The sequence below is a fragment of the Molothrus aeneus genome, chromosome Z (genome assembly GCF_037042795.1).
Source record: "Molothrus aeneus isolate 106 chromosome Z, BPBGC_Maene_1.0, whole genome shotgun sequence".
Lineage (NCBI taxonomy): Eukaryota > Metazoa > Chordata > Aves > Passeriformes > Icteridae > Molothrus > Molothrus aeneus.
In genome coordinates, this window is record NC_089680.1 from 33,080,288 (window position 1) to 33,224,466 (window position 144,179).

The 144,179-nt window shown below is 41.2% G+C and overlaps 5 protein-coding genes across 6 annotated transcripts; all 5 read right to left on the reverse strand.

Annotated features, from left to right (window-relative positions):
- Positions 1–1,023: 1,023 nt before the first annotated feature.
- CDK7 (cyclin dependent kinase 7) lies at positions 1,024–20,431 on the reverse strand. The gene is made up of 12 exons (XM_066569616.1): positions 20,277–20,431; positions 20,011–20,070; positions 16,921–16,954; positions 15,065–15,132; positions 13,190–13,258; positions 11,760–11,870; positions 10,480–10,598; positions 9,364–9,463; positions 7,527–7,613; positions 5,647–5,796; positions 3,941–4,088; positions 1,024–1,232 (listed from the first exon to the last, which is right to left on the reverse strand). The coding sequence occupies exons 1-12, from the start codon at positions 20,334–20,336 to the stop codon at positions 1,207–1,209; spliced, it is 1,032 nt and encodes a 343-aa protein (XP_066425713.1). The 5' UTR covers positions 20,337–20,431; the 3' UTR covers positions 1,024–1,206.
- Positions 20,432–22,393: 1,962 nt separating this feature from the next.
- On the reverse strand, positions 22,394–29,666 carry KGD4 (alpha-ketoglutarate dehydrogenase subunit 4). Its single transcript, XM_066569078.1, has 4 exons — positions 29,576–29,666; positions 28,473–28,536; positions 23,916–24,118; positions 22,394–22,689 (listed from the first exon to the last, which is right to left on the reverse strand). The coding sequence occupies exons 1-4, from the start codon at positions 29,612–29,614 to the stop codon at positions 22,672–22,674; spliced, it is 324 nt and encodes a 107-aa protein (XP_066425175.1). The 5' UTR covers positions 29,615–29,666; the 3' UTR covers positions 22,394–22,671.
- A 120-nt stretch (positions 29,667–29,786) lies between these two features.
- Positions 29,787–36,657, reverse strand: CENPH (centromere protein H). The gene is made up of 9 exons (XM_066569429.1): positions 36,557–36,657; positions 36,409–36,464; positions 35,146–35,194; positions 34,698–34,772; positions 33,958–34,014; positions 33,003–33,066; positions 32,668–32,719; positions 31,349–31,509; positions 29,787–30,623 (listed from the first exon to the last, which is right to left on the reverse strand). The coding sequence occupies exons 2-9, from the start codon at positions 36,449–36,451 to the stop codon at positions 30,531–30,533; spliced, it is 594 nt and encodes a 197-aa protein (XP_066425526.1). The 5' UTR covers positions 36,452–36,464; positions 36,557–36,657; the 3' UTR covers positions 29,787–30,530.
- On the reverse strand, positions 36,460–36,990 carry LOC136569363 (uncharacterized). The gene has a single exon (XM_066569758.1). The coding sequence runs from the start codon at positions 36,988–36,990 to the stop codon at positions 36,460–36,462; it is 531 nt and encodes a 176-aa protein (XP_066425855.1).
- Positions 36,991–48,893: 11,903 nt separating this feature from the next.
- On the reverse strand, positions 48,894–69,401 carry SLC30A5 (solute carrier family 30 member 5). Of its 2 annotated transcripts, XM_066569479.1 has the most exons (17): positions 69,183–69,401; positions 68,862–68,984; positions 66,379–66,445; positions 65,010–65,095; positions 63,539–63,626; positions 62,735–62,822; positions 61,056–61,132; positions 59,731–59,901; positions 58,810–59,098; positions 58,239–58,447; positions 57,075–57,232; positions 56,322–56,451; positions 55,706–55,931; positions 54,069–54,295; positions 52,076–52,204; positions 51,334–51,487; positions 48,894–49,335 (listed from the first exon to the last, which is right to left on the reverse strand). In XM_066569479.1, the coding sequence occupies exons 1-17, from the start codon at positions 69,254–69,256 to the stop codon at positions 49,070–49,072; spliced, it is 2,562 nt and encodes an 853-aa protein (XP_066425576.1). In that variant the 5' UTR covers positions 69,257–69,401; the 3' UTR covers positions 48,894–49,069. The 2 variants fall into 2 exon arrangements, with proteins under 2 accessions (XP_066425576.1, XP_066425577.1); XM_066569480.1 differs by lacking the exon at positions 48,894–49,335 and having other exon boundaries at positions 50,055–51,487.
- Between the last annotated feature and the right edge of the window lie 74,778 nt (positions 69,402–144,179).

The following is a 144,179-nucleotide window of genomic DNA, read 5'->3' on the forward strand; positions in this document are numbered from 1 at the left end:
TCTCTACACTCTCAATTACCCATCCTAGGAAATCTGTTTACTTTTCAACTGCCAACAACCAATAGAGAACACAGTAGGCTACAGGGAAAATACCAACTCTTCTTCCTTACAAGGCCTAATACTTTACATTAGCAGCTCAAGTAGCAGCAAAATGAAGGAACACATAAGCAAGATGATGGTTGCTGTTCCTCTACAAGCCTCAAAGTCTTGCACTAGTATACTCACCACAAAATTAGAAAAGAGAATGCTGAATGTGGTTCCAAGGCAGAAAGATGACAATGGCTCAGCAGGTATCCCTGAGATCCACTGTACAACAGCAGGCGGGCACACAGTTAAGATGCAGCACCAGCGTGTGTAAGCTTGGTTCTCTCCACTGCAGAAGTCTAGTTACCTAATAGAAACTTTGCTACCTCTTGAATTCAGGCAAAGCTGAGTCCAGTGTCTGCACTGCAGATTGTCCTACAGACACAGGCTGACACGAGAACTAGTGTAGTGCAATTTCCCCAGCTGGATCTCCCTCCTCTGTCTCTCACTGCAATCTTCAATGCTTTGAAGGAAACAGTATTTGTATATTTTCCTCACATAACTTCTCCTGCAACAATGGAATAGGAAAAAAAAAACCCTCCAAACAATTCACATTAAATCTGCACTTCACACTGTTTTCAAGTCAGTGGATGTGTCTTTGCAGAAGTCTGAATGCGTGACTGCTGAGAGAGCGTATGCAAACTCATTTGTTAATACTTGAGCCTACTAACTGAAACAAAAACATATCCTACCCTTTCCTCACAGGGATACACTTTTATTATAGGTCTAGAAGACAGTCATATGTTCATCTAAGCTGCATGTGAGAAGAAAATGTTATTTGTAGTTTTCCCCCTTAGGATACATATGTGTGCAGAACAGCACGTGATTCAGCACAGAGGTTCTGCAAAATTACTCTGTGTACACCTGTAGCCTGCAAGCAGTTTTGACAGTTATTGTCTCAGAGCATGACTCTAGAAGGACAAGACAGCAAACCAGATAATCTTTTTTTCTCAATAATGATTTTATTGTAAAATGAAGGGTTAATAAAAGTTCTCTGTCCATAAGGAAATAATAAGTTCATATTTTATATATTAAAATACTGAAAAATAACCATCCAGCGACGATTACAGTGTTTTATCAATGGCTGGGACTCAGGGCATTTTCACTCATCATCCACAGCAATCAAAAAATCAGTTTTTTTGGTAATCCTGAAAAGTGTAAATCACATTGTTAACAAAGTATAGAGGTCCAGCCTCCTCCTCAAGTCCCCCTCCTACTCTTAACTGTTGAATGCTGCTTATGACAGTGATGACATGATGACATTTTCTAACAAATCCATGAGAGAGTGCCAGAATCAAAGTTCACTTGAAGCAGTATGTATATTCCAAAAGTCATAAATTCTGTAAATAAGTTTTAATTGCATTTAGGATACATGTAAATATTTCTCTTTGTTCATATAAAAATCTAACTGTTGATATGCAAAGCTAACCACTTAATTCTACTTTGAAACCCAAGAAAAGCAAGCTGTTCTAAGGCTTAAACTTGTCCCACCACACACATACTCTAAAGGATTTTTCTTATGTGCTGTCAAATCTAGGACAAATTCTTAATCTTATATATGGAGTGTTTTTGTTTTTTTTCAAAACCAATAGCTTTGATATCAGATTCCTTATGCTTAATCTACATAGAAAAACTTCAGTGCATCATCCTTTATAATCCCTGTTTTGTGTAGCTACAGCTCTGTAGTATTGCATATTAATAGGACTAGAAATAGGTGTTCTGGGGAAGCAGTGCTGCTTCTGGTTAAGTGACAGAGAGGAGATGGGCAGTTATGTCATCATAGAATCAGTGTCTCCCAAAACCTCACTGATCAGAAGTAAGTGATAGCAGCAGATACAAAGCACGTATGTTTCACACTTTTCTCAGGCAGTCATCCATCTAGTGGTAGTTTTCCTCTGAGAATAGAGGCTGTTTTCTGAGAAGTATTTAGATTTGGTGAACACACCCCACAGGCTACAGGGGTTTGTTCTTGTGGAAAAGCAGCACATATGGCAATGGCATGAATCTTTATCCCAAGAGTCAGCTCCTAGTGCCAGTAATTTCAAAGAGGATACCGATCAGCAAGCACTCCGTTTATTCTGCCATGTTCTGGAGTACTAACTCAACAGGGCTAGGGGAAAGAAATGTGCTCTGTAGGATGCAAGGGCATTCTAAGAATTTCATGGAATGCAACTTATTTTTCTTGGAAATTACATTTGCACATTTCCACCCCTGACAGCAATGTTGTCCTTCAAATTTTTATTTAAATCAAGACTGGAGGATTATTCTTCCAAATTACTATTCAGATTTTAAATTTAGATGGTAATGCTATGTAGGAAGAGCAAATGGAATCCAGGGCAGCAGATTTGCTAGCTCTATCATTGGCTGTCTCCTTTAAGATTTGTTGGCACTAGAGGAACTACTTTTGAAACCTTCTGGATCTGTCAGCCCATCTAAGGCAGTAACATGAATGAAAATCCACATTAGAAAATACATCATGTCTCCATTTCCAGTTGGTAGAAATTATAATTGCTTTTTATACCAATACTCAAAGGTCTCAATAAGTAATGCTAACTTCTTTACCGTCTCATTTCTAGCCAATCTCAAAACTCCTAGCATTTACACAGAAGCATGGAAACATGTTAAAGCAACAATTGTTCTAGCTTGATAGAGCTCTGGAAACTCTGCTCATTGTCAAATGCACAAATTCAAATCATTAAGTCACAGAAATCAAGCAAGCATTTCTCTCTTTTTCCTGTCCTTTAGTTAACAGGTGTATTTTAGGGTGTATACCCCCAAACACTTATCACAAACCCTCACATGATCTTTGGAAAATGACCTAAAATGCTTGAATTAATTGTCTATGCTATTGTAACTTGACAAGTCCCCACATGCCAGAACACCCATGGTTTTGCAAACAATGTGCAAGTAGTCAGCTGATAACTTTTTTTTTTGAGATTGAAAACTCAAAGTAGTGAACCTAATGTATTTTACTTCTAATTTGATGAAGACATAGAAACAACAATTCAAAGTGCCTAAAAAGCAAGCTGAACCCTAATAAGGGAGATTTCTCTCTGAACTCAAGAGGAAATACACTTTTATCAAAGTAGCTCCATTCAAAAAAAAAATCACTCATATTAAAACTGAGTCTCATACTGGCAATAACAAAAAGCTGATGATAACCTGACAGCTGCTATCTAGCATATTCCAGATGCTAAGAAGACCAACTCAAGTTTAAAAATAGTATTTGCCTCCCTAATAGAAGGCCTGAGTAATTTAGTGTCAGATACAGTCTTGAGTCCTGAGAACTTGTGTTGCCACAAAGGTATTAAATACATCCTACTGTCCGGAGAAGACTGAAGGTGAGCTTAATGTTCCTGACCCAGAGTGGTCTTAAAAGTTAACCTCCTTACCTTAAAACAGAGTGAGCAAAAATCTCTCCTCTGAATCTGATCTACCCTCTCCAGCCTGTCATTTCACAGAATATCATGCTATGTTTCAGACTCTCTCTCTTTTCTTAAGTGGTGTGAAGTTAAATTACTTCCACCTGAGTAAGAGGTCTCAGGGAAAAAAAAAAGGTTCATCATAATAGCCTATAATTTACTGGGGAGTACCACTCTCCATTTCAGAATTAATGGAATAGGGTTATTTCTTCTAATAGATTCCTAAGCATCATTGAAGAGCCTTTTTTGTGCTAATTCTGTTAGAACACAGGGCTAAGTAATTCTGACCTCAAACCATATATCATTAAAGGGCTTCAGCCAGTGCTCAGGGAATTAGTTCATTTAGAGAGTTTTTTTTCTAAAACACTGGAAGCATCCCATTCTCTCTGAACATGTAGCTCCTATTTAAAATTGGTGACATATTACAAAGTTACCTTGATCTATTCCATCTGTTCTTTTCCTTTTTAAATTTAAAAGTGCATTTTGTGGCTCCTTTGCCGCTTCAGCAGGACAGTTGGGTCTTGGAAGCTGATTTCCTGGAGTGGGTCCTGGTCGGTTACTGAAATACTTCTGTTTCAATGCCTTAATGATAATCGAAGAAAAATAAACAAGTAATTAGTATGAAGTGTAATTTATAAAGAGGTTATAGTGAAACCAAGCACTTTTAATTGGGCCTTAAAAACTACTTGAACACTTTTATACTACAGAGTGGCCTCAGGGCAAATAAAGGTTTTGTTTGCAATTACTATCCACCCCACATGGATCTGTAAAGCAAGAGATAATTGTACACTCCTATTTTTAACCAGTATTCAGACATCCTGACAAAACTAGATTATTTTGTAAGAAGTCTTGTATAAGTGGCTTCTAGCTCTGAAGAGCTTACATTCTGAATAGACAGATCAGATAAGATGACAATATAAAACTAAGTAGGAATAATGAAAAATTAAGGGAACATTTTTGAAGTCTTCATCAGATTCACAATCTAGACACTAGCTGTTTTGTTAGTTTTTAAGATGGGTCTTTCCCCCATACTTCTCTAACTGTGCTGTTTCTACCCTGTAAATTGTGAGAAAGAAATCACTTGTATTAGAGCAGAAGACAAACACTAGTTAGCAAGATTGGGTTCATGTAGCAGAATTACATACCTTACTTTAAATTTTTGGAACCATGAAGTGTGATTAAAAAAAAGTAGCTGTCTCTTAGGTAATCATTTCTTGTGCCAGTTACCTGATATTCAATGTCAGCTATAAAGTTTAGACTAGAAAAGTAACATATTCAAGTCACTATCTTATAATATGACCTGAAAAATGACTACATACTTTTGAACTATCACAGAAATGTCTCAAGCATAGCAGAACTAATTATCTGGAAACTTACAGTGAATGTTCTTAAAATGGTGGCCAAAACAGCCTGAATGTGCTCTGGAAAAGTCTTCTAGTAAAAAGATACATAACACATGCGCTGATCTCATGGATTCAAATCTAAGCAGCAGTGAGGGAGTCCTGGCTCAAAGGGGAAAGTGGTTTCTTGCATGCTTCCCTATCAGTGTAAAGTGATAGAGATACACTTTTAACTGCCAACTGGTGTATGCGCCTCATCACAGAAATTAGTATTGCAAACTAGAACATTCTGCAAGATTTTTCTTCCAAGTCCTCCATTTCTCCCTATCACGAAGTAGTAAAATTTAAAGTTACACACAAAAGGATAATTAGATAAGAATGATGGTTTGATCACCACAGAATTTTATGTTTAAGAAGTACCATAAAAGTTTAAAATACATTGCAGAAGAGACAGGATGAAGTGAGGAGAAAAATCTTCCAAACCCAGGGAATAAGATATGCTATGTTAAGACTTAAAGGTTAAGTTTTAGGTGACTGAATTCAGCATGTCAAATATGACTGTTGGAAGGTCATGGCTCATACACATTTTAGTTCTCTACCTTGACTCCACACTGGGAATGGAGATGACCACTTAGTACTATCCATGCCTTTCACAGTTCTTTCTATAAAACACTGGGATTATGTTTCTTGTAATTCATGTCATGCTTCATTTCAAACATGGCTAACTGGCTTAAAAAAACATTTACCTGATATTAACAGTGGTTTAATGAACATTAGGAGATAACCCAAGTGTACTATACCTGAGTAGCTGTTACTCTAGTGGAAGGATTAAATGTGAATAAGCCTTGAAGAAGACTGAGCAGATCATCACCAGCTGCACTGAAGATATGCTGAAGTGGCATTCCAGGGAATGGCTTAAATGTGACATAATCTGGAAGACTTGTCATCCCCTACAAAGACCAAAAATGGAATATATGTTTTTCCCCTAGAAAGAGTTCAGCTTTTCACAGAAAGTGAACTGCATATGGCTTTTTCACCAGAAGCAACTTATCTTTCAAAACACATTGCTAATACTTGGTCACTGAAATAAAATAACTAGAGGTATAGAAGGTCATAAAAGCTCTTTTTTAAGTAACTGTTACAGTGTGAAACAGCTATCCCACATGATCTGTCCTTCCCTTGCCTTAGTTGTGACCAGTCCAAAAGGAAAAACTGCTAAAGGAAGTAGGAAAGAATTTTGGACTGGGTCAGACAAATGAAATAAAACCTCCTTTAGTGAGCTGACATGGCAAGAGGGAAAATATTTACAAAAGAGTCAGTCTTCACCTTATCTACATTAATAAACATTATCTGAACATCGTGTGCATTTTGATTTTAAAAGCACAATTGAAACTTTATATGGACAATGGGAGGAGGGAAGGAAAATATGCACCAAGCAGTTAGACAAAAAATTAACTGCATACTTTTTTGTCCTCTAGGTATGAAATCAACCCCATTGTGTTCACATTCTAGCATAAAAATTACACAGACAATTGTAACAGACAATTACACAAACATAATGATTTTATAGTGTCTTAAGTATTTAAAGCCTTAGCTGTCACACTTCAAGTTTGTCCAAGTAAAGTAAAATATTAAAACAAAGTCAAATATGTGTTCAATCAGTTATAATCTTGATAGTAAAGGCTGCAATTATTAAAATGTACACATTTGGAAATGAACTTGGGAATTATGTCATCTTTGTTGCGTTAACCAATCTCCTATTCCCTCTTTTCCCCACTAGTATCTTAAATTTTCCTCTCCACAGGAAGCAGAAATGTCATTGCAAAAACCTTCATGCATTCCATTTAGAACCCTCGAGAAATATCAGAATTGTGGGGGCCTAGCAGTGCCTCACAGGGCAGTTCTCCATTTGGCTACGGCTCAATTTCATGATCACATACCAAAGCATTCCAGCACCACTTACAATAAAGAAAAGCTGCATGGAGAGAAGGCAGAGGTGAACAAGTCCAGTGACCACTTCCACAACTCAGTAACAAAAGACAACATCCTGATCAGGGAATTTTGGACTCCCTGTGTCCAGAACTGGTACAAGTAGCTCATCGGACATTATGTCCTGCTTCCTGTCACTCTGTTTAATAATCATGGTTAGGTAGGTCATTGTGTGATGTGACAGTAAGTTTGGCCTGGTGTTACTTAACTTGCTGTCATCTCAGAGAAAATTGTACTGGTTGTATTTGTTTCAGGATCATTATTGAGGCAAATTGTTTATCCTTAAAGCTGTTGGTCTGTGTTTTGTACTATCCCCAAACTATAATTTGCCAAGGCCAACTTAGGTCCCTGCAAATGGTTCCTACTTCTGAAAGTGATTAAAGCCTTCCAGGTTAAAGCATGCTAATTAAACAAGCACCTCAAAAACGTTAAGCAGCAACAATAATCTCACACTAGTAGCCATCTGAAACTGCGCATATAGAAAGGGAATCAAGAAGCGTTGATACTGTTACTGTTAACCAGAGGTTTGGTCTGAGAGAAACAACAAATCTCAGCTGCTTCATGAGATGAAGCAGCTAGCTACCTTCTGAAAAATCTACTCAAGTATTCTGGTATAATCATTTAATTTCAAGAGCTAAAATAGAGAGTATCAAGTAAAACCAGTATCGGTCTGTTAAACAAAATGACTCACAGGCCATTGTTCTTCTGTTGGAGTGCCCAGTGTTTCAAATATCCTTGTCAGCTGGTCAAGATCAGAGTCTCCAGGCAAAAAAGGAACCTGGAAAAAGTACATGGCATTTGATTGAATTAGCTTCTGAACTTCAATTTTAGAAAGAAGCTTTGAGTGATACTGCATAATTGCAAGGCAAAAGCCCCCTGTATACCACCTCCCCACAAAGAGGTACACTCGATATTTGAGGCATTCTATTTATGCTCAAATAGATTCTGAAAGTTTCCTGAACCTAGCCTTGGTATCCTTGACTTGACAGCAGACAGCTTAAACATAAGACTATGTTTAATCACAACCATATGAATGTAAAATTTACTAAACACAGAAAAGATTTTATATCTCAGTTGTCAGCCTAAAGTCAGTTGGTCATGGTGATCTTTTCACCACTTGTTCTCAGAAGGTAGCTTTTATATATATTTAAAGTGAATCACAAGTTTGCCTTATGAAATTAAATGAAAACATGAGGGAGAGTAGAGACCCACTAGGATGGAAAACTGTCTCTGATCAGTGTCCCATGTCATTTAAATAAAGCAAAAAACTGAAAAGGGGCTATCTGCCCAGTCCAACTTCTAGCTCATATATCAGGCACACAATGTAAGGAAAAAGAAATTTGGTGACCAAAGCAAATGTATGAAGAATTAGGGGCCGTGTTTAATTAATTAGGACAGAAAAACCATAATGGATATCCCTAGTAGACAGCATAATATATTGTGGCATCATTAAAGCCCCTTGGAATATAAACTGCTTTCATAAAAACCTCTCAGAAGTTGCATTGTTCTGAAAAAGGACACATACATTTCAAAATATCACAGTGATAAAAACTGAACCATAATACACTTTGTGTTTTGTGACAAAACAAAGAATCAACTGAATTCAAAAATTATTGGCTTACTAACTTTGCTTAAATGCATTCAGATTTAGCAGGTCTAATGCATATTTATGTATCCATCACCAGTGCTGCTTGAAGAGCCACTGTACATTTCCATATTTGACCTGCCAGTCAAATTCAACCAGCACACCTATTTGGTGTGACCAATCAAAGCAAAAGGTTTCTTTCAAAGTGTTTTCACACACAAGTCTCTTTATGATATGGCCACAAAAGCATTCAAAGGTGCAGAAACCAAACAGAAGTCACTTAGTCATGGAAGATAAATTGTACTGCAGGCTACTTCATGCCTTCAGCTGTGTAGCCCAGCCCTCCACTGCTCCCCTCACACTTTAATGTCTTCTCCAAAGAGCTGTAAAATAAACATTCCACTTCAGTGGAAAATATTCAAGGACCATTACATTTGTGTACCACACTGAGGACTGCCATAGGATTATCCCGATGTTAACCTTCTCAGCTTCATTCCAGTATTGTAAACTAACTGCATTTTAGAAGAACATTATTCCTCCACTCATTTTCAATAAAACCACAATTAAGGTACTGGTGATTATAACTGAGGAACAGTGTATAAGGGACAGCCCAAGCACGTATATGCATGTGATGTTACATTCCTAGAACAGTAGTGAACTGAAATAGATGTTTGTGGACTGCAAGTTACCTACTTGACCTCTCCCAAAGCAAAACTGGGACAGTTTGTTGCAACTTTTTAACCCAGATGTTTAAAGACTTCCAGTGCTTGTGATGTTTATGAAGCCTCAGTCAATCCCAAAAGCCACTTTCATTACAGTTAATAAGATTTTGGAAAATCTCTTCTGGCCTGTGTTCACCTGATTTTAGCAGGGAAGAAAAAACCCATAGAGAGCCATAGCGAACAGAAGGACAAATACAAAATGCTTACATTTGAATACTTACTCTGAGGAGCAATTCAGCTAAAATACAACCAACAGCCCACATATCAACACCAACACCATACATTCTAGCCCCAAACAATAGTTCTGGGGCTCGGTACCACCTGAAAAGAAAACACATTTTGGAAGAATAACCTGGCTTTGCTCATGTCAAATGCTACATACTGTAGCAATGCAAAAGCTAAAAAAACGATTTAACTTCTACCTATATACTTTTCAGACATTGAAGAGCTGTATTCTACAAACTGTTTTGTTTAAAAAAAAAAGAATAAATTTGTGCACATGGCACCCTAGGGTCTTGTACAACCACAGATTAATTGCAGTTTCAACTGACGTGATTACAAGTATTGAACAGCAGACACACAAGGAAGAAAATTCTTAACATGCAGGTAAATTGAAATTTTTTTAAAATTTTATGTTGAATGAATCACAGCAAGACAGAATTCCTCCCATCCCCAAAGAATTTCTGTATCAACAGACCTAAGTACAGAGACTACTTTTATGTAAAATGAGCCTTGTTGTTTTGAAAAAACTATTCACACTGCCTAAGAACAATCAAGTTCAATGAAATGACACTGCATTTGACATTGTAGAATTTCTGTCTTTTGAATAAAGGTGTTAAACCAGCTTTGCCTGAATAGTTTTAGCACGCCAGCAGTCAGAAAGCAAAATGTTGCGTATTTTGCAGCCCCACTTTTTATAGCATACCTTAAATAAGCATGCCAGAAAAACCACTTATAAATATTTAAATTGGTTCAAGTGTTTGTCTCAAAATAGGTAATGTGAATAGCTCCAAAAATGGTTTTAGGTTCTTGTGATTAGCAGAAAGTAGCAGCTGTCTTGCTCCAAAATCCAGGCTTCTAAGCAGATATGTACTATTTCCAGACATTTCAAAAGAGTATAATTTTGACAGATAACAAGAACCACCCCCACAGATGCATACTCAAGCAGCTCTTATGGAGACTTTGTTAAACAATGCTTCCTTGTGGTATTTTTATGCAGCTCTTGCCACATCACGTGAGCAGATGCCACTCTGAATATGTTGATTTGACATATTTCAAGAAACACCTATAAAGTAACTAAACAATCTCTGTGTAAGAAACAAAATAGAGTGTCTTACCTTGTGACTACCTGGTGTGTATAAACTCTGTTTGGGCTTCCAAAAGATTTTGCCAAGCCAAAGTCAGCCAATTTTAAAACACCATTTTCATCTAGCAACAAGTTATTTGGTTTAAGATCCTGTCAGTATAGAAAACAAATAATGAGATTTGCCAATATTGATAAAAACAGACATATAATGAATCTCCTGGCAGACATGTCATAACAGTGTTGTAAAATGAAAGATATGATTCTATCCTAAAACCTACCTTGTGAGCAAAAAAATTTAAACCCCCCCAGGATATAAGTATTTCATCATATATGAAAACCATAGTGAGACAGGCCAATTTAATATTAACACATTTAACTTGCAGAGTTTAAAAAAGCCTCCTGATAGGTTTTACATTTTCTGCAAGTACAGCAGTTTTGTTATCTGCACAGCTGCCAAATGAATAATAAAAAGACTTGGCCAATGCTTCAAATAACGGCAGAAATCGCAGAAATCACATCGTTCAATACAGTATACTGTGGGCCGACCTCAGGCCAAGAGAGGTAAATCCAACAGTACCCAACCCAAAAGTATCCACACAGCCATTTGCTCTTTTTATTCTCATCCCACCCACCACCCTCAGCAGCACAGAGGAGAGAAGATCAAAAGCAGGAAAACTCTAGGAGCAGTATAAAGGCTGTTTAATAGGAAAGAACTAAAAATCAAAGCAAACAAGCAAGGTCATGGAAATCCTTCACCACCCGCCAAAAGGAGAGTGATACATAGTCTCCAAACAGCAGCCAGCTTGGAAACCAAAATTCCTCCTTTTTCCTCTACCCCAGTTTTTACCACTGACCAAGACATTATATGCCATGCAGCATCCCTACGGACAACTTGCGTCAGCTGCCCCAGCTGCGTCTCCTCCTTACTTCTTGCCCCAAGCCTACTTATCAGGGCAAGGGCAGAGTGAGAAAAAGAGAAAGCCTTGACACTGCCTGATAGAAAGGAGAAAGCCTCAAGAGTTCAGCTGCTGTGAAAAAAGTCCAATCCATCCCAGGCAGACACAGTTCACACTGATAATTAAAGTCACATCTAACTGGTGAACCTTTTGTAAAGGTATCAAAGTCATAACCCACATCAGTAAATCTTAACATTTCTGGTACTGCTATTATCTCTCCAAAACAGCAAATATGAATGCTTATGGAATGAGACTGTCTAAATTCCAAAACTACCTTCATTAGGCTTTAGACTCTAAATTCACCCAATGTGATTTCTGTTGCAGGATGAAGGCTGTCAATTTAGTACATGCTTACCCTGTGTAGAATCCAATGCTGATGCAAATATTCTAATCCTTGAAGTGTCATCAGCATATATGCCTTGATGTGAGACTGCGTCAACACAATACTTGTATCCTTTATAATAACCTGCAAAGTGTTGAAGTCATGGTAAAGCTCAGCACACAAGACAACCTTATCTCCATTCTTGAGCTCAAAAGTTATTTCCACCTTTAAGACAGGCTTCAGATTGGCAGTCATATATTCTCTACCATTTCAGCCCTTTTCCAGAAAAATAGGTCAGTTCAGGAGATCAGAATTGAAATGGGGAGTCCAGATAGCTTATGTGAACTTTGCATAACCCAACAATGAAAAAATGTGTGGGAAACAGAAGTTCAGCATTTAATCTCAGTTCCATGTTGATACCCAAACTTCAGGACAAAGATGTACAAATACAAATTATAAAAGTGACAGTATACTAGAAATTATGTTTCCACTTATTCCTTCTTTCTCTTTGAAATCTAAGTAACTAATCTTTGTAAATACAGTGGTTTCCTCTTCGTCTTCTATTTCCAAAAAGACCAGAGGGTGTGGCCACTTGATTGTATTTAAAAAAAAAAATCTACTTCAGTTTTCTACATTCTTTGATTTTTAACATTAAAATTCTATGCAAAGACCCCAAAGCTTGTTTGTTAATACTACCGTCCTGCTCAGTAATAGCCTTCCATAAGCTGAGTTACAGAAGAGCTAAGACTGCACAAATTTCATATATGCAGCATATGCTTAATCACAACATGCAGCAGTCTCAGTGGCAGCCTGAGTGATACCACAGTACAATTTAAAGACTGCACACATGTACATCACGCAGTTCAAGAGTACTTAATTTTTCTTTGTACACCAATCTCCATCTCTAAACTTTGCAGAACTACTATGTAAACAGAATGAATCCTCTAAAAGCCTACTCATTACTAACCTCTATTAGCAAAAATCTGATCTAACCTTTTCAAGACTTGCATTCACCTAAATTTCAGCAAGCCTATCTCTAGAAGGCACCAATTTGCAATTACCTAGCATTGTTTCATTTGAAAACATGTTTATAAAGTGCATGTGATTTTACTACCAACTTGTCTCTTACTATATTTTGGTGTCACACTTATGTGAACATGTTTGGTGTTATGCTTATCAACTGCATTCCAGAAGCCATGATCCAGAGGTCTGACTGGAGTTCCAGAAAACTAACATAGTAAACACAATTTCTTCCTTTAAGATCATGCAGACAAGTATTTAGAAGGAATTAATCAAATGAGAACTCATAAAAACTGAAATTACTGAAGCTACTTTTAAGACGTGATCTTAATCAACTGACATAATAAAAGTCACCTTTCAAATATGGGCAAATATAAACCTGTTAAAGCAGCACTTTCATAAACCATCTTAAGATACTGAAATAAAGTCTTTAAAAATCTTACCTCTAAATCTGTTTCCATAAAATCAAACACCAGACTAATATTCGACTTGTGTCCAAAAGCATCAATAAGCTGCAAAACAAAATACATTATGATTAAGCAGGCTCTGATTCTTCCAGTTTTCTGAAATTCATCACCACTGTAGTCTGCACGTGGATTTTCAGCTTATTGAGAATTTGCTTAAGTTCTTTGACTTGTAACACAAAAATTCTTACTCAGTTTAGCTTCTTAACTCAGTTTCCAAACTAGAAAAAAAATCCCATTAAATATGGCAATAACGTTTCACATGATTGCCCTTCCTTCCTGGAGATAGGAAAAAAGAGCAAGAATTAACTTTTTCATGTTAACTACAACAGATAATGTAATGCAAACCTTGTCTTCCAAACTTTCCTGTTCTAACTACCCTTTATTGAGACAAGACTAAGTTTGCCCATGGATTCAGCTTTGTGTATCTCCTTCCTGTAAGCATACAGTATTTAGAAATTTTAAGTGTTAGGCTTAGAAACTTCAGACATTTTTATATGTGTATTCATTTTTGTAGCTAGCTTTCCGAGGTAACTAAAACTCTTTTCAGGACATCCAAACAGCCCTTTCTTAGGATGAAGCTGTGTAATGATACGATCAATTTCTAATTTGAGATAACACAAGCATGATACTGAGCAAAAGCAAGAGATCATTTAGCCTGGTGTTCTTCCTTCAAGATGAGGAAGGTATGTGTGCAACTGGTGCAGCTCATTCCTCAGTCTCAGTGTGGTAACCACACAAATTGGCAAATTGCACGGTATTTGTTTGAATAGTTCAGAATAGCAGTGACTGTGCCCCTTACACTCCTAAAACCCACAAAAGTTTTGTAGGGACTACTAAGAGGGGCACAACACCATCTCTTGTTTTTAGAACCTGCTTCTGGAACTCCTGAACATAAATTTGTCTAACTCTTTTTTGAACTGTTGATGCAGTTTGCTTCTACACGGCCCATGGCAACACATCCTATGAGTTCATTACACACTGAGTGAAGTGGTACCATCTCCACTCCTGCTCCAATAGGTTTTAAATACATCTCTTATTTCTAGGACAATGGTGTTTGGAAATATAATTCCTGCATGGACAGCACCTATCACCTTGGTTTTGCAGATCTCCCCATTACCAGCTTTTCCCTCTCCAAAGTGATGAATTCCTCATTTTTTCATAAAGAATATGCTCCATCCCTCTGCCATTTTAGTTGTCACCCCCGGCATATTCTCTAACCTTGATAGCTAAAGCCACCACTTTGAAAGTAGGGTCACAATCCAGAGGAGAACCATATTTCCACTTTTGAAATATGGTTTGAAAAGTATATGGAAAATTCATATTTCATGTACTTGATCATATTGACACTTTCTAATTATCACTATGATCTAACTTTATAGTGTCTTTACCTCCAGTTGGGTATCTGTAGGTGTAAGTATACCAAAATGTAACTGAAACTAAAAAGATACCAGTCTCACTCCTTCCAAAAGAGATTTTAAACATCATATCTATGTGCTGAAATAAGCCTGCTATTTTATACACGCTAATAAGCCACATGACTTCCCCATTACCATTGCTTTAAAAAGCCTGCTTTTTGACTGTCACCAGTTCCATATGAAGCAATCAATCAAGTAAATTCAGCGCTGTGTTCATTAGTAATTCTATCAGAGCTGCAAAACCAAGCAATCTACATTTTCACAATTGTTCCACCATTAGCATCTATGTAGGCCCAGGCAAAAAACTGAAAGGATTTAAAAAAAAACCACCTTTGCCTTTGTTACTGAAATAGGCACAAAATAATTGACATAATAATTGTTGAATTACTGAAAGTATTTGTAGACTGATTCTAGAACTAGCATTTATTTTACTTACACCAATAATATTTGGATGGCTTAGCTCCTGTAACAGTTTTATCTCCCTGAGGGCAGTCCTGTTGATTCCTACATTGATGGAAAGAAGAAAAGAAGATGAAAGAACAAAATAAAAACTCTGGATTAAGCTCCAAATAAACCTGTTGTTCTGCTACTCACAGACTATTTACTACTACAAATTACATTCTTAACACTAGTCAATTTGCTAAGTAACACAGACATTGCCATAACTAACTAAATTGCTGCAAAATAAAAATGGGCATACACTTTCTTCCATTTCACACCATAGTAATCAGGCTTAGATTATGAAGCAACACATCTACATTTTGGCAAAAAGGGAAAGTTGTAGGAAAAAAAAATCACCTTTTTCAGGGTATTGGAAGACTTCCTTTAATTCTAAAGAAAAGTTTCATTTTGCAATCAGTCCCTCAACACGTCTCGCTTCCAGAGGGAGGCATACTGTCAACACTCATTAATAAACCTCTTTTCTTTTTGACATATCATTATCTAATTATGCAAGGCACACATTTTTCTACATTCATGCTGTAGCATATATAAGGCATAAAAGAGAGAGTGACCAAAACCTGCTTACTCTTGCTTGAATCTTCTCATAAGCAGATTTGATCGAGTTAAAATCAGGGTCCAACAGGGAGCAAATGGTGCCCTTCAGCAGTCACACTGATGGCACTGTATCAAATCATGGTTCCTGCAGGGTACCAATTCCTCCTTCAAAAATGCGAGAATGTGTGGCTTGTATGAAAACTCGCAAGCAAATACTCCTGTGGTGTATCATGCAGGAAGTTGCAGCTGCACATGAGCTGAAAACCAGTGCTCTTCTAAAACCTGTCATATGATTCAATGGTAAGACTAGCAAAGTTTTGGGTCAAGCTACATGGATTACTTTACATTCCTGCTTTGCCTGTTTTAATTACATGTTTTGGAATCAAATTAACAAAGGCTGCCTTTGGGTAGGCACAGTCTTAGATGAAAACAAAAAAGCATGCCATGTTATCAGATAACACAGGGAAAGCAGATATGATCATTATTTTGAATAACATCTTTCATCTACAGCTAGACACTGTAGAGGCCAAAAGTAATGACTGTCCCTAAGGGCCATGAGGCCACTGAGGGCCAAGTGGATCACAACTCTCAGGTAGCTGGCCAAATTGTGAGACTCTGGGATGAGTGATCAGTTTCTCTTTAAAAGAAAAGAACTGGAGATTTGATAGCAAAGACTCTTCACTGGAAAGCTGGTAACCGGATGAAAGAGTCCTGAAGGACAGCAGCCTGCACACAAATAAAATTCTGCACCTGGCAGGCAATAAGACCAAGATTACTTAGTTTCAATTTGCCATATCCACACCTACAGGCACAGGGCTGGTCAGAGCACATGCTCCATAGGGCTGAACATGAAAAAAACAGGACACAGAGACAAGAGTTTTGATCTTGTTTTTATCCACTTTTGCCTCTGAACATATCACAAAAATAGAACAAAGGAAACATCTGAAAACACACAAAAACTCTCACTCATCTTAAATACTTAAGGAACAGAGATGTATTGATACAAAAAGGTATTTTAAACTCAGTGCTGTTGTTATTATTACTAATATTCTATGCTATATTCATGTTTGAATTCCATTAAAATTGAGAAGTTATATACTCATATGTAAACATATACCATGCATGCAGGTATCTAGGCTGGTTTTGGTTGTCCCTGCAGCTTGTGAAGCAAACCTCTACTAAGCCTTACTGAGCTCAATGTTCTCAGCCAATGGTATGGGAAATGAATGTATCAATTCAGAAAAACAAAGCAAACAAAGCACAGCTTCTACAGTATGAATTGGTTTTAAAACTCACCATCTTTAGCTTCTGATCTATGCCCCAGTTTAATCTGAAAATAAATATTTCATGTTAAGCAAGATTAAGATGGTGGGGAATACATTTTTTTAATGTTGCTCCTCTAAGACAGAATTAGTTTTAGAGTAACGAAGCACTTTACAGCTGGGTTAGTTTTAACTGGAGGTTATTTCCCCTTTAAAAAATAACTATCTCTACAGCATTTGTTTTTACAAAAAATAGCAATGAGGGCACTAAAAAGAGACATAATGCAAGTATAAACTACTTTGTAGCCACAAAGATTTATTGCATCACTAAATGAGCTTCTCCTTAGGGAGAAATGAGAGCTAAGTAATTGACAGTTATCTTAGAGTGAGTCTAGTAAAATTAGCATAGGCTGTAAACTCAGGCAGACTCTAGGTCCTTTTGTCTCAATCATCTAATGACTTGAAATTTTAAGTCCAGAGTCCTACCATTGATATTTCCAGATGATAAAAGTTAAGAAAATATTCTGATAAAACAAAGAGTGCTCTCCACCACAGCCTCTACCAGCAGCAACCATATAAGACAAATATTGAAATGCTAAAGGAATTAGTGCATTAAACAAGATTGCTTACTATTGACACAATTCAAGCTGTTGAGTCTTCAAATAAAGAAACCACTGTAACATGCATTTTTCATCCCTTACAAAGAGCAGCTGAAGACCCATTTTTAATATAAAAACTTCCTGCAATTCCTTCAGATAGTAACAAGTGAAACACTTTATGACAATGTAAGCATTTTCATCATTGGTATGAAAACAAGCATGTTGGAGAGCCAAGATCATTTTTGTCATATTTAATCAAAAAACAATCATACTGGATAAGGGACATAACTGGAAAACTCTGAAGTCTAGTAAGGCCCTCTGACTACTACTCATTATTGTTTGTTGAAGTTGGCAGCAACACAGTAAAAAATAAAGGACTGAGGGTACTCAAAAGAGACTTGAGGGCCCCAGGACAATTAATAAAAGGATATGGAGCACAAATAGTGATCCTTCTGGTATCAAGAAATAATACTGATAGGAATAGGAAGATCCATCAGGTTGCCATGTGGCTCTGAGGTTGGTGTCACAAGAAAAACTTTGGGTTCTTTGACAGTTAACTTTTGAACTCCTGTTCTACTGACACTTGATGGGTTGCACCTTTCTCAGAGTGGAAAAAGAGCTCTGGCACAGAAGCTAGCAGGGCTCATTGGCAGAGCTTTACACTGGCTTGGAAGGGAGAAAAGGAAAACACCCGGCTCACCAGTGATAATCAGTGGGACAGTGTGTCAAAACTTGAGGAAATGAACACTAATGGGCTACCTCGATCTGCTTCATGAGGTGTTGGCTACAAAGTACACACCTGAAATGTTTATCAATACATGAGGAGCAAACAAGAGGAGCTCAAAGCTTTGATTCAGTCCCACAGATTTGATATCATTGACTTAAATGAAACCTGGTGGGATCAGTCCTGAGACTGGAGTGCCCTGTTGGGCAGCTGCAGGCTCCTCAGGAGATGCATACAGGACAAAAGAGGCAGAGGGGTGGCATCATATGTAATGGAAGGGCTGGAATGTACCAAGCTTACAGCTGGCAATGGTGCAGTTGAGAGCCTCTGCGTAGGAAACAAGGGACAAATAATGTGGATGTCATTGTGGGAGTTTGCTACACACCTCCCAGCCAGGATGATGAAGTTGATGGATTATGCTTTGAGGAACTAAGGGATGCTTCCAAATCAACTGCCCTTGCTCTTATGGGGGACTTCAACTTGCCAGAAAGCAACTGGAAGCATCACACAACAGATACAGCCTGGGACAGAAGATTCCTGAAAACCTGGACAACTTTGTGGAAAAGGTCCTACGGGAGCCAACTCAAAAAGATGCCTTCTTGGATCTGCTGCTTGTCAACAGAGAGAATCTCATGAGCAAAGTGGAAACTGAGGCCATCCTGGCCACAGCAATCATGAAGCCATTGAGTTTAAAATCTCTGTTAACAGTAGGAAAGTGCCAGCAAAACTTCAACCCTGGACATGAGGAGAGCAGACTTCAGGCTACTCAGGGAATTGGTAAGTAAAGTCCCCTGGAAAAACATTTTTGCAGGTGCTGGGTCCATCAGTGCTGGCTACTTTTTAAGCATCACCTCCTAAGGGCACTGGAGCATGTAATTCCCAAATGTCACAAGTCAAGCAGATGAGGCAGAAGGACAACTTGGCTGAACAGGGATGTCCTCTTGAATATAAGGTAAAGAAGGAAGGCATATGCTCAATGGAAGCAGGGTCAGGTGACATGGAAAGAATATAGAGAGGCTGCTTCACACTTATTATTAGAAAGGGAATCAACATGTGATGATGGCCAACCTCAACGGACAAAGCTGCAAGAAACAAGGCTCTGCTAATTCAATTATTCAGGAAACATTTGTCTAAAAATGACAAGACTTGAGGTAACAGCGCAAAGCTGATTCAGGGGAGTTTAGGATGGATACTAGGATAAGATTCCTCATCCAGAGGGGCTCGGCACTGGAACAAGCCTCCCAGGGAAGCAGCCATGGCACCAAGTGGTGTTTCGACAACTGCCTCAGGCACATGGTGTGATTCTTGCATTGTCCCGCACAGCGATGAGAGCTGGACTTGATGATGTTGACGGGTCCCTTCCAACTCAGCAAGTTCTATGATTCTATAAATTTTAAGGAACTTTATAAAGGATAACATTCTGGAATGAAGGAAATTGTACACTGCCACAGAAACGATTTAAAATAAAACAAAAAACTATCAAGGTACAGTAAAGTCTGCAGTTTAGTAATGTGTGTGTTGGTTTGTTTGTTTGTTGAATGAACCTAACAAATAACTAGAAATTCAATTCACAGACCATGCAACCCTTCAGAAACTCAGAAACACAGCAAAGACACTCCCTCTTCTGGGGTGGGTGGGCATTACAGACAGGTTAACCAGATCATTTAAACAAACTTCTCTATAAATAAAAATGCGTATCATGCCATTTCCCATCAAGTTGGTTAAAAAACCAAAAGTCGTTAGGTAGGTCAAGAGTAACCAGACACTTTGTGACACGCTGAGAAGACATTCTGACACTTACCTTCTTAATAGCAACGATTCGGTTGTTCGTCTTGTCCTTGGCTTTAAAAACGGTGGCGAACTGGGGACAGAGAGAGATGCTGCCGTGAGCAGGGCCTGACAGACTGCGCGAGGGAGAGGCCGCCGAGCCCTCCTCGTGCGCGGGGTGGGCACCGCCCCGTGCCCCCCGCGTCTCCCTCCCGCCGCGGGCGGGCAGCGACACAGGCCGGGCCCAACTGGGCTGCCGCAGCCTCAGGGCCGAGGGCGGCCCCCGCCGCGGTCGCTCACCTGCCCTTCCCCAAGGAAGTCGAGCTTCTCGTAGCGCTTGGCGCGGGCCCGCGCATCCATGGCCGGCGCGCTGTGCGGCGGGATGTGCGGCGGGAGCGGCGGCGGGGATGCCCGGAGCGGCGGCGGCGCTGCTCGGCGCTTTAACCCCGCGGCCCCGCCGCTTCCGCCCCGGCCCGGCCCGGCCCCTGCGCGCGCAGCGGCCCTCGGCGAGGCGCAGGCGCCGTTCCCTGACGGATCGGCCCCGGCTCGGGTGCGCGGCGGAGTCCGCGCTGAGGCTGTGTTCTGCAGCGGGCAGCAGTTCGTCCCAGAGGCTGCTTCTGTTTTCATCCTGATCTCACGTCTGACATTCAGGGACATTTCTGTAATTTCTGTGCTTAGAGAGATAGTTTTTTAATTAAAAAAATTATTATTCTATAGAAAGGGTGCTCTCAGGCACTTTGTTAGGTTCTAGTGGAAATTCTTAATTGTACTTCTATAGTTTCTTCATTATGAATAATTACCTACAATATAGTACTTAAAACTACCGTCAATACCATCAATACTACTACTGTAAGAGTAGTACAGTATTTCTCATACAGGAGAAATTCTCACTTGAAAATTAATTTCCCTACATGCCCAAGCTTTGCTATTGTTTACTAGATTAGTCTGTAAGACCAACAGAGTTGTGTAACTATGAAGAATAGCCAACATGTCAGAGAGCACTTCAGCGTCTTTTTTCCTGCCTGTAAAATCATTCTCAGTGACACATCCAGGTGAAACAGTCTTAACCTCAATCCCTGGAAAAGTGGTGGTGTGCCTCATCCTGGAGGCCATCTCTCCCTATGTGGATGACAAGAAGGTGATCAGGAATACCAACACGGCTTCACTAGAAGTAAATCTTGACCAACCTGATTGCCTTCTACAAGGAAATAACTACCTGCATGGGTAAGGGGAGGGCTGTGGATATTGACTACTTCATGTCAGTAGGGATTTCAATGCTGTCTATTAACATCCTCATAGACAAACTCAGGAATGTGGGCTGGATGAGTGGGCAGTGAGGTGGATCAAGGACTGGCTGAACAACAGATTCAGAGGGTTACAATCAGTGTCACAGGGTCTAGTTGGAGGCCTGTCCCTAGTGGTGTCCCTCTAGTGTCACCCCTAGTGATGTTCAATGCTGTACTGTTCAATTTATTCATCCATGACTTGGATGAAGGGGCAGATGCCTCCTCAGCAAATTCACGAAGGACACAAAGCTGGGCAGAGTGGCTGATACCCCGGAGTGCTGTGCAGCCCTTCTGAAGGACATCAGCAGGTTGGAAAGGTGGACAAAGAACCATCTGAAATTCAGCAAGGGCAAGTGCAGGGTCCTGCACCTGGGGAGGAACAACCCCAGGCACCAGCACAGGCTGGGGCTGCTCTGCTGGGGAGCAGCTCTGTGGAGAAGGACCTGGGGGTCGTGGTGGACAAAAAGCTTGCATGAGCCAGAGTGTGTCCTGGTGGCCAAGAATGGCAATGGTATCCTGGGGGCATTGGGAAGAGCATTGCCAGCAGGTGGAGGGAGGTGATCCTGCCCCTGGTACTCAGCCCTGGTGAGGCCTCACCTGAGTGCTGTGTCCAGTTCTGGGCTCCTCAGGACAACAGAGACATGGAGCTCCTGGAGTGGGTCCAGCAAAGGGCAAAAAATTTTATTAGGGGGCTGGAGCATCTCTCTTGTGAGGAAAGACAGGGAGAGCTGAGGCTGTTCAGCCTCAAGGAAATAGAACTGAGAGGAGACCTCATCAATGTTTATCAGTACTTGAAGGGAAATTGCCAAGATGGACCAGGCTCTTCCTAGTGGTGCCAAGCAGTAGAGCAAGAGGCAATGGGCAGAAACTGGAAGTTCTGCCTGGACATGAGGAAGAACTTCTTTACTGTGCAGATGACCATGCACTGGAACAGATTGCTCAGAGAGGGTGTGGAGTCTCTCCCTCACTGGAAATATTCAAGCACCTTCTGGACACAATCCTGTGCCATGTGCTCTGGGATGACCCTGCTTAAGCAGGAAGGTCAATAAAAATGACCCACTGCGGTTCCTTCCAACCTGATCCATTCTGTGACTTTGTGATCTCAACCAGTGGAAAAATAAAATGACTCTGTTAGATTGTTGACTTTTCAAATGGCTAATTAGAAAAATATTTTAATGGTGCAGACATCATATATATTCAATTGCTATTAGCCATCAACATAAAATCCTTCTCAGTCACAAACAAATCAGTATCTTGTGTGTTGTGTCAATCTTCTCACCCATCATATGGGATTTTATTAAAGCTATTAGTATACAATAATTTTTATTATTAAGGCATTTTAATTTAACGCCTTTATTGTGAATATAATACCTCATTCTTCAACAGTAGCCAAGAAACTATCTTTACATTTATTCTGGACCTCCACGCTGTAAAAGAAAAGCATACAGTTAAATATATTCCACTAATAGAACTTAAAACTGAGATCAAATTATCTTTTACACTGTGATAGACTAAGAGACACAGTTCTAGTTTTAATTTCTGATTTAAATATTGACCTGTATAAGAACAGATAGCGTGGATATCAGCATCCACCAGTCATGGCTACATTTTTTTCAAGGGAAAGTACAAAAAAATCAACACATGCTACCTACAGTTACAGCTGCTTCCATGGCTCTTTCTCTGAAGAAACCTGACTCTTAAGCTGCAAAAGGTCTGACAAACACAATGCTAACAGACACAAGTTTTAAAATAACTTTCACTGCCTACATTCCGAAGTGCAAAGTAAAAACAAAGCCAAGCAGAGTCATTACAATCTTAATGAGAAATCAGAAAGGCATTCAGTTAATTATTTTCCCAACAAAATTATTTTACAACTTACCTCACTGCTAAACAAACATGCAAAAAGTCAAAAAGTGTATTACTGTGGGAAATAACTGATTTTACTTCTACTGTATAGATGCAGCCTACTTGCATACATGAAGATTTCTAGATTTCCTCTACTAACATGGCTATGCTATTTATGTCCTTACCGTTTAACAAAACTTTGCAAGCATCTTTTAATTTCAAACTCACCATCACCTCACAAATTCTTCAAATTTTGTGCATTCTCCCTTTTCAACCATCAGTTTTTACAACTGAGAATTGTTGCAGAATAGAAGCAGGTTTTTCTTGCCTTTTATGTACAATGCCATATTTACAAGTATTGCAGAAAATACTTGTATCAAGTTTAATAAAATGTTTCCACTACTAGAAATACAAGAGTTAATTTACTAATAAATAACTTATAAAACTAATTTGAGAAATATTTTGTACTTTGATCACCTGGTAATAGCCTTTTAGGGTCTAAGAACTTCTGTGATCCTGCTCAGCAAAGTCAAATTACACATTAAACAGCTGTTATAAAATAGGTAGTGGTGCCAATTAATGCAGGCTATGACTATCACCAGCTTACCTGCATATCTGTTCTAAGTCCAAATCTCTCTACTCAGTGGTACCACAAGCTACTATGCAGTGAGATTTGGTACCTTCTGTATTAAGAATTGGTACATTGGGTACTGCATATGAAAACCATGGAAGCCCAGGGCACACTCTTATAAAGAATTACTATATAATATCATACCAGAAGATGTAGAAATTAAAGAAGAAAACTTACTTGAATATACTCAATCTCTTCATCTGACATTTGTTTCCTTCTGTATTTCTGAGGTAAACTTCTTGTTAATTCAGAAGTGTCTGGTGTGCCTTGTACTCTACTAACAGGTGAAATATTTTGAAAGGCCGATGATGTGCCTCCTACAGATTCCTGTGCTTTTGAAGCAAGGAGAGATGGCATACTTGCTTGTAGAGACTCCTGTACTGAAACCCAGATTTCAAAACAATTTACAGAAATATTACTAGACTGTAAAATTAATAAGCAGCCAATAAAATGTACCATTGCCTGAAAATCTTATTCACTACAACAAACACCTAAAAGAATTTATCACTCTACTTCTCACAACCTGTTTTTATTGTTGTTAAATGTATCAAGTGCAGACTCTAAAAATGCTGACAGTAGTATGAATGGCAGAAACGCTGATGTGGAAATGAAAGATTTATCAACATACACCCTAACAATGGCTTTTCACTGGGAAGCTGTACTTGGAAAAAAAGCATAAAGTTATGTAAATGTTTGTGTGTGGGCAATTATGTAGAAGATAATTGAGATGATGCTTTTCGTTTACTGCAACTGAAAAGACAGATAAGTGAAAAAGATCTAGAGGCTTACAGAAAGATAAAGCTCACAGCCACAACAGGCCGCAACATGCAATGCAGTGCTGCACCCATTTTTAATATTACAAAATGGCATCCTATCACATTTTGTTAATGATGTGCAGAATGACCACCAAGTATCAGGCATCAGCAATCAATGTTAATGAAATGTAAAGACTGAGGAGTGCGTGAAATTCTTCACAGGTGAGGATCAGGAGCTAAGCTTCAGGAATTCATATCAGAAAAGTTGCCTTGATTGTGCAGATAGAAGAGATGACAAAAGGGCAACGTCACAGTCAGTGTTCCAAACCTTAGGTCTGTCCCACCATAGCTGATTTTACAATGGAAATATGCAATTGTCCCACTAGGCAGGACAGAGATCATAGCAATATGTTCATTTCAGGACTCAGTCCTATATATGGGATAGGATCCATCCCAGGTGATGAGGGAACTGGCAGATGAGCTTGCAAAGCTGCTCTCAATCATTTACCAGTAGTCCTGGCTCACTGGTGAGGTTCCAGAGGACTGGAAGCTGGCCGGTGTGATGCCCATTCATAAAAAGGGTGAATGAGGAAGGAGGATCCTGGCAATTATAGGCCAGTTAGCCAGATTGTACCAGGTAAGGTTATGGAACAGTTTATACTGAGTGTCAGCACACAGCACTCACAGGATGGCCAGAGTGTCAGACCCAGCCAGCATGGGTTTAGGAAGGGTAGGTTGTGTTTGACCAACCTGAACTCCTTTTATGACCAGGTGACTGCCTGGTGGATGCAGGAAAGGCTGTGGATGTTGCGTACCTGGACTTCAGCAAGGCCTTGGCACTGTCTCCCACAGCACACTCCTGGAAAAGCTGCAGCCCACGGCTTGGACAGGAGCACTCTGTGCTGGGTTAGGAACTGGCTGGATGGCCGGGCCCAGAGGGTGGTGGTGAATGGTGCTGCATCCAGCTGGGGGCTGCTCACTGGGGTGTCCCTCAGGGGTCTGGGCTGGGGCCAGTCCTCTTCAATATCTTTATTGATGACATGGATGAGGGGATTGAGGCTTTCATTAGTGAATTTGCAGATGACACTGAGGTGGGATCATGTGTTGATCTATTGGAAGGTTGGAGGGCTCTGCAGAGAGACCTGGAATGATTGAATGGATGGGCAGAATCCAACAGGATGAAGTTTTAACAAGTCCAAATGCCCAGTCCTGCATTTTGGCCACAATAACCCCCAGTAACGTTACAGGCTGGGGATGGTGTGGCTGGACAGTGCCCAGGCAGAAAGGGACCTGGGGGTACTGCTCAACAGCCGGCTGAACATGAGCCAGCAGTGTGCCCTGGTGGCCATACAGGCCAGTGGCATCCTGGGCTGTGTCAGGAACAGTGTGGCCAGCAGGAGCAGGGAGGTCACCCTTCCCTGTACTCGGCACTGGTGAGGCAGCACCCTGAGTGCTGTGTCCAGTTCTGGCCCCTCAGTTTGGGAAGGACCTTGAGACACCTGAGCAGGTCCAGAGGAGGCAACAAGGCTGGTGAGGGGCTTGGAACACAAATCCTGTGAGGAACGACTGAGGGAGCTGAGGGTGTTTAGCCTGGAGAAAAGGAGACTCAGGGGTGACCTTATCACTCTCTGCAACTCCCTGAAAGGTGGTTGCAGTCAGGTGGAGGTTAGTCTCTTTGTCCAGGCAAAATCTGACAGAATCAGAGGACACAGTCTTAAGCTGCATCAAGAGAAATACAGGTTGGATATCAGGAAAAAGTTTTTCACTTAAGGAGTGATAAAGTACTGGAGTGGTCTGCCTGGGGAGGTGGTGCAGTCACCATCCCTGGATGTGTTGAAGAAAAGACTGGAGTTGGCACTCGCTGCCATCATTTAGCTGAGGTGTCAGGGCATGGGTTGGACTCGATGATCTTGGAGTTCTCTTCCAACCTTCTAGTCATTCTGTGATACGAGACCTGACAAAGCTGAATGCTTCCACAGAAGTCCTTCCCAATGCTCCAGAAAATTGAGCAAGACAAGTGCAACATCTAACAGCTGGACAGAAGCTCTATATAACTATAAAATAAGCAGCATGAAAACGGCATGTACAAAAGCATATGAGCAGCTACAACAGCACAGTTTTCACTGCCTTTGCCCTTCCTGGCTCCAGCAAGACCAATGACCACAAAGGAGAGAGAGCCAGTTTTAGCCTTAATGAGTCTGCTGCAGTTGCAGGATTGGGACAAACAATCAAACACCTGCAGCACTGATGCAGTTGCAGGATTGGGACAAACAATCAAACACCTGCAGCACTGTGATGAAACTACCATTGAGAGGCATTAAGAAGCTCTCAGTCATAAGACTGGGTCTGAAAGTCCCAAGGTGTCAGAAATAATGGAGGATCCCAAATAGAGCGAGGCAGAAGTGAGCCCATCAGGAACAGCGTATTTATTGTGAACAGGGGGCAAAGTATTTTTGTTTCAAAAAATAATACACCTTACATACAAAAAAAAAAAAAGAGAGAAAGAAAAGGGGGGGAAAAGGCAAGAAAAAAAGGAAAAAAAAAAGCAGTTTCTCCAAGTTTGTTTCACTGACCACAAAAGTCTAGAGATTTGTCAAGGATTTTCCTGTACTGAATGTTTCAGTCTGAAGTGTAGTTGGAGTAGACTCATTAGTGAATTAAAAACATGAGAACTGCAGTAATCAGAAATTTTACTGTAATAGAACTGCTTTATTTCTATTACAGTGTCTACTACATCTCTCCCTTCCCTGTTTGAGACCATAATGTTGCAGCATTAATAGGCCCACTGGAATTTGGCTGGCCTTTCACATCCCTAGTTGCTCTGAGGAGCCATTAAGTGATGTAGGAGCAACAATCTGGTACAATTAAATGCAGATTTTGCTACAGCATTCAAGCAAGACAAAGTAGGTTGCAGTTTACTAACAAGATGACAGATCCTGATGAAGGTAGAAAAGTCTAACATACTTAAAAGATACAGTCACAAGAATCTTCTGACACAGAGATAAACAAGAGGTCAGAAACACATTTTCAAGCTTTTGAGAAAGTAGTTCACTGGCATGAGAGGTGGTGCATTTGGCTGAACTGTGCAAAATGTGCAGAATTTTTACAGAAAGTTATTGTAGAAAATAGTTCCTGAAGAGTTCACAGACAAGTCAGAAGAGGCATTTATATGCACTGTGGAGGCTTTCAAATGTTAAACTAAACTTAAAGCTAAACTGTGGGCTTGATAATCCTGTGAGAAATAACTAGGCATAGTATAATATCAAAAGAAGTGAGAATAATGTAACAGAGCTTTTAAAGACAACTTCTACTTTTCTTTCAGATGCTTTTTGACCCAAAAGGACTTCTAAATCAACATATTGCTTATCTAAATTTGTTGTTTAAATATAATAGTATTAGGAATACCATAAATATCAACACAGGTATAAAAGTTAATGTCAAAGATTGCAATGAAATATTTTTTTCCCTTAGCATTAGTTAGTAACACAAGAAAATACTTCTTAAAATGTACAGAGGGCTGAATCTCTCAGCTATAATCATGTTTTGAAAAAACAGCAGAAATACATCACACACTTCAACTAAGAAAAAATGAGGAAAATGCACCATCATTTATGCACATATCACTGAATAACTAAAGCTGCTTCAAACTGACTTGGGCACAGTAACTTCAGTAAATATTAATATTTGGGAAAATGTGACTTTATATAAAGTAGAACACAAACACTGGGAATCCTTGTGAATCTTTCTTGACAAAAAAAATATAGATCGGCATTATGTGTCTACACACAGCTGCACAGAAAAGAAGTTGTGGAGAAAGTTCAAGAGTTGCCTTCAAACTAAACCAAGCATGTTTCAAAAACCTCACTCCAACTCAGTTCAGCTGTATAGCTGAAAGAGAGAAATTGGGTCCCGGTTCTTAAATAGAACAGTCCATGTAAAGAAACGCGGCGCAAGCTGTATCCATACCCAAAATACTTACTTTTAGGTCTGGGACCACTTTTTCTGTCTGGGAACTTTATTAATGGAGTGTGTGGCTTGACTACCTAGAAAGAGACCAGGTAGTGGGAGAAACAGACACAGGTTACCGTGAATAATAAAATGTATCAACCAACCACTCTAAACAGCGGCTCTCTGCACCACTACTCTGATACACTTACTGCTTCTTGAAGTCCTAAGTTTACCCCAGGAAGAAGTCTACTTTAAAAAGTAGTCCTGCACCCTGAGGTCCAGAGCAGGTACAGGCTTTGTCTTCCTTTTCTTATCAGTCTGTGTGTGCAGAAACAGCTACTGCTATTGCATAAATGCAATCACAATGCAATCTCCTCTGGTGAGAACCCATCCAGAGTGCTGTGTCCAGCTCTGGGGTCCCCAAAGCAAAAAAAAATAAAACAAAAAACCATGGTCTGGAGTGAGTCCAGAGCAGGGCCGTTAAGATCTTCAGAGGGCTGAAGCACCTCTCCTGTGAGGACAGGCTGAGAGCTGGGGTTGTTCAGCCTGAAGAATGCACTGGGGAGACCTTACAACCCAAAGGGCAGGTTTGGATTAAAAAGATTAGGAAGATTAGGAAGAAATTCTTTATTTTGAGGGTGCTGAAGCACTGGCACAAGATACCCACAGCATCTGTGGCTGTCCCATCCCTGGAAGTGCCTAAGACCAGGTTGGACGGATCGCTGAGCAACCTGGTCTAATAAAGGTGTCCCTGCCCACGGCGGGGGGGTGCTGTAACTAGGTGACCTTTAAGGTCCCTTCCGATCCAAACCATGCCGTGGTTCCACAGTGCTTTAGCACACGGATTTGCGAGCTGTGCTCTGCCTGTACAAAGCACTTTCACCTTGCGGAGGCCCATCTTAGGAAGGAGCTGCCAGCCAGCTCCGCACCCGCTGCTATCACAGCGTCCGGCACCTGCGACACCGTGTGCGCGCGGCTGCACAGCTCTCCCCAAGGACATCGGCCGCCCCGGCGGCGTCTCCTCAAGCTGCGGCCGCCTGGACCTGCTGCTCGGCGGCGGCAGCAGAACCGAGCCCCGCCGCCCGAGCCGGGGCTCCGGCTGTCTCAGACACGCCGTCCCGGGGCCGCCCTTACCTGCACCGCCCTGGTAGCGGCCGCCATCTTGCTGCCCATGGTGAGGAGCCTGAGGGGCAGCTCGGGGCCCCGCCCACAGCCACCAACGCCAGCATGGGCGGGGCCTGTCTATGGGCGGGGCCTGCCTGTGGGCGGGGCCGCGGCAGAGGCCAGGCATGCCAAAGCAGCCGCTTTACCGTGAGTTAAAAAAAACTCCAAACCAAGCAAAACATTTTCAGGAAAATCAGCGTTTTATTTTTATTATTAGATCAAGGCATCCAACTACAAAAAATAGCTGGTGATCACTCACCAAGTTAAAAGTGAAGCTACGCACCAAGATAACAAGGGACACTACATGTTCCCAAACTGCGCTAAACCCCAGGAGTCAATTTCCTTCAAATATCAAACATAGACCAAGTAAAAAAAGCGCAAATGCTAGTGAAGACATACAATTAAAACATTGCTTAGCTGCACAGTCGACATGTATGAAGTCACCTCTGCAGACAAGAGTCAGTGCTAACAGGAGCAAAAATTTCTGGTGTTTAAAATTATACATATTGCCTTAAAACCAAAAATAATCCCTACTCCAGACTTGCTAATAAATTTTCCTGACTGAGCTTTTGACTGGGATTGAGCAGGACTGTGCACCCTGCTTGAGCTCTATGGCTGCTGGTCCCCAGGGACGGGGTACAGCAAATCCTCAGTTTAAGTCCACTTCTACATGAAACCTTGAAACTTTTCTTGTGTTCTTGCTGCCTCTCAGAGGAAAATAAGTGCTTGAGACAGGACAGCTTGAGAAATGAGTCTTCAGCTAGTTTCATTTCATCCGCTCTACTACCCGCTTTGACACATTCTATTTCTCTGGAGAGAACAACATCTTCCAGAAAGGTCAAATTTTAAAATTTAAGATACATAAAATTTATCAAGTTTAGTTAAAATGCACACAATGTATAAAATAAGCACCACATCTCCTGACTCACTGAAAATGCACATTTTTTTCAAGCCGTAGAACAACTTCCTTTAAAGATGGATCTTCTGCCCAGTTAACTCTGCTTCCAATTATGACGTTCTGTAAATGAGGAAGATTTACAGGTTAAAACAAACCCTTGAAAAGGACAATTCCTAGTAAAATATCTTAAAGAAAGTCGGCTTTATAATTTTAATTTGAAAGCCCTTGAATTTCACAAGTGTTTGAAGTAGGCAGGATGGAGGGGAAAAGGAGAAAGGGAAGTATTACTTTAGATCCTGTTGTTGATACACAGGCAAAAAAACCCCAAATCCATGCTTTTTTATTTTCTAGAGGTCCTTGCTTACTACCTCTATGTTAAACACAGAAACCTAGAGAACATTTTTAACAATATGAAATAAAGTTTGCCTCAACAAAAATAACAGTTAACATTCTCACCCTGCCACTCTGGATTGAAAAGGAGAATTTAAATTTAACCAAAGAGGATTTGCTCTACTTAGGGCTGAGAAAATTTCAGGAATACAAAGCCAAGAGATAGTTTTAGACTCTAATCTAAATGCCAGTACAATGTTAAATTTCTCGTTCTGAATTTGAGATGTAAGACTGTCTCTAAACTCTGCAAAAAAATAATGCAAAGATGCTTGTGACAATTTCATTCTCTTAGCCTTTAAAGCAGAAGTCTTCCTTCTATACACAGTTCTTCCACTGTTAAACTTAAAGGTTTTAACAACACAAAATTGTTTTCTAAGTTATATTTGCCATACAGTATATTATCTTGAGTGTAATCAAAAATTGTAAACTTGGTTCTAAAAGCCACACAACATTACCTGGAACACATTTTGAATTATTGCAGTCATCTGTCTTTCTTTTTCTAATTTATGAAGCATCTTCTCTGTTTCAGATACATTCACATGGGCTTGTTTCTCCTTTTGCCTTTTCATCATGGTATGAATTTGCTGTAGTTTCTCTCCTCCATATTTTTTCAGTGCTGTTACATTATTAGGAAAATTAAGCATTAAGTAGTTACGTGTACAGTAGAATTGAAGATACTCTTTTCCTCAGAGCCACCTAAAGCACTTCCAGTGCATAATCCTTATTTCACACTCCACTCCTTTCCTCATATATTCCTCCATATATTTCTTTTATGAAAGAAGCAACACATGCTGTGGCTACTTGGTTATCAAACTACATCAATTGGTTCCCTGGCCAACTGCAAAACAGAAAGTACATTGTATGCTGCCTGCATTTCCCTCACACAGGGAGTAATTTGCATCTCTGTCCTATACCCTGTTTTTGAGTGCCACAACTTTTATAGGTCTTTTTTATACTTTTTGAAGACCCTTCCTCCTTTTTCAGATTTCACTGAAACCAAATTCCAAAGTCATACAAGGAGAATATGTACATGACCAGCGAATATTACTATTTTTATAGGAAACCAGGTTAAAAACTAGACTGATTAAAAGTGCTTAGGGGCAGTTCATGTGTTGAAAGAATGCTGGCAGGGCATTCCTTCCTTTATCTGCAGAACTATCAGTATGTTCATTTTCCCCATGTGAACAGTTTTTGTTCATTACTGTCTACATATACACAACTCCCTGCATGTGAATCAAACAATAGCTGTTAGAATTGGTGGCAAACCTGGTCACGAAAGAAAGAACATTCAAAGAACACATTTACCATATGAAGTTCTGAATATTGATGTCACGTCTAAATTTGACCCACTCTAACAAGACTACTGAAAACCAATATATATATACTTCTTTCTAAGCAAATTCCCTCGCTATTCTGCAAATACCTCATAAATGTGCCGTAGGACAAAAAAGTATCTTTTAGGTGCTGTAGGGCTGATTTAAATGACTAAACAATGTGTAACCTTCTGAGGAGCTTACCTGAAATAATAAAATGCTGCCACGTTGTTTTTGAGTATTGTCTTGCATCTCTCACACTAATGTGTCAGTCTCACAAGTAGGGAACACACCAGCTCATTTCTACAGTACTTTCTATTCTTTTAACAAGTTTTAGAACTGTGTTGAGTTTTGCCGCTTCCCATGTAAATTAATATTGCTACAAGAATAACTTTAAAATATGAACTATATGAACTCTACATTAAAATACAAACCAAAGCCAATACAGGTAACACACTTACAGAGTCTTTCCCTTTTAATGTCAATCAGCTGCTGTTCCTTCTGATGTACTTGCTGAAAGAAAAAAAAAAAGTATTTTCCAGACTCTTGTCTTCAAAAATACTGAAAGATGCTAATTCAATCCCCAAAAACAGCTAAGGATAACTCTAAACCAGACTTACTTACATGATCACTTGAAGTAATCCTTAATTTTGACAGCAGTAGGAACTGCACCCATGTTGCCACATATTTAGCTTTGAATGACTTGCGCAGTCATGCTGCTTTCAAAGTGCACTCCTGCCCATGCTGAGGTTGATTTACCTGCACAACAGTAACAGAAGCTACAACTGCCACTCACCTGCTGATAGTCAATTATTGTCCGGCTGAGCAATACTATGTGTTTCATTGTTTCCAGGATCAGACTAAGGAAGGAAACAATTGCATAGCTTAAGACCACTAATATAAGTCAGTATCATAAATGTTTAAATCAACTTTATTTAGTTTAAGTAAAGAATTTCTGATTTCTCCTAATAGCAAATTAGTAATAAGTGTCACTTCTTTTTGCACTTACACTTACAATATCCCTTCTTTTTACAGTTAATATATTCAGTGTCACTGTACAGGCCAAAGAGTTCCGTTACTTCCCTCTCAATTTCTCTTAAGATTTCATTTAAGTCTGCCCAACATTTTACATCACAGAGTTTGGATGGCATCAAGAAAGCCTAGCCATCTGGAAATGGCTATGAATTAAAGCTCCTAAATCAAGGAGATGCAATCTTGCAATCTCTTACTGGTATTTCTGACAGAAATTAAATTTCTCATATTACACTTCATATGCATCCACCTGATAATAATGGGCAGGCAACAAAAAGCTACTTTGAAAAATGTTTAAGCTTTCAGTTCTATTTCAAAGACATTTTGCTCCTACATAGTTAATTAATAAAGGCAGCAAAGCAGAAGCAAGGCCCTGTTACAAGCCTGTAATGTGCTCGGCTATCATAAATGCAGGTAATTTAGGAACTAAAGACAAAAAGCTCTCTTGGCTATGAGCAGTTCTTACTAGTGAATCAAGAGTTATGATCTCTGTAATCAAAGGTGGGTAAATTCAAAGCCCAACTGCAAATCTACCATGGGTGTATGAAGTTTGATCATGCTGATTCTAGCCAGAAGGTAGACACTATAACATTCTGTCAAATCTAGAAAAAGGAAGCTTGCTTTCACAAGAGGTAAAATGAAATAATCTAGAAATGTGACACAATAAACTGTGCAAAGTCCATTGCTTTCTAGCTGCCTGACTCCCAAGAAGACCTTACCGTGAGTCCTCATCATCTCGTTTCAATTTGTTTTTCAGGGCATCCATAATTTGGGTCCTGCATATTGCAAGAAATAGCATATGACTGATGAGAACTCATAAGAAACTGAGAAAAGCAGGAAACAGAGAGAAGCAGATTTAAATAACTAATATAAGAACATAATTTCCAGGATTCCACTTTCATCCACTTTCACATTGGAATTATATAAACAAAATACTCAGTACCTTTTAAATACCACACTTCTTAAATAATGGGGCTTAACTCTCAGGACAGGAAAGATACATCAATGATTATTTGTGAGAATGACAACTCCTTTTTCTCTTGACCAACATATTTGGACACCATTAATCCCAGAGTCTGCAGAAAGGAAGCTGGGCAAAAGTGTGAATTCAAATAAACAGCCATGAAACACATGCCTAACATTATTAACTTCCATCTTCTCATAGGCATTTGGAAAATACTGCCAAGAAATATGCTTACTGATCTGTACAGTCACTCTTTCCCAACTGTAAAGGAGCTTATGGGCGTACACATTTCAACCTTTAAGTTTTATGTTTTGGTGGGCTTTTTTTTGCTTTGTTTTCTACAGCATATCCATCTGCATTCCTATTGTTCAATGGTACTTAAAATCTCCCCAGTCTCCCACATCACTTTAATATCCTGTACCTATGTGCATCTATGCATCTATGTACGCACACACACAGAGAAAAGCTCCAAATAAAGGGTGAAGGAAATTCTACCTGTGCAAGGCCAGGGTCTTGTTCTGAAAAGAGACTTTTACATCCTCTACATCTCTTTCCAAATCTTGTGTGGCACTGAAAGACAAAAAGCAATTAGACAATCTGAGTGTGAAGATAACAGAATTTAAAAATAGAGTCACATTTTAACTTGCTTTCTACATATCTAATGTAAGAATTTTTCATGTGAGCTACAAATCATTAGGGCCAGGAGTAATTTAGCATGTGGAACTATATTAGTGAATTCTAGCCATCATGTAAAGGACTGCAAATTTAAAACCCACATCAGATACAGAAGTACATTGGGAGGATGAATACAGCATTTCTTCCCCACAATTCCTCTTAGTTTCCATTATTTTCACCATTCTTTTCTGATGTACTGATTGTAAATCCAGCAATTCACTAAGAAGGAATAACTAGAAGAGAATTTTGAAGTTATCCAGTGACATACCTCTGGCTAAAGTTTTCTTCAATTTCATGATTAAGGAAATTTTCCTGACCTGCAAAAGACAATGCTGCTAAAACAAGTACAACAGAGACTTTTAAATACAATCTATAGAGCATAAAGGATTAGCATTTTTTTGTGTGAACAAGTTATTTCTTACTTCTACCTCAAAGCTTTATTATATTTTACTGTTAATGAGGCTATGCTATCAACGAGCTGTATCAGAGAAATAATTAATTTAGCATTTTTTAGATAAGCTAGAGCTGGTTCTTGCCATTGCTCTATGTATGCCACTGGATCGTTCAGTGGAAGAGCATGTACCCAACTGCACCCTGGGCTGTATCAGAAATGTGTCCAGCTGGTCAAGAGAGGTGACTCTGCCCCTCTACTCAACTCTTGGCAGACTGGTGTGCTGCATCCAGCCCTGGGATTCCCAGCATAAGAAGGACATGGATCTCTTAGAGAAGATCCAGAGGAGGGCAATGATCAGAGGGCTGGAGCACCTCTCCTGTGAGGAAAAGGGTGAGAGAGTGGTTGTTCAGCTTGGAGAAGGAGCACAGGGACTTTGCTGAGTCCTTACAGTCCCTGAATGGAGCTTACAAGAGAGATGGAGAAGAACTTTTTACTAAGGTATGTAGTTTGTATTTGAAAGATGGTAGGTTTAAATTAGATGTACTGTGGGGTGATGAGGCACTGGTAGAGAGATTGCCCAGAGAAGCTGTGGATGCCTCATCTCTGGGAGTGTTCAAGATCAGGTTGTCAGGTTGAATAGGGCTCTGAGTAAGATGTGGAAGTGGCTGTGCATGGTGGGGGGTTAGGAACCAGATGTGTTTAATGTCCCTTCCAACCCAAATCATCTCATGACTCTACAGGTTATGGAAACACCTTAAATCAGTATTGCTGCCAAACACTTTGGCAAACTTTTGGCAAGACTTCAGCCCCAGTGACCAAATTTCTGAAAACCATCACTACATATCAGAGGAGCCTAAAGTTCAAACCCAGAAAAGGAAGGAGAGGGCAGTGGGCAGCAGCTATATGGCATCTTTGCAAACATTTAAATATGTCTCAAAAGCTGCCTAGAAAATGTGTTAAAATGTACAGCCAGGAAAAAAACCCCCATCATTATCGTAAGGAACACTTTTAATAAATAATTAAAGAAAATATTAACAAACTATGTAAATATATCTTTATATATTAAAATATAAATATAAATGCCACATCCCATTCTTTGTTAGTGCAACATCCCACTGTGAGGAGGGATATACTTACCGGCAAGGATAGCCGTGTTGCACTCCATGAGCTGCCCCTTCATTCGGTCCCTCAGGCTGCGGCGGGAGTAAAGCGACAACGGTCAGAGCCTGCGCATCCCTTCATCCCACCCCGGGGCTGCTCCCCGTCCCGTCCCGCCGGCACTAACCGGACCAGAGTGGTTAGTGGTCCGACATCCACGTCGCCGTAGCCTCTGCCGCTGCCCTGGGACAACGCCGGCTCTATCTCTCGGGTTGGAGCCGGGGCCGGGGTTGGAGCCGGGGCCGGGGTTGGAGCCGGGGCCGGGGTTGGGGCCGGGGCCGGAGTCGGCTCCAGCTCTCGGGTTGGAGCCGGGGCCGGGGTTGGAGCCGGGGCCGGGGTTGGGGCCGGGGCCGGCATCGGGGCTGGAACCGGCATCGGGGCCGGGGTTGGAGCCGGGGCCGGGGTTGGGGCCGGAGGCGGCATCGGGGCCGGGGTTGGAGCCGGGGCCGGGGTTGGGGCCGGGGTTGGGGCCGGGGCCAGGGTTGGGGCCGGGGCCGGCATCGGGGCCGGGGCCGGCATCGGGGCCAAGTCCGAGTCCGAGTCCCGACTCGGCGCCGCCATGACAGCACCTTCAAAACGCGCGGCTCCCGGCGGCCCGCGCGCCCCGCGCGCCCTGCGCCTGCGCAGAGTAGCGGCGGGGCGGTGCTGCCCTCAGTGGCCTGGTCCCCTACGCGCAAGGGAAACAAGAAAATAACATTGGCAGCGCACTAGGTAAAGCGCAATAGTTCTTCCCTCTGACCTAGTTCTCACATGGAGATAGAAGCAATAGGTGCAAGCTACTAAAAGAAGTAAAAAATTGACTGCAAAAAATAAGCACTAAGAGAGCTGCTGCATAGAACCAGACTTAATTGGGTTTAAGAGCAAGTGCAGCTGTCAACCCCGCACAATGATCCTGTTCACCGTTAAACCATGACCTGAAATGTGAAATGTATCATATTCACACATTATTGAACATGCCCAGTGTGAAAAACGTCAGTCACTTGTTTTTAAAATTTTAAAAGTTTAATAGTAATAAAATGGTTATAAAAATAGTAATACAATTAAGAGTAATAATAATTTGGACAATTTGAATTAGGACAATATGAGACAATAGAACCAAAGAGTTACGGACGTCCGGGTACCTTTTTCAGTGCAGTACAAGCCCGAAAAAGGACACATGTTAACAAAGGATTAACCCTTAAAAACAATAGCCTGTTGCATATTCATACACCTCATACATGATGCATAAATTCCATTTAAACACAGGATTATGTCTGATCATCGTCAGTTTCTTCCTCTGAATCCTTTCCTTCGAGGCGGGAAAAAGTTTCTTCTGATAAGAGGGCCATAAATTCATTTTCTCTGAAAGATTCAGGTGTCCTGTGGCTGCTATCTCGCTGCAAGTAATTTCTTTTAAAAAAAGGTATCCTACATAGCATAGTTTCTATTTTAACATTTTTTATAACCTAAAACTATATTTAACACACTTTGTTAAGAGAATTAATACAGCATTACTGTCTAACACAACACATAAAATATTCATTTTAATATTTGTGAAAAGCCAATCATAAAATACGCATTTTTCACACCTAGGGATGCTGACTCCTGTACAGCTCTGGGCACCTTGTTCCAATGTCTGACTACCTTGGACAGCCTCTGTAATTGTTTAAGGAAGGGTACATTACGGCTCCACCAGCCAGTCTCCAAGAGTCCTCAACAATTTCTCCTTCCTCTTTGAGCTCTGCCACCAGGCTGAGCAGATCACCACCTCATGCAGCTATTTTCTCTGCTGCCCCCAAGTCTAATGTGGCAAACACTCCCCCACCAAATAGCAGAGCTCATGGCAGTGCTGCTGTCTATGCACCACCCTGTGTGATCAGCCACGGCACCTGAGCTGGCCCGAGCTCAGCCAAGCTCTCAGCACTGCTCACAGGCTCCAGGGAGATGCCTCAGCTGCAGGAGGAAGGTAACTGTGCTGCCCTCCCCACCGGCAAAACCCAACCAAACAAAAATTATAACAGCTTTAATAAGTTTAATACAAATAAGGTACTTTGTATATACAGTGAGCAGCATTCTGCTTAAATTCATATAGAAGTTTAAAATTTTTAGCCAGATCCCATATAATGGGGGACTACAACTGTTCAATGGTGCTTATCTTGGTGTTGGCAGTGCTGGTGATACCTTAAAGGCCTAGAAATGAAACAACACACTTTTGAGCCAATATTAGTGTGGGAGATAATATAAAGGCTGGTCTTTATTGGAGGCCTCTAGGGGAAGATATGGAAAAATGCCCCTCCTCCCACATCGGGTGAATACAGTTTTATAAGTTTAGCAAATTAACATAGCTGCCAAGAATTGTCAATTAGATGCACAAGTGATGAAGTAATTCATCATTCACCTGTTCAACCATCTCTGAATCCTCTCTCACCCTCTGCTATCTAAGAATAGGAGCTAAACTTTGCTTTTGAAAATGTGTCTCAAAGAGCTGCTTTCAATCTTGGCTCCCAGGAAGAACCAAGATAGGACAGGGGCCTTGAACCCCTGGGGTTTGGAGCCTCTGGAATGTGTTTTATCTTTCTGCCTATCAGGGTAGGGAAAAGCTGAGGGGAAGTATGGGGGCTAGCTAGGAACTATGTACAACAATAATCTACAGAGCTATGAATATATATGTGTCATGGTTTGACACTGGCACAATGCCAGTGCCCCCATGAAGATACCTTCTCCCTGGTTTCTGCTGTGAGATGTGACCAGGAATAAGCAAAGCAGGCTCCTACTTAGGGAAAAAGAACCAGAACTTTATTAACTACTCTACAACTACAGATAAAAAGGAACACACACACAGGGAAAATGAAAACTTCACAAGTGCATTTCCTCCTCCCCCCACCAAATTTCCAACACAATACATTTGGTTCCTCAAATCACCAACTCTCGGTCCAGCACCACCTTTTAGACAATCAATCCTCAGTTCATCAAGAGGAGAGGAGTCCTTCTTGTGCCATGGGCTTCCCCTGGAAACACAGGTGAAGCCTCGTGTGTTTCTGTGTCACTCGTGGCACTGCCCGGAGTACATCTGCCATTGTGACTTCTTCCTTTTCATGTCCAGTGCTCTCACCACTGAACATGGACCAGAACTGCTTCTAGGGTTGTCTTTTAAGGATGCTCTGTCCCGATCCAAAAAAGGCACAGTCTCTCCTTTGGGACACCTGTCCCCACAATCTCTCCTTTGGGACACCTGTCCCCCCCATATTTTTTCACCCCCTGGGGCCGAGGGGCATCAACACTGAGCAGTCTCTGTATCACAAGGAACATGGGTCTGTCCATCTCTCTTTTGGGACACCTGTCCCCACAATCTCTCCTTTGGGACACCTGTCCCCCCCATATTTTTTCACCCCCTGGGGCCGAGGGGCATCAACACTGAACCCTCTTGGTTCTGAGGCCATTGCCTCCCCCTAGAATGCAGTCTCTGTATCACAAGGAACATGGTTCTGTCCATGGCTATACAAAAAGAGTCCAGCAAAAGCTACTCCATCATCTCTTCCCACTAGGATTCTTCTCTATTCTTCTACTATCTCTCACTCGCCCAGACCTCTCTCACACTTGCACATTTCCTTCCTCATTTTCCACTCTATCTTCTAGGAAAGGTCAATGTTCTGTAAAGTTCTCATTCTCCAAAAAGGGGTTAAAAGCTCCTACAAGCAGCCGGCTGAACCCCCCCCTCTTCTCCGTCCCAGCCGTGCTGCCAGCACAGGCCCATGTTTATCAAGTTTCAAGGTTACAGTCCCAGGCAGCGGCTCTCTCTCTCTCTCTCTCTGTGTCTCTCAGGGGGGGCTGCCCGATGGCTCCCGGTCTTTCTCTCTTCCACCCTTCCACCCCCGGGCTCAGGCCTACCTCTCTCGGCCACATGGCTTTCCCCTCCCCCTGCCCAGCCAGCAGCTGGGCCGGGGGAGAGACCCGAACTCTTTCCCGCCAGAAACCCAAGAGGACCCGCCCAGGGGAGAGCTCTGCTTTTAACCCCGTGTTCTCAGAGGCGTGTCCATGTCCCAATGGCCAGGTTAAATGCCAATATTAAAGTCTGAATATCCATTGGCCAAAAACACAGCATCCCAAAAAACACATTTCCTGTCAAACCAACACAATATGAAAGGAGTATAACAGCAAAGGAACTATGTACAACAATAATCTACAGAGCTATGAATATATGTGAAGGAAGTGTAACAGCAAAAATCATTCTGGCATCAGTGGCATATTTCTTTGTAACTGTCTACAGAGAAATAAGGTTGATTATGTTTACCCTGTTCAGTATTTCAGCTCACTTAATGCTCAGTGATCAAGCCAGGCCCATCCTAGTACACAAACCCCGTTCATGGATGGTCCATGCCACCTAAGCAAGATAAAGATCTTCAGCTCAGAAGCGAGCAGATCTTATTTAAGTCTGTCTGCAGTGACTCAACTGAACCAGCCTCTGTGTGCCATGTATCAACACATAACCACACATATTCCCCCCACACCCCTGCACCCTAAGATTCTTACCTTTTGCTTGGCAGCACACTTATTCACATTGATTACATTCTTTGACATATGCCGTATAACTGAGAGAATGTCACTCGCAGTGTAAGATGTGTAGCATTGCAGAAGTGGTAACTGAAAGGAAGGGAATCCATTAGATAAGCCTATTAGAATAATCCAAGTACACTGGGTTCTTTGTCTTCAGTTTTGCTTGGACAGTTATGGTCTCTTGTCTCACAGTGGGAGGTTTTAAAAGCTACTGCCCTACTGCTGTCTCCTTTTAGTGGTCCACAGAGAGACAAGAACATGGTGAAATACCATGAGGAATGGAGGAAGTGTGCGCCTTGTAAGAGTGGCTTTTAAGCTGCTGCACAGGCATACTGAGTCACAAAGTAGGAGGTGGCCTGACAAGCACAACTTACAAACATGCATCTATCAAAGAGTTTCAGAGACAAACAGAAGGCAGCTGCTGGAATCATGGATGGAGGGATGTGAACCATGTCATAATTCACAATGCACAGCTCCATCAGGTACTTGGCCAGAATGTTCAGTTTATCTGCAGTAAGTCAGAGTTGAATATTGGCTATCTCCAGAGCATGAGCATCCTGTCATCTTGGTTCAGTTAAATAGGAAGAAATACTTCCTTAGAGAGTACAGGGTTGAAATTCAAGTGCCTTAATCACAGAACACTTCTGTGTTATTTTTGGCTGCTCATAGTCTAGGACCGCCCCTTTCAATGGCAGTCTAGCAGTCACCTGCAATATCAGTGTCATGTTTCACTGTGGGAAACTGCAAGGAGTTATTTTAAAATTAAATGGTCAGGAACAAAGTTAAGTCAAACGAGACAAACATTGCATCTAAGAACTGCTTATTCCTAATGAAAAACAAAATGAAAGGGAGTTACTCTACTAAAGAGGGTCAGACAAGACAGAGCAAGAGAAAGAAAAATGGGAAAGAAATGGGAGGTGGGGAAGAGTCAGTGAGTGAGTGAGTGAGTGAGTGAGTGAGTGAGTGAGTGAGTGAGTGAGTGAGTGAGTTGCCACTGGAGGTTGGGGAGTGCATCCACGAGGTGGGGGGTGTGCACGCTGCTTCATGGGCGACTGGGCACGAGGTGAGGGGGCATGGGCTCAGAAGCCTGGACAGGGTCGCAGTGAGGATCACAGCAGTGGGCTGGCTCAGAGGCCAGCAGGGTTGGATGCAGCTGGCTTAGGCAGGTGTTAGCGTTCAAAAACACATAATCACATAAGTGATTATGTGCGGTGCTTTTTATTTAAGAGCTCTGGGAATCCGGGTAGTTTCCACCCAAATCTGATTCTGACCATACATTCGAGGTGAACGTGTTTTATACTCTATCATTACATAACTTTCATGTCAATTATTAAACTTATATTGTTCTACTGTAGACACAGATTTCAGCTAAACATAGCCCCCTTTAAATTTCCAACATAGTTTCTCACTATTCTTCTTATGGTTATATAATAATTATATTTAATTACTAAACAATCATCACATCTAACAATTATATCTTTTATCATACTGCTTTCGCAGGTGCAGTGATCTGAGAAAACACAAAGCCCAATATTTTCAAAGACTATTTTTAACATTTTCCAGGGCTCCACTATCACAGGGACACAGGGAGGCAGAAAAGACACAAAGGTGACAAGAGCCAGTGAGGAAATGAGAGCCAAAAGGCAGGCTGGGGCCAGGGCAAAGAATCAGGGGATGGCCAACAAGGCTGACATCAAAGATGACAACCAGGCTGGTGGGAGTCTGTTATAGAGCACCCAACCAGGATGAAGAGGTAGATAACTTATTCTACAAGCAGCTGGAGGATGTTTCAGGATCAGCAGGCCTTGTTCTTGTAGGTGACTTTAACCTGCCAGACTTCTGCTGGGAACTCAACATAGTGGAGAAGAGGAAGTCTAGGAGGTTCTTAGAGTGCATGGAGGACAACTTCTTGTCACAGCTGGTGAGTGAGCCCACCAGGGGAGGGACAATGCTAGATCTGCAGTTTGCAAACAGAGAAGGGCAGGTGGGAGATGTGGTGGTAGGAGTCCATCTGGGGCACAGTGATCATGAAATTGTAGAGTTTTCAATATTTGCTGAAACAAGGAGGGGCATCAATAAAACTTCCATGTTGGGCTTCTGGAGGGCAGACTTTGGCCTATTCAAGAGACTTATTCAAATAGTACCTTGGAAGCAGCCCTTAAAAACAAAGGAGTCCAGGAAGGATGGGTGTGCTTCAAAACAGAAATCTTGAAGGCATAGGAGCAGGATGTCCCTATGTGCCAAAAGATGAGCCGATGAGGAAAATGACTGGCCTGGATGGGCAAGGAGCTTTTGAGGGAGCTTTTCTTTTTTTGAAAAAAAAAGAAAAAAATGAGGGTGTATCACTCTTGGAAGGAGGGTCAGGTATCTCAAGAAATGGTTAAGGGAGTTGCAAAGTCATGTCGGAAAAAAAAATTATAGAGGCAAAAGCCCAGTTAGAACTCAATCTGGCCACTTCTGTAAAGGACAATAAAATTATTTTTATAAATACATTAATGGCAAAAGGAGAGCGAGGACAACCTCCATTCTCTATTAGATGAGGGAGTGAATTTAGTAACTAGAGATGAAGAAAAGGCAGAGGTGCTTAGCAGCTTCTTTGCCTCAGTTTTCAACTGAAAGACAGGTTGTCCTCAGGACAACTGTCCTCCTGGGCTGGGAGATGCTGTCAGGGAACAGAACAGCCCCTGTGTAATCCAGAAGGAAGCAGACCTGCTGAGCCACCTAGGTGCTCACAAATCCATGGGACTAGATGGGATCCATCCCAGGGTGATGAGGGGGCTGGCAGATGAGCTTGAGAAGGCACTCTCCATAATTTACCAGAAGCTGGCTGGTGTGGTGCCCCTTCCCATAAAAAAGGGTGGGAAGGAGGATCTAGGTAACTCCAGGCCAGTCAGCCTGACCTCAGTGTCTGGCAAGATTATGGAACAGATCATCTTGAGTGCTGTTCACAATACAGGGGCAGGTTGTGCTTAACCAACCTGGTCTCCTTTTATGACCAGGTGATCTGCCTGGTGGATGCAGGAAAGGCTGTGGATGTTGCGTACCTGGACTTCAGCAAGGCCTTGGCACTGTCTCCCACAGCACACTCCTGGAAAAGCTGCAGCCCACGGCTTGGACAGGAGCACTCTGTGCTGGGTTAGGAACTGGCTGGATGGCCGGGCCCAGAGGGTGGTGGTGAATGGTGCTCATCCAGCTGGGTGTCCCTCAGGGGTCTGGGCTGGGGCCAGTCCTGTTCAATATCTTTATTGATGATCTGGATGAGGGGATTGAGTCCACCAGCAGTAAATCTACAGGTGACAGAAGCTGAGAGCATGTGTCAATCTGTTGGAAGGTAGGAGAGCTCTGCAAAGGGACCTGGACAGGCTGGATCAATGAGCCAAGTCCAAAACCATGAAGTTTATCAAGACCAAGTGCTGAGTTTTACATTTTGGCCACAGCAATCCCCTACAGTCCTACAGGCTGGGGACAGAGTGGCTGGACAGGGGCCAGGCAGAAAGATACCTGGGGGTACTGGTTAACAGCCAACTGAACATCTGCACCTTGGGTACCCCCAGGTCCCTTTCTGGGCCCCTCAATTTAGGAAGGATTTTGGGACACTTGAACACGTCCAGAGAAGGGCAAGAAGGCTATGACGGGCTTGGAACACAAGCCCTATGAAGAACAGCTGAGGCAGCTGGGGTTGTTTAGCCTGGGAAAAGGAAGCTTAGGGGAAACCTTATCACTCTCTACAACTACCTAGTTGCAGCCAGGTGGGAGTCAGTCTCTTCTCCAGGCAAGCATTGACAGAACTAGAGGACATAGCCTTAAACTGTGCCAGGGAAAGTTTAGATTAGATGTCAGAAAAAAATTCTTTACTGGAAGAGTGATTGAGCACTGAAATTGGCTGCCCAGGGAGGTGGTAGAGTCACTGTCCCTGGACATGTTTAAAAAAAGACTGGATGTAGCACTCAGTGCCATGGTTTAGTTGATGAGGAGGTGCTAGGTTGGGTCATAGGTTAGACTAATTGATCTCTAAGGTCGTTTCCAACCTAGTTCACTCAGTAAAAAAAAAAAAAAAAAAAAAAGAAGGGCAAAAACAGGCTAGGGCCAGGGAAGAAACAGACCTCCGCAGGCTGGAGCCAAAGGACAAATACAAGATTCAAAAAGCCCCTCTAATTACCAAGCCTCAAATACAAAACCAGAGTCTCAAAAAAGCCCCAAGCCCAAAACCCATACTTAAAGAGCAAGTTTCAAAAACCCTGGAGCAATTGTGGCACAGTTACTTTTTATGCCCCTGGCTTCTCCCAAAGCCTGTCTGCTTGGCAGGAGACCATTGGCCCAGTCCAACCTTTCACCATCTGGTTGGAGAAGTCCCTCTGGGGAGTTCAGTGTCTCCTACTACCTATCCCATGGGAGATGTTGCCAGGTGAAGTCCTTCAGAGACAAGGCTTCTTCTAGTTGCCTCCTACACGTTGCCTATGTGCACCCCTCCTCCACATGCCTTTGACAGCCATTGTTGAGGGAAATCAAAACTAAATTGGCTCCTCACAATCAGGTATGCATTTTAGCACGGAATTTTGGTAAGTTAGGCTCATGTCACAGGAACAGATAAATAAAACTCATTTCTATATGGAAGACAGGTCTCAGCCAGGCTCAGTTGCAGTACTCAAAAATGTTGAGCCATTTTAACAAGTTGCCACAGTTAAGTATTGCCTTTTCCAGATTCAATTTACAGTAACACCTCTTCTCAACACTTCTGCAATCTTTGACGCTCTTCTTGGGCAGTGCTGAGAGGGCAACCCAGAGAGAAGTCCAGGGCTTTCAGGATCTTCATCTCCATGTGGTGGACATGGACCTTTGAGCAAGTGTGTGGTCAGCTGCATAGCTAAAGTCTCCAATATATGGGTGAAGAATCTCTTCATATTTGGTGGCAATGTACATAGCTATGACACCAACCAGCAGCAACTTCATCTTGGAAACAGCATTGTTCTGTAGAAAGAAGCAGTAAAGATTTATATAAATTACTTTGTTCAGAACACAGGTTTTCAAGTTAGTCAGTGTAAGGTTTGTTATATGGCAGGATATTCATACCCATGTTATATTTGCCCAGTTATCCCATCATCAAAAAAACCAAACAATATTAAAGGTAGCAGTAATTTTAATTGAATAGCTAAGAATATATAAAATCGGATACACTTAAAATATTGACGATATAATTTGGTTAAAATAAGGGATAATTTGGTTCCAATAATAGCGCATAAGCAAAAAATAACCGCGCGGGGTACGGAGTGCAGGGTCCTTGGACCCCTGCCACCTCATGTACAAGCTTGTCAAGTGAAAATTCCCCCTTTTATGCCATATGTCAATGCCATCTCCTCCCATTTTTGATTCATCACACTTCTACCTCTGCCGTCATCACCATCTTTACTGCACATGCTCCACCACTCTTTTATGTGGTTGCACCACTCTTTGGGGGTCGTCACTGATGAAGGTCTCTCCTCTTCCTCAATGTCCTTTAATTCACCTTTGGGTTATGCATGCGCAGCAAGCTAGTATAATGTAAGCCAAACCTAACATAATATTATATTTAGGCATCAAAGCCATAAATCTCATATAATTAGCATTTTCCTGGGACCCAACCAGATTTTCCTTTCTTTCTGTTAATTTTTAGTGACTGTTATCTCTTGCTTTTTTCTGCCTTGAACATCTACAGGAAAAGGGGGATGGAACCCCTCCTCTCCCTTTCTTTCTTGGCATTACACCTTTTAACGGTTTTATTATTTCCAAATATTAATTACTGTATCTATATTGATTACTGTTTCAATTTTGTCAGCACAAATCATACCTATTTACCACACCCACTTGCACAGAATAACTACACATCTTCTGTTACCTCTATTGGCACGTGCAGGGGTGTTAAAAGGCTTTGAGTTCAAATCAGGGAGAGGAATAAGCAGTTTTGATACATCAACTCACTGTTCATAGCCAAGAGCTTTTTGTGGTACATACAATTGAGAATTGAATGTCCTTTGTTGGTCATCTGTATTGTTAAGGGTATTGACACCCAACCATGTAGGCGTCACTGACCAGCATTCATGCTTTTGCCTAGGGTGAAAGCCCTTTGTCAACTGACACATCAGTCACTTCTTGAACACTTCTGGAGAGTGACTTTCCCACTTCCCTGAGCAGCCCATTCCAGTATCTGACCACCCTTTCAGTAAAGAAATTCTTCATGTCCAACCTGAACCTCCCCTGGCACAACTTGTGGCCATTTCCTCTTCTCCTGTCCTTATTCAGAAGTTTGGTACAGACATAACCCATGGGTGTAGACCACAGGCTGCAAGGTTTCCTTGCTCACAAGATATGGACTAGAAAGAGCACAGTACTAGTAGTAGTTGATTGGTCTAACAACCAGCATCTCTTCATATTGTCAGCTGAGTTCAATCCTGTATTTCAAAGTTGAAGGAGGCTTACTAATGCCTCCGGAGAAATCATCAGTGAAAGTGAATCCCAACTCTAAGGCAAGCCACACCTACAAGGACAGTTTACTGCAAATGTCCTTAGCTGCCTACCAATCTCCAGGTGTCTCAGATAGTTGTAGATGTCCTTCACATAGTTGCTACACAGGTTTGGGTCATTACTATCATCCATGTCTGGGTCTTCAGACTCAAGCAAGACATTAGAAAAAGCCTGACATGGTATGTGTCTTCTGCTGGATGACATTCATGTATTTCCATGGGGTTTGGAGACTGATGCTCTGACTATAAGGACATTCAGAAAATCACTGCTGACAGCACTTCCCTCTACAGCCCAGTGCAATCCTGCAGCATGGAGCACTGCAGGGGTTCATGACTCCTCTTTCAGGGCACCAGAGGGAAGGCACAGCTCTGCGGCAGCGGTAGCCAAGCACTGGGCTGGGGATGGGGCACACATTACAGAGAGGCCGGGACTGGTATTGGCAGTGGGACTGGGACTTAGGCTGGGACTCCGGGGTTGGCATGGCACGTTTTCCGTGGCGAAAGCCTCCTGGTAACCATCCGCCCCGGGGTGGCGACCTACTTGACACTCGGCTGCCCGTGGTTCCCTTCAACTTGGCGGCTGGGCGCACTTTCGGCTTAGCCATGCAGTGCTGATTGCCACCCCATCGTAGGGGCGGTCGCCGTTCCATTCTTGGGCACCGGCGGCGCGCTCTTCTCTTTCGAGGGATCGGCAGCGGAGCGGGACTGCAGAGAGAAGGGCGGTCAGCGGAACGGCGCGGGGAGGGGTGTGCGCTGCACCGCCGCAACCCCGGGCCGCGGGAACGGGGCAGTCGGGGCAGCGCTGCGGGCAGCGCCGGCGGGCTGGAGGAACGGAGCCGGGGCAAGAGCTCTGCACGGCTTCGGAGCCGAAGGGACGTAGATGCAAAGCTGCGGGGCTTCGCGGCTGCTTCCCTTCGCACTAGAGGGCTGAAGGAGAGCAGAGTGAGGGAACGAACGGGCTGTCCCAGAGAAAGAAAAACACCCACCGCCCTCCTGGCCAAGCACAGATCAGGCCGCCCCCGGGCTGTACCCCCGCACTGCCTGCCAGGCTGAAGGGAGGGGAAGGGAAGGAACGAGCAGGACACGAAGGGCGGCGCAGGTGCCTCCCCAAGAGCCACGGCAACAGTCCACTCTCGCTCCGCTCCCCCGCCCGCGCCGAGCCGAGCCGGCCCCTCCACGCACGTACCGAGGTGAGCCCGCCGGGCAGGAGAGCGCAGCGGCACGGGCCGCGCTGCCGGCACCGCTCATTTCAAGCGCCCAGGCGCCCGCCCATCGCCCGCCGCGCCTCCCCAACTCGCGCCCTGCTGACGGCCGCGTGGCTTCTGCACCAGGGAATAAAGCCTTACTGGAAAACACGAACGTTTTCCTCTTTATACACACACGTACTGCTCGCTCGGAGTTCCTTTTAAACCTGTTTAATCTTTCAAAGTGTTTTGTTGCAACTCTCTGCATACAGATCAGCTGACTCGATTGAACCTCCCCATGCCTTCCTAGTACTAAGATATTAACCAACTGGCCTCCACCTGTGGTTTCAAAACCTGCCCACACAGCGCAATTCCAATAGATCTTATGGGGAATCCTGAACCCTTTCTTTGTGGATTATTGCCAGACTAAACAAATTTAAGATGGACAGTGTAAGATAGACAATGCTTGTGGCCATCATCTTCCTGCCAGGAGAGCCAGGAAGAACACTGTGCCTGCATGCTGGGTAACTTACTAAACCCTGCCAAATGCAAGCCAACATGCAGGTCTGCACTTGCCTGTGAAGTATACAGGTACGGGCTCATCTTCACTGCCACGATCACAGGGGCAGCCACCTTGATTTGTTGTGTTCTGCCGCTACTGAAGTAGGAAATGGCCATTTGCTCAGAAGAAGCTGTGACAAGCACAAAAGCTTTACAATTATGCTAAGATAATTATTTAAAAGACATATTCACACTCCTTTTCATCATCTTCATTTCATGTCACAATAGGGTTTACTAAAATATTATCAAATCTCGTACAACCATCTCAAAACAGGAGTGGCATATGTAAACATTAAGTGAAACTTTGAGATTGGTTTCTAAAGCAAAACATCACCCTAGTTCTAGACTGAGCATAACTGTAGCTCATCAAGTGATAAGCCTTCTGGAGGAGACAAAGTAAGAAAAACACTGTTAAATGGGCAGAAAACAGGATCCAGCTTTGAGGAGGTGGCTAACTCTCCAGTGCTGTCCCAAGATATGAGGGACTGCAATTTATGCACTTTATCTTCGTCACTCTACACAAATGCGATGCAACTTCTAGAAGTTTTCTGACCACAGTTTTCCAAGTCAGTCTTGTACTGCAGACTGTTTTAGGTCAGGAGGAACTCCTTCAAGAGTAACAAACCAAACCACAGAAGTTGTATAACAATCTGATAACAAGACAAGCAGAACGGCTCAAGGATATCCCCAACTGCAGTCCTGGTAAATCTCTCCCAGTTATATCATTCCTTTATCACTCTGTTCTGTCCTTCAACTCACTAACATCAAGTCTATTCTTATTATTATAGTATTCAAGAACCACTGAATACTAGAAACAAGAAAACAGTACAACAAAACAATACTGCCATGATACATGGGATGGTGAAAGATGTATTTGTTCTTGTTAACCACGGAATTATTTTCTTAAATTTCAAGGAAAATATTAATGTGCTACAGACAAGAAGAGGGGGGCACAAGAAGCCTGTGAACAGATGTAAGCACAACTACCTCTGAAGATGTATTTTATTATCCCATTGACACGTTTTCATTAAACACATGGATTTGTTTTCTTTGCAGTGTTTAAGTCCTCAACATCCATAATTCTTTCTTAAAGGCACTCTCTTTCACTTTCCAGTCAAGAAGTCTCAATTTACTGTTCATTTCAGCAACTTGTCAAGTCCAAGACTACTTTCATAGTTTAGCATTCTAAACCTGAACTTCTTCCCTAGGTAATACATGGAGGTATAGTTGGCTACAGTACACCTGCAGCTGTAATGGTATTATTAAAAAAAATTGAGTAAAGTACAGGATAACATATCTTGAAAAGATGAAGTTTAGCAGAGTGCTAGGATGCTCACTGATTTATTACTTCTAGACTTCAAATATTGCATTTGCAGTTATTCATATAAAAAGTACAAAAAGTTTTATTTTAAGTGGTTTGAGTTGTGATTTTGAGTCTTCTCAGGAGAAGACGTTTTCATTTTTCTTCCCTATTTCTCGTTGTTAAATCTGTGGATTTCTTCTAAAAAAAATAGTTCCATACAAATGTAAAATGGTAACATATATTTGCTCTGGTGCATTAAGTATAGAAGTCATATTTGTATGCTGAGACATAATATAAAAACTGTATATTTCTATTATCTAACAAAATATGCAAAACACAGAACTTGATGTTTTTAATCCCCATAATAAAGCGTTTTTTCATTCCAAGAGTCTTCAAGCTATCTTTGAAAGAAAGAAAAGTAGTGCCCTGTTGATTGTTTGCATTCCAATATAAACTACTTCTATTTCCCACTGCTAACAAGAAATTAAAATACCGATGTTCCACACTTAGGAGAAAGTATGGAATATATCTGTGCTCATCTGCAAGTTTCAAGACTTCTGTTTAATAAACACCAAGTATAGTATATAAGATTTCAACTATTTTCACATTTACAGCAAGTACTCAAGTCCTTCTTATTTCCTTTATAAAAGCATCTCAATCCAATTAACAAAGATAGTACACTTACAAAAATTCAAATATATAGTACATTTGTTTCTGTACATGTATGTGCAAGATCTCCCTGCAAAAATACAAATATGGACTCAATTAGCTTGACCATTTACATCTCCTTTGGCAAATACAAATTTCTATCACATGATGTAAGTACCATCTTTGTAGTATTTCATGGATTCTAGCTGCTGAGTCATTGCAAGGACATCCTGAAATCCTGTACTGAGTCCAGACATGTGTTGAAAATAAGCTTCTTTCTCCACTTGGACAGTTAAGTTGTTTACGCCAGCATCTTTCAGAATTGCTGTGACCTGAACAGAATGGTACAGTTAACATTAGTATCACACTTCACGTGTATCTCACAGTAACTCGCAGTATACTAGCTCTGCAATGCAGAAAATAAACCCCCATATATCATTGTGAAGAATTCAATTCTCTGGAAAGCAAAGACTAGCTTTAGAAGGTATGGCTTTGCAAGTTCTGCACACTGGGAGACTCTCAGTGTTGTGCATAGGAAATATATATCTTTTTAAGGAAAAGAAAAACCCAGGCAGATATGTAGTGGTATCCAGTTTTAGACATGTGATTAGCATCCAGGTATCTCTACTGTTTATTCCCTGTTTGGCAGGCCTGTTTTAACACTTCCCCTTCTTTTCTCAGAGCAGATGCAGTGCCACTGTCAGTCAGTGTTTTGGCAGATGTTCTAGCAAATAACTCTTTACACGACTAATTTCAAGCTAGCAGGAAAGGGGCAGTACAGCATTAGAGACCAGCTCTGAGACAATAACGGAGAGCTACAAGAAAATCTACGTGTCAGATTGAAACTTCAGTCTGTGACCAAAAGGGAGATGCCGAGTAGGAAGTTAAGGAATTAAGAGTCTAAAAACCTTGCACTGTACCTGCTGTACAATTCTCTGTTCCATCACATCTGATACCACTTGCACATGTATTGTGCCTGCCACAACAGTTGCAGAGTGACACCAAAAATGAGGATCTCTGTAGGATATAACTCCCTCTATTTTTTGAATCTGCGAAGAAATTTCATTAGCAAAAATTAAGTAATTTTAAACTTGTACATGGCTATTGGTGGATAATATTTCACAAGGAAACAAAACTGTAGCACAGCAGCTTTCCAACTAAGCTATATTCAGAAATATCTTGTATTGAAAGGTTACTTTGCTACTACTGTAAAATTCTAGAAGGTAAAAGTCAAATCAAAACTCCAGAAGAGCAATGCTAAATAGGATGAGGAAAAAAATCCCTTGATTTAGGAAGAGATCACAGGAACACAAATGGATAGACTAATCAGAATACTGGTCAGCATCTACTAGGGCACTGGTTACCTCACTGTTTAGCAGCTATATTTAGTTATCACAGCTGAACTTTATTCAGAGACATAACTTCTTTTCCATAATACATTAATTTTTTCAAATTGATCTTTGTTCTGGGTTGGCTGTGATGGTTTTTCAGAGCAGCTGATAGGGTGCTGTATTTTGGATTCCTGCTTAAAACCATTTTGGTAACACACCAGTGATTTGGCTATTGCTGAACTGTTCAGGCTATTTCTTTTCCATCAGGCAGTTTCAAGGCTTTCTATTTTTCCCACTTTGCCCTTGCCCTGGCGGATAGGCTGGGGATGGGCAAGAAGCAGGGAGGTGACACAGCCAGGGCAGCTGACCCAAGCTGTCCACGGTGGATTACTGCACACCATGTAACACCTTGCTCAGCAGTAAAAACTGGGTTAGAGGATGAAGGAAGGATTATGGCTTCCAAGGTGGCTGTTGTTTGGGGACTGCTTTTTTTTTCTTTTTTCCACTGCTCTTCCTTCACCTGTTATATTGCTCCCAGGGTTTTTTGCTTATGCTCCCATCCCACTGGTGGTGGTGTTGGTAAAGGACGGGAGTGAGCAAGTGGCTGTATGGATGCCTGGCTGCTGGACAGGGTCAACCTACAGCAAACACACTGTTTTACTGTGATGTAATTTTTAAAATGCTTTTCCTATTATCTTTTAAGAAACTGGCCTTTGATTGATCAAGAAGTACTTTATTTTTTCCCAGTCTCTCAGAATTACTGTCCTCCCTCATCAAAAAGTGAAACCACACTTTTCATGTCACTGTCCTTTCACTACATGAATCTCTCCCAGACAATTCCCATTTGTTCTTTTCTTTTTTCTTTTTCTCATGCAGACAAGAACACATTTTCCTATCTAGTAACTGATGGGACACCATAAGGATAGTCCTCCTTGAAGCCTCTAGTTGATGGTATCTTCGAAGAACTTTTAACTCATTCTTTTAAAGAGAGGAATTCTCCACACTGAGGTTCACATTACTATTCTGGGCAGGAACTTAAAATGAGGCAACAGCAAAGACTAGGTACAGCCTCAAAGGAGATGCCATACTACACCAGACAGGAAGAGAACAGTCTAGAATGAGAAAATAATTAGAAAAAACAGCTTAAGTTTTGCAATCCCACCTACTGTGAACCAGTATATCCTTCATGATATGGATAAATCAGAAAACTTGAAATTACAAGCTTGTGATATAATCCTGTACCCTGAATGTTTGCAACAAGTTTTAAAAGGATGCAGGTTTAGGAACTGTATATTATTTTCTCAGTAGTACAGTGTGGTACATTTACCAAACTGTTACCATGCTTGTCTGAAATTATCGGCTATCCATAAAACCAAAAAACAGTGGAAGTCTTTTTAGCTGCAAACCAAGTTTTATAGTTAGAACTAGTCATCCTGTCACTTCTCTGAAAAATAGATTTTAAACAACTTGAGACATGAAGTTGTCTAAGGCAAGAGAAGCTGACTGATCTGCTTGATTTTAATAATCATTAAAAACAGTTACAGCTTTCTATGTTTGTATACAAAACCATTCATAATTGTACCTTTTCTAAAGCAGCATGCAGATCTTTCTCCTGTTCTGGAGGTATCCTCAACAAAAGCACTTGACAGGCATCTTTCAATAGTGGGATAACACTAAGAAAAATCAATGTAGCAATAAAGAGAGAGCAGAGCGGATCAGCTATGAGCCATCCAAATTGCTGAATAAATATTGTGGATACGATAACACCAACACTGCCAAGAGTGTCTGCTAACACATGCAGAAACACACCTAAAACCAAAACAAACAGAGTGATTAACAGATCTGTCTAAAATGTATGCTTATATTCAATAGCAGAAACTTAGTAAGGCTTACTGAGTATCCTCAAGTTAAACAGAGATGACTCTTTGCCTAACCTGGGACAAAATACACAAAATATTTAGCTCTTCTAATGTTTAATTGCAAATTATTGTAAAAAATTATTTTTAATCTATGGGCCAATGATGTAGGCAGGGATCCACAGACTAAAGTATATGTGAATATGTGGGATTTGTACAATATAGCATAATCATTTACCTCTGTATATAAGGACTCGTTGATCCCTAACAGAGAGTTAGAAGATCAGTGTACATTGCTTGCTAATGTATTATATGCTATACATGAATATACTGGCTGTTTTTTGTATGCCAATTCTACTCCAATTTTACAAGAGAATTGTTTTTGTGCTACTGCTATGAATCTTATACTTTCTACTGCTTTAACTGTGAGCTCATTCTCAATGTACACTCAATGGGCATAGAAAAATACTCTTCAACCATTGGTAAGATTAGTACTAGTTAGTTGTCAGGATTTTAAAGAATATTGAAACATGACTATATGCAGACTTAACAAAATTACAGACATAATGAATATGAATAACCAGGATAATTGAGTTAAGACATAAAATAAAATATGAAACACGAGACTGCTCACCATATTCTGACAAGCTTACACAGAAAACAGCATTTTTAAAGGTTTTTTTTAATAAGCTAGACAGCTCGTAAGGTTTTTTTTAATAAGCTATTTAGCTGGTAAATAACTATTTTCTAACTACTAGGGAAAAAATTCTATGCTGAACTTTCATATACAGTGCCCATCTCAGTTAGCTTCATGATTTCATATTTCAAAGTTTTTCTTTACCATTTTATCTTCTGAATCACAAATAAAAACATATGCTATGCTGGTCTGTATTTGTCCTCCTGCTTCTTATCCCCTTCCCAGTATTTTTACAAACAGCTGTCACATGATTCCTAGAAGCATGGTAGTATCTTTATAGATAGAGACATTGTACCTTCATTTCCAGTTTGAACTTAGAAACAAGGACTTAAAACTCTTTGAGTATGGTTTACATACTCAAAGAGTATGTAAATGTTAGCGAGTACTATGGATTACTGCTTTTTTGATGTTAGTGAGTACTATGGATTACTGCTTTTTTTTTGTTCCTTATGTATTACATACATATGCACAGAAATATCTCACATTTCTTCAAGTTAAATTCATAAATGGTTTGAGCAAATCCTATATATGCATTTAATGACTGCCAGATCACTCCTCAAAAGCGTTTTTAGATTGAGGGATAATACTGCATAGGTCTGATCCTGAAAATCTTCAGTCTCCTAGAAATCACGTACATGCCCTTAGGATTCAACAATCTGTACTTGCCTCTCATGTTGGTGTTCATGCCTCCTCCAGAAGACCCATGGGCATGTCCATGGCTGTGGCCATGGTCACTGTGGGAATGGCCGTGCCCGTGGCTGTGGCTGTGGCCATGGTGAGAATGGCTGTGATCATGTGTGGGACAGCCTCCCCGAGAAGCACCGTGGGAGTGCGCGTGGCTGAAGGCGCAGATACCAACAAGGTTTACAATCAGCCCTCCAACAGACACCGGCTGTGAGAGGGAGAAAAGTCTTTAGCTCCACTGCATCCTCACAGGTATTCAAACTAATTTTCTAGAACATGGTAGCCAAAACCACCATGCACTTAATTAAGGAAAACTGTGGAAGCCACAACTTCTCTGGGCAACCTGTTCCGGTGCGTTACCACCTTCACAGTAAAGAATTCCCTCCTAATGTTGAATTAATTCCTAATATCTAATCTATACCTGCCCTGCTTCAGTTTGAGGCCATTTCCCCTTGTCCTCTAAATGCCCTGGCAAAAAATTCCTCTCCAGCTCTCCTGAAGGCTCCCTTCAGGTACTGGAAGGACTATCACCCTGGAGATAAAAAATAAATGAACCATTAACTGCAAAACTACACTGAAACAGAAGGACAAAACTTACAGTTAGCATATTTGTATCTATATCTGGAGGATCTACCAGTCTTGCTACTGATTCCATGAAGACAAAGAAAGCAATCACCATCAGAAAGAGGCCATTAATAAATCCAGAGAGAATTTCTACACGTCCATACCTGAAAGTAAACACATATACATTTGAGAGTGAAGAATGAGTACTCTGAACAAATGTCAAAGTTGTAATAGATAAAGTTATAATTCTTTCTATACAGCATTAAGATTGCTGTGGTTTTTTTCCTCGATGTCACATAAGCATGTCTCAATTCCTGAGTTATTTTTTTCTGGCCAAGAGGTGGCCAGTTTCCAACTGTCCAAACTCCATTATAATAAAACAATGTAGAAGTATTCTCTTATATATACTGCCCATTCAGGACTTCAAACTGCTAAACTGCTATGCAAACATATAAAGTTACATTATTTCAGCTGAATCTAAATCTTCATATGAACACTGGTTTTTGACATAGATTTCTGTTTGACATAAATGCCTAGCATGAGGCAATTTCTAAAGAATATTCAGTGATAAAAGTTTTACTTGTAGAGATAAATGAAAGTTACATTTCAGACACATTTTTTAACAGGTAAGAAGAGAATAGCATGAGTACAAATGGAAGAGAAGAGACACAGCAAAAAACACACAGAAGCATGCATTACTAAAATATCCCATACATACCAAGACATTTTGAAAATGAGCAAGGAGAGATAAGTTTCAAATAGTCCTTAAAGAACCCAAGATACACACCCATATGAAAATATGCGAGTTGCTTTCCACCTTGTCATCAGAGCTGCAAAAAGCCCCATCACTAACGCAGAACAATCAAAAAGCATGTGAAATCCATCAGAAATAAGACCAAGGCTATTGGTCCATACTCCATAAAAAAGCTCCACAAAAGTGAAAGCCTAAAACAAAACAGAATTTAAGTTTTTCCTTAAATATTAATTTGTGTATTAATGTTTTGGTAGATAGCAGGATATTCTTTTCATAGAACACTCAATATTTTTCAAAGGTACTGTTCTAAGTATTTCTAGACCATTATTCCTCTCCTCCAATGAAATACATGATGCACTCCAAGTCTATAAAGACACATTTTTTAACTCACTCTCCTTACAGACTCACACATAAAAACCAACTCTTTACGGGAGTAAATTTTTTGTTTCAAATTTTGAACTGACATTCTGCAGAAAAATTCTAAGCATTTTATCATTAAAAATGCAAGGGCTCTGATCTGATACATTATTAGTGTAAAAGTAATGTTGTCTATAAATCTGTTAATGCCAACATTTTCTTCACTATTGACTGTTTAAATCTTAGGAATTGGCTCTGAGAAAGGTACACAAGGAAACATTTTTAATACATACATTTACCCTGTACATTTTACTATTATTAAACCATCTGCTCAAAAACTTTTTTCCAATCTTTCATATTCCATAATGGAATTCCTTACAGTTAACACAGATACTTCAAGTTTCTCCCCTTTTCCAGATCTTTGCAAATGAGGTTCTACCAGTTTTGCTTACCGCATCATGTTTTCGTATTCAAGAAAGAGAGAAGCTAAAAATAAAACTAGCCTGCTCCAATATGACACTAATCAATCCCATAACTTCTACTTTGTTGTCCTCATCCTTATCACTTTCACTGAGGCCTTATCAGTTTCACCTGCTGGCAACATTGATGTATCTCAACCTTCGACATACCATCATACAAGTACTCAGTTACTGGTATAACCCTTACACACAGAACCAGTGCTGCACTGTGACAACAAATTAGTGACCACTACTTAAATTGCCCTGTCAAAGGCCACTTTCAAACAAATCAATTATGGGAATCTTCTAAAGAATAACTCTTCTTTTTTCATTATATATGCACTATTGTGATTGGGTTCAAAGAAAAAAACCATGCACTCACCAGATTTAGGCACAAGAAATAGAAGATCTGCCGAGAATCATACTCCTCAAGGATTTGTTTCAGTGATTCCTTAATGAACCGGGGCAATGACTGGGAGCTTTGCTGTAATGCATCACCCATGAAGTTATAGAGAGGAGTGCCTTCAGGGGAATAGCCAATAAGGGTACCCTTCTGCCCTTTCCTGGAGGGGGAGGACAGGATATTGGCAGCTGCAAGGAAAGTATTGAAGTTTTTGTTGCTGTTTCTAAGCTTCACAGCTATTTTATAATGTGTTTAATCAGCAATCAAAGTTTACATGAAATTTTCTGGCAGCAAATTGATTGCCAACTTCATCTTGGGGTTTATTATTGGATTTCAGTGCTATGTAAAATTAGATCATCGCTTCCACAACAGATCACATTCTTTTTTTTTTTTTGTAGACAAACAATAGAAGAGCGAAAAGCTACAGGCTGCCTTATGCCAAAGAATCCATAAAAGCTCATCCAAAAGAATTCCGCACACCTCAATTTTCTGATTGGCTTCCCAGTCACACAGATCACAGATTTATTATAGTTTAGACAAGAATACGTACATAAAACAAAGAAGACAGCACTCACTACCACCCCTCCAGAAAGAACATGCTCTGTGCTTTCATGGTGTGGTGGCTTGTTCATAGCTCGAAGCTGGTCTGTTATTGGATGTGTCCAAAAGTTTCCAAAAAGCAGAGCACTAATGAAAATAAGAAAGGATCCATATCGAGCACATGTGGAAGCTTCCATCTTCACAGAGCATATGGACTCCACGTAGAAATCCAGGATCACAACAAAGAAGATGACTGTTATGAAAGGCATGATGAGAGATGACCAAGACTCTACTTTACTCTGCAACAAAAAAAAAATTTAAACAGGACTGCCCACCAGAAGAGTGATTGTATTTATAGTATTAAATGTAGTTCACTTGAATTACAAGTGTTTTCACTAATCCATAAAACATAAATACTTTTATATTTTCAATTTATCACATAAACATATAATTCCAGATATAAAAAGAGACATATATCTAAAATGCACTGAAGCACTTTATTTTAAATACTTTTCTGTTTGTAAAAGGAATTCCATATACAATGCCATGGTTGCAATGGCCAACTCTCCCTATCCACGCAAGCATAAAGAGCATTTTTTAAAATGATAATAAATTATCTACTTCTTAGGGATAAAAGAGCACTGTATTTATAAAGTCATTAACGCTTGTGCAATGTTAGTAGATGAACCCAAGATATAGTATCTGAGCTAGAAGGATAAAACACATTTATCATACAAACAAGGAAATTAAAGTATCACACAGATAAAAAACAAATATAGAAGAAAAGCATAATGGAAAATTTTCAAACAAAGCTTACTACAAAAATAAGGACAGCAACATCGGTAATTTTAAAGATATTTTAAAGGAAAGATTTAAATTACAATTCACCATCATTACAAAAAATGATTTACTTTTGTACTTATTATCTTACCTCTGTTGTCAGAGAGAGAACAATAACCCATGGGCACAACAGAAGGACGGAAACAAGGTGGGACAAAGCTTGAAGACGCTTGGCTCCACCTACATCTACAGATAGTTTTCGGGATGCCATATGAAAACCAACCTTGCAGCACAATGCCAGTACCAGAAGCAATACTCCACCCTGGAAACATAACAAGATTCCATTAGCATTTCTTAAGTACTAAAAACCTCACTCCAAACACAGTGACACTTACAAGGAGGAAATATTAATGTGTTTTCCTTAACCTGGAAACAAAAGCCAAAACTAGGATATTTCCTGTAATTTTACTCTAGCTACAAACAGCAATATAGCATACAGAGTGTTGTGCCTTAGCACTCTTCACAACAGCCTGAGTTGAATTTTAAAACTCTCAATAGTGTGAATTGGCATACACCAGCAGCAAGATGGTAGCAAACAGCATCCGAGGAAGAAGAAAAATCACCCAAGATTTTCCAATCTTCCATTATTAAAAGCGTGTTGAAAGCATATATAAACCCCCAAAGATTCATATCATCTTGTCATCTAGAACCTTCATAGCCTTTTCATCCACTTACCTTTGAACACACCTTATTTGTTCACAATATACTCTTTCAAAATTTTTCTTTAGATGAATTACAAGACACACAGCATCTCATCTCCCTTAGATCACACTTGCTTTTCTGCACCATTAACCAGTCTTTCTAATATTTGATTTATTTTTATATTAATACATTTTCAGCTGCTCCATATTTTTTCCTGTTTTAGTCCTCAATTAAGCCACTTTAGCAAGACTAAGGTAACACAACTCAATCAGGCAGTTCAACTCTGTACAGTCAGATTACGATATTCAGCTATTCATACCACCAAATACAATGGGATTATCTTACTGAGAAGTATCAGAATCTGTGTCTTCAAATACAAGTATAATGTAAAGGAAAGACTGGGGAAAGCTAAAGATGCAGAAACAAAACACAGGTACCAAAAGTGCGTAAGAAGTGGTTTGTAGGCAAAGCATTATAAACACCAAGAACACTGATGACAGAATATTTCATGATAATTTTAATGAGGCTTGTTAGGCTATGCATTACAGCAAAGTCCTTATCAACTACATTGGTTGAATATTGTATGGTTTGGCTTGCTGTATTGAAGCTCCTTATACTCCAAACAGTGTGCAAAAATTACAATGCTTGTTCAGTTCCACTATGGGGTAAGGATGTCCAACTTTTTGGTTTTGATTGAGGCTTGGATTAGCTCAGAGCTGATGAAATTCTTACCTTCAAAACTTAGATAAAGATTCTAAAATACATGTTATTTACCTTGTGATCTGCAACACCCAGGAAAGCAATGATTGTATAGAGAACATGAGTAAGAGCACTGTCATGATGCCCCTCAGCTAAATAAAAAATTAAGGAAGAATTTCTTTAGATTTTCTTTTTTTTTTTTTTTTTTAAGCAAGAACAGGCAAAGGTAGCAGAACACAGAAAGCAGAGGTAAGCAAACTGAGCTTTATGCTGTGTTAACATGTGCAGGACAACCAGAGATCAGGCCCAGCCGACAGCATGGGTTTGTGAAAGGCAGGTTCTGACTGACCAGCCTGATCTGCTATGATGAAGTGACCTGCCTAGTAAATGAAGGAAAAGCTGTGGATGCATGGATGCCTTGGACACCATTTCCCACATGATCATTCCAGAGAAACCAGTTGCTCCTGGCTTAGGCAGTTACACTGTTCACTGAATGAATAACTGCCTGGATGGCCAGGCCCAGACAGTGGTGGTGAGTGGAGTTACATCCAGCTGGTGTTCAGTCACCAGTGCTGTTCCCCAGGGCTCAGTACTGGGGCCAGTCCTGTTTAATACCTTCACCAATGATCTCATGGAGGGCACCCTCAATCAGTTTGCAGGTGACACCAAGCTGGGTGGGAGTGCTGATCTGCTGGAGGGCAGGAAGGCTCTGCAGAGGGATCTGGACAGGCTGGATCATGGCTGAGGCCAATGGTGTGAGGTTCAACAAGGCCCAGTGCTGGGTCCTGCCCTTGGGTCACAACAACCCCAGGCAGCTCCACAGGCTGGGGCAGAGTGGCTAGAAAGCTGCCCAGTGGAAAAGGACCTGGGAGTGGCTGAACATGAGCCAGGGCATGCCCAGTGTGGCCAGCAGGAGCAGGGCAGTTATTGTCTCCCTGTACTGGACACAGGTGAAGCCATACCTCAAATCGTGTGTTTAGTTTTGGGCCCCTAAGTACAAGAAGACACTGTGATGCTGAGGTGTGTTCAGAGAAGGGCAGCAGAGCTGGGGAGCACTTACAAGGAGCAGCTGATGGAGGTGGGGTTGTTTAGTCTGGAGAAAAGAAGGCAGCTCAGGGCAGATCTTACCACACTCTACAACTATCTGACAGCATGTTGAACCCAGGTGAGGGTCAGTTTTTTCTGACAGGACGAGAAGAAATAGCCTTAAGTTGCATCAGGTATTAATATTAGTATTGAGTAGATTGAGTGTTAGGAAGAATTTCTTCAGGCAGAATTATCAAGCATTGAAACAGGCTGCCCAAGGAAGTGGCTGAATGAACATCTTGCTGGCTTTTAAAAGACGTGGATGTAGCCCTTAGGGATATGATTTAGTGACAGGCTTGATAGTGCTGGGTGAACAGCTGGACTTGACCATCTCAAGGTGCCTTCCAACTCAGGCCATTCCATGACTCACTCTATTTTGTGATTCTACTCACAGAAAACTTAAGTAAATTCAACAGTAAGGTTCCAGAATACACCATTTCCATAATTCCACGTTTTTATTCTTCCTTTTGGAAGTTTACTTTCACCTTGTTTGTTTTTACTGCCCATCTGTAGACATACTACCTTTTGTCAGTACACTATGAGGAGATGATCAATTGAAAACTAACTTCAAAATCACTTCTAATTATAATTTAATTCAGTACACTCAATTTCACGTTTTTCTGCTCCAGTACTAAGAGTCACTTGCACTTTCACATAAGAAAGGATACGATGTTCTGCTATTTTAGCCATGAGGTCATCATTATCAAAAAGTAGTAAGCAGATGATAGCTATGATGAAAAATGCAGCACCTCTTGTCTGTAAAATAAACCCAAACAAACAAACAATAAACAACCAAACAACAAAAAACCCCAAGTATTTCTAAACTGGTACAACAGATTACTGTAAAAAAATCTAAGAAATCGGTCCTCTCCTTCCCTGCTTCCTGATCAATGTAAGCATACTCCAGTAAGAAAACCATTAAAGAAACTCCTATTGTTTTTAAGTGACCTTGACAATATAATTTCACATTTTTTCTGTTTTTCAGACTTACCAGACAACTCAGGACACATCCCCACTGCAGCAAGCTAGATGCCAGTGTCTTAGGAACTTTAAGTGTAATTACTTTCTTCATGGTGTCTTTCTGCCTGCCAGAATGCACTGCTACTTCAGCCTGATGATTTAATATTTCATAGCATCAATGAGCTACAAACAAGATCTGTACAAACTGTTGGATTTTGTCTTACAGGACCTAAAGGCTAAAGAAATATGCAAAGACTATGAGAAAGAATAGCTCTGAAGTTCTTTTGTTGGGAAAGGATAGAGGTAGCTATGAAATCCCAGCTTCCAGAGCTTTCACCACCCAGACATAAACCACTGCGAGTAGTACGTCTTACTATTTCACCATAATTAAAAAAAAAAAATCGCATTTTCTATGAACATGGATCCAAAACACAGTTTGTTCCAGGTAAAGAAGTACTTGAATTTATAGGATTTAGTATGTTTTTCATTTGGTAAAAGAGATTTTTAAATACCTTTGCTGGTCCTCCACCTGAGCTTGTGAACAAGACACTAAGGAGTGACAGCACAACCACATCACTGTGTTCAAACAGTAATAATGTTCTATAAAAAAAGAGAAATAAATACTCTATTTACAATTAATTTACTTCAAAACCTTGATATAAACTATTTCAGCTAAAATAAGAGACACAACAAAGATCTATCCTATGATTACAACAGCAGGTTTAAAAATGCAAAAGAAGAAACACAAATCAATTTGCCTTCACCAGCAATAGATCTAGCTGCAGACAACTATACATGTTACAAAACACGTACTTCCTAATTCAAGTAATAGATTTAAATTATTCATTTATGGATAACTTTAAATAGTATTTTCTTCTAGCAACACAACAAGATACCAACTTGTTCAAGATGGAGTTCTTATTCCCACTATAATACCTCCTCTAAACCAGTTTCTGCTCCCAGAGAAAAAAAGATGTCCTGTTCTGTACTACTGTGTCCTGTTCATTGAGGTGCTGATGACCTAGTAGCTTATGCCACCTCAAAACCTCTTAATTGCCGAAAATAAAACATTCTAGCTTCCATGCTACCTCCTTCAGACAGCAAAGGCTAACTACCAAGCTGTATTGACAGCTTTCCTGAGCAGAACATGAAATAATTCTTGCCCTCAAGTTTACCAAATGCTTTTGCAATCCTCTCTACAGCAATACAACATGACTGGACCCATGTAACTGGTTTGGTTTGGGAAGACTGCCAGCACCCAGAAAGACATAAGAGTATTAACTACATTAATATAATTAATCACAGTATTATTACTCTTAGGTATGCCTTCTCCTATGTAGATGATAAAAATTCACCTTCATAAAACATACCATTTAAGGCTTTACTTTCCTCTCTAGATTGAAAGATGCTTTCCAATATATTAACCTTAATTTTTCAAAGTCTAACTACTCTTTCATAGTTACTCAATCAGTAGTACTAACACACAGCACAAATGGTTACCCAATTTCAGCACAGAGCACACAGCCAACCAGATAAAGAAGTACTCTGCAACAAGTGCAGAAATTGATTCTAGTCACCTGTCAAAGAATACCAGCTGCTACCATTAGCCATCAAGCCATGGACTCCAAACAGGTAAATAAACAGTTGGCATTACGTTAATCAAAGCAGGGAAGTGACAAAAACTGCACTAAGTCACCTTGATGTATCGCTCACATCAAGTGTTTAAGCACTATCAAGAATTTGACTGGCATCTTATAAAAGAAGTAGTTCTTCTGGTAGAAATTTACCAGTTCTACAGAAATTATATGTACTTTTTCCCAACCACTTAAGATTTCACATGAAAATTCATAAGGATTCAATAAGTTTTTGTATATACATCAAATGGCTAGCAGCATTGTCTGACAGACAGAAAAAAACCCCAAAGGAGCAAGACAGGGAAGGATCATAAAAGAGAACCAGTATTTACAGTAGATTTGTATTTACCTCAGTGGTCCACATAGAGTAAGGCCAAAAAACCATAAGAGTGAAATGATACATCCAACAACGGCATGCTTAAAAATTTTGATCCACTGCAAAAGAAAGGTATTTCATTATAATTTTCTTCAGAGTTTCAAAATGAACACTCTATTACTAGGACTGTTTTAGCACAATAGCTGTAGAAATTGAGGGGAAAACACGTGCTTTGTAACTTCCATACTTATAATTAAAGTATGATTATTTTCTTGGATACTTTGCCAGGCAACTAAGATTTATGTGGACATCTATGAACCAGAATTTTTTATACCACAGTCTTAAATGCTGTAACATTGACTGAGTTCTCTTCAACAAAAAAGTCTGAAAATTAGTTAAAAAAAATCAAGTCCATTTACCTACTTTGTAATCTATTGTATATATCAGAAAAAGATAAACAGAATAAGAACTAGATAAAATGTACAAATTGAGGCTAAGACCTTATGCCTACAAATATTTATGCATGTGTTATATTTTTCTTCAGGAATTAGGCTGTAATTCAGATATTCAATACTTTATTAACTTCAGATGCAAGTTTTAGAAGAAATTAATTCTGGAAATATGCTAAACAAGGTGAAGCACCTACAACAAATATACCATCTTCAAAATCCAAAATTTGAAAATTTTTAGCAAAAGTAAAACCATATATGGACAGATTTTTCTGAACCCAAATCAAAGATGCCATTTATTCCTGTTTACATTTTTAAAATTCTGCTATATGCATCTAGTCATGAAAGCAGTTGACACAAGGAACACTTTGAGGCTATCCTTCAGATTCTGTCTACTTACTGCACACACTAGACCAAGGTTTTGTGCACACCATTACATAAATCCAAGATGCATATGAAGCAGGTGAAGAAAATTTATTTCTTATAAATCAGCACGTTCCAACCTGGCTCTACTCTAAACTCCTTGGGATACAGCAAACTCACCAAGGTCTGATGAGCAGCTAGATTAGGCCGTTGTCACATGCAGATGGGACTCTTCTGTTCTGAGTGACAAGACTGGAGCGTTTTGACATCCCGGCAGTCCAGAAATTGCCTGCCTAACTGTCCAGGTCGGCTAAGCAGACTGAGCTCGCTGTTTGAAAATCCACTCCCTACAGCTGATGCTGGCTTGGCGATAAGGACCAGCCTTTTCACTATACTCTCAAAAAGAAGCTGACAAAAGCTAAGAAGAATTAATGTTTCAGCCCACAAGACAGAGTTAGTAGTATACCTCTAGAACCCGTAACCACATCTTCTAAGTGGAGTAATCTTTGTTCACCTTTCAGTTTTGGCAAGAGCCATACTGCCAAGAATATCTACAAAGATGCAAGTCACTCCTACATATGTCAACTCACCTGACGCTTTGTTACCACTTTTCCAGATGAAAATGGCTTTTGAAACAAAACCATAAAAAAAGCAGACCTGTCAAAAGGAGAAAGTTTCGTCTATTAGTTTATTAGCATTATTAGTTTATTATTCTATCTAAACAACTAGGTCTAAACAACCAGATCTAAACAACTAGGTTTCTCATATCTGGCTCAGTTTACAAAATATCTTCCTCTACATTTTATCCATCAACAGGCCACATTGACAACAGTCACTGGTTTTATTTTCCCTGCTGCATTACCATCATCAGTTACCAGTACTACAGTGATGACAAGTGAACTTCAGTTCTGGTCAACTTCTAGTGCAAGTTCTTGAGAGAATGGCTAATGATACATTGACTTGTGATTTACAAAAATCAAAATAACTGATCTCAGAAGTTTTGAAGAGAAATAATACTCTGATTTTTATTAGCAAGATAGGTATACAAAAAGGCTTACTCATATACAGAATGCTGAATACACAGTCCTGTAGGAATAAAAGATACAGCACACAACTTCTTCAAGTGGGATCAAAAGTGATGGGCAAAAAAACTATGTTGCTTGGGAACATGCAAGAAAGAAGTCTATAAATATACTTCAATATGACATAAAAAGAAAAATGAAATTCCAAATGTTCCAACTCTGTCAAGTTTATTACATAAATGATCTTCTATATCTCATCAGGTAAACATGAAACAGGATTTTGTCTGCAAAGATTGTTTTGGTGTATTTGCTATCAGTTTTCACACATCACCCCTCAATCTAGGAAAAACAGCAGCTGAATCCCACAACTACTTCAGGAATACAAACTATAAGGAAGAAAGCTGACCTTCCACACTCTTGTTAACAAAATTTGGACATGCCTGAGTGTCCTGGTTTCAGCTTGGACTGAGATAAACTTTTCTCAGTAGCTGCTACTCCAGTGCTACTGCTAGTGCAGTGCTGTTTTGGATTCAGTGTGAGAACAATGTTGATAACACAGTTTCGGTTGCTCCTTAGTGATGTTTATCCAAAGGCAAGGACTTTTTGGTTTCCCATGCTCTGGCAGCAAGCAGATGCAGCAAGCTGGGAGGCAGCATGACCAGGAGACCTGGCCCGAACAGGCCAAAGGGATGTTCCATACCATAAATACCATTTACTCAGTACAAAAACTGGGGGAACTACCCACATGGGGTCTGATTGTGGTTTGGGGTTGGGCCAGGTATCATCATTGTGTGTTGAGCAGATGCACTGCACATCATTTCCTTTTATTACTATATTTTGCTTATTAACTTATTAATAATTTATTAGCTTATTAATTTCAATTATTAAACTCTCCTTATTGCAACTTGCAAGTTTTACTTTTTGTTTTCTTCCCCATTCTCCTCCCCAGCCCCCTGGGATGGGGGAAGGTGAGAGCACATTTGTGTGATGGTGGATTGCCAGATGGAGCAACAGTCACACCATCACCAACAGCACTGTCAGAACAGGCCCAACTTTGAAGCTGGAAAAACACCGAAGTTTCTTGAGGGCAGAGAGGCCTTACAGAGACGTGGAAAGACTAGAAAGCTGGACAACTGTCAATGATATGGAAAGAACGAGTGCTCATTCTCCATCTGTGGCAGGGTAACCCTGCTTGTATGCACAAAGCAGGGAATAAAAGGATGGAGGGCAGCCCCACAAAAAGAAATCTTGAGGTCTGGGTTGATGGAAAATTAAATATGGGACAACAAAAAGGGTCAGCTGTATGCTGGGGTGCATTTGCATTCGAGCACAGCATCATCAGCTGCTCAAGGAAGGTGATTGTCCTGCTCTGCAATGCACTGATGGGGCCCCAGCCAGGTCCTGTGTGCAGTTTTGGGTGCCTCTGTATCAGAAGGACATCAGAGTGTTAGAGTGCATCTAAGGGAGGCAGCCAAGATGGTGTAAGGTCTCAAGAGCAAGAGGAGTATCCGAGGTTGCTTGGTTTGCTCAGCTTAGAGAAGGCTGAAGGGTGACCTCATGAGACCTTCTTCAGTGGAGGGACAGGGATGTTGATCTCCAGTGACCGGGCATGAGAGAGAATGACACTGCATCAGGGTAAATTCATACTGTACATTATGGAAAGGTTCTTCACTAAAAGGGTGGCTAGCCACTGTAACTGGCTCTCCAGCAGTGTCACAGCTCCAAACCTGTCAGAGCTCAAGGAGTATCAGGAGAACACTCTTGATCATATGTTTCAGTTTCAGGTGGTTGTGTGAGGAGCAGAGAGTTGGACTCAATGGACCTTATGGGTCATTTCCAACTTGAGACATTGCAAGACACTGAAGTTACAGTGAACAGAAATGTGAAGCAAAAACACTGCTATGAACAGAGAACTTCCTGGACTCATTTTTATGCCTTCTTCTCTTCGAGTAAATGATAACAACATAATGCAGGGTTATAACCTTGACTCTGTCAAAGAACACCCAAAGTATTACGCGTGGGGCACAAGGCTCCACCCTCTGCACACTCACCCCAGCTGCACTACGAAGATAAACTGCACGAGGTGGACCACTTTCAGAAGATCATAGGATTCAAACAGCCCCACGGCTTTCAAAACCTTGGCGAAGCACAGCAGCACGATGTACCGAGTCAGCCTGTGGAAGGAGAGAGGCCGGTTCGCACCTGCCACGCCGCCGCCCGGGCCCGGCCCGGCCCCGACGCCTCAGCGAAGGCCGCCGGCTCCCCGCCCCCGACAGGGCGGGGGGCGATGCCCGCTGCCCCCCTGAAGAAGGGACGGCGACGGGCCGCCCGCTGGAGTCAGCAGAGCGGCCGCTCCCCCCCGCCGCCGTTACCGGGCGCTGGGCAAATCCACAGGCCCCAGCGCGCCGCCGCCGGCCAGGGCCTGCCCGCCGTACGGCTGCTCCATGGCGGGACGGAGGGAGGCAGCTCCTGCAGGCAACGGCTGCGGGCGCTCAGGAATAGCTGAGGCGCGGCCCGCCTGCCCTGCGCCGGGAGAGCCGCATCGCCCGCGGGCAGTGCGGCGAGGCGGGAACTGGGGGAGCGGGACGGGAGCCGGGGACGGGGAACGGGAAATACGGGAGGTAGAGCTCCCGCTAGCGCGCGTGCGCGGTGCGCAGGCGCCGCGGGGCGGGGCCGGGGCCGTGAGGGGAGCGGCTCCCTCCCCTCGGGGCGGGGCGCGGGGCGGTGATAGAGGATTTTTTTTTTTTTCCTTCTTTTTTAACGTAAATCGGTTTTGTTGTTATGGCGCAGAGCTCTGCGCTAGTATCAAGCGTCAGGAGACATTTTCCCTGTCAAACGCTTCAAATGTCCAGTTGAAACAGATGGGAAAATTGAGGCGGAAGATGGGAAATGTCCATGTTGTGAGCTAACTGCTCTGTTCCAGCCGTGTAGCAAGTCCTCTCGGTTTTGGTTCCCAACACATGATTTTGGTACACAGTTCAGCACTGAGGCAGAAAAAAAAAATCAAGAATGTACTGATGGATCGAATTAGCTCAGCAATGGTCAGCTGCGTATTAGATTTCTTTGAAAAAGACTTGGATAGATTTTAAGTAAGAAAGGATGGAGATATAGGAGAACAGGGGGGTATGACTGCTGGCAAATGAAATTTTCAGAATTCACTGGTCAAAAATCAAAGGTTTTAAAAATTTGTTTACAGCTTTTCAAATTATTCCCAGTACAGGTGAAGACCTCAGCATGGCAAGCATAAAACTATTAAAATGCCGTCTCTCTTTTCCAGCTGTCTTGTGCGGACCCCTTCAAAGTTTAATCCACAGGTCTTGTCTCCTGTCAAAAAAACCCCTCATTTAACAACTTGGAAACCCTGAAGCCCATGGATCCACCACACCATGTCGACAAGGTTTGTAAGCAGGGGAGGAGTGAAAAGGCGTGTAGCTCGGTGCAGAGGTGCGCCGTGTCCGGGAGATGGAGGTGTTGGCAAGCCCCGCGCCGGAGAGGCCGCGGACGAGAGGCGGCGGTGCTGGGCAGCCCGGGAGCCGCGCACGGAGAGCAGGGGCTGTGGAACCGGGCACAGGGTGAGAATCACCCTCTGGATCAGAAACATGGGGAGAAGGGGAGAAAAAAAGGCTAGTAAGGCATAGGGGAGCGCTTTCTGGGACCAAAACGGGGAAACACAAAAAGAAAGGTACGAGTTAAATGACACCATTGCAAAGCCCGGAGGATGCAGACATGCATCCACAATGCTTTTTCAGGATGGGTGTATGTGGCATACTGAGGCAGGCTTCTGCCCATCAATGGCTCTCCTACTCAGACAGGTGGTGTTACAGTTGCCAGCCTGCCAGTTCACTTAGCTGGTCCCCACTGAGTGCCTCCCCAACATAGGTCTCAAACACCTGTGCCAAGTGGCATCCTCTTCGGGGCTGGGGGGTTGCATGGCATCCCTGCCTAGGGTCTGCACTCCAGCAGGACCCCTGGCTCAAAGGAAACTCCTGGAAGGACATGTGTCCTGCCACTTGAGGGGTCCTGTCTCACCTGTATCTACATAAAACATACATAGGACATGAACTTAGACCAGGGTGTAATCTTGACATACTAGAAATCCACTCCTGGCTTGTCAGCCTGGTGCAATTGTACTTGATTTGGCCAAGAGGTGTCTTGGTGTCAGCATGTGAACTCTATTATATGTGAAAACACATAATAACTTCACTAGTTTTGAAAATACATGTTACTAGGTCCTGCCAGGGCTTATCAGATGTGTAAATTCATATGTTCTAGTGGAGCCCCACTGCACACACAGATGGTTACTATCCTGCTGCAAAGATGGGGTCAGGAGCCTAAAAAAGAAAATTGCAGTATGAAAAACCACACAGTGAAACTGGTTCAGGTTGTTCAAGGGAATGGTGAAAATAATGACTACTAGTGAGAGCAAAGTTGATGTCTACAGGAACAGCTGAAGGAGAGAGAAGCTGAAGTCCCAGAACGAATAGACCTAAACCCATAGACTTCATGACTGAAAAGGAAGATGTGCGGAGTATGGGGTTCTTGGATAGAATTTGAAAGGACTTTATTTAAACCATGCAAAACATGCAGAAAAGGTCAGAAAATCAAGACATAATGTATCTGTATGTATCACAAAAGATCTGTTGTTTCATTTAGTTCTAAATGTGTATAAAGCTATGGTTTCTGTTTGCTTGAATGTTGTGTACTCCTGAAGACTTAAATTGTGAAATCAGAGTATCAAAAAGTTTAGAAATCTGCGGGAAAGAGTAGTTGAAGTGGTCCTAAGGAGTCTGTGTTTCTCCTCAGAGAGAATGTGATGTGGTAAGAAGGAGAACACAGGCGTAACAAATGTCCCCGTGAAATGATAAACCTGATTGTTACTGCAACCTAGTGAGACTAGGGGAAATTTGGAAGGAAAAGGCTCAGAGAAATTTGGGAGGATAAATTTTTGCATTTTGTCCACTAAATGAGATCTTGGAGCAAAAATCCAAGGAAGCAAAAAAGGTCCTCTTTTTAAGCTATGTACTTCTTTTTGTTATTTCAGGATTACAATTAACTATTGTAGATTAGGGGAAAAAAATTTTTCCTCCCTGTGAAAGCAAAACTTGTGCTCAATGAAGAACTGCAGTCATTTCAAGTTTAGACTTTTGTTCTGTAAAGAAACATCAAGCATTTTCACTCTACACTGAAAGAAATGATGTCTTCATTTGCCACCAAATGCAGGAACAGTTATCTAGAGATTGCTCTGGACTTAAGTCTATGGAGAGGCACACTCAGGATAGTGGCAAATGTCCTGGTGAGGGAGCTCTGGTAGAGCAGTGCATCCAATGGGCATTTATTTCAAGTGCTTTTATGCAGAGATTTGTTTAGGAAATATCTTAATAACCTTGTGTTTATTGAGTAATGGTGACACAGATATCTGTTCCAGGAAAAACTCACTGGGATTAACTGAGTAATTGGAATGGCAGAAAATATCTTTTTGACTTGGCTTAGGAGGACAGTGACTTTGCTAAGACTTGACTTCTGCTCTTCCTCCTTTTGATTCTAATGCAAGCTGTGGTCCTTCATTTTTCAGCTAGCAGAGAACATCTAAGTAGAGAGTGGCATTATTGGGAAATGCACAGATATCCATTGTTCCTGTCATCATGCTAAAGCGACACACATAATTTTGCAAGAAATTTCAGATAGTTGGTGTCTGAGGAAGTGAGGAAAGGAGAGCAACTATCTCTGAAATAACATTGTGACTTGGATTGCTGTGAATCTCCATCTCTTGTGCTGCTGCTATTGTATATATGTATCACTATGCAAACTAGTGAAATTACAGTGATAGAAGAGAAATAGAAGAGAAATTAAAAAAAATTCCTTTGGTGTAGCAATTCAGAGAAAATGATGTAGCAAGAAAACCTAATTGTGATTTTAAAGTGTCATTTTTCTGTAATAAAGCTCCAACATTAACTATGTAGCTGGCATGAAAAGGGAAAAAGTGGCTGATAGAAAATCAGAAGTGCCTGAAAATCAGCATCACTTTAGGGACTTCTGTGATTTCTTGTAATGTGACTTAAACCACCTATTTTATTTTTGCTGGGAAATTTGTAGCTGAGGTCAATATAGCAGAAAATAAAACTTGAGGGTTTCTGTGCTAGATTGAGGGTTGTGTTCTTTATCAAACCATTCACAGAGGATGGTGCCTGTTCAAATTTACATAAAGCATGCTAAAATGTATGTTAGGCTGTATTCTATCATGTTTGCTGCTCCCTGTCAGTAGAAAGAAGCAAAATGTTTAATTTTGCATCATCAGAATGCTTGAATTTAGATACAAGCAGACTTTTTTACTTGGATTTGTTAACACAACTTACTACTGTGGCAGTAGTTTTCCTTCTTCTCCCTGTGCTTGCTGCAGCCTGACACCATCTTCCTGGTGTGGCTCAGGCTCTGCTTGGCACAGACAAAGCCTCTGGTGGGGATCTGGCTGGTTCCAGCACTGCTGTGTTAAAAGGCAGTCAGCCTCTTCCTTCTAGCTCTGTGCTCTGGTCTGTAGCCCTGCTGAGACCTAGTCTTCAGTCTGGCCTGGATTGTCCCCACAAAAATCAAGAGCCCCCAGAGATCAGTTCTGCCTTCTGTGTTCTCCCCTTCAGGGTTTGTCCCTTTGATAGTGGTGGTGCATGTGGAGAGCTGAGCATCTACCAAGGTCATGTGTGTGGTTTGATAAATGTTTAGTAAAAGGAACTCATACAGCAAGGGCCAGGAGAGTGATGTGGTTTCATAGGGATGTCACTTGTTGACTAGACCGCAGTCATAGGCCAGTGATTTTACAAGATCAATTCCTCATTCATATGAGTTTATTTAATAATAAATCTGAAATAAATATTTGAAATTGTCTTAGATATTTTTTTGCAACTTTCCAATCAGAATTAATTAGATACTATGAGTTGACCAACTGAATCATTAGAAATGATTCACTGCTTTCCTTTCTAAGGGTGTGAATTAGCAGATGTTCTGTTTGCTGATGGAGTGCATTCTGCTTTAGGAAACCCATGGAGTATGGCTAGTATGAGTACAGACAACTACATGGTGCTAACTTTCTGTCTAAATTTAGAAGCTTCAGTTAGCTCTGATCTTATATTGTCTTCCCAGTGCCAGACCTGAGTGATAAGAAAAGGTGAACAACATAAATGCGTTGCTGAAAAGGTGAACAACATAAATGTCCTTTAATAGCATTTTGCCTCAAATTTTCCCTTTTCCCAGCATGACTGAAAGCATCAATTATGGGTTCACAATCATGTGAACATTAGCAATAAAGTGTTGTCTTCCTGAGTTTCCATGATGATGCAATGATATTAATGGTTATTTTATGCCAGCTCACTTATGTTTTCTAAAAATTGTATAAAATTGAAGAGAGCTGGCAATGCGGGCAGGAGAGTATATGGAGATGTGGTGAGTTCATGGCAGTAGATAATCTGAAACCTGTGACATGCTTCACCACCCTCTTGCCTTCCCTCAGAAACTACCAGGGGCTTAAAAAAAGAAGGCCTTGGTCATGTGTTACAAAAAAATATAATAAAATATGCTTTAATGCCCCTACATTTGGACAAATACTGGTTGACTGTGCCTCACTGTATGTGGCTTTGTTCTGGTGTTAGCCACATGTGGCCCACAAGTAACTGCTTGGACCTCCAGTTCCTGGCCATGGAGGACTACAGATGTATGGGCTGGACATGATGTGGATGGTGTGCAAGCCCTGCCTCATGAACAAGCCTGGTCAGAAAGCTATCCATTCTGACATAGATAAATGGAAGCTGTAGAAAAGTGATAGAAAGCAGAGTTCAGACTATTCTCTGTGGGTGATATTCCTCTTCATGTTTTATTTCCAGTTATTTTAAAATGAAGCCATAAATCGAAAGTAGAATTCACATTGCGCATTTATCTATTCTGCAGGCCTCCGGGAGCACAGCTGGACTACTTTATCAGAATGGAGAGTGGAAGGTATCTGACCATTGCTGAGCTCTTGTGTGAATATATGTGTACTGCTTGAACAGGCAGGTGTTCTACATTGTCCTGGGATATATTGTGGTTTTTTTTCCATACTGTTAACATCCATACTGGTATTCATCAGGTCTTGTTTTGACAAGGTTTATAATAGGACTTCATCTCTGGAGAACCAGGACTTAGGCTGAGGATGCATCTTTGCTTATATTGGAACATAGGGTTTTTATTTTATTTTAAATTTAAAACCTCATTATGATAGCAGGTAATGTGAGAAGAGGAAGAAAGAGGAATTAAAGAAGGCACTGTGAACAAAGAAACATTTTTATCACCAAAACCATAGCAAGTAATAACAAGCAGGTTATCTGGAATGACATTCTAACCACTGAATCAATTAACCCTGAATGAAACTTTAGCTATTACTGAGGCATTTAGGATGGTCTTACTATGTGTGGATTCTCTTTTGTCTGGTAGTTGGGTCAAACTCATAGTGAAGACTTTCCCAGAGGGACACCAGTCTAGATCTCTGTCCTCCACCTGGGTGCATATTTTCACAAAACTCTGGGAACTGAATGTCTCTAGGACCTCTGTTGCTCCACCAGTAGCAAAGGCTGGCCACTAAGTGAAAATATCTTAGCAGGAGATGAAAGCAAAGCCACTGAAATGACCTGTAGATAATACTTGGGAGAGCAGTCTGGTAGGAAAACACACGGATGATCATAGATTGCTTTGGATTGGAAGAGACTTTAAAGGTCATCTTGTTCCAACTCATGGGCTGGGACACCTTTCACTAGACCAGGTCACCCCATCCAACCTGGCTGTGAACACTTTCAGGGATCCAGCAACAGTGAACTTAGCTAGGAAATTAAGCTGTGAAATGGTTTGGTTGGCTTCTGGCACGTATGGCCAGGCTGTCTTGAGGTATGGGTTTGGCTCTAGCCCCAAGGGAACTCATCAACATGCCTGCTCACAGCTAATTCACTCTGTGAGATCTCACGGGTTGGTATGATGGAGGGTGGCTGGCTGGCTTGCTTAAGGGAAGGGGTTTGTGGAGTTGCTGGGTACCAAATGAGGTGTCTTCTCATAGTGTTGAGGAAGGAAGGGAGCCTGAGGGGTTAGTTCTTGTTGGAGAAACAATGGAAATGGAAATACACAGAATGAACTGTAGAAATGCTGCAGGGGAGATCTTGACGAAATCAGCAATTGAATTAAAATGGAGGTGCTCTGATGAACTACTTCTTGCTTCCTTTTCTTTCATAATCTGATCCTGCCTACAGCTCTGAAATAATGTTTTTGTACATCTCAGCTTGCTTCATCTGCTCCCACTTGCTGTTTGGCAAGGCTGAGTGTTTTCATGACTGGGCTGCAGAGTACTAGGCTCTTTGGCACAGCTGATAGCTGGGATCAAGGATTGCTTTGCATTCTGGCTTGGCAGGCCATGCTTCCTCTCACTGCAAATCCTTTTGGCTTTTGCCACCCAGACTTGTTCTTAACTGGCTGAGTATATCTCCCTCCACCCAGCTAATGGTGCAGCATTACCTTTCTGGCAGTGAAAATTTGCCCTTGCAAGAAGCATTGTTCAGCACTGCTTCTCTCCCAAGTGGACCAAGTGGAACCTGTGGGTCAGGTGGCTACAAACACATCCTTTCTTATTTGACAAGTGACAATCCTTCTCTAACAGAGCTTCCTTGACTTTTGGAAGTCTATAGCACTCTAGCTATATTTCCCACAACCCTCTCTGGTACTCTATTTGTTCCAGGCAGTAAAAACTATTAAGAAAGGGGTATGGTCAGCCAGACGATTCCCCAGATAATTGTGGAAACATGTTTAATCTTACGTTGCTGTGAGTTCCCTGTCTGTTTCTTCATGCCAGTAGTCAGAACATTTATCATAACTCCTCTGAATTATCTCAGCATGCCATCATGTCAGGCAGAGCAAGAGTTTCCCTTTGAAGTGACCTTTCTTTCAGTAAGTGGATTTAGAAAAGAAAAGGAGAAAGGATTTTAGTAAAGATTATTGAAACAACCTGCAATCAGTGAGCTCACTCACAGTGGATGCTTCTGCTTGAACTGTTGCTTTGTGTTGTGTTGCTGAGTGCTTGTGTGCACTGTTGCTGAGTGCTTGTGTGCACTCAGACAGCAGCAGATGATGGGTGGCCTGCTAGGATCATAGATGATGAAGAGAGGGTTCTGACACTGCTATCCACAAGTGTGGATCCTCTGAAACTAACAGAGTGGCCTGTCTTCTTAAATCTGGATCTGGTAGTGAATACAAAGACATATGGGATGTGGAAGAGGAAGATCACCAGAAGTCAGGAAATAGCACTGGACTGAGTAGTTAGTCCACACTGGAGACAATCAAGCTGCTCTCTATCTCCTGATAAACAGTAACTGGGGTTGTGAGCTAAGGGAGATGACATGTCTCAGTCCTTCTAGAGCAGCATATTAAGAAGGCTCATTTTTCTAATGGCTGAACCAGCTGGATGCACTTAAAATGTGCCATGGCCTGGAGAGCTTGAGTATCAAGCTATAAAAAACACAGCGACAGGCAGGCTGGAAGGATGGTGCTAGGTTTGGCTGTGCTCAGAGCTGGTTGGGCATCCTGCAGCTCAGCCTGAGCGTGCTGTGGTCAAAGGCTCAGCCAGAACAAGTGCATCCTGCATGGATGTAGAAGGGTCCTTGCTCAGCTCAGCATCAGGCTGCTGAGAGCACACCCTTCCCAACGTGGCATAGCGGAAGAAGGTAAAGCAGGCCTGTTCCTCCCTTTGATCTACCCTGTAGACATATCTGGGACAGTGCTGGTATGAAACTGGCTTCAGCCTTGCCAGCTGTTTCAGATTCTGCCAGTGAAGGTGGGGACATCAGAGGAGTGATGGAATCTCACCTGGGGGATGTGTTAGCCCTATAGACTCTGGAGATGCAGCAGCTGGAGAAACATGAAGCTGCAGAGGGGATACAGTGATGAGGATGGCACAGGAACACAGATATCTGAGCTGCTGAGAGAGATATTTCAGCTCTGATGGTAGCCACATTGCACAAGAGGATCTAAGGAAAAGTCAGGAATGTAACTGGGACAACTTATATGTGTTGTAGCTTTGTATCATCTGCAGCACTGAGACAGCAACATTCCTCCTACTGTAGGTATTCCTGTCTGAAACTTTGGCAGTGTTACCAATAATAGCCATAACCAATCCTTTTTGCTCATTTCCCCCACAAAAATTGGCCTGTTACAGCCATACAGAGTGCATCAATGTCTCTGTGTTTGTACCTCTCATCAGGACCTATGGACCAATTTCAGGTGGAGATGTAGAAGCACTTATTTAAGAAAAAAGTTATTAGAAATGATAGCCAGCATAGAGAGAAGAGATGCCATGGAGGGAACCTTTGAGAGGCCTGTGCCTCTCTGCATTCACCCTTTATTGAACTTCAGAGAAAACCTACATATAAAAGGTATATTTTTGGTATTTCTTATAAAAGACATCTTCACCTGGAGCTTGTGCTCGATTGGAAAACCCCAGCCTAGGAGGCAGAGCGTCAGGAAACCTGATTCCAGTAGCTCAGTGACTTTCAGTGCTACTTCTCCCTTTCTCCCTTGCTCTCTTTAGTAGACATGCCGAACTGAGAGTGAGTTTGGCACAGTTCTTGGGCATCCTGACACCACAGGAACTGAACTAGGCAGAGAAGCTCACCTCACCTGCAGTGCTGCCACACCAGAGATATGCTGTGAGCAGGACTTGGAGGCAGCCAGGAGGCAGAGAAGGATTAGGAGTGAACCTGAGAGATGGAGCAGGTTTTGTTACTGAAGGCATGGAAGACCCAACCCTGTTCTACATTCTTTGGGAGTGCACCTATTAAGTGTAGCTCACTGAAGGGCATTGTTTCATTTGACTGCATGTTTTGACAATGTGAGTTGTTACCAGGTTTTATTTGTGCTCTTTGGGGTTTCATTGGTTCACAGAGACCAAGCCCTCAAGGCACATGACAAGGGATATGAACTAGAATGACAAGCAGCCTCATACTGCAAGAAGTCACGTTTCTTTATTGTAAACATGTGGAAATTCTTTGCTAAAAACATCGTATTGGAAAAACAAACTTTGATGGAAACTAGATCAAGGAATGACTGAGCCAATACAGTTCATATGAAAATAAAAAGTACTAAACCAAAGAAAGACCTGTGCTTTCTTTGTTGTCATGCACTGATTTGAAACATTGTAATTGTGAATACAATTACAGTTTGTGTTTTTCCTGAAGTTTACAAGATTCTAGCTAGTCTTTTTTTTCTCCTTTTTTTGTGTCTCCTTATGCTTCTTGGTTTTGGACATTACTGCAGAAGAAGCCATGAATTATGAGGAATATTTGTGTTACTATATTTCTGACCAGGCTGAAATAAAGTATTTTCAAAATCTTTCCTGGAAGAAGAGGCATGGGGTGATGTCATTTTTCTAAACCAGGTAGTTTTGGATACTTGAAAACTATGCTTCCGGTCCTGGTTTCTCTGCAAATAAAATTACAGGACTCTGTATGTTGGAATTTTGTACTATCTGCTTTGCTGAGCCATACATTGCACATGCAACTATTTAACGTGGACTAAATTTCCATTTACGTGACAGCCTCTTTGCCATTTGGGCAGTGCAGTGCAATACTTAACACTGATGTATGTACAGACACAGAGCTGCACACAAAGGCATGCATTTACCTCTGAAATATATGCATGATACATCTATATCTAGATATATATTTTACAAAGAAATTCAGACAGCAAGTACAAAAGTTTTTTGTTACACATGATCATTGTGGTGTTCTCCTCTTGACACCAGTGAGAGAATGGTCAAGTGAAGAATAGAGGGTCAGCCCCTTTTTGTGGTGTATGTACTGTTAAAACAAACATCCTACTCTAAATGCTGATCATATGGAAATCAGTGCCAGTTCTGTCATTGATTCCAGAGCAATGAGGATTTGGCCCAAAATCTCAATTTACACCACCTTCTTAATGATTTTGTCTATTAAATTTAAATTGCTGGAGACTATAACATAAACATGGGGGGTAAAAAAAACGTAATAAAATGGTTTAATTTATTTCTAGGTCCATCAAACATTTGTGTTGATAGCAATTTGATGTTCTTAGTTTTCATTTTAAAATAAACAAAAACACTGTGATGGGTGATTTCCTAATTTCCTGTTAATAGAGTTTAAATTGAAAAGCATTTTTCAGTGGGAGAGCTGCTCATTAAATTTGTAGATAGCAATTTTGTTCCATTTTTAAGCTCTTCTCTTCTGGCTGGAGATCCTTGAGTCATAAGGCAGTTATAGTTTCTTTAACAATACATCAAAACAACAGAATTCACATTTCCACATACCTCTGTAAAGATGTTAAAAGTGTATTTTGTTGTAACAAAGAAGAGCAAAATCAACAGGTTACAAGAGATAATCTGGACCCCTCAGGTTACAAGAGATAACCTGCAGCCCCTCCCCAGCCTTGAAACCCATGTCTATTTCTTCCCTCTGGTAGTGATTCACCTGTGTTAGTCCACAAGCAGACAAGCAAAAGACTACTCAAAATAAGGGCCCCAGCTGAGCCATGACCCTTGGTGAAGGTAGGACAGGATCATACCCATGACCCTGGGCACATATCAGATCTGCAGGTTCTGTGGTCCAAGTTCCACCTAATTTAGAGCAGGGGAAGAGAAAACTTGGGGACCAGGAGATGACACCTCTCCAGTGTACTGGTGCTCCAATGTTACCTAGGCTGTGCAGCTGGATTGCTGGGCAGGATAACTGTGTGAGCTCATAGGGCAGTGGGACCTATACATATTTGAAATCTTTAGTTTATCTATATACACTTCATCTTTCCCTCCTTGGAATCATAGCTATACATACACGGATCTTTTTGTATATGTATCTGTATCCATATCCATTCACATATATGTAAGTACATGTGCTCAGTAAGAGGTAGGAATTTCTTGCTGCTGATGAAGCTGTGGAGATATCTGGTGGGATATCTCAGATATCTGGTGGGATATCCCAACAGAGGGTTGTGATGGGCAGGTAGTGGGCCTAGGTGCAGGACTGCTGCAGGGTTATGCCAAACCACAGGCCCAATAAAATCCTAGTGTGAGGTGGTCCTCCTGAAGTGAATGGAGGCTCTAAAGCCAATACTTCACATGGTATGAGCAAGATATTAAAAGTGAATTGATTAGAAAGTAGAAACCCTGGTTAACAGTGACCATGGAAAGAGAAACAGGAAGAGTAGATGGCATTTTAATGGGGCTTTAGTTTAGCAACACATTTTGTTCTCTTAGGGAGTGATGCAGTGTAAAAGTGATTCCTTGATTCCAAATTTATCTGCTTTATTGGTTTTGTGTCACTGCCATAATTTTATTGATTTTTTCTTTTAACAGTGGGTCCATAAGAGGCCTCTTAAGTTAAAACATATAGTGAGTAAAATCTTCTACATTCATTTCACTTTGCAAGTCAGCCTCCTGTGTTTAAATTTGGTGTTCTGACATGCACTTTAAGGCTTATTGTAGCTGTATAAATGGCCATTATGTGGGAATAGGGGAGGGAGAATTCTGTCCTTGAGGCTCATTTTTGATGTCTCTGATTTGAGATTATTACCACTGTGGGTTTCATCAGTCATGTTGGATATGCAGTAAATGACCTCAGCTGTTTGGAAGCCATTAATCAACAAATCATCAACAAGATAAAAGTGTCTCTTTTTGTGTCTTTGAGTGTGAGGGACAGTGCCTGATTGTTCCTGAGACAATATAATCAGAAGAAAATTGCCACTGATTTCTTTAGGAGTCAGTGCAGTTTTATTTTCCTGGTACCAAGCTTTCCTAGTGAGCATGTGAAATCTTGTGGGCTGATATCAAGGGATATTGTTAAAACCATGACCTACAGTACACCTACTCACCCATGAAGATTGGTGATAAAAAGGGAGAGGGACAACTAAGATTTCTGGTGGTAATTTTAGAAATCATATGGTAATTCAGCTAAGTTGCAGTTTTGCTAATGCATTCTGTGGCTGATGAAATTCTGCTGTAAATTACTGAATTACATATACTTATGAGTGCATGCATGAAAATCATAGTAAGTATAATTGCGTTGTCCTACAGACCGGTAAATGTGCTTCCTTCTCTGACTGGCATGGGAACTCAAGATCACTAGAAGGTAATAAAGTTAAATCTTGGTCTTCCAAACACTTCTGCATGTGCTCAGCTTTAAGGCTGTGCCTATGTCTGTTGCTGTTAATGGCACTCCTCAAGTGCTTAGAGGTGAATTTTTTGTAAAAGCTTGCAGGTGTGTAGGCTAATAGCATCCCAGTACTGGACCAAAAGAGAAGAAGAAAAAACAGTACCATATTAATTCAATACATGTATTTAAATTTTAATACATGTATTTAATTCAATTCAAAACATGTACCATATTAATTCAATACATGTATTTAAATTTTAATTATTTATAATATTTCACAGTATATTAGTAACTGTTCTGTAACATATTGACAATAGTAATGAAGGCTGAGTAATTCAAGGTCTGATTACATCATCTTGCTATTAGGTTGTGCTTAGAAGTAGAAGAGAAAGCACCAATATAAGTTCAAACAACAAAATATGATTCAACAAAAAAGTGCCAGTTGCACTAGATTTCTAAAACTTTTAGGAATATTGAGTAGCAAGTGTCTCTGCTTGTCTTACTAAATGGGGGTATTTAAGTTAAAATGGATAACTTGGAGTCTTGATTTACTTGCAGTATTTGTGGTAAGAGAAGCAGACTGTCTTTCAATTTGTATTTCTTGTATTCAGAACCCATAGAAACCTCCCAGATTTGGTCCCCATCACTTTCTTTGTGGAAGAGGCTTTGCTACTCTGTGTTGACCAGGTTGGAGCAGCATAAACTAGACCTGCCATACACACGGTGTTGTGGCGTTGATTGTCACAGCTGTGAAGGCTAGTGGTAGTTCCAGCTGGGGTTTGGTAAGGTACACTGATGGTGAGTCCAAGGATTTGTCTTGACTGGCCTGGGTGATGAGCACCATGAAGAAAAGATTTCTGTCTCAGCAAGCAAAGGCCAGATCCCCAGGAAGGCATCTGTCTTCCTACCAAAGTACCAGGGTGGTGAACAAGGCGCTTATGGCTGATGGGCAGCTGTGGTTGAGATGGCTTCCCTTGCTTGTCTTGTCTACTTTGTAGTGCTGTCCTTTACCTCCTCCCTGATGCTGTCATGAAGAGGTCATCGATATGAATCCTTTACACAGACCAAAAAGAAGGAAGATATGACCTCTAAAACACACTGCCAGTTGTTTTAAGATGTTTCTGATTAATTATTCTATTTTAGCTATTTCAGTGCTCAGCAGTCTTCATTTGTTAGTGTTGATAGTGGAAGTCCATGCCTTGCCTGAATCTGAGTTATTTTGACCAACAAACATGGGTCAATTCAAATCAATAGAAATGCCATTAACATCCCAGTACTGTGAAAGATAATATGAACATTTCATATGCATTCAGTTTATTAAAATTTGCTAAAGTGTGAAATATGTATGACAAGTAATGATGTTTTAATCTTTCACCAAGGTAACAATTGAAAGCTGATTGATTCCATTCAGTAATTATAAAATCAAAATGATGGAAGATTGTAATCAAGAAGGATTCTGTCTCATACTTTGTCATGCTTCCATGCAAGATAAAATTCTTATTTGTAACATCTCTTTTATCTGAAAAGAAATCAAACTCCTATTTGCCAAGTTTAATGCTTGTGGCTAGTTGGACAGCAAATGTTTTTTTAAAACTCTGATGAGAAGAAAAAAGCAGCCTGCATCCACTAAAGCTGCCAGTTTTCCAGGAGAATGCCACGGAAGACAGTATTAAAGGCTTTACTAAAGTGCAGATAGACAACATCTACAGTCTTTCCCTCATCCACCTGACAGGTCACCTGGTCATAAATGGAGATCAGGTTGGTCAGGCAGGGCCTGCTTTCACAGCCCCCTGCAGGCTAGGCCTGACCCCTTGGTTGTCCTGTATGTGCTGTATCCTTACAGGAGGATCTTTATTCCATAACCTACTCTAGTATTGTGGTCAGGCTGTCAGGTTGTAGTTCCCCAGATCCTCCTTCTGGACCTTCTTGTGGATAGGCATCACGCTGTCCAGCTTTCAGTCATCTGGGACCTCCGTGGTTATCCAGGACTGATAATGATGGAGAGCAGCTTGGCAAGATCTTCTGCTACCTCCCTCCTTAGATTAATTTTATCTGGTGCCATACCATTATGAATGTCTGAATTGCTCAGCAGGTCACTAACTACTTGTTCCTGGATTTCAGGGGGTCTTCTCTTCTCCCTATCCCTGTCTACCAGCTTACAGGACTGGTTGACCTGAGGACATTTAGTCTTTCTTTAAAAGACTGAGGAAAAGAAGGCACTTGTGGAACTTTAGTCAGCCACTCATGGAATACATCTGCCTCTTCATTCAGGTTGTGTAGTCTGTAACAGACTCCCACCAGTGTATCTGCCTTGTTAGCCTTCCCCCTGATTTTTACTCATAGCCACTCAACCTTGTCATCACTATCCTTGGACTCTGTGCAGTGAAACACCCCCTAATGTACAAAGCCACTACACGGCCTCTGCTTCCCCACCTGACCCTTCTGAAGAGCCATTATAACCATCCTGGCAGCACTCCAGCCATGTGAGTCATCCCACCAACTTTCAGTGATGGTGACTGTCACAGCTTTCTTGATGCCAATGGCTTCCTCCTGTTTGTTGTTCCTCCCTTGTTACCCATACTGTGTGCCCAGTGTGGGTGCTCTTCAGCTGGGCTACTGACTTCACCCCCAGTGCTGGCATGCCCACTATAGGCTTATCTCTGCTGAGCCTGGTTTTATCATATTCCCCCTTCAAGCCTGGTTTAAAACCCTCTCAAACAGTCATGCCAACTCACTGGCTAGAATCCTTTTCCCTCTTTTAGACAAACTCAATCTCTTTCCAGCAGGCCTGGCACCATATACAACACTCTGTGAGCAAAAAAGCCAAAATTCCACTGGTGGCACCAGACTTTAAGCCACATATTGATCAGGTGGCTGTTCCTTTTGGCATTCTTGCCTGCTACTGAAGGAATTGAGGAAAACAACATCTATGCTCCTGTCCTTACAACCAGTTATCCCAGTGCCATGAAGTCCCCTTTAATTGCACTCAGACTTTTTGCCAACGTGGGCAACAACAGTGAATAATAATCAGTGTGCTGACTCAGTTCATGTAATTCAGCCTCACCCAGGCTCCAGGGAGGCAGCAGATTTCCCTGTGGAATGGGTCCTTTTGGCACATGGGAGCCTCAGTTCTCCTCAGAAGGAAGTCACCTAGAAAACACCAGGGATTTGCCTTTTATATGACCAAGGGGGAGACACCATTTAAAATGTCAATAAATAAATTAAAAAAAAATTAAAAATCAAGATTTCTTTGGTTTTCTAGTGACTCAGCAAAAGCAAAATGTGGCCCTGTATTTTTAGAAATAAAGAAATTTTAAATTCTTTTCAAGTGCAGCTTCTCACTGCAACATTTTGCTTGATGCAGGTTAATGGCTGACTGCTAAAAAAGAGGAATTCTCTGTTTCAGTTGTCTAATGGAATTTTTTGGCAAGTTGCTTGTTAGAAGGTTTATTTTCTTTAACAATATTGCTGTAGGAATGCATCTTCTAAATAGCCTGCTACATTATTTTGACATGACCTTCATGTCTTTTGAACTTACAATTTCTGGAGTTCTTTTTCTCCCGTTAGGAAGCAGTGTTGTTGGGTGTGCTTTTTCTAATATATCTTGATGGATGATCAGGAAAACTGGTGTGTCCAACAGCTTGATAATTTCAGGGTCAAAACAGATTTTATGTGTTGATCTTCTTTCACTTGCTGATGCATCTGTTTAGCCAAGCAGCTGGTGCATAAGATCTAGCCGGCAGCACACAGAACGCATTAGGAGAACAAAGGGAATGTGAGATTAACCCAAAAAGAGGCAAGAGCAGCATTTCCTCATTGTTCTGCATGAAGGCAGGAGCTGCTCCAAGAGGATGCAAACTCAATTTTCTTATTGGACTTATGGCCTCTTCCCCCGTCAGATTATTCAAAGGTAAATTTGCTTTTCACTCTCTCAGAAAGACCATTTTCCCCTCAGTGGTATATTCATTTATTAGTAACATTATTTGTAAAATGCTAACTTCATTGGCTGCACTGGTATGATGTTATCTCTATGTGCTTCTGTGAGAATGTAACAATGTCATGAAGAAAAATGATGTAAAAATGATGTGGGTACATAAAATGGGATTGACAAAATGCAATAAATCACTGCTGGGCTGAGAAACAGACCTGCATGTGTAATGAAATACTTCAGCATTACATCATCATTTATGTAACATCTGGCAGAGCCTTGTATTTCAGTGCTGCTTTGAATCAGGATAATTTTTTTCTCTCCCATAAAAGAGAAAAACAAGCCTCTAGGTTTTGCACATAGAAAACTGTAAAGAAAAAAAAAGAAAAAACAACCCTTAAAATATCCGTGTTAGTTTCACCCTGAGTAGTTTTGCCATCTCCAACTGGATGCAAATAATGTAATGACTGAGATGCATACAAAACAGTTAGTATCCTAGAGGATGTTTTCAGTTTTATAAGAAAAAGGTATTTTTAATATGAAGGGGATTTTTGAGATTATTTCATCCAAGAAGAGTTTTTCTAATTTACATTATTATACATATATTGAAAAAGTCTGGAACCAGACTTTTAGCAAAAAACAGCTGTGAATTTGTGAATTTTATGTACTTTAGTGTCATCTACTTTGTGGGGTTTTTAATTTTTTTTTTTTCCAAAGGAGAATTGAATTATCTTTATTGTGGACTTCTGATCTTGTCTCATGCAGACATGTGGGTGCTACATCAGTGTGGATTCCTCCACCCCAGGCTGCCAGCAGAGTCTTTCTCTTCTATAGGGTGGATCATTCTGCCCTGTTCACCTGTGGTGCTAGGCAGGACAACATGATGTGCTTGTGTGTGGTGACGATTAGTTGAAATGTATTTAATTGGCTGTTGAAATAGATTAAATCAGAAATGTGTCTACTGCAGAGGTGTCTGGATGACACACTCACCTGTCTGAAATCAGTAGAAATCTTGCCATTAGTTTCTAGGGCTCTTGGCTGTTGCCTTGTGCCTCTTGCTCTGAAGCCTTTGGGAGGTCCTGGTGTGGTGGTGGTGGTGGTGCTGTGAGGGTGCTGCTGGAGGGTGCAAGCTGCCAGCCCTCTCAGCAGCTGACTCTCCTTCCCCAAACTTTTGGTGAGTGACAGCTGCCCACAAAGCAGTGCTGGGGCATTGACAAGAACTCGATGTACCTAAAAATAGGCTTGCTTTCTTTTTTTCAGTACTAGGAGGAGATACAACAGATTGTCAAAAATAAATCACTGTTTATTTACTTCCTTTTCGTTTATCAAATACCATACAGATAAGCCATGGTTACTGCATTACTGCATCTCCCAGGGATTTTTGTATGGTATATTTATCCTGCAGTGTAGGACTGGCTGCCAAACACATAGAGCTGGTTGTTACAGCTATTTTACTTCCCCTCCATATTTTCCCAAGAATTGCAGATCTTGATATACATCAAGTAAAATGTTATATCTGAGTTTGTTTTCTGATGACAGAAAAGGCAAAAGGAACAGTTCCAAAACAGCAGTTACTAAAAGCTTGATGAGGTGCAGGTGTCTGGAGTGCTTTTTTCTCTTTCTGAGCAATTGTTGGGGTAACTGAAAATATTGTTTCTTTCATTTAGTAAACTAGCAGTGACTTCTATTGATTACATTTGGAGGAGAGAGGTCCTGAAGAGCATGAATATCATTGAAAGTACTACTGTATAAAACTGGCAAAGGCAGAAGAGGGAAGCAATGGCCATATGATTGAAGTTTAAGATTCAGAGTCAGGATGTCTAATTCCTACTTCTGATTTTCCAGCAGGTGACTTAGGGGAAAAAATCACTATCAGGAGTGAAAACTGGCCATGTGCAGGGCCACAATGACTCTTTTTGGCAGCTGAAGCAAAAGTGGGATGGTCTAGGATGGAAACCACTCTTTCGAGCACCTGAGGATTTTGGATAAATATGTTTTTCCCTTACAGAAGTGCTATGGCAATGTACCAATGACTTATGGGTTTCCAAGGGCAAGAAGAAACATTTTTACATCTCAGAGGCATGACCATGACATCTTTGATCCTGGACATTGCAGGAGTGGAAGCAGAGGGTCAGGTTACTAAGCAGGGATAGTGTAAGGTTAGAGAACAAGTGCAGGTGGAAGCTAAGACCATCTTGAGATGAAAATTCAGTTGTGCTAATGCCATCTCAACCAACTTCCTCTCCTGTAATGAAAAATAAATGACAGACCTTTGCAGTGAGGTGATATCTTCCCACAGGATTTTTTATGGGACACCAAGTGAGACCTCCAGTGAGTTTAGCAGCTCCTTCACATTTGCAGTTTGTACCTTCATGCTGTGTAATGGCCACAGTTTGAACAGGTTAATAGAAGGCGAAATTATCTAACGCTAGTAAGGTTGTCTTAGTCCCCTGGGAAGGATAAGCTGACAATGCAAGAATATCTCTAAGCATCATTGACAACTGGCTTTCAAGGAGAAAGTCCTTTGCTATGTATTGTTTGAGTGGAAGGTGATTTTTTGAATCTCTGGTTGCTTCAAATTTGGCAGAATTGGTGTCGAAATTGAGGCTAGTGGGCACTAGCCTATATGGTCAAAGACAATCTCTAATTCAGTGTATGGCAAGGATTTTGGGCAGTCCTTTACTGTGTCGGGCAGGACAGAGGATTTTACTCTTTCATGGACCAATTACGTGTTCAGGATTTAGTCGAGCACTACAGCAGTACTAATACACACCACTGGGACAAGAAAATGAGAATGCCCAGTCTGTCAAGAAGATGAAAGCAATTCTGGAGAAGTGAAGGCAGTCACTCAGTGGGGAAAAGGGCTGAAGTGGTGCCTAGGTGGTCAGAGGCACCAGAGTTGGTTCATTACTACTGCTGGCTGAGACACCCCATTCCTCACAATCGCTGACGTCCTGTAATTTCACAGCAAGGGCAAGATGCCCTTGTGATTTCACTCTGTATATGAGGAGATGAAGAATGGGTTTTTCCATTTCTATCAGCTTCTGTCTGTAATAACTTTGCAGCCATGCCACCTGTTGGGATGTATGACTACCTACCATTTCTTTGTGTGATGTCTGGTTGAAATTAAGCATGGGTTGATGTTAGGGTCCAGGAACTTCCAGGCTGGCATCTCTTAAAATGGATCCCACTCTCTGAAGTCCAGGGAAGTTCCCCTCAGCTCCACCTGCTCCTTTACTGAGCACGGGCAGCTGTCCACCATCACTGCCACTGCTATCTCCCTGGACAAAGGACTGTAAGTAACCACTGTGGCCACACGAGCCTGTGGAATCAGGGAGAATAACCAACCAGCCTTTGACCACTGCTCAGCAATCAAAGCTTTGAATAATCTTACTGAGTTAATCCACCACCTAGCAAATCTTTTCCTGCTGATGTAACAGATAAAGGAGCAGTAATGGTTACAGGGAATGAATTATGTGTGAGGATGTATACTAGTCGCGTTTCAGATTTGGTTTTTTTCACTTCTTGACAGCTGTTTAGCATTTCACAGATGCACATATTGATAATTTTTCCTGTCATTTTTTACATCATAAAACCTCACTTATTTCACAGATCTTCTATTTAATTCAGCCAAGCTGAAGCTCAGTTACCTATTTAAAAAGCAGATTGTGGACAAACAAGGCTTGGAAGGTTTCTTCTTGAAAGAAAAATTGATTGGATAAATCACAGCTGACATCCGGCTGTGCTCCCTGCTTTCCTTCCTCATGATTTTGTGGAGCTGTAGGGACAGGAGAAAGGAGAAAGGAGGCAAATCCTCCATCTCCTACCCTGGCCTGTGCCCATGCTCCCTATTCTCACTCGGTTGACAGGATTCTTCTGGTAGGAGAAGTATTAAAGTGAATGGCTATCTTGATCAGTTGTTAGACTAAAGATTACCACCAGCACACCATATCAGGTCTGTGCAAAATATTCAGAGAATTTCTGCTGCCTAAGTTTGTTTCTGCCTTGTTTCTTCCCTGTGCTGACTGCTCAGGGCAGCCTTTATTAAAACTGCTGGGCTGTTCCTGATGGATCTTATATTGTGTTTTGTTTCCTTTGAGCTGGTGGTGTCCACATGCCAAATTATTCCAAATTTATTGCAGATGAGGTCAGAATCATAGAATTATTTGAAAGCAATAAGTTTGGGTTATATAGTTTGGTTATTTTTTCACTTTGTTCTCTGCTATTTGATGGTTTGCTTCCAATGTTCCTTCCTGCTGACTTCCAATAGAGGTTTCTTGCTTTATAAACAACTGAATTGATTTCCAATATAGACTTTTACTTCCTTGAAAACAGATCTTCTCTGGGGAAATTGGCAGTTCTCTCTGTATGTATTTTCTTATTTGTATTTACTTGGAGGGGTTTGAAGCCCAAAGACAAGATTTATGTCAACCAATCCCTTTTCCTCTTATCCAATTTAGTTGTTTTAACATAATGCAATCATTTTCTAAATCAAACTGATGGAGCGCTTCCTAAAGGCATTACACCAACTGTATATCTGGAATCATATTTGCCTTCTTTTATTGCATTAGCACTAGGCTTGAACTTTTCAAATTTGCATTGTGCTTTGCAGAAGTTCTCAGGATATTTGAAGCAGTTTATAGCTAGAATCTGGAATTTTTTAAAAAAATACTGGAGAGTGAATTGTAGAGCAAAGGACGTGTAGAAATGAGATTTTGGTTTCATGGAACAAATAGAAATTGGAATGAGTAAGCAAGAGGAATATTGCATTTTCTGGGTGCATCTGGAGGCACTGCAAAGGGGGGGGTTGCTGTGTTACAACACTGATCCTGGGTGTCTCACAAGGCTTTCTAAAATGTTTCATTTCTGCTCTTTGAAGAAGGTGCTGAGTAAGGATCTGACACACAGCAAAAGCATATGGGCAGAGAGTGCCCAGGACAATGCACTTAACACCTGGGATATAATGTGATGGTGTCTCTGCACTGGCTTTTGGCAAATCCATCTCTTGTTCTTTGAATGTTGTCTTTCTTTTCACTGTATGGTCTGACACTATCAGGCCTCCTTCTCAAGATAGGCTTGTAATACTATTGAGGGGAATTTTCAAAAACACAACCAAGATTCTTATGTTTATCTGTGCTTTTTAATATCTCCTCCCTTGTTCTTGTGTGGTTATTTCAGTGGTAATTCTTGGTCATATAGAGCAGTGGGTAGTTTGGAACAAGCTAGCTAAAATAAGATCAAGAACATACAGTGAAAGGGAAGAAGAAAGCTCAGCTGTAATTGGTTCAGGTGCAGAATTGAGTTCCCCAGGCTGTGGGAGGGAGAGATATATTGGTGCAACAGCCCAGTGTTTGAACAGGACCAAAGTATGTCTAGTTCTCTGGGAGCTTGTGTGAAACCCTTCCAGTTTCTCAGTGCTTGGAGCACAGTTAAACCACAGCTAATTCCTTGCCTGTTACTGTGATGTCACTGAGATGGTGAAATTCCCATCAGAGCTGGATGCTTTAGGGTACTGCTGAAAGGTTGTGGAATTAATCTGTTGGAGTCTTTTTGTAACTCTTCTCATCTTCCAGAGCAGATGCCAAGTAATCCTTTCATAAGTTCTGTCCCTTTCACAAGCACTGGTAGACAAATGGGTGCAAGGGAAGTTCTCGGGGTAAGACTGGGCCCAATTAATCACTATTAAAGAAGAGGAGTAAGCCAGCAGGGGAGCAGAGGGTCCTTGCAATTGCATTTCCTGTGCTGTGAGTCTAAGCCTGTCTCAAAAACATTTTTTTTCCATTCCCCACCCTCCCAAAATATCACAACCAGTTGTTGGACAATAGCTTAACATCTAAAAAATTAATATCAGATTATGACTTATAAATGGCAGAAGACAGGTGACAGCTTGAGAGCATTCTGTATTTTAAGTGCAAACTTTAAATTGTAATAAGCAAATAAAATTACAGTGATAAAACCCATTTTGAGGTCTCCACTGCAATTTAGGAATAAGATTACTTAAAAAAAGGTAGTCCGCTACCTGCAGATGGCACTTAGATGAACAACTAGGCTCCCAGTGTAGACAATTAAAAGGATGCTTATGGTATTTTCCTGAAACACGGATCCTATCAGGTAGGCAAGAAGACATGAAGCACAGCCTGGAAGACACATCCTGGAAGACATGAGCACAGCCTTGTGCCCAATCGAAGGATCAAAGAAACTTGTGTGCTGGCGCGTGGCTGGAATTTTTGGTGGTCAAGGGGTAATTTCTGATGGTTTGGTGATCCTTCACAAATCCACTGAAGGGGAAGGTGCAGTTAATGGAGGATGCTCAGGAAAGGTACCTAGTCTGAGTCCAGTTGGTAGTAAATATTCATAACATGAGTGGTGTGATGTCCACTGATACTTTTGCTCCTTTTGCCCTATCCTCTCTATGGCTTGTGTGGCTTAGCTCCTCTCTCTGGAATAAGCACAGTGCAGAGGGAAGCTAACTGATGCTGAATTCATACCTGGTGCACACATGCACACATTTTCTGAAAAACCAAGAAGTTTGTGGTGTTGCAGAAGTGTCTGGCCTAACTGACATGGTTCTTGCTGACACTGCTGACACCACTCCCATGGATGGCTGCCACACCCTCTCTGAGATGTTTCTTAGTTGTTACTAGGATATTTAAAACATCCTCTCAGTCTATTGACTACCCACATGAGCAATTTACTTACAGTCCATTACTATTGATTATATTGGGAAAGATGAAAAATAGGAAACCAGCATTGCAGAGAATAGGTCAATTTATAAAGGCTCCCTCTCCAAATTAGCTGTTTTAAAATTCAATATATATATGAACATAAAAATCTGGTCTTAGTGAGAAAAAAAGACTTCACTCAATTTGTCCTCCTCACTTTTTATTGTTAAGGTTTGCAAGGGAACCATGAAGAAGTAGAGTGCTTGACCTCTTGCCAAATGATTAATAACATATTTTTACCTCAGATAATCACATTTTGTCACAGTTTCAAACTGCAAGAAATTATCAGTATGTCCCACATGTATTTCCTCTTGCCATATATCAACAATGTAGTGTTTCTCTGTTTTTTTTTTTTTTTAATCCGAATAGTCTTGTTAGAGAAATAGAATAGAAATACCTGAAGTGCAGTATCCTGCACTTTTTTTCATGCTTTTCCCTTTCTGTGTCATATGCAATGGATATCTGAATGATCATATTGATGGCAAAATCCCAGAGAGGGTTAAAAATGCCACAGCAAAGCTGTGTTGGGAAAGCAGGATTGCCTTCCTGCCCTAGAGTATGATCCTCCTTCCTCACAGAGGAACTCCACACTGATTACCTTCCAGCCACTCACCACTGCCAAACTACATCTAATTGTCTGTCTGTTGTCCCCTGGGTTTATTTCAATCCTGAATTTTGCAAGGTGGTATTATGTTCTTAATGGAATGTGCACATTGCTATGTGTACTGAAATAGGACTGAAATGCAGAGACTGGGGAAAGCAGGGCTCATGCCCAACACTTAGGTGACCATTTATGTGGCACAAATGGCAGCTCAGATTCGTGTCTTGTACATGAATTTGCTATTCATCACATACAAAATGCACCTGGAGAATCAGTGTGTGAGCAGGGAATGGGAAACTTGTCCTCTCCTCTGCTCCCCAGCTTCTTTCAGCACCTTCATTACTTACACTGTAATGTCACCTCTGATATCAGTGGATTTTAACTCAACAGTTAAATCTACCACAGGAAATCAGTAGCAAACTGTCCTAACTTGATTTTCCTAACCTGGGGACCTCCTTCACCACTGTCTTCCCACCATATAGATTTTCAGACATCATTTTTCCCCTAATACAAAAGGTTATGAAAGCCTGCTGTTTTGTATGACCTTACAGATCTGCTGACAGGGTAAAGAAACCTGAGTCAAATTGTGTTTTCTTTTTCTTCACCCAGAAATTTATTTACAAGCAGGGGGCTCCCACATGATTATGGTTGGGTGTTTTCCTCTACCAATGTTGTCATGAGGTTTAAAATAAAGGTTAGAAAATGTATCAAGATGTGCATGACCCCAGAGTTTAGGGCAGATGTGGGCTTGATGTGGATTTTGGCTCTCTGAGTGTATGTGGATCTTGTTTCTCTGTATTGGGAAGCTCAGGGGGGCAGGGGGCTGTGCTTGGTCATGGGACCTGTGCTCTCTTCATGCTTTGCCTGCCTAGGATGAAAACTTTTGAGATTGCTGTTGAGATGGAGAGCAGGATTTTGGGAAACCCGCTGTGGGGGAATATCTTTCCAAAACTGACTTGGACTCCAGCCAGCATACTGGGGAGAAAGCCCAAGTGCCTTGAGCATTGAAGGAAGTGTGAGAGAGGTGTCTGCTGCCAGCGGCTCATCCAGCGGAGCCTCATGATTCAGTGAGCAGCAAGGAGTGCTGTGGGGGTCCTGGCAGCAGGGCTGTCCCCTGAAGCCCCTGAACCTTGGCCCCAGTGCTCCTCAGCCTCCCCCTTCGCAGCTGGAAGGGCACTGAAGCTGGCATGGGTCTTCTCTCTCTTTCCCACCCTGGAAACCCAACAGGTGGTGCCTCCAGCCCTTCAATGGACACAGCTTGGATACACACTTGCACTGTCACAGTAACTACTAATGCTAACACACAGCAAACGCTGCATGCTGTCACAGAGGAATGTTATGTTACATTTTCTTACTGGAAAAATTATAATTTTGCCCCTTGCTGGTGTGGTGGGAACACTGTTTTCTTTGCACTTACCTGCTTCTGACTACCTTTCATGTTATCTTCTGCTGTTGAGATACACTGTTTATGGTATATAAGGTATTTCAAGTTATTTTGGTCTAATAGTACACTCTAAAAATCTTATAATTTAAATGGCCTCTGAAATCCTGTTGTAATCCAGTTGTTGTCCTTTCTCAACTTAATAATTTCTATTTGCTGATAATGTATATAGTGAAAGAAATTTTCGCTAACAGGCACATGTACATGAATAGTTTTCTTCAGCTAACTGATAGCAAATCCTGCATTATGCCTCCTTTTCCCCACGTCCCTGTCCCTCAAGGACAGTGTGGCAGGCTATGTACTCCCCTGACAGCTCCAGCAGTGCTATCTGCACCATCAGCTCCTGCTCCCACCCCTGGACATGCACCTTGAACATCCATCTTTACAAGCACAAGCTTGGGGTGCGGATGATTAGAGGGTGATACCTGGGGGCAGAACCAGTGTGGGCTGTGGAGCAATGGCTGTGGGAGCAGGATAATCTGAGAACAATGTGATTACTCTGGCTACTTACCTGCTAAATATTGTGATGATTATTAAATAATGCTTAATGAAATTGGGTCCTGGGATTTGGCTGCAGAATCCCCAGCCTGCCTGGTGTAGCTGTACATAAGATGGGAGGTAACTAATTTTATACTAGTCCTGGTGGTGTTGTGTGGACATTTGGTGTTAAGAATGAATGAGTTGTCAGTGTGGGAACCAGCCCAGGTCCTGGAGGTGGCAATGCCCAAACCAAGTCTCTTAGAACAAATTTGGGATTAGTACATGTGAGCAGATAGTGTTGACATCTTTGAATGGACTGAACATAGACATCACCTTAATCTCTCCCAGGCATATCTACTCTGTGTTCTGTAGTGGTTTTGTAAGTGACTGTCTGCCCTTGTGTGTGCTGATTGATGGGATAAGGACCTTTCAAGTGACACCTGCCTTAAACAAACACTGACAAATGAAGACCAAATCACACTGTTTTTAGGGATATCACTGGATGAAAGTTTATCCTGGTCAGAGTGTCTCCATGGATCTGCAGCGACATTTCACAGGCCTATTGGGGGGAATGGAATGTGGGCTTTGGATGTTTCATCCAGCTAATATTGGCCTTTGTTGTGGCATTTACAGTGTCTTAAAGGAAAATTCTAGTCATTTTTCAAAATTCTAGCAGTTATTGAAAGCAGTTGAATTGCTTTTGAAAAAAAAAACCCTAGAATGTTGTATTTATGAGACCAATCATCAATCAGGAAAAGAAAGAAAGAAAACCCAACAACCCAGGAAGGCAAATGGTGATAAAGATCCCACATAAAGTCACTTTTCTCAGCAGGCAGAAAGTCTGATGAACTGAAATGGAAAGTCCTTCTCATTGATTTCACTGGGAAAAGTAATTGACTTTGAACTCTTTGAATAAGTTGCAATCTGTATTTAATTTCTTGTCCAAGAAAGAGAATGTAATTTTGTTTTTCTTGTGGCTGCTATTAGCCTTAATGTCAGTTGCACAGCTGAATCTCTTGCATCAAGCTCCAAATGTACCCCTGATGTCAGCATGCTTAGGAATAAAGCAAAAATCAGCCTTTCATCTCTCAGTTGCTTAAAGGATAATGCCATAATACCACATTTATTAATTCCAAATCTCTCTTGTCTGTACATGCACAAATGGAGCTAAGTATTCTGAGGAAAGGCAGAGAAAGCGTAAAGACTGTAATTTAACTTTTAGACATTAATGCAACATACTAACTGAAAATGCTCTGAGACTTTTAGCAAACATACACATTTTTGCCCTTGCACTGCCTGAATGGAGAGATTCAGCACTTCAGGCTGTCAAGGTGGCAGATATGAACTGCTGGTTTTCTCACAGGGCCACATTACCTTTTGAATGACACGGACACAGTGCTAAGTTTGTCATCAGTTCTGCATGGACAGGGAGACCTGCACTGACCCCATCTGACCAGTGGAGCCACAGAACTGTTTCCTCATGTATTCCAGATGTATTTGGGTAAGATCGGGTCAGTTCTATATTGGGAAAGCCATCTGAGGGCAGAGGAGCTGTGCTTGAGCTTGTGCACCTTGTCTTGCCTGTCCCAGTATGAAGCATCTTGTCCTGCAGGCCTTCCTGACATAAGCATCTTACATGTGCCCTTGCTGTCCACATTCCCTGGGTATGTACAATCTGTCTGTAAAAACTCCTGTCTTCTTCCCCTGTCACATAGACTTGTTTAGCCAAAGACTATGAGGAGGAGAAATCAGTTTTGATAATTAAACTTTAATGATTTACACTGGCAGTCTGGGGACATTGCACTTTCAATCACCAAAACAAACAAGATCAGCTCATCTAGAAAGACATCTTTATGGAAGAAATAATGAATCTTTTTAAGGCTCCAGATAGCAATGTGTGCTGGAAAGGCAGCAAATGTTAAATACCAACCCACTTGAAAGATCCTTTAAAATTATAGAAAAATGTAAACAGACCATTCTGTGAATAAGGATTGGTGGTTATTTGTGTGTATTAATCAGCCCTTGTTGTAAAAATTAAGGGAAAAAGGCAGTCCAGATTGTTTTTGAAATGTTCTGACAGGGAGAAACAGTGATCTTGAGGCGTGGACTGGTGAGGTGGCCATGCCTGGGTCCCTGAAGAGGCACCTTCTTTAACCAGGACAGAATGTCTCTCCCATGCAAATAGTTTCATAAATAAAAGAGTCTAAGGGAAACTGGAAATATAGATGACAAATATATTTTAAAATGGTGCTAAACTATTTTAATGCCTCTTTTCTCAGAGAAAGGAAAAAAAATGAGATCTAAATACATTTGCTTCCCAAGAGAAATGTGTTCTTGTGTGCAGAGTAGAAAATCAGAAGAACTTTGGTTTTACCCAGAAGTGTTGTTGTTTGTCTAATACTTTCTTGCATTTTTCTGGTAAAAACAGAAGATGAGCTAAAGTATTTCTGCACACAATCTATAACGTGGCGTTAGTGTATTCCAGGGAACCTCAGACTGCAGGAACAATCTGGATGTAGATGTTCATGTCTGACTATGTGAAGTCCAATATTCTGTGCTGTTTTTCATTGTGTTTGTTTTCCTTTCGTTTTTCATGACAATTGATATACAGATTTGCTCCAGAAATTCTGACAGCTTAATGTTGTTCCTGCAAGACATTTTTGTACCAGTGGAGTACTAGTTATGGTCTTTCTTTTCACCTCTTTCTTCCTCAGTCATATGCTTTTCTTTTAATACTTCATATTAAGTTCTTTGAACATTGTCATCATGTTTATCTCAAAATTCTTTTTGTCTATTTTCATGGGCATATACTAAGAAGTTCTAAGAACTTATTTTCTGTAGCCCCACTGAAAATTTTACTAGCTACTTTGCATCAAGTTCTGCTACAGAATTTTTCTTTTCCTTATTAACAAAATTGTCATTTATCTTTCTTTAGTATGTGCTGTCACAGGCTGGTTTTTTTTGACAACATGACTCTTATCCCTGACAACGACAACAATTTTGCTATCAGTATTAAAATCCTGTGAATGTCAGAGCAAATAGGACAATCTGGGAAGTTGTGGAGTAGCTCCATTGTAAAAGTCAAACCTATAGTTACTGCACTGGCTGAACAATGTGCAGCACTGCAAGGACTCAGAATAACCCAAGTCAATGAGTAACGAACTAAACCCAGAAGTAATTTTTGAACACAAAGGCCCAAGGTGATGCTCCTGAGGTTGTTTTTACCAGCATTACCAGTTTTACTTGTGTATCATAAAGACTGCCATGAAATCCATGGCTTTCCAGCATCTCTTATCTTTAAAACAAGCCCTAAACCTTTCTGTGTAGCTAAAGCAAACATGGACCCAGCCATTATGGTAAGCAGATACGACTTGCCAGAAAGACTTAGTGCTGTGCCTGGGTAATCCTCTCCTCTACAACAAAGGCCCCCTCCTGACTTTGAGGTTTTGTCAGAGGTCGTGATATACAGCTGGCTCTGTGATGAATAATTCCCTGTGCACCATTGCTTCTGTGTAACAGGCTGCACCACCAAGCAGGTTTTATTACTGATTTTTAGTTAAGATATTCTCTGGAGCTCTTGATGCTATTGACTGGGCACTGTTGCTTTGATGGCAAGCAGGTAATATGAGTGGGCCATAGTTTAAGTCCATTCATGGCAGAAACAGAATAAACTGAAGAAATATTGCTAGACTGACACATGTTTCTTGAAGTTTTACCTGTTTTCTGTCTTCAGTGTGTTCATCAGATATTTCCTTTTCATGACCCATATGTGATTGTGGAATCTCAGCACTTCAGCCTCTGAGCTGTGCTTATTCTTACAACATACCATGACTAGAGCACTGTTTTAATCCTTAAATTTTTTAAAGAATGAAAAATTAATTAATAATTACAGTTACTAAGTGGCTTAATGAAGATCACAGAGATATTGTGGGCCAGGAAATCCTAAATCCAAAACTCATGGTAAATTATTCTATTCTTCTTCCATGACTGTGTGAAGAGACATTTTCTAGTCATAAGGGACAGGCTTTCCAACAGGCTGATAATATATTAATATTTTTGTCATGTGGGCCTAGTGCAAGCTGGCAGAGCCCTTGGACAGTGCTTCCACCTGGAAGGGTGTGAGGACTTTTGTTTTTGGAAACTTTGCTCTTGAAGAGAGCCATTTGATGGAAGGGAGCTTATATTTTCTCCTGGTTGCTGTTTCTGAGGAAATGTGGATTGAAGCAACATACAGCAAGAAGAGCATTGTTGTATTTTCACCAGATTATTTGTAGATATAGGAATGGGATGTAGGCATTTTCTGTGCATTGCATCCTAATTTCTGGGTGGACTGTGATTATCTTCTGATTAACCTGAAGCAGCAAAGAAAAACACACTTGTTCACTCCTCTCTTGTTGGGAAGCAGAGGAAGTGGTTATTCAAATAGTCACAGACATTTAATTTCCAGAGATGGCTTCAGATTAACATATCTCTAATCAAGATTTTCTGAGATTCTCTCTGGATTAAAGGAGATGTATTTCTGCATGGCCTGGTGCTGAATCTGTAGCATATGTAGGTGATTGACTTCACACTTCATCAAAATCTTCGAATCCACCTGTCTTCTTTGGGGAAAAAAAAATTGGAAAGTTCATGGATGGGTTAGTACTGAGCGGTCTGGAAGAATGATTGGTCATGGGGAAGCATTACAGAGCTGGAGTGGCTGTAATGCTTAGATCTGTCCTATACCTCATATTATTCAGCACTGTTATCAGAATTCTTTTTGAAAATATAGAAGAGTTTCCTTTTATAATTTTATGCCACCCCAAGGGTTACTGAGGGCCACCACCCTGATTAGTAATTTTTGCTGGGTCAACACAGTTAGAAGGACTTTCACCTAAACTAAGTAAGATTTAGTGTATGAAAAGTAAGTCATAGCCCAAAGACAGCCAATTGCTATCCTTCCTCTACTAAATGGGACACATTGGACACCAGATTTGACCTGAAAAAACTTAAGGTAGTGACTCCCATCCAAGGGGCTTCATCCTCTCAAGGAATGTTATGGAAAAGCTGCTCTTGCTAAGCTCACCTCAATTCAGTGTGTGTAGAATATGGGATCAAAGAATTTGCCCTCTTGTTATCTATCAGAGAGGTGATTTATTTGTGATGTGCAACTCTTCTATGGGGACAGAGTAATAGCTATTAAAAGAGAATTAAGGTAGTGGAGAAAAGCATAACTGGCTGGAGCTGTAATGCAGGGAGGGTAATTATTTCTGGGGTAAAACATGGGGGCAGAAGACAGAGTTTCCATTTCCTGATGTTTTCATAGTAAGACTGAATGTCCAGACAGACAAAAACATCTCAGGCCAAATCCAGCTGTTCTCAGGTCAGATGCAAGTGCAGGCTCTCTCTACCCTGGGCATCTCAGGCACACATTAGGTAATGGGTATAATCCTACCTGGCATCCTCTACAGAAAGATCGTCCAAGTTATGTTGGTACAATGTTTTTTATAAATGGAATTGTCCGTGATGCTACTCAGACACCCTCTGAAGGACCATGGCTCCACTGCACCTCAATAACTGCTCAAACACCCCCTCCTGATGCCCTGTAGAGACCTGCTTCCCAGTCCCTGTGCTTAGTAAGGGAACCATTGTGCTGCGCTGCTGGGGCTGTTGTACTACTTCCAATTTTGCAGGGAGCTTTCTTTATGGGTTTTATTTAGAAAGAAATTTGTATCTTTACCAATTACACTTATGTTTGTGAGTTAATGAGACCTATTTTGAGACTGAAATGCACGAGGTTATTTTCTTTGCTTGTTATTATTTCTAAGAAACATATCCATAAGTAACACCGAATAGGAGATTTCTTTAACAACTGCCCTTATACATGGATGGGTAGAAAACAATACAATTTAGAAATAAACATCCCTATATAGACAATGCAAACAAAATTTACAGGCATTAAAGGAATTGTTTTAAATGTTCCATGTCCTAGCAATTAAAGGAGATTTCTAAGCATGTAGCAGGGGCAGTCCACCAGCTGGTGATCAGTGAGCCCTTCTAGAAACTTCTTCCTAAAGGTAACAACTGGATATGTGAATGGAATCTCTGGTGAGGGAAGATGGCTGTGTGCAGATGTGAGGTGGCTTGGTGTGCAGGTCTGATAGGCTCACTGTCCCCTGCGAGGAGGAAGGTTGCCAGCATATGGCAATACTGGCTGTTGAGGTATTTGACAGGAGCTATAGACAAGACAGGCACATAATTCAACACAATTTTAGCCTGGTATTTACATAGGTAATTTACTTTTTGCACGTATGCCTTATACTGTTGGTCACCTGTTGCCATGTGTGAGGCTGATGATGTCATATTCCTCAGGGAGACCATCATCAGACATCAGAACTTTGGTGTTTTGATTGCAGGCCAGAAGTGCTGGCAGGTAAAAACAGAGCTGTCCAAGTAGGCAGGCAGGAGGTGCCATGGGCTCTCAGGGTGCAGGGCTCACAGCTGCGATGGCTCTGGGGAGAACTGATGGGGATGGGCAAAGCACCCTGCCCTGCTGTCAGCACACTGGAAGTCTCGCCAGCTGAGTGCCAGGAGTAGGTTCCTGTACTCCTCCTGAAGCATCTTCCTCTAGGAATTATTTTTTCTCCAGTGAGAAGTTTATTTAGCTGTCCCTTCCCGCAAAGCTTTAATGACATCCAGTGCAGGCAGTTGTTCTGGATCACAAGATGGTATTTAAATTTGTGTTGGTGTGACAACTTCACTCTCCTGCTCACCTTTCTGTACAAATCTTGTCCTGCCCTCTTTCTGAGGTGAATTTGGCTTTGGCAGTGACTGATGGCTCTCTGCTGAATGTTCCTCTCACTCCTCCCAGCAGGTATTGCAAATGGATACTGAAGAGGTTTCCAGGCATTTGAAATTGCTGTAGACAATTTCTTTGTTCCCCTACACCCTCTGGAGAGTTTTTCTTTTGTAGAGAAGCTGTCCAATAAATGATAGACACAGACAGGGCAGTTATTAGCATATCCTTTCTGATGCAATGGATAGCCTGGAGCATTCCTGTTTCCTTCTCTGAAATGAAACAGTCCAGCTGTGATGAGAGGTCCAGTGTACCTCTGTGGTGCAGGACCACCCATGGGGCTCATGCAAGGGCTGCTGCCCAGGCCCCTGGCCAAAGCACGACAGCAGATTTGCCCCCTCTGCAGACCACCCAAGAAGTGCCTGCTCCTGCCCAGGGTGCTGAGAGGCTGGCAGGGAATGTCCCATCAGCTCTACAGCTGTGGCCCATTGATATGGCACTGCATCTCTTTGTGGGGCAGCACAGAGCAGGACCCTGAGGGATCTCTGCCTTGTGACTAAGGCTTATCAATCATTTCATGATGGATATTCCCATCTGCATAAAGCAAGGAGTGATATTTATTCTCTTTTTACTAATGCCTTTAACTTTTAAATAGAAGAGAAATTTGTTTTATATGGATTCTTTCACTCTTCCATATTTCAAAGCACTTTTACAGATCAGTTAAGTTAGGATATTGTGCTGGTAATGCAGTGACTCTGGGCAAACAGGGCAGTCTGAACTGCACCATATATCATGGCACCCATCTCTGCTGGATGTGATGTGTGCATGCTGTTTGATTTTTTAAAGAGCTATTCTATACCTGCCCTTGATTTTGACTGACTAAATCCAAGCTATTAAATCTGTTGCTCAGTATGTCTTTAAAACAGATTTTAAAAAGTATATTTAAGCACTTGCAAATGTTGCCAGATTAAGGCAGGTTAGTGGAATACACAGTTTTATCCCCTAATCACAATGCCAAAGCATTTGAATATTCAAGGGGATTGTATGAGACATCAGATCAGCAGCTGAACTCTGCTGACCTTTGTCTATCTGTAGGGAAGACTGCTGATTTGGTGTCCTTTTATTGTAAAAAGTTCTATTCCCAATGATAAAGAAAAGGGCTTTTTCCTTGCAGGAGGTAACTTTTGAAAATGAAGGACAATTCTCTTTCCTTGTAAATATCTTTATTTACCTGTAAAATACTGGGCTTCCTGTATGTGTGTCATGCAGGTGCTGCTGGTTCCTCTGCACTGGTGGCCAGTGGGGATGTTGACACCAGCAGCAGGGAGCACAAGACAGCTGCCCAGTTATGAGAGCTGCCCCAGCCAGGCAGCTCAGGAAAAACAAATACTGTTTTACCAGCGTTTTAACCCGATCAGTGCTGCAGGGCAGCAGGTGGTGCTTTCTCAGTGAATCTGAGACAAGGCTGTGGCAGCTGCTGGAAGCTTTGAGATATTATTATTCATACAGAAATACTGGTATAAGAATTTATTAATAGCCATATACTCCTGAACTCACTGTGCCAGACCAGCTTGTAACCCTTATGATCATTGATTTTTTGTTCTCCCATTCATGCCTCTAATGTGAAATAGTGAATAATTATTTCTGTACCCCAGAATCTCCCCATTACTCTTCATTAATGATTATTTCTGTCATTTTCAAGATGCTTCTGTAAAAAAACTGTGCTTGTATAATTGACCAAATCCCTCTCTCATTTCCTCTTAAGCTATATTATTGATGTAAAGTGAAAACAGAATACTCCTGAAGTGTAAGACCTGAATTTGGCTTAAAGACCATGCTATACTAAAAGGTTTTCTGTCCTATTATAGGTTGTATCCAATATATTTAGTGGAAGAAATCATGAACTACACAGAATCCTTTATCTGAAAAGTTATCAGAAGAACACATAACAGATACTGTTGAAAGAAAAATTAAAATTAATTAAGGTTTAAAAAGAAAACAAAAGAAAACTGAAACATTTAGGGCTGGTATAAAATGGCAAGCACATTGTGTTCCAGTGCAAATCACTAATGGTTAAATTCTTTTTTCAGACCCACATAAATCAGAGGAGCCTCACAGACTTTAATAGAGTCATGCCAAAATTATGCTGGTGTAGTCAGCTCATTTTGGCCTTATATACTTGGCATTTGTCATTGTAGCTCTGATCCAAACTCTGAGGAACCTCTGGGGAATCTTTACATTCAGATAATGGGATTTGGATTGGACAGTATAAGTTTAACATGAATCATAATTAGCTCAATTTGGTATTTTTATGGCTCATAATATGCAAGAGAGGCACATGAGCCAACTGAAGCATTGAACTTGTTGCCTAGGAATGGAAGTGAAACCATGAAGTATTTCCCGTAGTCCACCTAATTTAAATCAGATGGTGCCTAGGTAAATACCAAATCAGAACAATCTTGAGCCCTGAACTCATATCACGGGTTCTGTCTTCTGGTGCCAGCTCTCCAGTGAAGTGATTCTCCTATTTTACTTCTCACAAGCCTTGGCCATTCATAACCTCCTCTCATAATGTTGATGTCATTAATTGCATTAGTATTTGATATGCTACAGGGATAGCATTATCTTGTCTACTATGTTTGCTTAGTTCATTATGTTCTGTGCATGTAGTGGACAAGAGGACCCAGAGGTCACAAAGCCTGTTTCTGATCACGTTTACACTGGAGATGCATCAATAGAATTTGATGAACTTCAATGAAATTATTCTTGGTGTACTGTAGTGCAGCATGAGTATGAGTCTGAGGTCTACTGTTATTCTGTTAATCTGCTAGAATGGCAGTGCTCATGCTGAGGGTAGGAGGGAACTGTAGTTCACATGTATATATATAATGATTTATATATATTTAATGATTCTTTAAAATGGCTGTTCATGTTCAAAAAGAAAAAAAACAAAAAACATTCTCTGTTCATTGGGGATTTTCTGAGATATTAGTTTGGTGTTAACAGCAGCAAAATTTAGCCCAGTGTATTGCACGTTTGGAATCAAAATGACACACAACCATTACCTGCATCCCTTGTCCAAAACCCTTGGGTAGTAGAAAATGTTTGTCACCTTCCGTACTGATGAAAGGAAAACATCTTACTGCCAATTTGTTTGAGGAGAAGAAGCCTTTCTTCTAATCCTCATTTAAGAAACAAGCAGATGAATGGAAAGGATGCTTTTGTATCAGTATCACATAAAGTGTAATGAAATTGGAAATAGATGAATGATGTATTGTTCTTCCAGCAGCACTCTTAAGTATATGGGAAAATTGGCTTTCAGTATATACAGTAGCTGCTTATATAGCATGACTAAAGAAAGGCCCTGTGAATATGAAAGGTCCCAGATGAATGAGGCCTGAAATGGGAAACCTCTATTTCTACAGCAGGCAGGATTGCTGTAGGCAAGGCTTTCGCATGCCTTGCCAGTAATTTGCCAATGTTTACATTTGATCTTTGGCTTTCAGAAGCATTGATTTAGTAGGCTGTAAAGGCCCCTTTCCCCACCTGCCATTTGCACCAATAAAAATATGTTATAACCATCCCTTTTTCTATGTGTCAAGCAGGAAAGCCATCCCCTGGGAAAAGGGGAAAAGTGGTAATGTAAGCCCTGTGCCAGGTTCCACATCACTTGCCACACTGAAGAAAACATGAGGTGTGTCTCTTGGATGCAGGACAACCATTCCACCATGGAGAGGAGGAAGGTGTCCTAAGAAGCTGGGAGTGGGAAAGTGTTTGCTAGCAGAGAAGATCTTGACCAGGAGAGCATAGGGAGGCAACAGCCCCTTCTTTGCGTGTTGCATGGTGTCATCCCCAGTGGAGCTGCCGTGCCTCTGCAAGAACTAGTACCCCCTTCTAAGTGAATAGTACCCCCAGCTACTGGGGCTGGGGTCTCTTTCTTAGGGTGGGTGGCAACCAGTTATCCTAAGACCTTGGTGCTTGTGACTTGGAACAGGAAAGCAGATGAAATCTTGAAAAGCTGTGTGGGGCTGGAAACCTGGTTTCTAAACCTGATTTGAAGCAGCACCAACCTGCTTGGGTGTTGCCTCTGTGCCTACGTGTGATGGAGGAGCAGGTTTGGGTGCAAAAAGCAGACGTGCTCTTTGTGAGGCCCCAGCTAGTAAGGAGGTATGCAGTGCAATTTCTTTTCTGAATTAATATTCCTTGAGCAGGCTCTGAGACTATATCTGTTTCCTAGATCTCTCCAGTTAATGGAATGGCCAAATACAATTGTCTGGCAATGGAACTGCACTTCAGTAATACAAACAAAAAGACACTAATTTACATTTGTGCCAATACCATTAATGTAAATTGGTTATTAGCTATTTATGCTAAAAGGCTGTGATAAAAATCATAAAGGTAGTTTTATTAACTACATTTTGCTCCATGAAATCCATGCTAGAAGGCATGCTTTGCAATCAATTGCAATCAGGCAATATGGCATTTGCTCCACCTAACTAACATATTTATAAACAAATTACTCCCCCTTTTTCTTTACTTTACATTTTATAACACATCAATGCTGTAAAGTTAATAGGACAATGCTTTTGCTATGCTTTTGTAATTCAATTGCAATGTTGTATTATTCTTTATCCTATCATTCTCATGCATATATTGGAAGGGGTAATGAAATAAAAAATGGCATTTACAAACAATTATAATGCAGAAATAGCAAGGATGGAAATGTGTTTCAATCATTGCTTTTAAATAGGGATGTGGGGAAGACTGACTATAGCAGAAAAATGGAGCAGCACCTGATGCCCTTTTGGTTTCAGTCTCTTCATGCATCTGTGGGAATATTTTCTAGGTTGCGTGAGTCAGATTTTCCCTTTTGTGGTGCTGTTATAGCCATGCTGATGGAAGGAAGAGCCTGTGACCTCCTTGATTTCTAGCATAGCCATTCCAGTGTCATGCTGTGTCACGTGAGATTTTCTGCAGTACTTTCATACTGGGTCTCCAAGTCAGACATGCAGGCAGTAATGGCAAGAGAAAGGGAAGAGGCAAGTCTGCTGGAATGAGGAGAAAATACGTTGGGAATGGCATGCTCTTTGTAGAGAAGTACAGAGGTACACCATGGGACAGCATGCCTGCCTCCCCCTGCCGTGTTGCACAACCATCTGTGTAAGTGACAAAGAAGATGAAAATATTGCATGGGACTGCTGGTTTTAGACATGTCAGTTCATGATGTCACTGAGGCTAGACTTAGACAAGGCTTTCTTCTGTCAAGAGAGCCATAGACAACGGCACCGACCTCCTGCTCTGTCTCCTGTGGTCAGCAAGGTGTCACAGAACCAGTTTCACAATACCCAACCCAGGAGGATGATTCAGCTTGATGCAGGTTGGTCCCAACTAGTCTGGTTGTACCCATCCCAACCAGGTGGCCTGGTGCTGCTGATGGATTTGTGTGAAAACCTTCCCTGTGGCAGGACAACATGCTTGTGTGTGATTCCTGCCCTGCCCATCACTGCATCAGGCACTTGAGGCTAAGGTTCTGCTCTGTTTCTCTCTCAGGAGGAGCTGCATTTGAATATTTGATGTCAGTTCCTTGGCATGAGAGAAGATCCAGGATGTTTTGGAACTGAGGAGCTATTTTGAGCAAACAAAAGGTGCTGCAGTGTGGTTTGAGGTTATCAGATGAACCTGTCTCAGCCACCTGCCCTTTCAGAGCTAGTGCTTCAGGCATCCTGACCACACCTCCTGATTTGGCTTCACCACCATGCAGATGCATTTTCAGCCAGGTTTTTGGTTCCTTTGACTGATGCTCCTTTGGGGAAGGTAGGATGGGAGAGGTGATGGTTCATGCTTCTCCTTTTCCAGAAATTCAGGGTTTTATTTCAGACAAAACCGCAATATTGCTAATAGCACCTGTAAATTTGGAGGTTGGTTTCTTATTTCTGTAAAGAATGTATTCTGGTGGATGAAAATATCTTCTGTTTAATAAATTCACATATCCAGTGGAATTTCAATCTTTCACATTGGAATTAGAAGTTCACATTAAATTATATTCTTAAATTATAGTGTAATCTAACCCAGCTATGTCTGATCTCTAATAGGCTGATGTCAGTTATTTTAAGGGGAGCTAGCAAGTTTGGAAAAGAAGAGGGTAAACCTGTTTTTTGTGCAAAGAGATTTATAAAGTCGTGATAACTGATAGACAGCCACAGCTCTGTGTGTAGGTATATTTTTACCCCACATGCATTCATTCTCCCTGTCAGAATGTATAGGAGACTGAGCATATATGTTCCATGACACAAAATAGTCTGGTGCTCCTTTCATTCTGGTAAGGAAGATCAGTAGACTGTTTTTGTGGTGAGTTGATATCAGAGGCACTTCAGCTGTCTGCATTCAGTGACCCTACCATAGATTGCTCTTAGAGGGTTTGTGTTGATAGTAGGGAAGGGAGTGCCATGCTCCCCTCCGACCACTTGCTTGGGAGTCAGCACTGGTGGCTCTGGCTGCAGGGTAGAGCATGAAAAACAAGTTAATAATTGACCTATTGTCCTTGTTTTTCATTCTCAAGACTACAGACATAGAAATGATAACATCTGTTTTTTCAAAAACTTATAACTAATAGAATGTTTTTACATCTTGTGTTAAAAACAACAGACATGGTAGGTCAAGGAATGAATGATTTTCTGTCTCTTTTTAATGAGTGTTCTTTAAAGAAGGAGAGATCAGATACTGCTAGGGAGGATCATGCAGCATTCAGAAAACTTTGTGTATCAACCGCAATAGGCTGAGGCTGCCATTTTTTTGTGTGTCTTTTCAAGTTCACATAAAGGTTACATGGCTACCAAGATGAAAAGTGCTCATCTGTTTTTTTTTCCACCACAGCCTTTTCCCATTACTAAAAATGAGGATTGTGATGAATCATGTCTTCAGATGAACATCAAACACAAGTCCATAGTCTTCAGTGAGCATTAAATATAGATGTGAATATAAATAGAGAAGAGGAGGTTATTATGTAGGAAGAACGAGGATAATAGCTAGGCACAAGTCAGATATTTAACATGTGCTTTCTATTCTCTTGCTATCCTACACTCTTTCATTTGGGGAGAAGAGGGCAATGGGTTAGCATGACCTTGTTGTAGACTCCAGGCTTTCGGCAGAAAATTAGGATGAATAGTTACTATTATCTATGAAGCAATTGTGATTCTGCTCTATCTCTGTAAATATCAGAATGGATATTTCATCCTGCTTTGTACTTACATGTCTTCATCCAGCAGTATTTTGTGTCATGGTGCAGAGGAATCCCAGGGTTTAAATCTTCCTCATTCATCAAGAGGCCTGGTTGCAGAGAGCCTGCAGTTGAACGTGGTCTTACCACCCTCATCTCTGCTCAAGACCTCCAGTCTCTCTCTTCCTTCCAATCCCAGCTCAAGCAGCTACAAGCAGTGCTCTGCTTTTCCTCATTTGATACACGATGTGAGCAGGTCATGTCTCTGATGCAGATTTGTTTAATCATGTCTGCTTAGCATGTTGCCACTACACTGCAGCTTTTGGTTTGCAGCGGGATCCCTGGCTGTGTCTTATTTGAAGACTCTGTCTCCAAAGGCCTCAGTGCTCAGCTCATGTACTGGACTTCAAGACTAGCACCACAACCAAATTCAGTGATTTTTCTCTCTCTGTTACATCTAAAAAATTCTGGATATAAATACTGCAATCACTGCCTTGGCTGCACCCTGCAACTATCTGGCTTGTTGCGGACTACAGACTGAAAATGGGATGGTCTACTGATCCTCTATATCAGATTTAGGGTAGAACCTATGAAATGTGTTACAGAAGGTAAATGAAGAGTTGCATTGTGCAGGCAACAATTTCACCCAGGCTAAAGTCAAGCTTCCTCTCTTGGTAAGATGGGAGGTAAGGAAGCCAAGAGTCTTGTCACCCAATCACTCTTTGCACTGAAATAGCAACACATTTGTACCTTTTGAGGATGGAGTTGGGACACATTTCCTGGTGACTTTGTGGAACTCCTAGAATACAAAGTTTTAAAGACCTGGTTCATCTAGTTAGTCAAAGTTAGAAACTTAACGCTGAGATATAATGGAGCAGTCTTTGATGATTAAAAGTACTTGGTAGCTCTAGGTGGACAGGAAACATTTTCTAAAATCATTTAACACTTTGGAAAGAGAATCAAGTGTCATAATTCAAATACAACTCCTTTAATTAAGTCTTCCAAAGATAAAAACGGTTCTCTAGAAACTCTATGAAGATCTTTCTAGCAGAAAAAAGTCATACTGACTTTTCATATACATGTCTTCAGTGGACGACTTTTCTGATCAGAAGAGCCCTTAATGATTGGGCTTAATTGTTACTCATCAACACCACTGCACCATCTGTCCTGAAGTGGTAATTTTCTGTGATAGTTGTATAATACCACAGCCACAGTTCTCTTCAAATATCAGGATGATATTGAATTAATCATGAAGGGGTTTTCATTAGCACTGGGAAATACTGCCTCAATTTAAAAGACTTAACAAAAAATTCTGGTCAAGGATCATTTCAACTTTTCAAGGAAACTTAAATGCATGTGATAAACTCAGCAAGGCTGCTGTGCCATATGCTGGTCCTGACCCCTCTGGGAATTCCTATTAGCAATATTTCTAGTCTTTTCTTGGAAGTGCTTGCTTTAAACTTCTCATTTTCTCTTGCATATGGTAGAGCACAGCATTTCCTTCAGAGTTTTTACTTGTCTTTAGTTACTTATAAAATCAAAAAGATTGCAGTGTACTTTCCAAAGACTTTCAGCTTGATCTACTTTCATAATGACTCTTCATCAAAAGATTAAAATCTCTCACCAAAAAGAGATGCTAGTATGGTTTTGAGGTGTCTCTGCTAAACTGTAGAGGAGTGCAGAGTCCAGGTAAAACATTTGCCAGTTATTTTTAATACCTGCCAAAAGTTTTGAAGTTACTCGCCCTGGGAGTGCAAGCTAGATAAAGCTTTTGTGGACAAAGAAGAGCAGGTAGGAGAGACCTGCTAACTCTGTGGAGAAAAGGATTATTTCAGCACATTGTGAGCAGGTACAAATAGAGCACAACCCTTGCAAGTATGCAGCCATTCAAGGTATGTGGAAGTCAAGCATGCACATTCTGGGAAACTTCTCTGAAACAAAATTTTTGTTTCTGATTTGACTTAAAGAAGATGTGTGTAACTATCAACATAATATGATGCTAGCATCTGTAGGGCTTCACTGACCGTGAAATATGTGAAAACTTGAAAGTCTGTAAAGACCCTCAGGGGCACTCCATACCCATCTTCTTCCATTGTGACTAAATAGGTAACTTTTGTTACCATCCCCACACACAAAGTTTTGCAGGCAGGCTTGCAGGTGAGTAGTTCCAGGGCTTCACTATGCTTGCTCCTGGGGAGCTTCTCATGATGTTCAGCTTGTTTCTAGCTACCCTGCTGCAGTAGCCCCACTCAGTCTGGTCTGTTTCACCATGGGCACTGGGACAGCTGGTTTATTTTCTCTTTGCTGGAACCGTTTATGTATTTGAAGATGAATTCCCTGCAGACACATTCTTGATCTGTGCTTTGGAGATAACATTCTCTACAAGTGTGGGTTCTCAAGGCTTTCAGAAAGATATTGGAAAGCAACAGCTGTCTAAACTCTTACAGCTGCTGCTAATAAACTTCCCACTCTTGGCCTTGAGCTGTCTGATGGCACATGCTGTGAAATGTTAGGAAAGGAAAGCCCCTTTGGCACAGAGCCTGTCTTTTCCTTGCATGATGAGGACTATGAACCTGTCTGGGCTGCTGTAATCATGCTCAGTGTGGCTCTTTGTACTGCTGCCCAACCAGCAGTCTGTGCTAGCCTGCAATTGTCCTCTTACTCATTATCTGAATACACGGTTGCTAATCCTTTCCAAAATGCCTATTTATGGTCCAACTCCTTGTTGGACCTTACTGACCGTGTTGAGGGTCAGCTATTGGCATTTTGAGTTCCAGTTTGCCCAGAAATTAAAATACATCCTTTTTTCATTCTTGCCTTATCTATTCTTTCATATGGTGGGAGATGTGACAGTTTTTTCTGCCCATAGCCAGAAGAAATCAGCACTGTTACAGAGTGTGCTGAAAACCGTCAGGGCACCTTGTGAGCACTTACAAACACCAGGATGAAATCTCAGCATCATCAATACACGAACGACCTTATTACAATGATTCCTTATTTAAATACTTCATTTTTAAATATTTCTTTGTACAGCTGAAATTGCTTACATTAACAGTATGAGCCAATTGTTTACACCCTGCTGATGAGACCAGGAGATGAACGTGGGAATAACTCCATGGGCAGTGGGATCACAGACCTGCTGACAGATTTAATAACAATATTTGTGTTATATGTGGGGAAGATCCTGGCATAAAAAGTATGTCTGGATATATCCCTACTACCTTTTTCTTAAAAGCACTAAGAATGAAGAATGACTTCACACTTGTGCCTTAGCTTTTCTGCTTGGCTAACTGTTGTCTTGAAGAAAAGAGATCTTGAGCTCTTACAGGCTCCAAAAAATATCCTGAGGTTTGAGAGATCCAGGCACCATGAGAGATAAACAAATTGCTGTGATTTCAACTGGGTGAGGACTTTCCCTAGAAGGATTTTCCAAGGCTTACCTGCACCTGCTTCAGAATAACAGAGCCTGGTATTTGGAGTGCTCTCATCATTCCCAATAGCACAGCTGGGGAGTCAGTTTGCCATCCCCAACACAATCCTTGCTCTTTCTCATGTTTTCTCACTTGGTTTTATTTATTGATATTTTCCTTTCATCATGTATCTCTCTTTTTTTTTTTCCTTTAAACTCTCCCAAATGTCACCAAGAGTGATTTTCTGCAGGGGCAAAAATTGGGGAAAGTGTATAAAAGGACCTAGGTCCTTTTATTTACCTTTTCTGATGTTAATGAGTCAATTGATGTGTAACTAATAACACAGTAGCTTTCTGCACCCTTAAATTAGGCCTAATAATTATTAACCAAGTTCCCATGAAAATCTGAAATATCTTTTACAGCAAAGTGTCTCAAAAGCAAAAGACAAAAATGATCTGTTGCATATAAATTTATCTCTTCCCTCTCCTTTCCATCCCTACTTTTGCATTATTACATTGTTAAGAACAAGATTTAAAACCATGCAAAGTCAGGACCTATGGAATTATAATGTCAAAGATATTTGAAAAAAGTAGAATTTCATGTGCGGCCTCATTTATTTCAGCATGTAATGCTAAATAGAAGAACTTAGCCCATAGAGCCTTCCCTGACAGATGATTAGTTTCCAGTTGCTGAGGAAGCTGAAATAGAAGAAATAGAGACCAGTGTAGAGTGGGAAATTCTCGGGGTATGAGCACATGATGCTCTCCTGGCCTGCAAGAGGGCTGTTCCCAAAGCCGTACTGAAAGTACATTTAAACATGTGCAGTAACAGAAATATGCATTCTACACCTAAGTCCTGTTCCTGCAATGCTACCAGTGAAGGAGAATCACTTCTGATCTTCCTGTATTAGAAGCACCAAAGGGCTCCTTACCCCACACCTTGTTCTGCTTTTGGGAGCAGGACTGTGAGGGTGCATGTTTCCTGTGTCACCTCCCCTGGGTACAGCTTCTTCTGCACCTGCGAAGCTGTGTGGGAAATACTGGAAAAAGTCTGTTTATCTCTTGTTTTTTACTGGTCTGAGAAGGTCCATGTAGACCTATAGTGCAGCATCGAGAAGAAATAGTAAGGAATTCACATAGTTTTTGGTGTGACTTTTTGGCTTCTGCTTCATATTAGTGAGAAATGTCTCTGGGATTGGGTCTTGGGGAAAACAAAAAACTTGCTCTAAGAAGTTAAGACAGGCAAGGAAGAGAAGAAAATGTGATTCTTTCCAGAGTCCCTACCTGTGTGTCTGGTGTGAGTCACTAAGAGCTCCTGCTGATTCATTACCAGTGGAGGTCATGGAAAGGGAAGGGAATGAGAAGAGAAAACCAGGAATGGAAGTAAAAATTCGATTTTTTTTTCTCCCCGTGCATTAATACACATTCACTGGTACTGGAACTGCTGTACTCTGGAACAGACATAGATCAGTTCAACCTCTTCCCTAGCATTTCTCATCTTACAGGAAAACATACAATAGTCTGTGGGGCAAGGAAACTTGGGAGCAGGTCTGCTGGCTGCTGGCCTTTTTAATACAAAGTAAAGCAGTGGGGAGGCAAAAAACCAAAGCCAGTGTGGAAGGAGAAGGCATGAGTCAGAGACAAGCCCAGGCCTAAAATATGACTACAACTAGTGCAAACCACTTGAAGGAGTCTGAATCTGAACTCAGGCATGGTTACCAATGACCATATACCTGCAGCCACTGCTGCCCCTGTTGTTTTGAGATATTTTTTCAGCTGCAGTAATTTTTTATTTCTTTGTGGACCCAAGGAAATACACAATTTTGCCTGGCTAATATCACTGCTGGGATATATTCTGAACATTTAAAGAATCACCCTGTGCAACAGGGATCAGAATGTTCTTCATCTTGACTGCTGCTGTGTTCTTGATCTCTTAATATTCATTCTTTATGAATGTCAATGAAGAATGGGCCTGGTGCCCAGACAGTTATAATCTGAATCTACATGGCCAATCTGGCACACAATATAATGCACTGAAGTGACTTTTTCATCTTTCAAAGTACTTAATTTTTGCTAGAGACATAATAGCAAAAACATCCCCAGATGATATAATTTCTAAAACTTGTCCTGAAAGTTCCACTTTAGTGAGGTTCTTACAATATTTTTTCTTCATTGCAGCTCATATTGTCAGTCTTTAAGTCTGAGTTTTAGGAAGTAGAATGTTAAGAAACATTTTAATGCTTTGATCTATTGTTCAACTAATGTGAAATGGAGCTTCCAGTGGGGACTCTTCTGTCTGACCTCAGGCTCACTCACTGCCCAATTCAACTTGAAAGGGTGGTATAGCTCTGTTAATTTGTCAGGTAACTGGGACAACATTTGTGGTTGTAATCACACTTGAGGAGTCGTGGTAATGTATCCTGCAAATGCTCAGGAGCTTAAATTTAGTTGTTTTTTTTCAGTGAAGCTGCTTGGGTACTTGAAGTCCAGCAGGAGCTGATGAGTTTTTCAGAACTAGATCCTAATTAGCTTCTGAATTTGGTACAGGTCAAATAATTCTAGAAATAGTAAGCAAAAAGCATCTGTGTATCATGTTCTAAATGAGAATACACCTTTAAGTTCTCTCTGTCTAGCAGGATCCTGTGATACAAAACAGTCACATCTGTCTTTACTAGTATTTTCCAGGACATCTTAATGAAAATTAAGAGATGCATGTTTCCTGTGCCAGCACTACCCTGGCATTTATTAACTGGCTGAGCTAAAAACTAGTCTTAGATAGAAATAATGAAAACATGAATCCAATGTGACTTGATGATGTCTATAGTTAATAGTCTCATTAGTGATGTAACTGGTTTAAATGATGGCAGAAAAACTCAATATGCACATTAATGTAACACATTGATAGATTATTAATTATCCAAATGCTGAACAAAATTAGTCCCTTATATAATTCCAGGGAAGTCATATCATGCCAGAAATAAAATCAATCTATATTATTCTTGGTATGATTGTTATGACTAAATTAATGCTGGTTTATTATTTAAATATCTGATGAAAGTCCAGATACTTCCCATACAATCAGAAAACCATATAATGAGTATCAGTTTCTTTTTAGGGTTGTAGAGCTGGATGGCCTCAAGAGGCTCTGCAACCCATTTCTCGCTGAACACAGAAGCAACTATGCCCAGGTTATTCCTGGGAGATGTTTTTCTAATCTACTCTGAGGAAATCTTGAATGATGGGGATTCCACAGCCTTTCACAGCAATCTATTCCCCTGCTTGACATCTGTAATGTACATAAATCAGAGGACATTCAGAAATGCTGAAAGGCAGCCAGATGCTTGCCTCTTCTAATAATCAAAATATATTACTTGCCTAATTGTGATGATTTGGGTATTTGTGACCTTGATTTTTATTTTTTACGTGTTCGCAGGTTTATTTACTAATCAGATACACATTGACATAAAACTGAGATCAGATTGTCTAGAATTACACTCTGGATAACAGTGTTATGATATTAACATACAAGTCCAACCAGAGGGTTATTCTGTATTCTGTCTTCTTATTAGGTAGGTACGTGCTGGGTCTTGTTGTGAGTGCCTCTTACATGACACTGCTGACGTTGCTGAAGAGCCCTCACCCAGAAAAAAAAAACCTTTTATCCAGCTAAAAATGAAGATTCAAAGGACTGAAGTTATCATAATTCCATAGTTGGAATAAGTTAATTTTCTCAGTACCCATTAGGGAACTAGTATTGTGGTGCTTTAATGCTATCAATGTTTTATACAGAATTGCCTTGACTGTCACAAATATTGAAAGAGTGCCTAACTAATTGTCAGACTCCTCAAGTAGCATTGATTTTACTACTGCAATATTCAGATGATGAGGTAATTGTACCTTTTCAGCTTATTGAAAAAGTCTTGTAAAGCAGTCAATATTCATGGACTTACCTAGCTTCCTCAATTCTCTTTGTTTCTGTTCTGGATTTTTTTTTTTTTTTTTTTTTTTTTGTTCCATTACATCTGAGTTCTGGATGGTGGGATAGAGGTCATGACATTGCTCTGTGTCCACAAATATCACAAGATAACCACTACTACTTCCTGTTCCTGGGAAAGATGTCAGTCTGGAGTAAGGTGCTGACAAATGTGGGTTATCCACGGTGCTCACCATGTCAGGCAGAGAAATACAATAGGAGTTTATCTCCGGAGAGAACTTTCACACACAGGAACTTGCTATGAAGGGGTATGCTACCTGCATGAGGTATTTATGCCAATGGGCTTTGCAATGAAGATGGGAATTCTGGTAGTCACTACTGGTGTGAAAACAGAGGTTTCTCCATGCTGTGAAACTGCACTGTCTTCTGGTGCTTGCCTGGCAGAAATGTTACTGAAGGACAAATTGCCCACACTGGTTCACAGTGCTCACAGCCATTCGACAGCACCCACAACACTGCACTGCATGCAATCTCTAAGACCCTCACCCCAGTCTGAGCTCTATCTTCACAAGAACCTCCTCTATTTCTGGCAATGACCTATCTATCACCAACTGCCAGAAGCTTTAATCTGATTACAACAATAAAACTGTGTTCTATCTCTGGCGCCTGACTCAGGTTTCAGAGCAAAGTAAAAAGTATGACATCATCCCTGCTTGCATCTGTGCTGGGTAGTTAATGAAATTACGTGAAGGGTTTGAAGACCATTAAAGTTAATGTTGATCCTTGTTATTATTAAGAGCACTTTCCAATTTACTGCACCACAGGGCAAGCTTGAAAGCATCATTTTTCAAAGGTGTGTGCATTGCACTGGATTACAGCAAAGAGCCCTGCTGGTGGCAGAGGATGCCGGCAAATGAGAGAATCAATTGTAAAATTAATTGGCTAAGTCTGCATAGCTCCTTCCCTGCACAGATCCACACCTCCCATTTTTTGGTGACAGTAGGCACTACAGTGACCTTGGCAGAAGAAAGCCCCTCTTGTGTCTGAGGAGTTGGTGGTTTGCAGAGGTTTCCTCTTGCAGCCTGCTGTGGGTCTGGGGCTGCATGTGGCTTGGCTGAGCTCTGTGCAAGTGCACAGATGCCTGGCATTACTGCCAGCATAAGCCTGTAAGTCCTCCCTTTACCTGTTCTAGCAGGTAGGTTGGGATTTTTTTATTCCAAAAATTGATATTGACACTTTGAGACTCAGACCAATAATACTTTGGTGCTCGATGTCCACTTGCATGGAATGCCTCTGATCCTAAGTGCTTTCACTTCTGTAGCTGCCTGGGCTTCTCTGCTTTATGTGAAGGCGAATTTGAGCTGAATATTATAAATACTGATACTACCAAAAACCTAAAACGACACCAACAAAAAACCCCCAAAAAACCTAAGGCATATTTTGCTACCTGAATATTTATTGCATTTTATGCATTTTATGACATTGTTTCTTCAGTCCACCAGATGAAGGGTTTTACTTCAGGTGGTGTAGATTTTTCATAAGCTTTATGAACAGGTAAAACTGTTCTCTGTATTTTAAAACTTTGAAAAGTGGAAGGAAGAACTCTGCATTGGTTATTGAATGAGCAGGATGAGCCTCTAGGGATCCCTGGATTTTGTTTAGAAGATGGTGTCCCTAGACAGACTCAGACTCAAAAGGGTTTTACAGGCTAGGACAAATACAGAAACTGCTCAAGTCACGTGTGAGCTTTCAAAAACAGCCCAGGAAAGTGGCTTAAGAACTTGAGCAAGCACACAAAGGTTTGTTTAGCTCAAGAGCTGTCAGGCAGATAGAGGCAGGGAAGGATGCAGGTGTCTTCTCTGCAGGAGTTTTTAGGGTGGGTCTGCCCAGCAGTGTGACAGTGTTCCAGGGCCCAAATTGCCTGCTGTGTTAGGCAGTGCTGGCAGCAGAACTACAGTCATCTTTGCTCCTCCAGAAAGTTTACCAAACAGTAAATGGTGCCCCCAGCAGAGAGGATCAACCAGGAGTAGACTAGATACACCTCTACCATGTCCTGGACTTGCTGCTTCATTTCCTCAGGTATTCACTGGCACCACAAGGCAGAGAAAAGCTGCATTATGTCTTTTCAAAGGATAATTTTATTTGTTTGAAGGCAGTTCCCAAGTTCAGCAAGAGGAAAATTGAGGGAGAAATCTCAAAGATGCTGTCCTTCTAGCCTGGTCATCACACTAATGTTGTGAGCTTCTCTAAGAATCCGGCAGTAGCTCTGTAAACTGCTAATACACAGCAACAGGTCTGAGGTAAGCATACGGGATCACTGGAATTGGAGAAGACGCTTTTATTTCACACTATCAGCTGTTTACTGGTGGGCCTGAAATGCCCATCCATGCATTTCCTTCCTGCCTCCTGATGCATTCAAGAGGAGAGGAAGGACACATCCACAGGAATCCTCATGAAGACTTATTTCTGCTTTTCAGTTTTGCACTGCCTTGTCCCATCAGGCTCACAAAACTTTTATAATGGTCCATACTGTCTAAGGAGTGGCTGGGGAAATGGTGTCCTCCCTAGAGTGAATAATGGTGCCTAATCTTCCAGAGAGGCCATTTACAAGGGTAGAAATAGTATAATCAGAATAATTGTGTCATTTGAATCTCTTCTAAGTGTTCCCCTATCAAATTTTTATTTTATTTGAAAGATGTATAGCACCAGCCTTAGCGCAAAAAAAGAGCAGCATCAATTAATACTTGCCAGATAAGGAACTGCATAAAGAGACTGCACAGGGAGAGACGGCCCTAAGTAAACAGGATGGAACTACCAAGAGGTCTGCCTTGCATGGAAAAAAAAAAAAAAAGATAGTCTTATTTCTGCAGACATCACAACCTCACAATTGCTAAATACAAAAAGAGGAAAGGATGGAGGCAAAAATTTAAAATAATATGTGCTGCCCCTGAAGAGCATTTTTGCTATCTGTAACATCCTTCCTAAGTGTGAATTTGTAAGGACACTTGCTTATGATTGGTTTTCTTACCAGGTACTTGCCATCCAGGTACTGGAGCCTGGAGGCTCTGTCCTGGGGACAGGTGGGTGTAACTCCTGAAACAGAGTCAGCATGGTCAAAAGCAGTGAGGTATATTTTCCTAGCTAGAAGCTGTAGATTTCATTTATTTTTAATGTTGGAATTCCACTATGGAGATACTAAATATTATGACTGCATTAATATTAGAACTAATGTTCTGAAAATCAGGAAGTTCAGTGAGATGATGTACTACACAAGGTATTTCCCAGCCCTTTGCACCACCATTGAAGACTTCCATATATTTTGTTCCCTCATTTTCATACGTATTATATTGCCTATCATTGTGCTGCCAAGTGTTGCAAACCAGTGAAAGTTCATGGGGTTCTGCTTGGAGGCAAAGATCAGACTACAAGCATTTGTTGTGCTTGAACCTTATCTCTTTGCAATTCGGAAGTTCTCTTTGAAAACTGCAAACACTAATATTCCCATTTTAGGAAAATGTCTGCTGAAGTACTGGTCCATTTTCCTGTGTACAAGGATTTCAGTGGTGCCTGCAATTCTGAAGGAAAACCAGTCACTCAACTAAGAAATTAGAGAAAATCTATTCAGAAGAAGCCCCCATTCCTTCCCTTAAGAAAATAAATATCCGTAATCTGCAAGGTCCTTAGGTTAGAGAAAGCACATATCACTGCAATGAAATCTTGAATATGTCTCCAGAGCCATAGCATGTAACATTTGTCTGGACATTTGGGCAAATTTCTGACAAGCCTTGCTAAAGTGCCTAGAGGCAAGCACTACCAGAAGGTAATTACAAGAACAATAGGTGCTAGCTTAAAGCCCAGCTGAGCATAGCCTGACAACTAAGTTTTTCTAGGCTTTGAGTGTAGGGGAACCCTTGGATGCCACAATAGTTTTAGGGCAAGCTCATGGCTATACTTTCCTGTGGACAAGATCTTTCTGGGAGATGCAGGAAGGTAAGGGGGTGAGCAACTAATTTTGTTGATTTCTCTTCTCACCTCCCCTAATTAGGGAAGAATAGAAGAATTTAGCCATTGTTTGGCAGCCTCCTCAAGTGAGCAACTCCAGCACCTTGCCTTGCCCTTGCCAAGACATGACCTGTGTCAAGGGCAAAAGAACTGATTAAAGATCTAGCTGAGGTTGGGTGAAGTAGCTGAAAGGTCTTAGATTAGGGCTGTCTTTCTCTGTCAGTTTTACTTCTTGTGTTCAGTGAAGACCAGTGGATCATATGTTCCAACACAGCCTTTAGGGAGAGCAGCTACTTTGACAGCAGCCTTCATTGTGCATATAATGAAAAATTAAAACTGTTGATTTCAACTTTTGAGTTTACTCCAGAGACAGGCTTCTCAGACAGGCATACATGGATTACACAACCTGGTGCAGAGTTAGCCTGTGTTGGTAAGTGGCTGCCCCAGCTGCTGCTCACTATAGCTGCCACTGTTGGTTGTGGCATCCAGCAGAAATACCTAGGAAATTGCTTTAAAATTGCATTTTTGCAGGGAACAGCCATCCAAAAGTCAGTCTGGAGTCACCAAGGGAGGTCATGAATATTACCTATAGCAGACCCAGGTTAACAGACCTGTGTTTTGTAGTGTAGAGACTTTGCTTCCAGAAGACCTTGAGATCTTAAGGTGGATTTTTGTAGGAGCCCCTATGAAGGTATCTTCTTGTTTAAGGCTTGAACAGAAAGGTACAACCTGTGATTCAATCACTTCTGATAGTCAGCAATTTGATATTAACCAAGCCAAGAAACAAGTTGCTATTTTATCTTCTTCCCTCACTCTTTCCTCACATTTGTGTTAAGCTACCTGTTCACCTATCTATCATTAATCATAAATTCAATACCAGGCCCCCTTCTAGGTGGCAAGATTTCACTGATGCAGGTTTGTTTTAAAGAGCTTGTTCAATAAACCTCTATCAGGATCTGTTTTTTTAATTACCAGCTCCCTCCTTTTCAAAATGCAAGAAATTTTCCTTCCCACATCATTGTTGCATCTTAGTTGAGTGGGAAAAGACAAAAAATAAAAAGGCCTAACTAGCACAAGGTGGAACGATATTTTATAGAAATGCATGGATATAGAGAAAAACCACTATATTCCCTGGACATCCTTCCTCTGGACTGATGCAGTTTGCATTTCAGGATTTTGGAGTATGGTTCCTTCTTCACGTCCATCAGCCTGTGGGCTGAAGAACCATGTTTCAATCACAGTCTAACAAAGTACAAATTTTTTCACAAGTTAAATAAAAGAGCTTCAACTAATTTACAAGCAAAATTGTGATGTATTTCACTGGCTTACCCTATTTTAACATTTCCTTCAGAATAATTTACTGCCTATATATTGGGTGTTCTATCTATACAAAACCATATTGCTGGCTGTTAACTTATAAAAAATAGGAGAGTGAGAAAACATTCTAATTTCTCATCAGTGTGAGAAAAGATGAGGGGGACAAAAAGTAAAACATTGGATAATAGCTTTCTGAATAGAATTGGATGAGTTTGCAAGAAAGGAGTCCTGGGCACTGATCTTAGGCTCTCTTAGAGGCTAGAGATTCCCACTTTTGTAGATAAAGCACTTTTAAAGAAGCATTTAATATAGGCCAGGTTCTGCATTAGTCTCCATAGTTTGAATCTGGTATAAGTGTTGGTGGTGTTGTGTGAGTGTCACTGGTTCACAGTCACTGGGCAAGCACTATCTACAGCCTGGCTCCACATTTCATAGTCACAGTACAGTGATAGCTGAGGAAATGAGTGAAAAGCAACATATGGCCTGTACAGAAAGCTGTGCTTGCACTGGGAAGTGAACAGTGGCTTGTTCAGAAACTGGTTCAGCAAATCTCCTGGGAATCATTCCTTAATAACAAAGGGCTTTATGAAAGCTAGACATACTTTAAGAAGGAAATCTTAAAGGTGCAGGAGCATCCCTATGTACTGAAAGATGAGCCCAATGGAGAAGAAGACTGGCCTGGCTGTACAGAGAGCTTTTGAGTGAATACAGGGAAATAAAGAGAACTTTTGACCTTTGGAAGCAGGGGTAGAACACTCTGGAAGAGTACAAGGATGTCGTTAGGTCATGTAGATAGAAATTTAGAATGGTGAAAGCTCAGCTAGAGCTCAATCTGGTCACTGCTTTGAAACATAATAAAAAGTGGTTTTACAAGTACTTAGGCAGCTAAAGCAGGCCCAAGGAAAATCTCCATCCTTTATTGAACATGGGAGGAACATTGTCACCAAGGATGAGGAAAAGACTGAGATACTAAATGCCTTATTTGCCTCAGTATTTTGCAGAAAAACCTATCCTCAAGACAACCAGCCTCCTGATCTGCTAGGCAGGGACAGGGAGCAGAAAAGACCATTTGAAATCCAGGAGGAAGCGGTTAGTGACCTTCTATTTCACTTAGATGCTCATAAGTCTCTGGGATCAGGTGGGATGCAAGAGTACTGAGGAAACTGGCAAAAGAGGTTGCCAAGCTGCTCTCCATCATTTATCATCAGTCCTAGCTAAGCAGGGACGTTCCAGGTGACTGGAGATTGGTCAATGTAATTCCCATTTACAAGAAGGATCAAAGGAGGATCTGGTGAGCTACAGGTTGTCAAGCTGACCGTGGTGCTGGGAAAGGTTATGAAAAACATCATATTGAGTGTCATCATACACAAGGCATGTACAGGAGAACCAGCACATGTGTGTGCAAGGCAGGTCCTGCCTGACCAATCTGATCTCCATTTATGACCAGATGACGTGCCTAGTGGATGAAGGAAAAGCTGTAGATATTGTCTACTTGGATGTTAGTAAAGGTTTTGATACTGTCTCCCATGGGATTTATCTGGAAAGCTGTTCATTCAGCTGATGGCTGGAAGAGTTCACTGGGAAAAACCTGCCAGGATGGCCAGGTCCACAGAGTGATGGTGAGTGGAATTACATCCAGCTGGTCATCAGTCACCAGTGCTGTTCCCTGTGGCTCAGCAGTGAGGCCAAATTTTTTTAATATCTTTATGAGTGATCTGAATGAAGGAATTGAGCACCCTTTCAGTCAGGAGAGCTCTGCAGAGGGATCTGGACATTGATAGGCCGAGGACACAGATAAAAGGTTCAACAAGGCCCAGTGCTGGATCCTGCCCTTGGGTCACAACAACCCCAGGCAGCTCCACAGGCTGGGGCAGAGTGGCTGGAAAGGACCTGGGGGTGCTGGTGAGAGCAGCTGAACATGAGCCAGGCTGTGCCCAGGTGGCCAAGAAGGCCAATGGCATCCTGGCCTGGATCAGCAATGCTGTGGCCAGCAGGGCCAGGGCAGGGATTGGCCCCCTGTGCTGGGCACTGGTAAGGCCACATCTTGAATGCTGTGTCCAGTTGTTAAGGAAACGTCCCTGCCCAGCCATCCAGGAGCCACTCTGTCAGTCACTCTTGCACCACCTGAGCTGAGACTGAAGCCCAATCTCAGCTGCACACCCCACAACCGCACAGCCAGATGAGATTTCCTTACCGGCCCAGCCCCAGGTTTCTCTTGGCAGAGTCTCAGATGTCCAAATCCTTAAAATAATTTAATCATGGCATAGTAACAGAATAACAGCTTGAGCTGGGTGCCTTTGAGGAAGGGCCCAGAACAAAAGAATTTGATACCCTTCTGCCATGTCTCAATGTCCCCTCCCCTGGCAGGGCCACAGGCCCCCAGGCCCCTGTTGTCCAGAGTTGGCAGTTCATGGCCTCTTGCCTGGGGCTCTTGCCAGAGCTCAGCCCAGAGCTCAACCTGCAGCTCTGCTGCAGCTGCACCCTGAGCCACCTGCACTGAATGTGTTCCTCAACACTGTTTGTGTCCCTTATGAGAAGCAGGACATAGAGGTGCTGGAGTGTGTCCAGAAGACAATGGAGCTGATGAAGGACCTGGAACACAAGTCCTAGGAGGAGCAGCTGAGGGAGCTGGGGTAGTTTATGCTGGAGAATAGGAGTCTCAGAGGACACCTTGTTGCTCTCTACAACTGCCTGAAAGCAGTTCTTCACTGAAAGGGTGGTTAAACATTGGAAGAGGCTGCCCAGGAAGGTGGAAGTGTTCAAGAAATGACTGGACATGGCACTTAATGGATATGGTGGTGATCAGTCAAAGGCTGGATTCAACGATCTTGGAGGTCCTTTTCAGCTTCAATGGTTGTATGATTCTTTGATTCTATGCTGTTTCATTGCCATAATGCTTCTGTGGTAGAGAAACTCTTATCAAAATTTCACAGAGATGCTGAAGAATAGACTTATCAAGACTAGAATTTTCAAACACTGGCAAGCATATTTTTGTTTTAAATCTGCATTGGGTTGTTTCAGTTTTGAACTTTTTATTTCAGAGGTAGCAGAGGAACTCAGCTGAAATCATTCAGAGTTGCATCTTTAGTTTAATCAACTCAAATAATCAATTTTGGGTTAAATTTAATTTAATATTTTAATTAATCAAATCTTTTATTTTATCTTTTTAATGAGAAGGATGTTTGTCCTTTATATTTCTTGATCAATGAAAAGGTGAGAAAAGCCCCTGCAGGAGAACTGGTAGGCATCTGTCTAGCTTTGGGCAAATCTGGAAGTTCTTGCAGCCTAAACCAGAATTGCTTCAATACACTAGAGCCAAGGCAGGCACCACTGCAGCGGAAATGTGAAAACAGTCAATTTACATCTTGCACAGTGCCTTTTGCACCACTGGTCCTTTGTAATTCTTGTCTGGTGGCTGTTGGCAAGGCCTGGTTCAATCCCCAGCTGACAGAACAGTGTACGACGATGATGATGATGAAGGAAGTCTAGGTGGAATAGTGTCCTTCTCCCCTAATTTCTGCCTTTTTCTAAAAAAAAAGCAAAACAAACCAACAAAAACCCCAAAAAACCAAACCAAAAGAAAAAAAACCAAAGAGAGAAAGTTGGTTGGTTTGATGTTTTCTGCTATAGGCATTTCAAGCATTTTGAAATCTGTCGCTTTTCATCTTTGAATTCAGACAACTTTTGTCTGAGGTAGTAAAATCACTGGCTAGCTAAGCCTGTTATCTAGTGGAAGAGGATTAGTTTTCTTTTCATTATGAGAATGACCTTATACAGACTGTTTGACAGAGGCAAGTTTTTCCTGCCATCAGCCATGTTTTCCACCATTAATCTGCTTAACCACAAGATGAGATTTTATTTAGTTGTTTTCTCATAAGATAAATGAAAAGGATTTTTGAACTTGGTTCTCCTTGGGTTTGTATTAAAGCCTTACATAGGCTTTAGACAAATTTAGAATATTGGACAGAAACATCTTTTTGGCTTAGCCTGAGCAAGCAGGAAGGTAGCAACTTTACCAAAAAGGAAGGGAAAATGGCAGTTTCTTACTATAGCAAAATGTGCCCTCTGAGCTGGTTTCTGACCTCTCCCAATCCATATTAATCACTTCAAACTTCAGAAGAGTCTATTTGAATTTTTATGTGTGTGATGGAGTTTCTTCCTCCTATCTTGAAAAAAATGTGAATTATCTTTCTAACTCAGTTTGTCCTAAATTAAGTCAAGAGAGTTGGCAACTTCTTATCTGTCTGTGGTTTCCAAACTTGGACAGCCCAGTGCAGATGTCTGTACGGCTCGCTCGCAGCTCATGCATGACCAAAGCAGGCGAGTGGGACTCCCAGGAATGTGATTCATTCTGTCTTGAAGCACAAGCATAGATTAGCTCAGATGAATCACAGCCTGAGTCTCTGCTTGAACCACACTGGTAGTTTCAATTGCTCTGTCTGAATGTTGGTGTCACACCACAAAAGTCCTTGGAGGGTGTTCACGGTCCTTATGTCCCTGGGGACCCAGGGTGTCCCCACACCCCACTGCCCAGGACAGCATTTCAGCCACTGAGGGTGAGGAAGGGGTTCCAGCCATCCTCTCTGGTGAGAGCAGGCACTAGGGACCCATGGACTGGCAAGTGTTGCTTGTTAGGAGCTGGAAGAGGATGAGTGTCACGGCTCATCCTGTGGTCAGGTGCTGCTGTCCTGACTGTTCAGCCAGTGGCTGAGCTTCAGCAGTGACAACTGCTCTTTCTCCTGCAGCCAGTGCTGCCAGCCTTCCTCAGGGGGGTTGCAGGAAGACAACCAGAGAAGAGATGCCTGAGGTTGCTGCACCTCAGAAGGATTGTGTTACTGGTATGATAAGACAATACAGAAAACCTGTAAACACCTAATTTAATGAAGGAACCTGAATCTCCTCCTCTAGCCCTGTCTATTTAAACTGCTTCCCCATTACCCCTAATTCTTGTTGAGATGTGGTATAACTTATTACAGCATCTCCAGTTTCACTCTGTGCAGAGCATTCTCATACCTTGAGCATAAAAGATGACTTAAAAATAAGTAAGTTTATTAAAAAGTACTAAGTTACTTTAAAAAAAGTAAGTTCATTCTATATCTGCTGTAAATATCATTCTTTCAGCTAATGGAGGATTTTGCAGAGCCCGTTTCATCTCCCAAATGTTAACCTTCTAGACAAATTTAGCTATGGTACAAAGGTTTTATGTTGAGAAGGATTTTTCTTTCTAATTTCTTCCTGTTCCCCCTTTGCAGCAGGTCTATTCTGTAGCGCACATTGTTCTCTGAAATAGTCTCACTCCAGGCTATTGGTAGCTGTAGACAAAGAAATTACCATTTTCTCAAGAATTCATTGTGATGGAGACTTGTTTGCAGTGCATTCCTTGAAATGTATCTAGCCAGTTGTTAAATTTAAGTTTAAAAATTAGCAAGCATTTACCTACTCTGCCTTGGCCATCTGAGGGCAGTGTCCCCTTATACTTGCTGGAAGTGATTTGCCTGGTCACTGCAAACTGTCTGCACTGCCCCCACCCTCTGAGCCTGTTATTCAAAACTTATAGACATCAAGAAAAGCCTTTCCATGCATCTTAACTATGTCTTGGACTTGGATATATTTCCCTCACTCTCTGGGCCAGAGTGTCTGTTGCTATATGTCCTTATTGGCACTGAATTCATTTTGGGGCATACTACCTGATTCTCTCATCTAGATCTTGATCTAGATGGAACCATGACTGACCTTCAGGTCAGAGCACTCATAGGCATCTGACATGGATTACTGGAAAGTGCTTTTTGCCTGACGCAGTTTATGCTTGGGTAGAGCATTACCCTGAGAAGAATATCAGGTTTTAAAGATCTCAAGTGATAAAGGATCTACAGCAGTCTTTGATTGTTCCATAGGGAACCAACCTTGCTGTCAGAAAATTCCATCTTATCCTGTTTAATAACTAATATATTAGTATTAGACTAAGAGAGAACATATTAGATTAAATATGTTTAATAAGTTCACATTCCATTGGATAATCAGCCTGAATAAGTTGTTCTTCAATTTATTTATTAATAAATTGATTAATGCTAACTGTATGTTGTGAAGTACAGCAAACCACCAGACCTTCTCTTGGAGGTTTTTATTAATTACATGCACACAGGCATCTCTCTCTTTTCCTTTAATTCTATCTCATTCTGAAACAAAGCCTTCTGTATGTGGTCATAACAGGAGCTTTGGGTAGCAAGGAATGATAAATCCTGTGGAAGGGACATCAACGAGAAAGGAATATGGGGCTTCTGCAATGGGTAGTAGACACTTTTTAGATTTCCTCCTCTGAACTAAAGGTGCAGAGGATGGGGATGATGGGAAAACATGGAAGACAACAGAATGGTGGCGGTTTATACCAGTTAAGAACGTGACCTTGTAGTCATGCTTTATTCCACCTAGCTGTGGGCAACTGAAGAGTGGCATGATTTTGTTTCAACCCACATACAGGTGATGAAATACAATAGAAGATACATTTATACAGACTTGCCTCATAGCGCTCCATGTCTTGCCTGGAGTACTTACGAGTTACAGCTTTACACTATGATGGAAGCCTTTGCAATATGATTTATTCTGGAGAGAAATGGCAGATTATATTGATTTTGGGGAGGTAACAACAGAGTAAAGTAATGAGGCAGTTCCCCTTGATCTTTATCTAGCAACAGAGATACTAGGTGGCCAAGTTCTAGATAAATGTCAAGCAATCAAAGATAATTTTGGCAGAAGTCTGTAAAAATCCCATGATCAGCACAGTAATCCCAGCATACTAGTAGTTTGTTCACCACTTTAAAGCGTTAAATGTAAGGATTCCCTCTTTCATGTCTGGCACTGAAAAAGCTGAATATTGACAGTAGAATACAAAGTTCACTGAAATTCAGGCATTCAGTTAAACACCAGTGTACAAAATGAGTGTTAAGGTTTTTTAGGCACTAGAAATCAGCTCTGGGCATAAAGGGTGATTCTGAACACACTGAAGAACAATTCTGAAAATGCAAAAAATTTTCAGGAAATTTGCTGTCATTGCTGTCACTGCCATGATGGTCTCATTCCAGTTACAGAGATGGGGTGGGATAGCTTGCATTACTGGAATGCTGTCAGGGACAGCTACATGCTTTTTTTAGGAAAGGTAGGCCATCAAGGCAAGTTGGGGGATCTGTTCCTTATGTGAGAAAGCAACCAGAATTATCCAGCTTTGCCAAGGGGTAGATGAAAAATGAGTTAAGAGCTTCTGGGTAAAAATTAAGGGGCAAGCTAACATGGGTGACACTGCTGTGTTTGTTACAGGGCATCTGATCATGAGGAAGAAGTAGATGAGGCCTTCTGCAGGTATCTGGAAGCAGCTTCACAGTCAGAAGCCCTTGTTATTGTGAGGGAATTCAATCACTCCACTCCAAGGCAGCACAGTGAGGCACACACAGTCCAGGAGGTTCCTGGAGAGCATTGATGGTAACGCTTTGGCACAGGTGGTGGAAGAAACTATGAGGAGAGGTGGGCTCCTGGACCTTGTACTAGCAAACAAAGGTCTAACTGTGGATGTGAAGGTTCAGGGCAGCCTTGGCTACAGTGATCATGAGATGTGGAGCTCTCTGGGTCTCCACATCTGACTGAGCTTTGTTTCATGCTACTAGTCTCATCACTAAGTAGACCTCCCTCTTGATTAGTGTCTGTCCTGATTAGCATTGTGGTTTAGGTATTGTGCTGCCCAATTCAGTGCTCCACAGAAACTCTCCAAACCAGATGCTGATCTCTCACTCTCCCTTTCCCTCCCACTTCCCACTGCAGTGGGATTGAGTTGAGAACTGCAGGCACAAAAGGTGAAAATCAGGGGTTGAGCTAAAAACAATTTACTAGAAATAGCAATGAATAAGGAAACAAACAGAAACAGCAGCAATATTAATTACAGGAGTATTATGAAAGAGAGGGTGATTCACATGCAAAAATCCTCACCACAGACCCCAAGAAAAATTAACAATGATGGACAGTTCCCCCCCCGCCCTTCCACCATGTTTTTTTGACTGGAAGCCATGCCCTTCTTCTCAGAAGTTAGGGAGAGCCCCTTTTCCCTGCCCTTGGCAATGATGTGAGGTGGTATCAAATAACATTAAGGTCGTGGTTAATTCTAGGATGGCTAGTTACTGATGATCTTCCCACTTCATAACTTTTTGCTTTTCCCATGGCAGTTCTGATGCTCTTACCATTTGGCCTGTTCTCTCGGAGATGAGAAGTCAGATGCAGTATTGGCTCAGAAACAGAAATGTTTTTAAGCACATTGCCATGAGTTATGACCCATGTCAACCATAAAAAGGTGAAGATGAAGAAAACCCCAGGTGATGGTATCCTTGCAACAGATGATTTATGTTTTTTTAAAGAAAGAAAATAAACAGAAAATTAAGGATGAACCATTTTCCTGAAGGACATACTGAAACACTTTACGCAAAGCATGTTACCTGCACATAGAATAGGATGTGCACACTGACACAAACCACTGTGTTCCTGGGACTTCACACCATCCTGCATGTTTTTGAATTGTCTGGAAGAGAAACAGAAGGTGGGAGGATATTAGACAGAGGCTATTGTCATGAGAGAGAAAGCTCAGACGCTGTGCTGGAGTGAGATAGCAGTGCAGTCTTTCTTCTGTGACCATCATGGAGAGTTTCAAACCAAAAGTTGTGGAATGGAGTCATGAGTTTGCCAGGTAGACTGATGTCTTCACTTCTTGGAAAAAAAGTTAATCATGTGAGTTAAAAAAGTTAATCTTTACTGTGAGCTGTTCTTGGCAACTTAAGCCATATCCTGGAGAGTGTGGAGGGGAGAAAGTGCAGAGGGGAGCCAGTAGACAAGTGTGTTACAGGGTTTGGTTTGTACATGCTCAGGGAAGCTGGTCAGTTGCACAGGAAAATATTTGACAAAGAGCATATAAAATCATTACGCTTATTTTTGGAAACCTCATCTCCATGTCTCAGTATTTCTTTTATTACATTTTTTTCTTCAGATTATAGTGACAATAATCCTTCCCAGACACTGGTATAATGGTCGCAGCTTCATTTGTCACCTATTTATGTGGCAGGTGGGGCTAACTAAGCAGTTAGGAAAGAGAACTTCTTTCCTGATTGGGGTCAGAAGGTAAAACACAATAAACTCTATTTTTTGCTTTTACAAGTCTTTATTTTTATTTTTATTTTTGTTTATAGACATAATTTCTCCCCAAAGTAACTTTGACTTATTTGTAATTTCCTTTTTTTTGACTGGTATACAGTATTTAGCTATTCAATTCTCTGATGTACCAGCAAATAGACAGGAATTTTTAAAAAATAAATGTTCTCTTAGACTGAGCATATTTTTCCTTCTGTTCATTTCTGGATCTGCAAAATGGAAAGAGATTTAAGGAGCAGCCCAAGTTTATTTTGCAATGAGGAATATGTTTGCCATTCTTATTTTCTTCCATGTACCACAGTATTGTTTTCTTCATTTTATTGTTGCAGAGCTGATGTTAAATGTGATTATTTTTAGGGTATGCTTTAATTTTTCAGTATTTCTTAAGCATTTTTTCTGCATTATAGAAGTCAGAATCCATTTACTGCCAGATGACTGATGTTCACCCATATTACTTAGCTGGATGGTTACTAGATACTACATGTATTTCATCTATGGTATCCTAGAAAACCTTTCTTCTCTCTCTGTCTTTCTCTCATTCCTCATTTTCATGTCTCATTTCTTATGCAGCCTCAGCCTGTGTAAGAGGGCAGCACCCAAATCACCTAACCTACCAGCCCCTCAACTATAAGGTGCCTAAGAAAGCAGAATCAAGTAGTAAAGACTTTCTTCTCTCTCTGTCTTTGTCTCATTCCTCATTTTCATGTCTTGTTTCTTACACAGCCTCAGCCTCTGTTGGTCACTCTGACGAAGTTTGAACTAGTTTGTCAATTTAAATTAAATTAGCAGGAGGTCAAGAGGGAGGTTCGAGCACATTTCATGAAAGTAGGAGATCTGTTAACAGATGGCTGCACTAACAGCATTGGCCACACTCCTGTGTCCTCCTGCATGCCCTGTGCAGCTTCATGCACAAGGAATGGTTTCTGTGCTCAGACCTGAATTCTGTGGTGATTCCAAGCTGGCTGAAATGCAGCAGTGACGCCCACAAGCTCCGTCCTGTGCTGTCAGTGCAATTGTCATTTCTTGCCTTGGGCTGTAGCTTCCACAGAGAAACAGCACTGTGCAGGGGGAAAGAAGCCCTTGGGGAGAAAATGCAGAGCTCCACCAGCTGGCATTGTGCTAGGTCTTAGCGGATGGTGATGTCACTGTCTGCCGTGTCCATGCCAGCTTTCAAGCTACTGACAGATGTAGCACAACCTCCCTCACGGAGCAGTCTGTTGTCCCTAGAGAAACTGCAAGGATCATATGACATTGCACTCTTTTAAAAAGAGAATTGCAAGAACGTCTACCTAGAAAGCTAATCAGCCCATGTATCAGAGAAGTGTTAGGGCTAATCTGGAGCAGAATGTGACACACTGCATACCACTGGTACAGCATCACAGACACACTAATACACCTTCAACTTGAGGCTCGGATGGCTGGAATTCACATATGCAGAGTGACTCTGTGCTCCTCTGCTCTTGGGACACAGTCTTGAATGGGCTCTGAAGCCTCTACGTCTCACAAACACCTTTTAATAAACAGTGCCAGGTATGAAGGGGCTGTGCTGCTCTGTGCCCCGCAGCGTGCTGCCTGCAGCTGCCAGCTGGGAGGCTCTGGGGAGCACGGTGTGCCCAGGGCCCTGTGCTCTTGGAAGGGGGGCTCTTTCAGACTGCTAACATCTTGGGCTTGGGGCTGGCCAGCCTAACTCAGGTGTCTGGCTTTGCCACCAAACTTGCACTTAGATTTTATGCCCTGTACAAAGCAGTCTTGCCAAGAGTCGGTGCTCCCTTCCTACTGAGTGGACAGAGAGGCAGGAGTCTGCATCTTGGAGCACTCCTGGAGGCTTTCAGAAGACCTGATTTGTTTGCTCCACAGAGTGTGGGTCTTTACCACATGATTCTGCTTTCTAGGGCACCTTATAGTTGAGGGACTGGTAGGTTAGCTGATTTGGGTTCTGCTCTCTTAGTTCAGACATGGTTTTGCACAGTAGCAATTGATGGGCAGGACTGTTTGCATGTGGCTGCAGGGCTCAGAGTAATGCCTCAAGACATTACATGCCTGGTACATGCACTGCTGAAGGTACGGCTGCAGGTTTGGCTGAAACGTGCTCTCTCACCACAGGCAATTTTCCTATCACCTCTCCTGAAGATGCACCTTTGCTGGGGTGTAAGGAAGCCTCCAACGCCTTGACTCACCACAAAGTCTGCTCAATGAAAAGAACGCCTTGCACATTTGAGTGGCTCCGGGTATGATTAGCATGATGCTAGCTGCTCAGGCGTTATTTAATCCTGAAGAGTAGGAATGAATTGAAATTTCTAGCCAACTGATTTTCTTATTTTAGAAATTATTGCACCAATATGAACAAGAGGTGCTGAAAAAGCAGATAAAAATAGCAGTGAGATTTGCTTATTTCTGCTATTCTTGCTAAGATTTTATGTTGTGGTTTTTAGTCTTGATTATATGCCTCAAGGTAAAAAACAGGCTGAAGCAGATTTTTTAATCAGTTGTGTAATGAACTTTACATTATTTCCTTGGCTGTATTGTTGTTCTTCAGAGAAAATTAAAAAGAAAAAAATTGGCAATATCGCTTAGCAGATAGCCTCCCTCAGTAAAATGGGCTTATCTGCTGTGGTTTCTAATGTTAGACATTCACTGCTAGAAATATTACCATTATTTTTCATTCTGATTCTCTCTTACTAAAAAAGTCAAAGACCCTATTTATTCTCCAATTTTGAAAATTCATGGATTCACAAATTCATGTATGAATTTAAATATGTACCTAATTTTCTGAATGTTTTTTCTCCTTTTATGAATCACAGCACTTAATTTAACTGTGCTTTTTAATGTATTTGTAGATACTGCAGTTTGATGAATACATAATGAATAAAGTCACTAGCAGACTTTTCCTCATGTTTCATGTCACCTGACAGTATTTGTTTGAGGTTGCTGGAGTGAGTGAGAAGTCTGTAAAAAGTCTGCGTAAAAAACCATGAGCTACTGAAAACCTGAAAGCATAAACTACCTTTTGTTGGTTTAGATTGTACAAAATGCTAAATACAAGGGAAAAATAAAAAAACCCCTAGACTTAGCTTACAAGAATGATATCTGTAAAATATATTTTAATAAAGAAGTGTGAATCAAAATTTAAATATAGCAATTTTTATTTTAATTTAAAAAATCTTTTTATTGCATCAGCAAAAAAACTGACAAAACAAGAAGTAGACTAGAATCCAGAATAATTTGATAGAGGTTATGGTTAATGAAGCATGAAAAGAGTGTTAGATAAGATCTTTTACTTGTGAAAACCAAGCAAAGGTTTCCCTTCTGGAAGAGAATGATCAGGAAAATCAGAGCATGAGGATATTCTGGCTAGCTTAAATTTTTACTGGGTTCACAAGTAAATATCTTCACAGGGAGTAGTAACTTCTGTATTCTGCCTTTCTCACTGCATATTCAGTATATTAAAGGTCTGAGTAACTCAAACGCCTTAATTACTGAGTTTTACAAAAGCTCCAATTTTCAATCAAAATTAAAGTGTAAACACAGGTGGATGATAGAATATACTGTCTGTTGTTTCTCTGTGTAACAACTTAAAATATGACAGAAGTTATTTCGCTAAATTTTAACTTCAGAGAAAAATATACTCTCAGAGTGGAACATAGTCCATAGAGAAAAATACCTTCCATTTTGATCTTTGGATCAATTCACTGACATTGAGAAGTCAAGATACAAAGAAACAATCCCTAGATAAAGGATAAAATGAATAGGTTTGTTTTGCTTTGGTTTGGTTTGGACTTTTGTAGTCCTGCACACTATTTCCCTCTTCAATTGCACAGGAAGAAGTAACACTTGGGGAGCATTAAACAGGTCTGTCCTGAAAGTAACCTGAGGCTCCATCATGCAGAATGAAAAATGAAAGGTAAGCACAAATGTAAAGGGAATGCAGGGCACAGTGCAGGAGAAAGCTTCTTAGCAAATATTTGTAAGTGGGACAGCTCTTGAACATGCAAAAACATGCTAGAAAATTTCTATGATCTGTGAGGCCCCTGTCTTTTCAGAGCAGAGGCTGAAAATTCACTTTTTCCTCAATATGTCTCTGCCTTAAGTATATCTTCAGACATCAGAAAGGAGGAAAAGCATTGGAAGTGTAGAGTGTAACAGATGAGATGTACTCAATCTGTACAATAATAAATAGGAAGGGGGAAAAAAGGAGAAATACCAAGATTACACTTAAAACCTACAGTGTTAATTGGAAGAATTATTTTTTTCTTGGAAAAATAGCAATTTGTCTTCAGGTTTGGCAGAAGAGCAGCTTGCATAAGAGCAAATAATATTTGAAAGTAGAACAAGCCGACATGGCACCAAGTGAGATAAATGCTTAGCTCATAATCATTAACTCCTGGCCTAGCTACTGCTTCGCATTGCCAAAAAATCAGGATTTGGAGATGAATTATATAGGCTATAAATAATAGTTCCAAGATGCAGCATCAAAAAATAATTGTAACTTTATTTGCCCATGATCATTAACATGCTATAAAAACAGAGGAAAAAAAAGAACATCTCCTCTTGGGAGCCCTAAATCACAGATTTGTTCTGGTAACTACTAATTTTTGCTGCATAAGTGGCTAATGCCCTTGTTATTCATGAACCAAGGGCCTGCTTCTGTTGGCAATCTTTTCCATTACTACCTGCTTGAACAGAAAAGCCCTGCTGTTCTTAGAAGGGAGGGAAAGTGGTTGCAGCATCTTCTAGATGACAGATCAAAAGTGTTCTGGACTTCTGCCTCAGCATGAAGCTGATCCACTGTGCAGAACCATCTATTTAGCAAGATAGCCATCTGGCTAGAGTAGCTTTGATGAGGTAATGGTTTTATTAATTTCTTATAGTAAGTAAGATGAGTAGACAAGGCTGCCTATGGCATTCAGATATGAGTATTTAATCTTTACAAAATCACATACCTTCTTTTCTGGTGCAAAACCTGATGATTTTCAGTGTATCCAAGGAGTTTCCCAGTGCTTCACAGAGAGCATGGGAAGGTCCAAACTTTCCTTTCACATCTGCAGAAAAGTCACTTTTTAATCACCAAGACTGAAGCAAGAAAAGGCTATTTGCTCCAGACTCCTCTATTTTTTCTACACTGGAAGACATTACATGCTATCTGCATGTTCTTTTAGCTTTGTTGAAAATTTCTAAAGATTTGTTGCTCTCAAGCAGAAGCTATCACACTCCTTGGCAGCTTGTCTGAAAGTTGTCCCCTACACTATTTGAAAATGGTGACCTCTTCCTTAGCTACTTTTCCATCTTAAATTTCCATCTACTAGTTTTACCTGTGTCTTTATCTTGAGCATAAAAGGTGCTCTATGACCGAGCATCTTCACTGCCTAAAGGAGCCACAGCAAAGCACTTTGTTTTGCTAAGTGTGCTAATCAAACTTCCTAATCTTTCCCTGTGCTGCTCTTCTTCAGGTCCTGAACTAATTTATATAACCTTTACCTCCAATATCTGTAAGTTTTCAGTGTATTTTTAGAAAAGAGGATACCAAAGGTAGACAGAATTGCACTGGGAGCAAAGCTGCTTGCATTAATGGAACAACAATTTTTTAAATTTTGGAAGAGATTTTAAGGTAAATTCAGACTCCATAATAACCTAAGTAGCTAAGTAATTGTGGAGGGTTTAGTGTTAGCTAATTATGAGTGCACTCACTAGAATGTACTTATTTATTTCTTGTTGTAAGATAGGATTGGAGAAATGCAAAGTAGGCTCAAAACTTTAAAAGGGTATAAAAACACTATTAGCCGTCACTAAAAGAAAGAGTAATGAGAATCAGAACAAAATCTTCAGAACACTTCTCCTCCCTCTACAATCTTTTCTTTCTCACTGGCAATATATAGAGACAAAACTTTAAATTTTTAGTCAGTTTACCACTTTTAGAATAGTCTTTCTTTAGGTTACTGAGGGAGAGAAGTCTCTCTTGTTAATGTTATGGAGACTTCTCTACAAGAAAACAGTTTTTTCGTGGCTCTTAATTTCTACGAATAGCAGCTGCTCAGAAAAATCTGCAATTGCAAAATCTCTCATTTTTTCACAGTTTTTCCCACAACTGTGTCTATGGGCTATGTCAACTTATGGGGTATTAGTTTAAAGATGAGCTGTTCAAGAGCAAAGGTTCTCTTCATTTATCTCTAGAATTATCTTCATCTCTGAAAACAGAGGTCATCTTCTTCTCTCCCTGGGGGCAAAGGGTTGCATCACTCTTCTCTCTCTGTTCAAACTTCTCATGGGACCACAGCTACTTCAAAATTTACTCACTTAAGCATAGAGGCTTTTGCTTACAATTTGAACAAGTCATCTCCTCTACTTGCATGTGTTATAGGGAAAAAAGAGTCTGATGTATCAATTACATCCTTGTCCGTAACTTTACAAGAGGATTTCAGCTCTGAGATTAAGGCATCTCCTCATCCCTCCCATCTGGGACTCGACTCTTTCTTCACTGACCTTGATATCTTCATGTTACTCCTCTATGTGCCTGCACTTGTCCTTTTCTCTCACTTGAGGGAGGACTGAAGCACTGAAAGAGTCGCTATCTCACCCATGCCCTTAGGAGGTAGTAACTAAAGACATATGGTGATCAATCATGGGCAACATTTCTTGCACGTGAAATGGGAGGAATGTTGCAAAGGCTGCTGCTAAATGACATAAGGGCATCCCCTTTTTCAATATGAAACTATAAACTCTAATAAAAATGTCCAGTGTATCCAAGAATAATCTTATGGGCATGGCTGCAGGTTCTGCAGTCTCCAATGCAGAATGGTCAACACAACCATGGTCAGTAACACAAGTGTTTTGTCTGTTTCTGTGCTTGCTTTACTTCCATCTCTTCACCACTCTAAGCTTTTCATAATAAGGCTTCATTTGCCCTTTCATTTTGCTTCTCTGATCTTCCACTGAAATTTATGTTGGAAAGCACCAAACCCAAATGAACTGCCCCAGGTAAGGAGAGAGCATTGACAAAACTGAATTCAAGAGGGACAGAGGTCCTGTCAGCCTCCAAAGAGCTCATCAGATTGCTCCTGAAGGTTATCAGTAAATCATTGCTTCAGAATGCTTGGGCTATTATCAGAGTTTGTCAGTTATATGGCTGAGAAGCCATGAGTGATCCTGATCTTGGTTATTCTTCCTCAATTCTGCCACCCCACTCTCAGCAAAGATGTTCCTTTGTACTGCACCAGGTCCTTCCTCTGCCTCTGCATGGGGCCTTCCTTAGTCTGGGGGTCCAACCCAGGTTGGGCAGGACCACAGACAAGCTGTGGCAGGGACACTGCGTCCTGGTGATGCACCTGGAACAAGAGCTGTGTGCTACACACAACCATCACCCCCTGAAGAAACCATGGCAACTTCTGCTGGTGCCCAGGAGGGCACACTCAGCTTCAAGGCTGAGGGATTCAAACCAGCTTTGGGTATGTTGCAGTGGTTAGACCAAGGAAAGGAACAGTTCCCAAGACAGGTTTCCCCAAATTTTCCTAAACATGTTCTGAACATATGGTTCATGCTTTACTCATGCATTAAATTTAGAGCTGCTGAAACTCAACACTTGCAGAAAACTTGTTTCAGCAGCTCTGTGGGGAGACATTTCAGTTTGAATGGGGGAAAGGACCAAAGGAAGGTTTATCCAGATTAACACATGGCAGAAAGAGTGGTAGGAAAGTCGTAGCCTATTGATCATGCGTGCAGCCAGAGGAGTGAAAGAGCTGGGGCCAGCGTCATAAAGGCAGCATGGGACAGTTATGTGCTTTTTCTCATGATAGAGATTTTCTCCTGGAACAGCCAAAAACTTTAACGATGGTAGAAAGGATGGGCACAACTTGGAAAAGCTATTTAAAAATATAGGATTGCAAATCAGCACTTGTTCGCATGTATATTGAACAAGCTGACAGAGAAAAGGGACTTACGGCAAAATCCAGTGTACTGCACTGCCACGGTCAGTTACAGAATAAGGAGAAATTCTGAGGCTCTCTCAGGAGCCAGTGAGATAAGAGCTGGGCTGCTATGTATGTGTCTCCATGTGATGGTACTGGCATGACCTGCTCTGCAGGATGTCTGTGTGGAGGCATGGCTTGCCTCAGAAGGCAAGCCTTCCCTCCCTCCCTTTCTGAGTCAGCTTCTTCTCCAAGATCTGCTTTTCACAGTTCTGTATGTAGACTTAGCACAACCCTCTGGAAAAGGTCACTTTCCTCAGAAATGAAGAAGGCCACTGTGCACATGTGCCATGCTTCACTGCTGAGCAAATGCTTTGGAGATTTCTATTAAAAGATTTTATCCATGGAAAGTTTGCTTTTATGTTACACTCACTTATGTGGTCACACTGGAGAGGTAGGAGAGGTAGGGCACACACACAAAATAGTATGGGTTGCTTGCAAATAAATACCTTTCAGTGAGTAGCTATTAGTCATGTAAACATTCTTCCTAGGGGCAATTTGAGAAGAGGATCTGGCATAATGTGGATCCCTTGGTACATGCCAGGATCCCTGGAGCTGGTCAGTCATGTCACTACCTCTCCTACTGAACCTTTCTCGGGTAGCTTCTTGAGGAGACCAGCTGTAGACTCACCACTTCCCTTACCAGGCTTTGAATTTATCCTTTCCATGTCCTCATGGCCTCCCCTGACTTTGTTTCCTCTCTACGTGAAAAAAAGCCATCCTTGGGGGGTGGCTGAGCTCCTCTACCTCTTGCCCCAAAGGCAGTGGGGTGGGTATGTACCTCCCGAAAAGCATCTCATGGTGGGTGCGGCAGAGAATATCAGCTCAGCTTCTGTATCTGCCTAAATTCAACAGAGACATCTCCATTTGCCCTCATTGCCTCTGCTTGCTGCAGAGATGGGACAGCCCAGAGAGCCCTGTGGGATGGCCCAGGGTGGAGAGGGGTGTCCAGACCCCCCGGAGCCACTGGGTCCGTGCTGGGGCAGCCGGGTGTGTGTGATGTGCGTGGCAGCATGGCAGGTGACCCTGGCAGCACAGGGATTGAATGTCTCACAGGCTTTGGACACCCAGCAGCCTCCCTCAGCTGCCCTCAGACACTGAAGTGGGCCAGTGAATGGCAGAAATGTCTTGGGCTGGTTTACACCTCAGGCTGTGGGATATCAGATCCCTTATCTCATGTTTCCCTGCTGGAACTGAGCACATGCACACCAGCCTCAGTCTCACCCCTGCTGCCTCATGGCCAGCAGCAGCACAGAGGAACTGCTCTGTAATCACAGACATAAACACAAATGGGGCTGACCTCTCTTACCTGGCTTTAATCAATATCACATGTAGCTCTCTGCAGCCCTAAGGATGCTTTTATTTTTTTATATATACTTTTTTCTTTTTTTTTTTAAGTGCAAAAAAAGGGACAATGTTCCTGTAGCTATTCTTCAAAGTGAAAACCTTGTGAATTAGTTGCAGAATCTATGCATGCTTGCAAAAGTTGAAACAATTTTAAAATAGCACAATCAGTTCTTGGGGATGTAATTTTAAATTCCTCATCAAAACTTCGAGGGAAAACCCTGAGAAATGGACTTGTCCAATTTTCTTTTTCTCTTTAGGAGTTTCTGAAGAATACTACTTTTCTTTCAAAATATATTTCAGCCCTATTTTTAGTCTGCTCTTAATACAGGAACTCCTAACCTACAAATACTGAATTTGCTGTATTGCAAAGCCTTTGAAAGACAGGACTTGATTGCTTAATTTGTGGAGGGAGATGGCTACTTTATCTGTAGATGACAGAATGGATCTAATTGTAATATCACATTTGGGGTATGAATATTCCAATCCAAGTTTTAATGGTCTTGTGTAGTTACTGCTTGTGATATAACTCCATTAGAAGTTCATTTCTTTAAAATATTTGTGATATTATGGAACTGGAAGACATACTGCAAAGGATGTTCCATTAAACCTCACTCTAACCCTCACTCTAGTCTTTGGGGGGATTTCTATTGCTGCTGTTTCTAAAAATGAGCATATCAACAACCTGATTATGGGCAAGGCAGAAATCTTTCTGTTCACTGGATTACTACTGAAGTTATTTGTGAGACAAAAGTGTACGCAGTTGGTAGGATACCCAAACAAGAGGAGATAGAGTCATTATTCTTAAAAAAGAAATAAAATATATATCCTTTTTTTTTTTTAACATGAAAGTAAAATTTTGGTCTGAGTGATGCTAAGTCAGCCTGCTCCAGCTGGGAATCTGCCCCATCTAGTCATACTCAGAGGGATGGACATTTATCTATTATTCAACTGCACGAAGTTCAGTGGAATAACTGTTCTCACTAATTGCTAATTGGCAAAATTGCTGGTGCTTATAGGAGATATTCTGGTAACAGATAATTAACCAACTAAGTAGTTGAAAATGTCAGGAGAGAAAAATTATCTTTTTACCTCAGTGAGTTCATTTTTAAGACTGTGTCAGCTGAGCTCACTTGTGTCAGTACAGCCAGCCTGCAGCTCTGCTGGGGAGGGGTGCTATGGCCACCAAGCACAAGGACAGAGGGCAAAATGAGGGAAAACTCATTTTGTAGATCCTTCTTCAGCAGCTGCCATTCATGCTCAAGAAGAGAGTACAAATCTACAATGCTGTATGTAGCTCTTGCTTTGACCATCACTTGCCTCCTGGGTGAGAGATTTTGTTCCCTCCCACAAGCCATATCCCTGTCCTACTGAATCTGGAAAACCTCTTCTGTCTCTGTCATCCAGATATTGTCCTAGACCCTCTCCTCTTTTGGGAGGTGCCACAGCAAGTCTGGACAGAGGATGTTGGCTGTAAAGAGGTGGAGAAAGCACTTCTCAGCCTTTGCAACATGGATTGGAGGGACAAGAGAGAATTCAGGCAGCAAATGAGGACAGGAGCCACAGCATGTTATTTTGGCTCTCCACCATGTTTGCAGCTCATCTTTCAGTGTTCCTGGGAACAGCAAGGGAGCAATCCCTGACCCTTTGGAGCCTTGGAGCAATGCAGACAGCACCTCACCTCCTGGTGTTTCAGCAGCCTCTGGGACAGCAGTGTAGACCCAGGCATCAGGGCAAGGTGGTCCAAAGTAGCACTTTGAAAGCTGACATCTCACCCAAAGCCTCAGCGCCTGCTTCAAATCTGTCCCCCTTTTTGGGATGGAGTACAGCTGGGGATTCTTGGTGCTACCTCTACTCCCCTGCTGCAGCCCCAGGAAGACTGCATATGAAACACTGGATGCCCTCCAAGCTCACATCTTTACTGGCAGCAGCAGAGTGCTTTGGTAGCTATTTCTGCACATCATGAGAATGCCCTGAACTGTTCTCTCTCTCTCAGGTGTGAGCCTGTTCCGGTTAGGACCTGTTTGTGGAGTGTCCCAACATCCCCTTGCAGTTCCTTGTATCCAGATAAGGACGAGTGGAGAGTATTTGATATATTTTGCTGCTGTTCTTTATGATTGTGTGTTAATGAGTTTCCAATGAAGAGAGCAAGGCTGCCAATGAATAAGCCTTGCACCCTTAGCTCCCAGATGCCATCCTTGTGGGTATCGCTGAAATTCACCTTCCCCCGCAACCCTGGCTGCCCACCCTGTGCCAATGGCAGGCTGATGCAACAAGGAGCACATGTCTGCTTAACAGTAACTATAACAGTGAAATGTGATATTGCATCAACATTTGTCTCCAGGATGGCCAGAGAAATACTAGCACACCCTTGCATGGACACTCATGTTGTACAGAGAGCAGTGCAACTGAGAATATTATACTGGGATTTGAAAGGTCAGTCTGGATGACTGGATACATTGACATGTAGTTGGAATGAATTTTCCTCAAGAGTTTGGAATTTAAAAGTCTTTCAAGTTACAACATTATAAAATAGAGTGTATTTTACAGTGTAGTATATTACAGGTACACTTAAAATTTAAAATTAAAAATACACTTAAATTCAATTAAAAAATTAATTTTAAAATTTAAAATTAAGAATACATTTTTTCTGTTTTGCTCACATAAAGCCAATTCAGAAATCATCTTCACTAAGAATGGAAAAATATCATCAAAAGGAGCCCTCTGCCAAAGCTCCTGTCTCCTGTAATGCTTCAGGAGGGCAGATGAGAGCCTGCTGGCTGAGGCCAGCAAAAAGGCTGCAGTGGGCTTTAAGTCAGACCCATCTTGATGCTCACATGAGTAAGACAAGACAATTTTCTCCAGGGATGATCATAGTGACTTTACATAGCTCCTCTATTCAATCAGGCCTAACTACATGGCATCAGAATTTCTTCCATAAATAGAATTCTTTCAAAATAAATTAATGGGCTAAGAGGATAACACATAAGTTCATGGACACAGGAACTAGACTGCAATGCTGGGACATGGCAGAAGATTTAAAGAATTAGCTAAATACAGATATGTTCAGGAGAACAGTTCAGCAGTCAGATTACCTACGCTAGGCAAAGGATGAATGAATGTACTGAATCCACAGGATCCAATGCATGGTATGTTCAGGAAGCTGCAAAACAGACCAAAAGCTGTGGGTACACTAAAAAGGGATTTCTGTGCTGACTTTGGAGTGAATGGCAGGTTCAGGTGTCCACTCTTAGAGCTTGGGCTTCTGTCATGTCCCACCATTTTCTGCCCAGAGTGGGTGTGCTGAATGTGCTGAACCAGTAACTGCTGGGCTGTGACCAGAGCTGAGTGAAAAACAGGCATTGTAATTGTGTGGTTAATCAAAACAAACAATTAAGGGAAAACCATGAGATAAAAGACAAGAAAATTTAAAGATTTTAATTAAAATAATGCCCAAATTGGTTTATACTCTAAATATATGTCTAAATAAATATATTTTATGTGTCTTATACTGATACATAAAATATACCCCAGTTTTGTTTTCACATTGCTTAATATTCTCAAAATAATTATTTTTTTCATTTTAGAGAAGGGGACACCTGGATCAGTTTTGAAGTGGAGCAGTGTTACCAAAGAAGAAGTAAAAAAAGTTTTGTTCTTCAACATCAAGTGAAAATCATAAAAGTATAGAATGGCCTGGTTCGATGGGATCTTAAAGACCATCTCATTCCAACTCTCCTGCTGAAGGAATCTTTAACTAAGAGAGGTTGCTGTGAGTTCCCTTCAACATGGCCTTGAACACTTCCAGGACTGGAGCATCCACAAATTCTCTGGGCAACTTGTACCAATGCCTTACAACCCTACCAGTAAATAAATTTTTCCTAATGTA

Coding starts and splice junctions, on each gene's coding strand:
- SLC30A5 (XM_066569479.1), bottom strand. CDS start 69,256: ATGGAGCAGCCGTACGGCGGGCAGGCCCTGGCCGGCGGCGGCGCGCTG. Junction 62,823..63,538: donor CAGGTGGAGGACCAGCAAAG/GTATTTAAAAAT, acceptor TTTATTTTACAG/ACAAGAGGTGCTGCATTTTT. Junction 59,902..61,055: donor TGGGTGTTGCAGATCACAAG/GTAAATAACATG, acceptor TTATGTTTCCAG/GGTGGAGTATTGCTTCTGGT.
- LOC136569363 (XM_066569758.1), bottom strand. CDS start 36,990: ATGGCGGCGCCGAGTCGGGACTCGGACTCGGACTTGGCCCCGATGCCG.
- CDK7 (XM_066569616.1), bottom strand. CDS start 20,336: ATGGATGCGCGGGCCCGCGCCAAGCGCTACGAGAAGCTCGACTTCCTT. Junction 11,871..13,189: donor TTATGGAAACAGATTTAGAG/GTAAGATTTTTA, acceptor AACACTTTGCAG/GTTATTATAAAGGATACAAG. Junction 5,797..7,526: donor CAACAGAAGAACAATGGCCT/GTGAGTCATTTT, acceptor TGGTCTTTGTAG/GGGATGACAAGTCTTCCAGA.
- KGD4 (XM_066569078.1), bottom strand. CDS start 29,614: ATGGGCAGCAAGATGGCGGCCGCTACCAGGGCGGTGCAG. Junction 28,537..29,575: donor CCGCTACCAGGGCGGTGCAG/GTAAGGGCGGCC, acceptor GTCTCTTTCTAG/GTAGTCAAGCCACACACTCC. Junction 24,119..28,472: donor AAGTGGTCCCAGACCTAAAA/GTAAGTATTTTG, acceptor TCTGGGTTTCAG/TACAGGAGTCTCTACAAGCA.
- CENPH (XM_066569429.1), bottom strand. CDS start 36,451: ATGAAGGGGCAGCTCATGGAGTGCAACACGGCTATCCTTGCCG. Junction 34,773..35,145: donor GAAGAAAACTTTAGCCAGAG/GTATGTCACTGG, acceptor TTTGTCTTTCAG/TGCCACACAAGATTTGGAAA. Junction 33,067..33,957: donor CGAGATGATGAGGACTCACG/GTAAGGTCTTCT, acceptor TTCCTTCCTTAG/TCTGATCCTGGAAACAATGA.